At 44.4% G+C, this 140,318-nt stretch overlaps 8 protein-coding genes, 1 long non-coding RNA gene and 2 pseudogenes across 15 annotated transcripts; 3 read left to right on the forward strand and 8 right to left on the reverse strand.

The window, feature by feature from the left end:
* Nucleotides 1–33,721: 33,721 nt before the first annotated feature.
* On the forward strand, nucleotides 33,722–34,847 carry LOC136472620 (uncharacterized). The gene is made up of 3 exons (XR_010762394.1): nucleotides 33,722–34,031; nucleotides 34,270–34,364; nucleotides 34,504–34,847. It is a non-coding gene; the product is annotated as an uncharacterized lncRNA (long non-coding RNA).
* A 16,215-nt stretch (nucleotides 34,848–51,062) lies between these two features.
* LOC136476705 (probable E3 ubiquitin ligase SUD1) lies at nucleotides 51,063–56,069 on the reverse strand. Its single transcript, XM_066474638.1, has 9 exons — nucleotides 55,525–56,069; nucleotides 54,833–55,333; nucleotides 54,102–54,689; nucleotides 53,810–54,000; nucleotides 53,414–53,704; nucleotides 52,435–52,592; nucleotides 52,176–52,339; nucleotides 51,948–52,094; nucleotides 51,063–51,749 (listed from the first exon to the last, which is right to left on the reverse strand). Exons 1-9 carry the CDS (start codon nucleotides 55,741–55,743, stop codon nucleotides 51,363–51,365), a joined length of 2,646 nt encoding a protein of 881 aa, XP_066330735.1. The 5' UTR covers nucleotides 55,744–56,069; the 3' UTR covers nucleotides 51,063–51,362.
* A 396-nt stretch (nucleotides 56,070–56,465) lies between these two features.
* Nucleotides 56,466–60,745, reverse strand: LOC136476706 (uncharacterized). 3 transcript variants are annotated; one of them, XM_066474641.1, is made up of 8 exons: nucleotides 59,974–60,745; nucleotides 59,595–59,694; nucleotides 59,047–59,112; nucleotides 58,807–58,924; nucleotides 58,064–58,137; nucleotides 57,716–57,777; nucleotides 57,358–57,454; nucleotides 56,466–57,250 (listed from the first exon to the last, which is right to left on the reverse strand). In XM_066474641.1, exons 1-8 carry the CDS (start codon nucleotides 60,336–60,338, stop codon nucleotides 57,236–57,238), a joined length of 897 nt encoding a protein of 298 aa, XP_066330738.1. In that variant the 5' UTR covers nucleotides 60,339–60,745; the 3' UTR covers nucleotides 56,466–57,235. The 3 variants fall into 3 exon arrangements, with proteins under 3 accessions (XP_066330738.1, XP_066330737.1, XP_066330736.1); XM_066474640.1 differs by having other exon boundaries at nucleotides 56,478–57,250; nucleotides 58,064–58,149; nucleotides 59,974–60,742; XM_066474639.1 differs by lacking the exon at nucleotides 56,466–57,250 and having other exon boundaries at nucleotides 57,340–57,454; nucleotides 58,064–58,149; nucleotides 59,974–60,744.
* A 4,394-nt stretch (nucleotides 60,746–65,139) lies between these two features.
* Nucleotides 65,140–66,703, forward strand: LOC136469412 (BTB/POZ domain-containing protein At1g03010-like). The gene is made up of 2 exons (XM_066467615.1): nucleotides 65,140–65,304; nucleotides 65,396–66,703. The coding sequence occupies exons 1-2, from the start codon at nucleotides 65,140–65,142 to the stop codon at nucleotides 66,665–66,667; spliced, it is 1,437 nt and encodes a 478-aa protein (XP_066323712.1). The 3' UTR covers nucleotides 66,668–66,703.
* Nucleotides 66,704–67,800: 1,097 nt separating this feature from the next.
* Nucleotides 67,801–74,678, reverse strand: LOC136476709 (uncharacterized). Of its 3 annotated transcripts, none has more exons than XM_066474643.1 (8): nucleotides 74,261–74,654; nucleotides 72,983–73,111; nucleotides 72,843–72,886; nucleotides 70,969–72,563; nucleotides 70,132–70,834; nucleotides 69,315–69,419; nucleotides 69,021–69,195; nucleotides 67,801–68,734 (listed from the first exon to the last, which is right to left on the reverse strand). In XM_066474643.1, the coding sequence occupies exons 2-8, from the start codon at nucleotides 73,097–73,099 to the stop codon at nucleotides 68,522–68,524; spliced, it is 2,952 nt and encodes a 983-aa protein (XP_066330740.1). In that variant the 5' UTR covers nucleotides 73,100–73,111; nucleotides 74,261–74,654; the 3' UTR covers nucleotides 67,801–68,521. The 3 variants fall into 3 exon arrangements, with proteins under 3 accessions (XP_066330740.1, XP_066330739.1, XP_066330741.1); XM_066474642.1 differs by having other exon boundaries at nucleotides 74,028–74,653; XM_066474644.1 differs by having other exon boundaries at nucleotides 68,597–68,734; nucleotides 69,337–69,419; nucleotides 74,028–74,678.
* A 902-nt stretch (nucleotides 74,679–75,580) lies between these two features.
* Nucleotides 75,581–89,255, reverse strand: LOC136476708 (ENHANCER OF AG-4 protein 2-like; annotated as a pseudogene).
* An 8,706-nt stretch (nucleotides 89,256–97,961) lies between these two features.
* On the reverse strand, nucleotides 97,962–102,968 carry LOC136476710 (probable E3 ubiquitin ligase SUD1). The gene is made up of 9 exons (XM_066474645.1): nucleotides 102,424–102,968; nucleotides 101,732–102,232; nucleotides 101,001–101,588; nucleotides 100,709–100,899; nucleotides 100,313–100,603; nucleotides 99,334–99,491; nucleotides 99,075–99,238; nucleotides 98,847–98,993; nucleotides 97,962–98,648 (listed from the first exon to the last, which is right to left on the reverse strand). The coding sequence occupies exons 1-9, from the start codon at nucleotides 102,640–102,642 to the stop codon at nucleotides 98,262–98,264; spliced, it is 2,646 nt and encodes an 881-aa protein (XP_066330742.1). The 5' UTR covers nucleotides 102,643–102,968; the 3' UTR covers nucleotides 97,962–98,261.
* A 396-nt stretch (nucleotides 102,969–103,364) lies between these two features.
* On the reverse strand, nucleotides 103,365–107,644 carry LOC136476711 (uncharacterized). Of its 3 annotated transcripts, none has more exons than XM_066474648.1 (8): nucleotides 106,873–107,644; nucleotides 106,494–106,593; nucleotides 105,946–106,011; nucleotides 105,706–105,823; nucleotides 104,964–105,037; nucleotides 104,616–104,677; nucleotides 104,257–104,353; nucleotides 103,365–104,149 (listed from the first exon to the last, which is right to left on the reverse strand). In XM_066474648.1, exons 1-8 carry the CDS (start codon nucleotides 107,235–107,237, stop codon nucleotides 104,135–104,137), a joined length of 897 nt encoding a protein of 298 aa, XP_066330745.1. In that variant the 5' UTR covers nucleotides 107,238–107,644; the 3' UTR covers nucleotides 103,365–104,134. The 3 variants fall into 3 exon arrangements, with proteins under 3 accessions (XP_066330745.1, XP_066330744.1, XP_066330743.1); XM_066474647.1 differs by having other exon boundaries at nucleotides 103,377–104,149; nucleotides 104,964–105,049; nucleotides 106,873–107,641; XM_066474646.1 differs by lacking the exon at nucleotides 103,365–104,149 and having other exon boundaries at nucleotides 104,239–104,353; nucleotides 104,964–105,049; nucleotides 106,873–107,643.
* Nucleotides 107,645–112,038: 4,394 nt separating this feature from the next.
* On the forward strand, nucleotides 112,039–113,602 carry LOC136469413 (BTB/POZ domain-containing protein At1g03010-like). The gene is made up of 2 exons (XM_066467616.1): nucleotides 112,039–112,203; nucleotides 112,295–113,602. Exons 1-2 carry the CDS (start codon nucleotides 112,039–112,041, stop codon nucleotides 113,564–113,566), a joined length of 1,437 nt encoding a protein of 478 aa, XP_066323713.1. The 3' UTR covers nucleotides 113,567–113,602.
* A 1,206-nt stretch (nucleotides 113,603–114,808) lies between these two features.
* LOC136476713 (uncharacterized) lies at nucleotides 114,809–121,592 on the reverse strand (annotated as a pseudogene).
* A 3,707-nt stretch (nucleotides 121,593–125,299) lies between these two features.
* Nucleotides 125,300–136,189, reverse strand: LOC136476714 (ENHANCER OF AG-4 protein 2-like). The gene is given in 13 exon segments (XM_066474649.1): nucleotides 125,300–125,326; nucleotides 125,328–125,368; nucleotides 125,601–125,696; nucleotides 125,778–126,244; nucleotides 126,308–126,949; nucleotides 131,012–131,199; nucleotides 131,274–131,386; nucleotides 131,479–131,587; nucleotides 131,666–132,128; nucleotides 132,241–132,928; nucleotides 132,931–134,138; nucleotides 135,438–135,514; nucleotides 135,625–136,189. Coding segments are annotated over 13 exon segments (4,233 nt in total). The 5' UTR covers nucleotides 135,739–136,189.
* Between the last annotated feature and the right edge of the window lie 4,129 nt (nucleotides 136,190–140,318).

Below are 140,318 nucleotides of genomic sequence, written 5' to 3' on the forward strand. Positions count from 1 at the left end.
CTCCGCACGTCTTCTGGTTCCCTCCGAACGGGGAGCCCCCGGTCAGATGACTCCAGTCGGCTCTCAGTGCGTCGGTCGGAGAAGAGCGGTGAGTAGGCTTCCCACGAGCCCCGGTCGCGGGGTCAGAGTCACGGGGTCAGAGTAGGAAGCAGCGTTTTGGGCCAAGCCTTCTGATTGGAGAGACTGCTTGGAGACGGCTGGTGCCTGAAGCAAGTGCTCCGGTCGGAGAGGTGGGCTGAAGAAGTTGACGAGCGGGCGCCTGTTCTTAAGGGTAGTCCTTCCGGTCGATGACCGGACTTCCCTTCCGGCCCGCTGTGTTTTAGTTTTTTAGGCCGGCCCATGAAATATATGTTGTTTTCCTGGGCCGAGCCCGGGCGTGGAAGACGGTCCTCGAGGGACCCCGGGTTTATGAACCCGACACCGTGTGTCTATGTGATTTGAATACAAATTGTGGCATCCGGTGGCAGGCTGGCAGCGTCCATCCCATCTCTCGAGTTCTAGTGGTTGGCGGCGACTAGAGGTACGAAAATATGGCGTCCATCCCATCTGCCGGTAGGTGGCGGTTTTCCTTAGCATGCAGTTTTGATGCTATTGGTTAGTAAAATGGTGACACTATTCTTAGCTATTTTCAACTAAGTGTTGTTTGAATGGCTGCAGATTACTAGTATGAAAATGGGGAAGCATGGAACTTATAACTCACCAGCATCATCTCGTGTGGATTGTGGCGGGTTGTGGTGCTTTGGACTCCCTATGGCATAATGGTGCACCGGGACATGCAACAGATATTGAGTGTAAAACATATTGGTTTATTGATTGGATTTTTTTTAATCTGGCTATAAAATAATAAAGTATTTTTACTTCTTGTGGTTGCATAAATCAAATAATTATTGTATGCTGTGGTTGTAGAAATTAAATATTTGATACTGCCGACATTGGCTGAAACTAGCTGTCCTGTCCCATGCTTTGAATTTTGATTTATATACTTGCGGTCCCTGAATGGCCCGTGATTTTTAGTCAACGTAGTCGATATTAATTTCACCAATAAGTCTGTATGCTTGACAAGTTAGATTTATATGCTATGTTGTTGTGATTTTTGCATTAATGTAGCTGACATTAGTTTCATGAATAGATTTTTGCGCATGCTAAAATATGTTTATATGCCTTTCACACATATGAGCAGCGAGGCAGCCTGGTCCGGAGACGGCGACTGGCTCATGGAGTTGGATGCGCTCGGCTCGGCTCTGCTCCGGCGACATAGAGGCGCTCAGCATCCTCACCAATGCACTCGTCGTCAACCACACGGTGGTGGGATGCTTATGCATAGGGTGGTTTCTATGATTTTTTTTTGCACAGGCAACTTGGATCTGAATTTTGAATCATGTCTATTGTTCGAGGATGTATAGATACAGACTATATACTTAGGATTTTGAATCATGTCATCAACCACTATATGTGTTTTCTATTCTATACATTATTACAACAAACTTGTACACATTGTTGGAGCAGTTATATGTGCACTTCTACACATTTATATACATGGTTGGAGCACTCTTCTATGTATTGTTAGAACACTTCGACATATATTATTGGAACAATTATTTGTGGGCTTCTATACAATTCTATACATGGTTGGTACACAATTCCATACATTGTTGGTATACTAATTTCTATACAGTAAGAAAATTATTTTTTATTCATCTAACTACTAGTTTCTATGCAATCTTGGAGCCAAAAATGTTTCTGCGCATCTTGACAATTAATTCTATAAATCTGATCGTCCGTCACTTGCTATTTTTCAAATTTTAAATTTTGGAGAAAACGAGATCGTGTCCATATTTTACGTTTTTGGTTTTCATCTTCTATCTATTATTCTCATGTTAATTATACAACCCCGTAGTAGGAAGCATGATGTTGATGGGAGGCAATCACGGTTGTGTCAGGTGGAATGCCCATCTCGCGGAGAGGTTGTTATGCGGTAAAAAAATAATTTTTATTCATCCAACCACTAATTTCTATACAACGTCGGCGCCAAGAACTTTTCTGCACATCTTGACTATTAATTCTATGCATCCAATTGTCCATCATGTGGCATGATTCAAATTTCAAATTTTAGAGAAGACGAGATCGTCTCCATGTTTTACGCTTTGCGGTCTCCATATTCTATGTATTATTTCCGTGTTAATTATACATCCCTATAATGGAAAGCATTATGTTGGTGGAGACAATCATGGTTGTGTTAGGTGGAATGTCCATCTCGTGAAAAGGTTTTTATGCGGTAACAAAATTAACTTTTATTCATCCAACCACTAGTGGGAAGGGTTTCGTGGGTTTCTAAGCATGGTTCCTCTATTAAATAATCATCCTCTAGTGGAATGTCCATCTCGTGGAGAGATTTTTATGTGGTAACAAAATTAATTTTTATTCATCAAACTACTACTTTATATGCAATGTCGGCGCCAAAAATATTTCTGCGTATCTTGACCATTGATTCTATGAATCCGGTTGTCCATCACGTGCAATTTTTCAAATTTCAAATTTCAGAGAAGACGAGATCGTCTCCATGTTTTTACGCTTGTGGTCTCCATGTTCTATGCATTGTTCCCATGTTAATTACACACCCCCATATTGTAAAGCATGATGCTGGTGGAGGCAATCATGGTTATGTCAGGTGGAATGTCCATCTCGTGGAGAGGTTTTTACACAGTAACAAAATTAATTTTTATTCATTCGACCACTAATTTCTATGCAACGTCGGTGTCAAAAAATTTTCTGCGCGTCTTGACCGGTAATTCTATGCATCCAATCGGCCATCACAAGCCATGATTCAAATTTCATATCTTGGAAAAAGACGAGAATGTCTACATGTTTCTATGCTCTCACTCACAAGTTTCTATGCGTAGACGAAATCATGATGTTGGTGGAGGCCATCACGGTTGTGGCAGGTGGAATGTTCATATCGCAGAGAGGTTTTTATGCGGTAATGAAATTATTTTTTATTCATCAAACCACTAATTTCTATGCAACATCAGCGCCAAAAACTTTTCTACGCATCTTGACAATTGATTCTATGCATCCAATCGGCCATCACGTGACATGATTCAAATTTCAAATTTATGAATTTTATTTTTTTCAAAAAAATATTCACAATCGTGCACAAAAATGTCAGGAGTTCAATGATGAAACCGTTTTTGAATCGGATACTTCGTTGAGGAATTATAATGAAAAAACAAAAGAGATTATATTGGATGCGTGCATGCATGCATTCGCCAGCTTTGTCCGATTGTGTCAGGTGGAACGTCCAGCTCGCGAGGAGGTTTCTATGTGCTAACGAATTAATTTTTATTCATCCAACTACTAATTTCTATGCAACGTCACAAAAATGTTTCTGCGCAGTTTGAACTGAGCTTTTATGCATCCAATCTGCTAGGTCTGCAGTGGTCCCCTACAGCTCCACGGACCTGAATAGTTAGGCAAGCTAGGGGGCTGGCTGGGGCTCTCCATTAGCTATTTGGAGCCGCGGGCTCCCAATAGCGCGGCCCTATATATATAATTATTACTTTAACTTATCATTTTGGTTTTAGTTTTCTCTTTTCTTCTTCTTCTTTTTAGTTGCTGCATATTTGTTCTTGTCTTCAATATAGCAATCCCCTATCTCTATCTATATCTATATCTATATATCTCTTATAAAACTAATCACACACTACAAGTCTAAGCCATCTACATCATCTCCCACTAATAAGTGTCGACATCATCTCCACTAATAGCCATCATGTCATACCACTAGCTTTCAACATCTTAATGCAAGCTACCACATCATCTCTACTTAATATTATTTCAAATTCTTAGCAATCCCCGCAGCAACGTGCAGTGTATCATTATATAAATTTCTTAGCCCCCCTGAAATCTAAGCAAAATTCAGGCAGCTATCGCCCTGTTCGTTTAGGCTTGTTTCGCTGATAAGCCATGACTAAAAGTACTGTTGGCTGATTTGGTGTGAGAGAAAAATAATGTTCGTTGGCTGAAAAAGTACGGCTTATAAGCCAAACAAGCCCAAACGAACAGGGCGTTATGTAGGTTGTTGGGGGATGTGCGTGGGATGGCCAGGGCAGCATGTTGGGTACTTGATGTGGCTTAGGTGAAGGTCTAGGAGCAGTGGCAGAGCTTGACTCATAATGGGGAGGGGGCGGGGGCGGGGGGCATTCTCTATAGTATAGATAATAATATGATTAAATTAGCTCTGTTACCATATTAATTAATCACAGTTTTGTGTTTAGCTAGTATTACTTGCTGGAGACAGATTGGCCACGAGGCCATTATTACATGCACATAAAAGCAAGCTTAGAGTATCTAGCTCTTTAGATGGACTGTTTAGCTAGACTTGAAAATAATCAAATATATATAACCAGTGCCTATTAGGAGCGGCAAGCTAGTTTGGCGGTGGGGTAAAAATTTATGGAGTTAATTCAAACTGATTTCATAATGACATATGTGGTTAATTTATCAGAAAAATGAAAAGATTTAATAATTATTATTGTCATATAGTTCTATTTGTTTTTTAAGAAAAGAATTTTAGGATTATATTGCAATGTTAGATTGTGCATCTCTCAACTAATAAATTACTAAAAATAGGGTATGTTTCGTTGGATGTTCTAAAAATACTCTAGTAAGACGGTGCATCTCTCAACTAATAAATTACTAAAGAAACTTGTAAAAATAGGGTATGTTTGGATCCTTTAGTGCTAATAGTTAGCAACTAGTATTATACAGGTAATTATTAGTATGGTTTGCTTGAATTCACCTATTAATTGGTGATTGGATAGTTAGTTGGAGGTACATATGAACTATTAGTATACCTCCACCTACTAATAATAAATTAGTACAGTAATCATTAGCAACCCTGTAGCTTATTGCTGGCAGGTCTATTTGGTAGGCATGTTTTCAATCTTCATTGCTAATGTTAGATGTTACTAATTATTAGCAATAATGAATACAAACAACTAACCTCTTACGTATACTCCATCCTGTAATACAATGCAGTGTAGCATTCAAAATTTGTCCTCAAATATAATACATTCTAGAGGACAAAAACCAATTTTACATTAAATAATTTTTATTTATCAACCAATCAACATTAATCACGTTGATGATAGCGTCTGATTAGGAAATAAAATAAGGGTACATGCATATTTTATGTTCTCTCTTAATTTATCTTAAAATTCCTAGAATGCACTGTATTATAGGATAGAGGGCGTACATGTCAATCATGTCACAGCACAAAAAGGCTGATGAATTGACTAATCGTGTCTACGGTGAATGATCGCAAGGGTTGTGTAAAGTTTCTTTGGTTCCACAATTACTACCTCTGTCCCTAAAAGATGCAACTATGGGTTGCGTGCCAGTTAAAGTACTTCATGTTTGATCAAGTTTCTAGTAAATAATATTCATATTTATAGCTCCAAATTAATTTATTATAAAAATACATTTCATAACTAATCTAATGATATTTGTTTTATATTATAAATATTTATATTTTTTATATATAATTGGTCAAACTTGATATACTAAAACATGATACTGTTCTAGAATTGTATTCTTTTGGGGACCGAGGGAGTACATTTTACCTTTTCATGTAATACCTTTTCCTTCTTCAACAAAGGTGAGGAAGCGGAAGCTCCATAAGATGTCTTGTACGTGGTGGCAAGTGGGAATGGGATGAACTAAGAAAGTTAAGATGTGTTGGATAGAGAAAAGTGAGGAGAGTCCCAATGTTGAGGGGGGGGGGGGGGGGGGGGGCTTGTCCCCCGTTACACAAACACACTAGTTCAGGACTGAGCATCAGTCTCGGTTAGAAAACCCACTTTTGTCTTAGTTTTCCAACCGGGATTGCGAATCCGGGACTAAAGCCCCCTTAGTCCCGGTTCTGAGAACCGGGACCGAAAGTGAACCTTTAGGCCCGGTTGCGATTATCAACCGGGACTAAATGTGCTCCCAGACATTGCATCAAGGCTGGCACGTTTAGTCCCGGTTGGTTTTTCTAACGGGTACTAAAGGTTCTTTTTTCCCATTTCTTTTCTTTTCATTTTATGGTTTCTTTTCAATTCAATTCTTTTTTGTTTTGATTAGGTTTTCGTAAATGAATTCTACGCTGCTAATATACGTCCATATATATACGTACGTATAAGGTTTCATTCGAGCATTATACATAAATAACACACTAAAATGTATGAAACTATATATATACAAATATTTCAAGAGGTTGTACATGCATGGAATATGTACATAATAAAGTTACAAAAACCTTGTACTCATGTCCTTGGGATTTCTTGCAACCCTAATCTTCAATCGCTTGGCTACTAGGTATTAATTCTTTAGGGTCATAGTAGTACGCGCCCTTGGGATCTATGACTTGATCCATAAGAAATCCTGACAATGCCTCTTGAATTGCTTTGATCTGGTCACATCGCAGGACCTTTTGCTTCCTCAATTCAATCATCAATTCGAATGAAAGGAAAAGTATGAATATATATATATATATGATTATATATATCAACATAATGGTAATAAATAAATTGTGCATATTTTTACGTACTTTGAGGATCTCTTCACTTGTTCTCCTTGAGTACTCCATGTGAAACTCGCAGATGTAGTATCCACATAAGTTGTTCCTGATCCCTGCTGCAGACACCACTTTACGAGAAAAAGATTCATCATCAACCAATGAAGCATGGTAATAATGAATTGAACTAAATAAAGATGCGGTGACCTAGCTAGTACTTACTGAGTATTGGGCTATATGCATAGGCACTTCCCAATTACCATAATGGTGTTTCTTGGTGAACGTTTTTCAGGCACTGCTCAACAAAATAAATAAATGGAGTTATATCAATAAAATGGCATAAGAGAGTATACAGTGTGCGAGACCGAAATTACCACTAGAGTATATCGAGGATTTCTTGGTAATCTTGTCGGGGTTTTGTCGCTGAGTCAAAGATTTTTACACGACTCCTGGTCATATCGATGACCAGCAGTATCCAATGAAAGCTACATGTTTATACGTATGCATAACTCATTAACTAAAGTCAACATGGAGTAAGCAAAATAAAATGGGCCCAAGACATTCACACTCACTTGAAGTTGTATGGGAAGAGTATTAGTGTCTCCACTTGAGGTTGCCATCAATAATATAGAGTAACCCTATCCTTGAATATACGATTCGGATCAATGAAACCAACATCAGTCATCTATTTTTGCTTTAGTTTCAGCATCTCATATCTGCATATATATAGCACAAAATAATATATATAGTGTGAGGATAACTATATATGAACAATGAACTAACATGCAAGTTACTTCAATTGTAGAAAGAATCACTTATAGACACCAACAGCTAAGGAGAGATTTGTTGAGAGCTTCCTGGTTTAATAGTTGGTGTAATTCATTGAACTCAATATGTAGAATGTCATAGTCCAAGTAATTCTCTAGTCTAACTTTGGCAACAAGCCATGCTGCATCATCTTTGTCGGTCACTTTTAAGTACCACTTGTTTAACAAGAACATTTGCGTACCCAGTGATGACTAGTACTTAGGGTTGACAAGACTTTGGCTATACACATAGGTCTGATAAATATCAAAGTTGTCTGTTGGTATTGATGCTCTCCCCATGAGTTGTGCAGGTGTGAGACCTGTGTTGGCCATGAAGTCTTCCAGTGCCTCCTTATCTATTGGACCATCTTGTGCATTTGTGAAATCACCCTCAACAATTAGCAGGTCGATAGATTGCGTAGATTGTTGCCCGAGCTGTGCAACATATTTCCCTGCTCTCTTCGCATTCAGCGACTCCTTATATGACTTATCAAGAGAGCGTTCATAGTCCAATAATGGCAAGGGCCCTGCACGCTTCTTTTTCTCATGCTCATTGATTTTTTTCCTTAGTTCTTGTCGAGCTATGTACGGCGGCTTCAGCGGGTTTTTATGAAGTTCCAACCTCTTTGCTCTTGTTTCTACTAAACTTTGTTTCTAGTTATCCAAATCCCTTTGTGCCACCGCTTTTGATTCCTCTTTAGACTTCTCATAAGGCAGCTTCTCTGGAGGGGGTTTTCTTCTACCATGGCTGGCTTTCTTCTTCAATGGGGGCTTCTTCGGGGGCGGGGGCCGCCTCTTATGGCTCTGCAGGGTGGGAGGCGGAGGTGGGGGAGACCGCCTTGGAGGAGATGGAGATGGAGATGCAGCCATGCCATGGAACGCATCATCATCGTCCAGAGCATCATCATCATCCAGAGCACTTTGATGATCATCATGGGATGAAAGAACTTGACTCTGGTTGGGAGACTTGTAAGTACAAAAACAATTGGGAGTAAATGGTTATTATGCGAGAAGCCAATAATTGAGAATGATTATTGAAAAACTATTTCGTTCACTATCATCCGCACCTATCATGAGGTAGTTGAGGAGGAGGCGATGCGACCTTAGCCGCCGCACCGGGAATAATGATGTAGCGCTTGCACCATAAAATGAATGAATGCTCCGCTTGTCCTAGGGTCTTCTCCCCATCACCTCCAGGAAAGTCAAGAGCCACTTTCCTATAGTCTTTGATAACTCTATCCACCGAGACGCTATAATAGCCAGGTGGAATTGGATACCCATGGCTTCTTGGTGTCTTCCCAGGGACCACAGGAGAAACAATACTGTATGCCACCAAGACTATGGCACCACTATTCCCCATGGGAATGTGCAGCTCACATGTCGTCAAAGGCACAGTGATGTCATCCATGGGGAAGTGCCGCAATGCATCATCTTGATTTGGGAGCTCAGTGGAAGCGCAACTTCTTCTTAGCTAGGAGGGGCTAACGTTGACTCCATGCTCTGATGTTGATTGCCTTTGGCTACTCAACTGTAGTGCCACTTGCCATTTTGATTTCCTTTTGCATTCTCACGTCTATGTTTAGTACTCGCTCCCACGATTGAAGCACCGCCTCCTCTAACCTACGGATCTGCTCTACCTCCTCATCCTTACTTCACTGGTGGCTTCTATAGGTGTGGCGTCCTTAGGGAATCCATGCCGCCACAAAATCAACCCTTCACCTCATGTTCGCCTAGGGTGTTCAGGAGTCTAGAGGGCGTATGTCAGCTCATCCTTCTCTCGGTTGGGCACAAATGCACCACTGGCAGATGCATCAACAATATCGATAAGTCTTTGTGTTGCTGTTCTGATTTTGGCACCAACAACTGGCTCCCCGATCTCTAGGTGCAGTGATCCCCCATGAGCAAAAAACCAATTCCTAGAGCGTTCGGGCCAATCGATTGAAAATGGATAGATCCCTTTGGCAATCAGGTCTGCTTCCATTATTTGCCACTTTGGAAAGGCACTCCTATAGCCACCTTATCCCATTTTATGATGGTATACCTTCTGTCACGCATTCTGTTGGTTCCTTCACACCCGTTCCTCACCCTCTTCTGAGGTCTTGTACCTCACAAATTCAGGCCAGTCGTCCCTCAACTTTTTGTACGGGCTATTTTCATTGAAATCTGGAGTCAGATTCTTCTTGATAAATTCATTGTACAACTTCTTCTTCCAGGTCTGGAATTGTGTGGCCATCTTCTTGAGAGCCCAACTTTCTTAAATCTTCACCTGTTGGTAGATTGAAATGTGTAGTGATTGAAGCCCAAAGAAGGTCCTTGTCTCGGTGAGAGACAGAACTAATAAGAGGATCATCCTTCTTCTTTTTCTATTCATGGACACTGATCGGGACCCACAGTGGTTTACGAACTTCTTTGCATTGTTTTTTGGCAGGAGTGGTTCGCCGGTATTAGGATCAACTTCTGTGATTATGTAGTGGCCCTCCAACAGTTTTGTCAGGCCTCGTACACTTTTACTACTTTTCATCGACGTTGTCGATCCAGAGGGCTACGCACGTAGAAACACAAAGATTCAGTAATATATATATATATATATATATATATATATATATATATATATATATATATATATATATATATATGAATTAATGGAATTATGTTTAATTTCATATATATAAGAGATGCAAGATTATTAACAAATATACCTCTCCAGCATTTTCTTGCACAGGATTTTCTTGCACAAGAGGTTCTTGCTTATCTTCAAAATTCAGAAAGTATTGAGAGCCGTCATCGAACTCTGGGTTGACCTCATTCTGGTTGGAGCCATATTGAGTGTCGACATTGATAATGTTCATCACGGCCTCATTCTGGTTGTAGTCGTCTTGCGGTTCGGCCATCTTAATTACCACAACTATATATAAATGAAAACCATATAAGTCATGCATATGCAAAAGGAGCAAGTCAGTGGCTTAAACTTAAATAACTATATATAGACTTCAGGGGTTATTATTTAGGCCGAGCTCGATCTGGTTAGGGTTTGCACCTTGGTTAGGGTTTGGAGCAGATTCATGTCACACTAATTATGAATAATCAAATTTAAATATATATAACTATAGAATTTAGGGTTATTACTTACGCCTTCGTTAGGGTTTGGAGCGGAGCACGGCTGGGTTAGGGTTTGGAGCGGAGCTCAAGATATTATAGGATATATATCAACATTAGTGTATATCAATATATGAAAATTCATGTCACACTAATAATGTCAATATATCAAAGTTCGGATATATATACCAAAATATTCATAGCACTAATAAAAACAATCTTTTCAATTGTGACGAAGTTTCAAATATATTTCTACAACTATATATTGTAGTATACTACTACATTTTTTCTACAATTCATAGCACTCAACATTTTTTCTATATATATTAAAGTAAACTACTATATTTTTTTCTATTTTGTCTACAAATAAAATCTATCTATTTTATATTTTTTTTCTATGCCAAAAAAATAATATGCACACACACATATGCACACACTATTGTTCACATGTGCAAACAGAGCTCCTTCGGTGAGCACGGCGAGGTACGGAGACTTCAAGCATGAGCATGAGAGCATGGCAAGCACGACCACGGTGAGGACGAGCATGAGCACGGCAGGGCCAAGGCGCGCGTGACGCGTCGGCGATCGGCCGGAGACAAGGACGATGAGCGCGTGCACGTAGAGCTAGCCGGGGATGAAGTTCACGCGTGACGAGGCAGTGCTGGAGGTGATGACGAGGACGATGCACTCCGGCGGCGAGGACAAGCGAGGGCGCCGACGGGGTGATGAGGCGAGGGCGTCAATGGGGTGACGAGGCCAGTTCTAGATCAAAGATGATGCAGACGAGGACGACGCGTTCCAACAGCAATGACGAGCGAGGGACAAGCAAGGGCACTGACGGGGTGACGAGGATGACGCGTGCTCTGGCTATGGGGACAAAGCACGCGTGTGATGAGGTGGTGCTAGAGGTAGGCGCGTGGAGCCGACGATGACAACGACGATGACGATGTTGGCAGATCCAAATTAGATGTGGGCGATGGTAAGGGCGACGGTGGCAGATCTGGATCCGGGCGCCGTGCATGGATGGGAGAGGCGCGAGCCGGGACACCGGCAAAGACGGCGAGAAAGGTGCGTGCGCATGGAGGCGATGAGGAGCGGTGGTGGCGCGGTGGCTCTTGGGCGAAGAAGACGAGATGATGGAGGGGGGAAGAGAGGAGGCGATATATAGGGGGGACCTTTAGTCCTGGGTGAAGCCATGGCCCAGGACTAAAGGACGTTTAGTCCCGGGTGATGATTAGAACCGGGACTAAAGGTCTGACCTTTAGTCCCGGGTGCAGCCACGAACCAGGAGTAAAGGGGATTTTGGCCGGCCGTGAAAACGTAGCCCATATTTAGTCCCGAGTGGTTGATCCACCCGGGAGTAAAGGTGGGCTGCAGTTTGGCTTCCCGCCAGTTTCTAGATGTTTTTTCTTTTTTATATATTTATTTTATATAAATATCTAGAGAGTTGTTAATTGCCTAGTAAATAAAATATTAGTCAAAAATACAAAATAAATTCCTGGACTAGGTTTTGCGTTATTATACACAAGAAAAATCTATAACCTAAACTATTTTGTTTTATCGTATAAATATTTAACATAGTGTAAATAATAATCACAATTTCCACCATGCAAAAATGTACTTCTTAATTAAAATCATTAAAACTATTGCTTTTTGATGGGAAATTAGTTTTCATATCTTATTAACGTTGATCTTTTGGTTTTTCATCGCACATTCTCCACAGGAAATCCACCGTCAAGCAAAAAAATCATTTAAATCGTATAAAATGTGAAAACATGACAGAAAAATCTAAAGTCAAAATTATTACATAACAATCACCATATCAAGTGGGAACAACAACGAACTTCTTCTTGACGTATGTCCCTTGGTTATGATCGTGTCGTAACCATGTAGTGTCCTCATCATTTAGCAGGACGCTTGGATCGCTGTTCACTGTGAAGGGCGAAATTCCATCATTCTTTTCATAATCTTCTGACATGTTAGACATGTCCTCGATTCTCATGATGTTTTTTTCCCTGAAAGAACTATGTGGCGCTTTGGCTCATTGTCTAAGACGTTGTTTTTCCCTTTCTTCAGTTTGGTGGACATGTCCTTCATAGAGAATACCTGATTTACATCCTTGGCTAAGACGAATGGTTCGTCTCTGTACCCAAGATTGTTGTGGTCCACTGTTGTCATTCTGTACTGATGGTCAACTATTACCCCACCTCCGGTGACCCTCACCCATTGGCACCGAAACAAAGGGACCTCAAAATAGGGTCCATAGTCTAGTTCACATATCTCCTCTATACGGCCACAATAAGCTTCCTTATTCCCATTTGGGGTACATGGCATCTATGCGGACACCACTGTTTTGGTTGGTGCTCCTTTTATCTTGGGCTATCATGTAAAATATATTGCCATTTATCTCATACCCATTGAATGTCAGGATATGCCAAGATAGTTCCCTAGACAACAAGTATAGTTGCTCATCCAGACTCTTGTCACCTAACATTGTTTTCGCAAGCAACCACCAAAAGTTTCTATGTGCCGATGCGTAATCCAGGCTTCAGTCCTCCCTGGGAATTCAGACCGTACAATGTCCTTGTGTACCTCGATATATGGATCCACCAAGGAGGAGTTTTGTAGAACTCTGCAGTGTGCTTTATGGAAATAATCGTCCTCCTTGCCAATATATGCTTTCTTCCCTAGTGTTCCCTTTCCACTTAGTCTCCCCTCATGCCATGATTTAGGAACACCAATCGGGTCGAGGTCAGAAATAAAATCAACGCAGAACTCAATGACCTCCTTCGTGCCGTAGCCCTTGGCGATGCTTCCTTCTAGCCGAGCACAGTTGTGAACATATTTCTTCAGGACTCCCATGAACCTCTCAAAGGGGAACATGTTGTGTAGGAACACAGGACCAAGAATACTAATCTCTTTGATCAAATGAACTAGGAGGTGCGCCATTATATTAAAGAAGGATGGTGGGAACACCAACTCAAAGCTGACAAGACATTGGACCATGTCATTCTATAGCTTTGCTAGATGCACTGGATTCATTGCCTTCTGAGAAATTGTGTTGAGGAATGCACATAGTTTCACGATGGCTAATCGTACATTTGGAGGTAGAATCCCTCTCAATACAACTGGAAGCAATTGCGTCACAAGCACGTGGTAGTCATGAGACTTTAAGTTTAGGAATTTCTTCTCTGCCATATTTATTATCCCCTTTACATTCAACGAGAAGCCAGATGGGACCTTCATGTTGTTTAGGCATTCAAACATGTTTTCCTTCTCTTCTTTGCTAAGAGTGTCACCTAAGTACTGGCGTCCATCATCTACCTTCTCTAGATGTAGGTTCTCTCATTCTTTCATACACTGCAGGTCCTATCTTGCTTCTAGTGTGTCCTTAGACTTCCCATACACACCCATGAAGCCTAGCAGGTTCACATCATTTTTCAACGACGCTTATATTCGATGGTGACATAATTGTAAGCTAACTGGGCCTTAGTAGCTTACTGAACACACATCATACTTTTTACAATAATAATGGACGCTAACATGACAAAGTTCGTTAGCTGATGTTGCATAATAAGGGTATTGATCTCTACAATAATAATAGACACAATTACAATGTTGTACCATACGATGGTTTGTACATACAAAGCAACACCCCACCAACATCACAGTGAGGTAACATTGTTTAAAATCAACAAAAGACATTCTTTTTCGATTAACTCTGTTACACTTTCATTCACTAGGCATACAATAACAAGGATCTATCACCAATTATAGTTATGATGACAAAAACCTTGGCCCTGTTCTTCAGCAGTACTTTTCAACGAACGAACAGTGTTTTCTCACACAACAAATCAGCATAAGCATCAACATAAGCTAAAATTTAGCGATGAGCGTAGGTTTATCCCCGTACTCAGTGATGGATATCTCGTGAAGCGTAGAAGCTGGACGAAGGCATACCTAAACCTTGGAATGATGCCTAGATGAGGAGCCTTGCCCGCGTCGTCTTCTTCATCATCGGGGAGGAACACATGGCACGGCATCGAGAGATCCTAGGTCAAGATCTGTGGGCTCAAAAGGTTTCCCGGCAATAGCAAGGCACCCTCCACCCTTTAGGATTTCCCATAGATATTCTGACCTAGAAGTCTCCCGCATGATGACTATCAATGAGCCTAGTCGTCGTGTCACCGACGATCTGAGCCATCAAAGATGGTATTGTTCTTCCCCATCTCTTCGCGAAACTTCCTCTAACACACAAGACGAACGGCCACTAGCTAGCAGACCACCATAGAACCCGATCCTAAAAGCCTTCTCCCAGCAGCGGTGGAGGCGCTGAAGTACGCCATGAACCATGGTGGATGAAAGGAGTTGCCACTCTCTCACTTAGTCTAATGCTAAGGGATTTAGAGGGAGGGGAGGGTAGGGGCGAAAGACTCAGTGCACCCAGACCCGGCTTAAATAGGCCAACCTTGAAGATGCACCTAGACTCAATGCAGTTAAGATGCGTGATCTAGGGAGCACGCATTAGGGAAGATGAGGTATACGACGGTTCCCAGTGTATCAAGTGGTGGGGACGGTGTTGGAAGTTGAGAAATTGAACACTCACCTTGAAGATGCACCCAGACTCCGTGCAGTTAAGATGTATGATCTAGGGAGCACGACAAGGTATACGACGATTCCCAGCATAACAAGTGGTGGGGACGGTGTTGGAAGTTGGGACGACATTCAACACACGCACGCTTCCCTAAGTTTTGGGCTTCCTATGCATCTTAACAAATTTCGGTGTGAACACTGCCCCCCAATGTCACGCATAACTCGATGAACCCACTATAGTGGTCCCTTGGGGATATAAATTTAAATAAGATGAATAGTCAAACAAGAACCACTAAGGTAGAGAGAAGGAAGGAGATAGAGAGAGAGAGAGAGGAGAAGCGGGTTGTACGCTTATAGCCGGCTTAGGCACAAGAACAAAAAAACTCTGCGAGAGAGACAAGTGAGCCATATATTAACTATCAATGCAATTCTAGAATAGTATCATGTTTTAGTATACCAAGTTTGACAAAATAGAGATAAAAAGCATAAATAATATCAAATAAATACGATTTGATTAATTATAAAATGTATTTTCATAATAAATTGATTTGGAGCCATAAATGTGAATATTATTTACTAAAAACTTGGTTAAACGTGAAACGGTTAAACTGGCTTGTATACCATAGTTGCATTCTTTTAGAAATAGAGGTATATGGGTGGGCTAAGAGAAGGCTACAAGGAACTGCACAGCCAGCAAGCCGGCTGTATTATTAGTCTTGCTCTACGACGGTTCCCCGCGTAATAAGTGGTGGGGATGGTGTTGGAAGTTGGGACGACATTCAACACTCATGCACGCTTTCCTAAGTTTTGGGCTTCCTGTGCATCTTCCCAAATTTCGGTGCGAACACATGCTCCCAAATTTTAGAATAAAATACACTTTTGTTCCAAAATTTTCATTCCAAGCCATCTTTTCCTATCCTTTCATCGTGCTCTTGGCCGGTTGGCATTCCATATTGATTGCAATAATCTCACGTAACTCTATGAACCCACCATAGAGGTCCCCTGGGGCTATAAATTTGGAGGCAAGAGGCGGAGTAGAAGGAATACTGCTTGTGTTCATTTGTTGTGCTGTGACACATATCCTTTCTTCTTTGTTTTCTCCTTCCAGTCTTCTTCTGAACAATGGCTCACAACAAGTGTCTAAGGGAGGAAACATGACATACATAAAATGATCTGAAGGCCACTGCGTATTTCATTGCTACGATTCACTTTTCCGAGACACGTTTACACGGACGCCTAAAACTCGAGCGAGGCGCCGTTTGGTTCCTCAAGAAAGAACCATCGCATTGGACGATTCACTACCCCAAGACACATTTACATAGTATGTGATCCTTCAAGGATGCGGAGTCTCCGCCTACACAAACCACCAGCCCTATTTACCCAACGCTCTCTACCTCGTCATAGTCGTGCCTTCGTACTCTGCTTTGATGCCGCATCCGTCATCATTCATCGCGGGCGCGCTCTGACTCTGCTTCTTCCTTGGCTACGTCATAATGGATCGGCTCCCGATGGAGTTGCCCACAGACATCGCTAGCCGCGTCGCTGAATAGTCATATGCCCCCATGGATGACCTTGCCAGCCTACGAGCAACCTACTCAAACATGCGTAGGGTGTGTAGCACCGCCGAAGTCGGCCGGCGCATACCACTACTCTGAGTGCTGCAGTGTCAAGGTCTCTGGGAGCGCTACTACTATGACGACGACTATCGCAACCTGCTCACCACCAGGCTAGCCAGCGTGGGTAACCTGGAGGCCTACTTCCTCGCTGGCTTGCATCCCATCTTCGTGGAAGCCCATAGGTCGTTGACGCCACCGATTGAATGGCTTCAGCACTTTGCTAAGGCAGGCCATAAATTTGGTATGTACGTCTATGCCTTCATGCCTTATAGGTCCAATACTAGCATCGGCAATGATGAAATTGCCCGATGCCTATTGAGGAAGCTCGAAGGTGCTGACAAAGCGGCGACGGCTGCACTGTCGTGGAAGAACCAGACCTGTACGCGGTGCTGCCAAGACGTGCACTGGCTGTTGCAAGACATGGTGCCACAACATGTAGAGCCCATTCTTCGCCCCGTTCTTCCCTAGGACGGGCATTAGTGCACAAGCGTCGGCTGCGGCGTGCTCGTCGAATTTGAAGAATGGGACATGTGGGCTAGGTTCTGCAGCGAGGAGTGTAGGATCTCACGGGAGTGCTATAAGTTATTCACATCAATGTTGTAGATTAATTCTAAATTAGTACATGTTAAGTTGTGTTAAACATCTATGTATATATATCTGGTTGGTGACTTTATTTTAATTTGGCAACAACATCAACTATATATGTATCTCGTTGTTCAAAGTCTGCTGGTCCTGATCGTATTTTTTTCCATACGAGCATGCACCCCTGCTCCACTGGATTCTTGTTAGGGTGTGTCTATATATCTGTTGACAAATTTTTGCACCCAAATCTATCAATTTTTTGACAAAATAAGCAGCTAACACATCAGCCAAAAAAACTGACACATTTTAAGTTTGGGCCCTGTTTTTAAATCTAGGTCGGCGTGTAGGATTGTCCGACCGCTAAGAAACAACACGAGCTAAACTTTAGTGCACCATGCAACGTGACATACATCAAATGGTATGGACTAATAACACAACTAATTGGCTAATTATTAGAAACTATTGGAGATGCTCTAAGTACCCAATCTTAAAGAACAAGACCTCGCAAACTTGAAGCACCCCCAATCAAGTATGGAGCCCCTGAACAGGAGAGAACCAGATCATTACAGATCTTCTGTTAACAAGATTTGCAAGAAGATCGGCAATCATCAAGGTCAAGCTCCTATTCAATGGTAGCACCTCGCAAAGGATGCATAAGGAGCACCTCGCAAAACTTGCACCTGCATCTCAGTGAGGTTCTTTATATTACATAATCTTGCTACCTCTAAGGATTGAGGGATGCAGATCTGCATCTCGATTCTCAAGGACAACAAGATTATTGAATCTAAAGCACCCAATCTTGAAGGCCTTCTCCAAACACTAGCATCCCTGTGAGGTGCTTTATCTCCATCTTGCACCTCTCACGGCCAGGAGGCTGTGAGAGGTGCAAGGATGAAGACAAAGCACTTTTTGGCGATGAGGAAAGATGATTAGCTCACGAGTGTGTGGATTGAGCCCAAGAGGTGCATCCAGACCCTAGTTAAATAGGCTAACCTTGAAGATGGAGAAGTGCAAGTAATGGTGATGCAACTGTGTTGTGGGTAGTTGGGAAATAACTCATGTTGACTTCACCATTGATAGACCAAACGGTCGTGGAGGGCCGATGGCCATAACACGTATGCCAGTCGACTCGGCTTTTCATGCGACTGAGAAAATACCACTGCCGCATCTATTGTTAATCCATTGGTGGTAGAAGTTTCAACTACCAGTTTCCTTCCTTAGGAGGCCTCGCTATCAGTCCAACTGGCGGTGGAAGTATAACACCATCGCTTCTATCGCTACGGCAGTGAAAGTGGTGATAGTGATAAGTCAATCTATAGTAGTGTTTGGTGTTGACAATGCACTCATCAAGGGGGAGATTGTGAACACGTGGTTGATATCTGCCCATGGTGTTCAAGTGTGATGAGTGATTGTTAAGGAGATGGTCATCTTTGGTTGAGTTTGTGAACTAACTGAAAGGATCAAGATGCCCAAGAGGGGGGGTGAATTGGGCTAATTCTAAATTTCTTTACAATAATTAAGTCCTACGGTTAGCCCAATTAACCCCTTGTGCCTAGAAAGTGTTTTTATTGATCTACCACACAAAAGTTTAGCAACCTATGTTCCAATCCTACTCTAGCATGATAATTCTATGAAAGTAAATGACAAGAATTGAATTGCTCAAAGTAAATGCTCAAAGTAAAGAGAGAAGGAGGAACACGGCGATGTTTTGTCGAGGTATCGGAGAGTCACCACTCCCCACTAGTCCTCGTTGGAGCACCCACGCAAGGGTATAGCTCCCCCTTGATCCGCGCAAGGATCAAGCGCTCTCTACAGGTTGATTCTTTGACACTCCGACATGGTGAATCATCCACAACCGCTCACAACTTGAGTTGGGTCATCCACAAGCTCCGTCGGATGATCACCAAGCTCCCAATCACCACCAAGCCATCTAGGTGATGGCAATCACCAAGAGTAATAAGTACGAACTCTCACTTGACCACGACAAGCATAATGAGAAGGGTGGATGCACACTTTGCTGCTCTTGCTTTCACTAATGAGGGCTCTCTTTGGGGTTCTCAAATCTCGATCACCTCACTAGGACCTTGCTCTTCTTGGCACTCTCAAAGGTGTTTCTTAGCTATTGGAATGAGCAAAAGTACCCCCTCACACGAATGGAGGAAGTATTTATACCCTTGGTTGAAAAACAAACCGTTATGTGCCTCTACGGGGTGACCGAACGCTCCGGTCATGTTGACCGGACGCTCCGGTCAGTTCTCCCTGAACTCTAGTGTTTAAGTTGTGACTGGACGCTAGACAGCATCCGGTCAGCACTGACTGGACATGTTTGGTCATGATATTCCCTCTCTAGAACCTTACTGGAGTCGATCGGTCGCTGGCACCCAGCATCCGGTCACTCACCTCTCAGCGTCCGGTCGCATCTAGACGATTTTACCTTGATCAAATGAGCTGACCGGACTCTGCGCCAGCATCCGATCACTCCAGAATCAGCGTCCGGTCAGCATTTGACCCTCCATTCACTTCTAACTCTCGATCATACATGAATGAAGTTTGCTCCAATGAATCTAAGGGCTTTTTAGGAGCTACCTAGTGCTAGATTTAGCAAGTGTGCACTACACCTAACTCACTAGACTCACCTAGGTCAAGCTACCCGTCCATACCCCCCTTAATAGTATGGCCAAAGGAAAAACAAAGTCTTAAACTACTCTAAGTGTCTCCTCAACACCAAACGACACTTAGAACTAGTCCATCCTTAACCTTGTCATCCATCCTTTGAAAACCAAAATGATTTCCATCGTAGGGGCATGACCACCATGATAGCCCAATCGATCTCCATTGCCATGACCTAACTTAATTGTCTCTACAAAACACACGTTAGTTATAGTAATCATGTATTGTTATTAATCATCGAAACCCAACTAGGGGCCTAGATGCTTTCAATCTCCCCCTTTTTGGTGATTGATGACAATACCACCTCGAGTATGTGAAAGAGATGAGGTTTTTTAACATGTTTGGTTCATATAAGCTTTTGACAGCTACCTATGTCCCCTGAACCCCTCTGCAATAGTATCCTCCATCTCTGATAGAAGAAGATCCCAAATGTCAAACATAGTCTGCTGCATTAGAGAGTTCAGTAGCCATAGCTGTATGCGTGTCAAGCCCTCGTGATACCCCATCCTCAGAAGTAGGGTCCTCCTCATAATAGCATCAAGCACTCTAGCAGTAGGAGTGAGATCACTGGGTGTCCTGCTCAACCCCTCGCCAAAAGGCTCTGTGAAGCAATGGCGGACTAGATCTGTAGGGGGCACCATACTGCCATGAGGGTGTCTGGGAGGCATTGTCTGTCCATAGCAAACCTCATGAAGCTAGACTGGCTGCTCCTAAAGCCTAAGAATCTCTTTGACCCTTGAGCTCATCAGCCTGTAATCTCTGCCTCTAAAAGCAAAGTGAATGAATCTGTGTTGCGGGTCAATCTAGAGTGTAGCATAGAACTGATAGACCCAAGATGGAACATATAAGCCTGTTCGTCCAAGTAAATCTATCAGCCCTGGCAAGTAAGCTAGGTAAGGGCGAATATGCTCTCCAACTACTGCTACAATGGACTCAATGTTGCACACCCTCTGAGATCTGAATATTGCCCCACTATTAAGATATGCATTATAAAAATCTTCCTGCAATGGTGTGTAGAAGCCCTCTCAAGCTCGGTCATCCCTCCTCGGCGAGAACCATTGCTCAAAGTCCACAAATCTGAGCTGTTGCACCTGCTTGGCCATGGCGGCCCTCAAATCCAAGTGAGTCACTAGAGGCGGACCCTGTGGTCTAGGTGGTGGACGAGAACCCCTCCACTGTGTCTCTGACCTTAGTGTGACTAGAGCATAGGTACGACTAGAGCGGCAAAGCTGTGGCTGAGGTGCCTACTCTGTCTTCTCAGCCTGCTCTCCCTCCTAAGTCTGCTCTGCTGACTATGGCTGCAGTTGTGACTCCCCCTGAGGCTGACTCTCATCAATAGCCACATGCCGTCCTCCAACCATGATAGTCCCAGCTAGACCACCATGATGTAGATGGAGAAAGCTGATATGCAATAACAACACCACTCCGAGTACCTCCTCTCTCTACGCGCTCTGCGGCCTCTACAACTGTGGCTGCTCTCACTGTATCTGCATCAGGGTACTTGCGCTTCTTTGTCGCTAGCTTCTTCATCGCCTTGCCTTTTGCATCTGTAGGCTAGCGAGGCAGGGGCCTTAGATCCTCATCACCGGGACCTCCTCTGACATTCTTGACATGAGCCATCTGATGGATCTGAAAAGTATAACTGTCGCTGACAAAGATCAACTGTCAATTGTCACTTTTGAGGCTTGGCCTCAATCCGTACTCATGAGCTTGGCCCTAAGTTGACTGTCAACTACTACTGAGACCTAAGAAACACCGACTCGCTGCACGTTAGAATAGATCGGATATATGAATAATTATAATATATCTAGATATATGAAACCCTAAGAAGCAAGCAATAGGTACGAAATTGGAAATGAGGGCTTGCTACCTGATGAATCGGCGAATTGATGTGAAGAGGAATGAATCGGGGAACCACCAGATCGGCTAGGGTTGGGATTCCAGTGAGGCAGTGAGCACTGGATCGGCGAAGTAGGCACAAGAGAAGGCTCTGGTGGTGCTGTTGAGCTACGAGCGACTAGTGCTGAGGCACAGCTCTGGTGAAGACACGATGACGGCACTGAAGCAGAGCACAACGTTGGTATGGTGGTGCGACGGCACGGGAGGAGTGTGGGTGCGGTGGAGCAATGCGGCACGACAGCGCGGGAAGCAGTACGGTGGCGCACGGGCATAGAGAGATGCCATAGTGCTGCGGCGGCTAGGGCAGGGGCGTGGTGAAGTCGGCGTAGTGGATGAGGATTAGGTCATAGTGCAGCAGTTATGAGGGGTCCCTCGATGGAACAGATAAGGAAACAGAGAAGAATCCAGATTCCGCACGATTTCTACTAACCGAACGCTCCAGTGGCATCGACCGGACGCTGCCACCTAGAGTCTGGTCAATTCTAGAGAGGTCCAAAACCCCTAGAATCACGACCGGACGCGTTCAGTGAACCCCAACCGGACGTAGCCAGAGTCCGGTCCACACTGCCTCCATCGTCTTCGCTTGATCGGACGCTAAACCACCATTTGGCCGAACGCTGAATAGTAGAGTTCGATCACTCCACCGCAGCAGGTTCACCTCCTATGAACTGATCGGACGCTGGACTTCAGAGTCCGGTGCAGCATCCGGTCACTCTTTTTCTAGCAAATCTTCAAAGTTCTTCGTGTTGCCTGTTCCCAATCAAGTCCCAACTCCAACAAGATCCAAATAAACACCAATTGGGACTGATATGAGTGACATCTCTTAAACCCTCAAAATTTTTAAAATATTTTGCCTTAGGCTATTATTCTTTTTAAGAAAATAGGCAATAAGAGGGCAATTAAAGATAAACGACAAAGCAACATTCATGCATATGCAATGCAATACTTGAAAGTAAATCTAGTTGCTTGTCAAGTTTGATCCAAGGTTAAGCTTCTTCACTCATTTTTCGGCGGTTATCTTAACCATGTTAGACAAGCCCTAAGTGCATTACCATAAAGTAAACATGTTGTATATTACAATGCAATGCAAGGGACAACACAAGCTCATTTTTTAGTGAAGTTACTAAAATCAAGCACATTTAGCTCATTCCGCAATCGACAAAAAGTCACATCATCTAGCGGTTTAGTGAAGATATCCGTCAATTGATCCTCTGTCCTTACACCTTCTAATGATATATCATTCTTTGCAACATGATCTCTAAGAAAGTGATGGCGGATATCTATGTGCTTGGTGCGAGAGTGTTGAATCGGATTATTTGCAAGTTTTACCGCACTTTTATTGTCGCACAAAAGAGGTACTTTTTCTAGAACTACATCATAGTCTAGCAAAGTTTGTTTCATATAAAGAATTTGTGTACAACAAGCACCCGCGGCAATGTATTCCGCTTCGGCGGTGGACAAAGCCACACTATTTTGTTTCTTGGAGGACCAAGACATAAGTGATCTACCAAGCAAATGGCACTCTTTGGATGTGCTTTTTCTATCAACTTTGCAACTGACGTAATTCAAATCAGAATAGCTAACCAATTCAAATATAGCTCCTTTGGGATATCAAAGGCCAATGCTTGGTGTGTGCTTAAGATACCTAAGGATCCTTTTAACGACAATCAAATGAGTTTCCTTAGGATTAGCTTCAAATCTAGCACACATACACACACTAAACATGATGTCGGGCCTAGATGTGGTTAAATATAACAAGCTACCAATCATAGAGCGGTAAAGAGTTTGATCAACCGTGTTACCTCCCTCATCTAGGTCGAGATGTCCATTAGTTGGCATTGGTGTCTTGATTGGCTTACATTCATCCATCTTGAATCTCTTGAGAAGATCATTTATATATTTCTCTTGAGAGATGAAAATCCCTTCTCTCATTTGCTTGACTTGAAAACCAAAAAAAGAATGTAAGCTCTCCAATTATTGACATCTTGAACTCTTTCGACATCAATTCACCAAACTCTTTGCAAGATTCTTCATTTGATGATCCAAAGATGATATCATCAACATACACTTGACATATGAAGATATATCCATCAAGCTTCTTGGTGAATAGTGTGGTGTCGACCTTCCCAATGGTGAAGCCCTTCTCAATGAGGAAGTCCCAAAGATGCTCATACCAAGCTCTTAGGGCTTGCTTAAGCACATATAGTGCCTTGGACAACCTATAAACATGATTAGGATATCTAGGGTCTTCAAACCCGGGAGGTTGATCAACATAGACTAGTTCATTAATAAAACCATTTAAAAATGCATTTTTCACATCCATTTGATATAGTTTCATTTCATGATGTGATGCATATGCAAGGAGGATACAGATGGCTTCTAGTCTTGCAACCGGTGCAAAGGTCTCTCCAAAATCCAAACCTTCAACTTGAGAGAACCCCTTTGCAACTAGTCTTGCCTTGTTCCTCACAACAACGCCTTAATCATCTTGCTTGTTGTGGAACACCCACTTTGTTCCAATGACTTTTGCACCTTTTGGTCACTCTTCAAGAGTCCAAACTTCATTATGGGTGAAGTTATTTAACTCTTCATGCATGACATTTATCCAATCCGGATCTTGAAGAGCTTCTTCTACCTTAGTAGGCTCAAAGCAAGAGACAAAAGAGTGATGTTCAATAAATGAAGCAAGCTTTTGAGAACGAGTCATTACTCCCTTTGATGGACTCCCTATGATAAGATCTTGTGGATGAGCTTGTAGAAGAGGTGAGTTTCTTCTATCAACCACTTGAGGGGGGGGTTGTGGAGCATCAACATCTTGTTCTTGTACCACCATTTGCTCATGGGAGACATGAGTGCCTTCATTCTCTACTCTCCTATCTTTTTCACCATCTTATGGCACACTTGATGAAGAAGGTCGATTGATCACTTGTACATCAACTTCATCATCATTAGGCTTGATGTCTCCAATCAGAATATTCTTCATGGCCTCCCTCAATGGTTCATCACCTACGTCATGAAGATTCACATGTGCTCCTTGGGAGCCATTAGATTCATCAAATTCCACATCATATGTTTCTTCAACTAAGCTGGTGGCATGATTAAATACTCTATATGCTTTGGACTTTGATGAGTAACCAACAAGAAAACCAATATCACAATGTCTTTGAAACTTCCCTAGGTGTTGCCGCTTCTTGTAGATGTAGCATTTGCAACCAAACACCCTAAAGAAGGAGATGTCCGGCTTCTTCCCATTGAGCAACTCATAAGGTGTCTTGCCAAGAAACTTTTGAAGGAATAAGCGGTTGGATGCATACCATGCGGTTTGATAGCTTCTGCCCATAGAGCTTCAGGAGTGTTGTACTCATCAAGCATTGTTCTTGCAAGAGTGATCAATGTTCGGTTCTTCCTCTCAACTACACTATTTTGTTGAGGAGTATATGTTACGGAGACCTCATGCTTGATCCCAACTTCATCACAATAGGCTTCTATGTTTGTGTTGTCAAATTCTTTACCGTTGTCACTTTTAATCTTCTTGAGCTTCACTTCAAATTTTTTTTATGCTCTCTTGGCAAACTTCTTGAAACAAGATGCAACTTTGGATTTGTCATGAAGGAAGAATACACATGTGTATCTTGAATAGTCATCAACAATCACAAGACAATAAATATTTCCTCCCAAACTCTTTTATGTTGTTGGTCCAAATAAGTCCATGTGAAGGAGTTTTAGCACTCTTGTGGTTGACATGAAAGCTTTTGTTGGATGAGTATTTACAACTTGCTTGCCAGCTTGGCATGCACTACAAAGCTTGTCCTTCTCAAACTTCACATCCTTCAACCCTCTCACCAAATTATTCTTCATTAGCTTCTTGAGTGAGCTCATCCCAACATGAGCAAGTCTTTTATGCCATAGTCACCCAAGTGTTGTTTTGGTGAATAAGCAAGTCTTCAAATTAGCATCTTCAGAGGTGAAGTCCACTAGATATAGGTTGTTGTATCTAAATCCTTTGAATATCACTTGATCATCATCCTTCTTAGATACAACAACTTCCTTCTTGGTAAACAAGCATTGGAAGCCAAGATCACACAATTGTCCAACAGATAGCAAGTTGAAACTTAATGAAGCAACATATAGCACATTTGAGATAGAATGATCATTTGATATTGCCACTTTGCCCAATCCTTTAATCTTGCCCTTTGAATTATCTCCAAATGTAATTCTTTCTTGTCCATCTACTTCTTCATCTAGTGAGGTGAACATACGAGGATCACCGGTCATGTGTTGTGTGCAACCACTATCAATAACCCAATGACTTCCACCGGTCTTGTAGTTCACCTACACACAAGAGATCAAGCTTTAGGAACCCAAACTTGTTGAGGGCCCTTCACCTTCTCAACAAGTGACTTTGCAACCCAAATTTTCTTAGGCATATTTTTGTTTGGAGGTCCTAAGAACATGACTTTCATCTTTCCACTAGAATCATTTTTAAGCATGTAATGAGCATTGAAGGCAAAAGGTCTAGCATGCTTGGGCAAGGGTTGTGGCGGTGGAGTTTGGCTCTCATGGGCAAAGTGACCTTCTTGTCCACACTCAAAACATCTCTTTGGCTTTGGCTTTGACTTATGTTGTTGTTGAGCTTGAGCCTTCTTCTCTTGGTTTGCCAAGTACCCAATGCCACTTCTATCCATCTTCATGACGGTGTTCATTAGTAGCTCACTTTGAAGATGATTGCCTCTTGTGAACTTGCTCAATCCAATATTGAGATGCTCTTTCTTCAATTTAAGCTTCTTGTTCTCTTCCTTGAGTGCATCATTATTTTTCTCTTCCTTGAGCTTCTTGTTCTCTTCTTTCAACTTCTCATTCTCAAGAATTAAATCACCATCATGATCAAGAGTTTCTAGCACTATGATGTTGGTGGTTTTGAGCTCTTCAAGATCTTTCTTTAGCTTTTCATTGTCATTCTTGAGCTTGATATACTCATCATAACTATCGGTCTCAACCACTTGCTTTCCCTTGCTACTAGAACTTTGCTCAATGCTCTCAATGATCAAATCATCACATGATGTAGCTATATCAATCTTGACAACATTGTTAGTAGTATCATGTGGCTCATTGGATAAATATTCTTGAGCAATGACAAAATTATCATGATTAATCTTAAGAGTAGTATATTCTTCTTTTAGTATGTTGTGGCTAGTGATGAGCTCATTGTGTGTCCTCTCAAGTTTATCATGTTTATCTTTAAGCTCTTTCTTAGAAGATTTGAGCTCCTTGAGTTTGGATGATATAGCATCATTTGCTTCTCTAAGCTCAACACTAGTCTTTTCGGCTATATCACATTTAGCTAAAAGAGAATCATTCTTAGCTTCTAGTTTTTCATTCTTAGCTCTACTCTTTCTAATGATATTAGTGTATTGATTTAGCAATTTAATAAGATCATCGTAAGAAGGTGATTCATATTCATCATCATCACTATCGCTATCATCATTGCTAGCATGTTCATCACCACTACTATCATCATTTGATACCTTGCGATCACCCTTGGCCATAAGGCATAGGTGTGTAGAGGATGATGGCGGTGGTGGCGGTGAAGATGATGAAGAGTCAATAATAATGGCGGCCACCTTCTCATTGTCATTATCATCATCAGATGAGCCACTAGATGAATCAATGTCCGTGAGCCAATCACCGACGATGTATGCCTTCTCACTTTTCTTCTTCTTATGGAAGTCCTTATTCTTGCCATCTCTCTTCTTATATGGCTTGTTTTTCTTCTTCTCATCTTCTTCTTCATTGCTTGAGCCATCTTTCTTGCCCTTGTACTTGTTCTTGAACTTGTCTTTCTTGGGCTTGGTGCATTGGTGTGCTAGATGACCAAGTTCTCTACAATTGTAGCAATCCATCTCAGAGATTGGCTTCCTTCTAGAGCTAGTGAAGAACTTCTTATTGCCATCAAACTTGATGCCACTCTTGTTGAGCTTCTTTAGCATCTTGGCGGTTCTTCTCACCATGAGAGCAAGACTTGCATCATCAATTTCATCATCACTTGAGCTCTCATACTCAAGCCTTGCTTTGCCCTTCTCTTGGCTAGCTTTGAATGCTAAGTCTTTTTCTTTCTTCTTAGTAGAGGATGAACCATCTTGTGGTGTGATGTGCATGTACATCTCATGAGCATTGATCTTTCCTAAGATTTGTGTTGGTGTAGCGGTGGAAAGACCACCTTGATGAAGCACGGTCACAATATGCCCATATTTATCAATGGGGAGGACACTCAAGATTTTTCTTATAACATCGGATGGTTGCATTTGAGTGAGTCAAAGCCCATTGACTTCCTCTACAAGAACATTCAAACATGAGTACATCTCATTAGCACATTCTTTAGGAAGCATCTCAAAAGAATTAAGCTTTTTCATGACAAGATGATAGCGTTCCTCATACTCACTCTTTGTTCCCTCATGAAGTATACAAACATCCGACCATAGTGCATGGGTGTCCTTGTGGTTCCTCACCCGGTTAAACACATCTTTGCAAAGGCCTCTAAAGATGGTGTTTCGAGCCTTTGCATTCCATTTCTCAGAATTCACCTCATCGCCATGTAGGTGTGTAGCATCCCGAGGTTTTGGGAAGCCTTGTGAGGTAGCTCTAAGTATTCCAACATCTAGAGCTTCTAAATATGCCTCCATGCGGATTTTTCAATATGAAAAATCATCCCCCTCAAAGATAGGAGGAGGTCCATCCCCATGAGACATCTTTCTCTAGACGCTTAAGTCTAATTCGTGAGCACGAGGCTCCGATACCAATTGAAAGGATCAAGATGCCCAAGAGGGGGGTGAATTTGGCTAATTCTAAATTTCTTTGCAATAATTAAGTCCTACGGTTAGCCCAATTAACCCCTTATACCTAGAAAGTGTTTCTATTGATCTACCGCACAAAAGTTTAGCAACCTATGTTCCAATCCTACTCTAGCATGGCAATTCTATGAAAGTAAATGACAAGAATTGAATTGCTCAAAGTAAATTCTCAAAGTAAAGAGAGAAGGAGGAACGCGGCGATGTTTTGCCGAGGCATCGGAGAGTCACCACTCCCCACTAGTCCTTGTTGGAGCACTCGCGCAAGGGTATAGCTCCCCCTTAATCCGCGCAAGGATAAAGTGCTCTCTACGGGTTGATTCTTTGACACTCCGTCGCGGTGTATCACCCATAACCGCTCATAACTTGAGTTAGGTCATCCACAAGCACCGTCGGATGATCATCAAGCTCCCAATCACCACCAAGCCATCTAGGTGATGGTGATCACCAAGAGTAACAAGCACGAACTCTCACTTGACCACGACAAGCCTAATGAGAAGGGTGGATGCACACTTTGCTACTCTTGCTTTCACTAATGAGGGCTCTCTTTGGGATTCTCAAATCTCAATCACCTCACTAGGACCTTGCTCTTCTTGGTACTCTCAAAGGTATTTCTCAGCTATTGGAATGAGCAAAAGTACCCCCTCACACGAATGGAGGAAGTATTTATAACCTTGGTTGAAAAACGAACCGTTATGTGCCTCTGCGGGGTGACCGGACGCTCCGGTCAGTTCTCCCTGAACTCCAGTGTTTAAGTTGTGACCGGATGCATCCGGTCATGATTTTCTCTCTCTGGAACCTTACTAGAGTCGACCAGACACTGGCACCCAGCGTCCGGTCACTCATCTCTCAGCGTCCGGTCACGTCCAGATGATTTCACCTTGATTAAATGAACTGACCAGACTTTGCGCCAGCGTCCGGTCACTCCGGAACCAACGTCCAGTCAGCATTTGACCCTCCATTCACTTTCAACTCTCGATCATACGTGAATGAAGTTTGCTCCAATGGATCTAAGGGCTTTTTAGGAGCTACCTAGTGCTAGATTTAGCAAGTGTGCACCACACCTAACTCACTAGACTCACCTAGGTCAAGCTACCCGTCCATACCCCCCTTAATAGTATGGCCAAAGGAAAAATAAAGTCCTAAACTACTCTAAGTGTCTCCTCAACACCAAACGACACTTAGAACTAGTCCATCCTTAACCTTGTCGTCCATCCTTTGAAAACCGAAATAATTTCCATCGTAGGGGCATGACCACCATGATAGCCCAATCGATCTCCATTACCGTGACCTGACTTAATTGTCTCTATAAAACACATGTTAGTCACAGTAATCACGTATTATCATTAATCACCGAAACCCAACTAGGGGCCTAGATGCTTTCACTAACCATAGTGTGAGTGTGGTGTTGTGCAACATATCTCTTGACTTGTGGTGCGCAGGTGTGGAGCTCAGAGGCGGTGGTTGACGACGAAGGTGAAAGTCATGTGGGTTCATGCCGATGGATCGGGAGCGGCGAAGGACGGACGTTGGGCTGGGACCAAGGGACCAAAGAAGCCAGCACGGTGGCTGACATTTGGGGACATCAACAAGCGCAAGTGTACATGGTGGAGTTGACCATGTGGACCGGGTCAAGACGGCGGTCGAGCAAAGCAAGCAGAGGCGCTGGAGGACATGGTGATCGGGCGATCGAGGACTGGCGGTGACACATGTTGAGATCATGGGGGACACGTATGGAGTACGCTACTCGCGGGTGGTTTGGCGGTTTGGACCTCAAAACCACCGGTGGACGGTTTTTGGGTTTGGACCTCGATCAAAACCCAGGTGCGGTTCCAGCGAGAATCGGAGGCGGCACGTGGCATCATCACGAAGCTTGCATCGAGGCGAAACTAAGTCATGAAGGGCGTGTGGCCGTCGGATGCTTCTATCTCAAGTTGGACCATTACGCCCATGAGGTTAAGTGGTTCAACAAAATATCTAGGGGTATGTTGGGAAGTGTAATATATAGCCTCTATAAATAAGAGGTGGGCTGCCCCCAACCAGCAATCTCTTCCGCACCTTTCACTTTGTACTCCTCTATTTAGGTTCCTCTCTCTCTAGACTGCTACTGGTATCCAGAGTCTTTTTTTATAACTTATGTATCTACATTAAACACTCCTAGCTCTCATATCGCAGCTCTGGTAAAGCTAGCTGCTCTGTTTTGATGTTTTGTTATTTTAGTGTATTTAATTTTAATCTTTGGTAGAAAAATGAAAGTGATAATTATATTTGTATCCATAAGTTGGAATGATTAGATAGTTCAAAATTCTTTTGGCGAAGAGTTGTAATACCCTCCTTTGTGCAAACCTGTCAGCAACCACTTGTATATGTCCGGTTAGATGTTATTATAAACAACAATCCTGACAAATTTATTTAGAACTTCAGATCCCTCAGGTCATGGTAGATCCAAATTGCCCACAGGGTGGTCTTGCAACTTTCTTGAGTGAGCTGCCTCAATTTGTGATTCATCAATTGCTTCTGCTTGTATGTCGGGAGAGACACTTTCAAGGTCACTATCATTATGGACATTTTGATTTGTCCAGAGTCTTGGTGTCTTCCTATGGACACGTGAGGTTCAGTTCTGATGTCCAGAAAGAACTTTATACACGAGAGGGCAGTGAAGTTGACTACCAACGGCTCTTTTTTATAGTATTGGCGTTCGTGGACTTCACAATAAGAAGGTAGCCAACTCATGCCGCGGCCCTGCTTTAGGTGTTCTATGGTGTTCCGTAATGCACATGAGTCTCTAAGACAAAAGGAGGAGTTCATTGTGTTCCTGATTAACCGCCCATCATTGCCGATGTTCGCTGAGAAGCAAATGCTATACAGTTTGTTAGATTCTTTTCTTTTCACGCTGTTGCATACCAAATTTGTTGATCCCGATATATAAGCTGAAGTCGATGAACTAAAAAAATTGTTACAAACTACAGTATGTCTGGGATGGGAGCAAAGGTTGTAGAATGTTCCAGATTTCTGGCGGACATACATGCATGGTGCCCAATGCCCCAAGGGTGCCCCAGGACCAGTCCCAAAGTGTCGGTCTACCAAAAAGGGCCTCACCAATGTTTCTGTCTGAGTAGAAACTACCTTCCACATACTTATGTTAGGGTTAATATATCTGAAACTCCTCTTTTAACTCAAATTGCTTTCTAGGGCGACCCAACTGTCGTCCAGCGGATAGTCGGCCTGTTCGCTAGTTGGTTTCTAGGCTGGTTTGGGCTGGCTGGTGCTGGTTTATTGTGAGAGGAAAACACTGTTGGCTGGCTGGTTTGGGCTGGCTGAAACCAACAAGCGAACAGGCTGAGTAGCCGAAAACGGGGAAAAAACGTGTGCAATAGCCCACGAAAAATGGACGAAATTAGAAAACCAGCAGAGATGTGATATATGCACCAGTACCCACTAGAAAAGGACCACAGTTATCGTCGGAGGGTGTGCACGCGGCCTTCGGGTGGCCCGACTGGTGGTCGACCGATAGTAGCCAAAAATGAAAAAAAAAAAAGACGTGCGCCATAGCTTATGAAACGTGAACGAAAATAGAAAACTAGCAGAGGGTTGTGACCAGGACCCACCCGAAAAAGGACCGCAAGTGTCATCGGACATTTGCGTTGCATGCACGCAGCCTCTGAGTGGCTCGACCGTCGGCCGATGGATAGTAGCAGAAAATGGGGAAAAAAAGACAGCTATGGCCCAAGAAACATGGACGAAATCAGAAAACCAACAGGGAGCCGTGATATGTGGACTAGGACCCACCGGAAAAGGACCGCGGGGTTTGTCAGACATCAGCAGTGAGTGCAAGCGGCCTCCGAGCGGGCCGACTACCGATCCGTGGATAGAAGCCAAGAATGGGGAAAAAGACATGCCTTATAGCCGACCAATCATGGACAAAACAGGAAAACTAGCAGAGCCATGATTCGTGTACCAGGACCCAGCAGAAATGCAGCCTATTTACTTGGTTATATTTAGCTTATAAGTCATAGCTTATCACCTAATAAACAATATTTTTTCTTTCGCACCAAATCAGTTAATAGTACTTTTAGTCATAACTTGTAAGCCAAATAAGCCCAAACAAATAGTGTGATGGGCCGTGGGAGTCGTGGGACATCACAGGTGCATGCACGCGGCCTCCTGGGTGGCAAACTGTCATCCGGTGGATAGTAGCCAAAAAATGGAGAGAAAAAGATGCCAGCGAAACATAGATGAAACTGAAAACCAGTAGAGAGCCGTCATCTGTGGACTAGGACCCACCCGAAAGGACCGCGGAAGTCGTCGGACATCAGCGGTGCGAGCACGCGACCTCCTGGCGACCCGACTACTGGCCTGCAAATAGTAGCCGAACATAAAAAAAAAATAAGCGCTATAGCCTATGAAATCAGAAAACTAGCAGAGAGTTGTGATCTGTGGACCAGGACCCAGCGAAAAAAGACCGCAGGGTCGTCAGATATCGGGGGGTGCACGCAGCCTAAGGGCGGGCCGATTGTCGAGCGGTAGATTCGAAAATGGAAAAAGACGTGCACTATAACCCATGAAACATGAATGAAACAGGAAAACAAGCATAAAGTCGTGATATGTGGGCTGGAACCCACCTGAAAAGGGCCGCCGTAGTCGTTAGACATCGGGGGTGCATGCACATGGCCTCCGGATGGCCCTGACGGTTGGCCGGCGAATAGTAACCAAAAATCTCTATCTCTACAATCTCTACAACTAAAAAGCAGCGATAGTTTTCGTCCACCCGACTAATCACCGCGTGCCGTGCGATCCCTGACCATCCGGCTTTCACCTCGCCTCCCTCGTGAAAGTCCACCCGGCTTTCGCCCCACCGCCCCGCGCGATAGCTTGGCCCGGCGATACACGCTCGCCGCCAACCACGTGATCGCGTCGTCCCTTCACCACGCGCCACCAGTCTAGGTGCCCTGACACACACGACGCGCTCACCCTGCGCCGCCAATCACGTAACCGCGATCGCGTCGTCCCCCGGCACAAATCGCCTCCCTCCCGCGGGGTGCCCCCGGTCTCACTCCATCGGCGCTCGCTTGCACGTGGGGTCGCGGACGTCGACGTCCACCACTAGGCCTACCCTACAACCATCCACCGCCGCCCGCTTGTCCCCCAACATCCACACCGCCCCACCCCTCGCCGGAGCGCTTCAGGAACACCCTGTCGTCGGCGGCCGTGGACGGTTGACCTCCACCACCAGACACCGCCGCCCGCTTCTCATCCAGGAGTCTTGAGCAGTTCCGGGCATCGCTGCTCAGATCCAAATGTTTGGTGGAGGTGGGGTCAGGTGGAGCTGCGGTTGGTGGCAAGGCCCCCGCCAAATCTGGCAAACAAGGTTATCATTTTCGAAAATTAAAATTTATCGAGGGTCACAAATAAAGAGGATAAACAGGATATATCAGAAATATCGGACCAAATTCAAATAAAATTTAATTTGAATTTAAGTAAATTTAAATAAATTTAAACAAAATTTGTATGAAAAAGATAGATATTTCTTTATTGGCACCTACGGATAAAAAGGATATATCAGAAATATCGGGAGATTTCGGCCGATATTAAACCATGTCTGGCAGGACCCGAATCCAATGGGGGCTAGGCCATCTCGTGCACGTCGTTCGTCCGTCCGTCAGTTATTCGTGTGCAACTCTCCATGATATCTTCTCTGAAGGTAACGTCACCCCCCCCCCCCCCCCCCCCCCCCCCCCCGAGTTTTTCCTTTTCGTTTTTTTTTTTTTTTGGTGTCTAATAAAATTTGATTTAGAGCCTCATGTTTCCTGTGCACTGAACTCGATTTCCTATGAATGCAGCATCTCCCCGTCTAGGAGCATGCTGCTGGGATCATGAGCATCATTCTGTTCAGCACCTGTAAGTTTCGTTTGTAGAACTCATATTCCAAATCCTGCACATTTATATGGATGGGTTGCAGATGCATGCTAAACAGAGATTCATGTGTGCGACGTGCTTTGGAATTAAGATGGTATTATCCCGTGTGCTTTGGATTCAACTAGGACTAACACATTCATAGCAGCAGGGTTTGGTTCAGTAAACAAATGATGTAGATACAAGAGATATAAAAGAAGAAACACTTTTACCTGATTCTATACTTGAAGTCCACGCGCCGAGACGATTGAAGTAATCTTTTTTTATACAATTCAAATTACAAATTGATGATTTTTGTGAAGATGAATACTTGCTCAGACCTGCAACTTGCTTTTCTTTGGAGATGAAAATGTTTTCGTGTGCATCATTTTTTCCATTTTCACAATAGAGGATTTAGTGGAACAATTTGGGTTCACCTACTATTCAAAAAGAGCTTTTGTCCTCTATCTGATACATAAATTCCATTCGCTCATCACAAATTCATAAATCGACACTGCAGGCTAATAATTCTCCTGCGTGTGAGGATAGATGATTTACTAAATTTTCAGTTACTAAGAATTCAGAAAGTAAGATATTGCAGTATTTTTTTAATAAATAAATCATATATATTGAATCATTTGAAAAACAGTCTGAATACTCAGGATGTCACTGAAGTAAATTAAGAAAGCAATTGAACTATCCTTATGATTAGGTACTAAGCACGTTGATCGCATATGTACTCTGTGCTTTCTCTAATAGGGAGATGCAGAGGGACACTCCTTTAATTTTGTCATTCTTGTATTTTTGCTAGAGCAGAGCAGCACAGGGCTTCAAGTTTTTTATACCAGTTTTAAAGACCGACACCATTCTTCACTTCCCAGATTGTCCAAGTTCTAGAGTTCATTGGGAAGAAAGAAAACCTGCATCTTCCAGCTAGATTTGCTGCTCGTGTCGCAGCACAATCAAACCGTAATTTTTGACGAGCAATACTCTTTTTTGATACTTGCGAAGTGCAACAGTAAGATTTTGTGCTTATTTGTAATCCAGCGTTTTGCTAATTTGCCACACCTCCACTTTTACAGTTATGTTGATCATTTACCTCCTGCCAACACTGACTACTGTCATATTCTTTTTTCGCCCGTGTTTAGTTCCAAAAAAACTTTCCAAAAAGTGCTACAGTAGCCATCACATCGAATCTTACGATACGTGCATAGAGCATTAAATGTAGACGAAAAAAAACTAATTGCACAGTTTTGTTGGAAATCGTGAGACGAACGTTTTGAGCCTAATTAGTCTATGATTGAACACTAATTGCCAAATAAAAACGAAAGTGCTACAGTAGCCAAATTCCAACTTTCCCCCCAACTAAACACGCACTTCTTTGGCTTTCAGAGTACCCATTTACATCAAATCAAGTGCTCGTTCCTCTTGATTGGGCGCAATATTATTTATGTGTCTGAAATAGCTACTGGTATACTCAAAAAACAAAGCTCTAAAAGGTTTGAACTCTCATGGATGAAGTACTTCACTTATCTGTTGGCATATTTCAGAAAAACTTTTAATTTATCAAGTATTCAATCTCTCTGTATCATGCATCCTCTGCTAAATCAATCAAGATCTGCATGCTGTTAGCCAAATGGCATGCTGAAGCTTATCTGCAATTATTGGTTGTGATATAATCCAATAGCCTCTGGTTCACGTGAAACCTGAGAATACTTTAGTACATGGTTGGCCTTGTTAATAGCAACCGTACTCTGTACATGCATGTGTAAAAAAAACTGGGCGATACTGACGCTCGCAAGCCTATCATTAAGTTTGTGCTGAAACTCACCCATACCTTTCAATGCTCTGCCTGCGTTGAGGTTGGTGGTCTCTTCGTGTGTGGCATGGTTGTTAGGCTATCTTCAATAACAACACCTAAAATATAAGATACATTTATTTTTTGGGTAGTGCTACAGGTAAAAAATTCAATACATATTTGACATCTTCTTCAACAACGTGACCCAAAAGACAATCCTTTCTGCAAATGGGTTTTTAGGAGAGTGGATATTTATATTTGGGTTGTGTCTCTCAGACAACCCAAAATAGATCTCCCGTATAGGTAGTCTGTTGGAGTCTATTTTTTTTTTTTTTTTGTCTCTCGCTACCGATTTTAGGTCTGGGCCTCCTTATTGGAGATAGTCTTAGACCTGCAAGATAGCCTGGCAGCAAGAGTGAAATGACCGTCTCACCATGTTCAAAGAATTGTTTTTTGGTAACAGTACAACACATGTTCAAATTAAAATTGTCATAGTATTATTTTGTTCCCGTTGCAATGCACGGGCATTTATCTATCAACCATATATCCCTATACCTATCCAACCCATCCAAACACCGCCTAACTGTAATTTGGCCATTTCATGTGAATTGGATTTTGTTTTTTATTTTTTCATCATTTTATAAGCTTCACACCTGATTCATCTTTTTATGTTTTATTAGTCATTCTTAGGTACATGGAACCCGTTGAAAATCAGAGTTGTTGCACACCATTTAAAGACTTGACAAACCAGATCAACGAAAGTAACTACTGGTCCTTATATATATATCAATGCTTTGTAATGTAAGTAAATGCTATTAATTACTATGCCTTTTTTACTTTTCTTATTACACACGTTAGATGGTCAAAGTGAATCCAATTCGCTTACACAAGTCATTGATCCAAAAAAACGTAAAAGGCAAAGAGAAAGAGCATGGCGTGCAGCCATGACCGAAGAGCAACGTAATGAAATAAATAGCAAAAAGCGATGTTGCAATGACTGAAGAACAACTGAGTGAAATTAATAGGAAGCGACGCGAAACATATCATCGTAAAAAAGCCGAATCTATGCTCTCTAAAGTATCTAAAGGTAACTGCATACACTATGAAATTGTTCAAATACAATTCCCTTTCTTTGTACAACCCAAATGTATAATATGTTGTGCTTTTTTTTTGCAGATGACGAGATTGCATCCAACACTGAAACCACAAGTGACGTCGAAAATGATGATTGGTTACACAGGAATGATTCATACCAGCCTCTGCAAATTGACAAAGAGAATATAGGTACTATACTATTTATGTGTAGTTATGAGGTTTCACTAGGAGTACAGCCCCACTTCAAAATTAAGAGCAATATTTTATGTAGGTGTTTTCACAGTGATAAGTGCATACAATGGTATCATGATTGACAAGTACACAAAACTACTAATCTCGATACATGTATATATTTTTTAAGGCACGTTGAATATATTCTAATTTTGTTCTTAGGTTTTGTTCCATGTAACATATAAAGATGGTGATTTTATAATGAGTATTGTTTTAAAATAATATTTTGTGTAGACTCCACATTCTCTTAATAATGCGTGCAATGTATTAGGACGGTTGCAACATACAAGTGACGTGGACACCCAGCACAACTTTGATTGTGCTACCCCTACAATTACACTTGATAAACCCCATCAACGAAAATGAGACAAGAAGCTAATACTTTAGGGAGCGATATATAAATATGGCACCAAAAGAGAGGGAAGCTAGACGTGAACAACAACGGTTGAGTTATAGGGCCACAGGGCGAAAGGAGGCTATCATAGCAGGGGTGAAAAGACGAAGGGACTTACAGAAGCACACTTTGCATAATGAGTCCATCGCCATGGAGAACCCGTTATTTATTCCTGAGCTTGTGTGGCCCACTGCAGGCGCATCTGGACCTCATGGAACTATGACAAAATTCAGTGATTAGATTATCCCAAAGTCCAGTAGTGCAACACCTCTTTATATTCCTCCACCTCGTGAGGAGGTCAATGATGAAGGATGCGATGAGTTACTACCTAGCCATATGACACATAGATCACATATTACATGTGGACAAAGACATGCATTGTTGACCCGACGTAACACGATGTTTGAGCGTCGCATTAGTTCAAACACAAGGACATCTCATAAAGATGGTGACTGCATGGCTAACAACCGCGTGGATGTTAACACGCTCTTGCCTCGATCCTTGGTCATTCCATGATTAACAAAAAATGCAGGACCCAACATTCAGGCTACATCAGCCACACTGACGACACCATTGTTTGATGATTGTGAATGCATGGCTAAAGACCGAGTGGATTTTAACACGCCCTTGCCTCAATAAGCCATGACCAACAACGATAAGTATTGATGCCTCATTATCCCATTTAGGTGACCTAATTATATATCATATTATACATAACTCAACCATGGTCATTACATGATTATCAGAAAGGACAGGACCTAGCCTTCAACAGAGGTCAGACGCACTAGCAACGCCACTATTTGATGATAGAGGTAATTTACACTATTTTCTAACATTCTATAAAACTATTTGAACTCATTTGTATATTTTTATCTGTAGTTCTACTAACTCATGTATCTTTGGCAGTGATAGATGATGATGAGGGAGATATATTTGAAGAGGATGAGGGATACATGTTTGCTAGGCAGGGTATTTGAGCAAAATACCGAATATAAATCAAATCTTCCACTGCTTTATGTAAACTACTATCGTGTCTTAAATGTCATTTTAGAAGAGGAAGATGATGACTATGTCCAAGACAATGACCTTGACGAAGACACGGCTTCTATCCCTGAAGTACCTGACCAATATGAAAAGGTCTATAGTAACCTACCTACAGATACATATATGTTAAAACCTGTTGCAAATTATGAGCACTGCGATGCGAAAAGGTTTGAGCATGAACCATGTGGGTTTTGTTGTCACGACAAAAAGGTCGAGCTCAATGAATTGAACGTACCTAATGAGCTTATGAGGCTTTGGTCAAGTAATGACGCAGATGCTAGGCACTTTCGTAACAACATTAGGTTTTTTAATGGCCATTTCTCTTTCACTTCTCTATATTGTCGCCTCGATAGCGCTACTGCAAGCTAGAAGAACAGTGGCATATACACCTTTCATGCACATGGCCAAATCTATCACAACATAAGGTCATTTGGCAGAGAAGAGGGTAAGGATCTAAGACATCTTGAGCTTTACTTCTACAACGATGATCCAAGCCTTGAGCACCGCTATCGACGATGTCATGAAGAGAAGTGCCAAAAAGACAAAGAAGTCATTAAGAGGCTTGTGGCCATCCTTCGTGACAACCCATACTCACAACATCTTAGGAGTGTGGGCCAAGTTGACCACCTCGAGGACTATCATGTCACACTAAACCTTGACCAGAGGCTGGACTAGAGAACATACAATGTTGTACTGTCAACTTTAGAGGTGGCTGTTGTTTGGATCGAGGGAAGCAAACTCCTTGGTCAGTTCTAGAATAGTGTTGTCCTGCATGGGAAAGATAGAAGCAGACACGGCATCCGCTCATATCATGGATGTTACGATGCCCTTTCATACCCTCTATTCTTCCCTAAGGGTGAGCTTGGGTGGCACATGGATATTCCAAAGAAAGGAGTTAGTATGGAAGAAGTCATCGAGTATCGTGCCCTACAGAAGGCTCATAGTGGGTTAGAAGAAGAAATAGGTTTGTTATTCTTCTTATTTAAATACTTTGCATCCATGTACCTCAGTGGTTATTCTACAAATAACTCTAATTCATGGTTATTTTTTGTAGACTCCCCTGGTAGACTATGTGTGTCTGTGCGTGACTACTACTGCTACAAGTTTCAGATGCATCCAGGAATATTTAACCCCATACTATACGGCAAGCGTCTATTCCAGCAGTTTACAGTCGACACGTACATCAAGATTGAGAGTTCTCGAATAGATTATATACGCAACCATCAAGATGATATTAGGGGCAACCTCTACCAAGGGTTGGTTGATAGCCTACATGTCGGTGAAGGTAGAGCAGAAGCTGTTAGAAAACGGACAGTGATGCCTTCATCATTTATTGGAGGCCCACGTGACATGAGGCATCGGTACATGGACGCCATGGCTCTGGTATGGAGGTTTGGTAAACCGGACATCTTTCTGACTATGACATGTAACCCAAACTGGGATGAGATCAAGCGTGAACTCTACCATGGCCAGACACCACAAGATCGTCCAGATCTCATTGTTCAGGTCTTTAGAGCAAAACTACAAGAGCTAAAGGATAGACTACTAAAAAGGATATCCTTGGAAAGGTGCGGGCACATGTTTATGTTGTGGAGTTCCAGAAGAGGGGTCTACCGCATGCACATTTTTTGCTAATCATGGATAGGAAGTACAAGATCATGTGCCCAGAGTAGTATGATCGCCTCATCTCAGCTGAGCTCCCGAACTTTAAGAAGTACCCAGTCTTGTACAAGATGATTACCAAACATATGATGCGTGGCCTTTGCGGAGTGCTTAATCGTGATTGTCCATGCACAAAGGGTTGTGATTCCTACAAGAACTGTTACCCTAGACCTTTCTGCATGTCACAGTACAAGGCAAGGATTCATATCTAGTTTACAGACGGCGTGAAGATGGCCAAAAAGAAAAAGTTCATGAACATGAGCTTGACAACAGATGGGTCGTGCCTTACAACCCATATCTCCTCCATCTATTCAACTACCACATCAATGTTGAGGCATGTGGGAGCATCAAGGCAGTCAAGTATCTGTTTAAGTACATTTACAAGGGTCATGACCGAGCATCTGTGGCTATGAGAGAGGCTGACAAGGAGGATAGTGAAGGGAACATTGAAGAGATCAAGCAGTACAAAGATGCTAGATGGATAACCCCCCAAAACCCTTGTGGAGGATATATGGGTTTGATTTGAGTGATAGGTACCCTTCTGTTTTTTCCTTACAGCTACATCTTCCAGACATGCACATGGTGTCATTTCATCGGTGCCAGGGGATTCGACGAGTGCTTGATCGTCCAGGTGCTGACAAGTCAATGCTTACAGCATACTTCGAGAAGAATAGGACAGATGAAATAGCTTGAGGTATATTGTATTGGGACTTTCTCGAGTTCTATACGTGGCAAGCATAGGGCAAAGTTTGGCAAAATAGGGTACGTTGTGATACATTATGACAGATTGGAAGAATCGTGTCTGCCAATCCAGCCGAGGGAAGCGTTACTATCTTAGGGTTCTCCTGAACCATGTGGCAGGTGCAACCTCCTTTGAGTGTCTAAGGACCGTGGATGGCAAAATCCTATCGACCTTCCTTGAAGCTGTAGAAAGAAGGGGCTTAATCGAAGAGGACAACACGCTGAACAAGAGTCTCGCTGAGGCAACTAGGTGGATGATGCCATATGCGCTGCGAAGGCTTTTTGCAACAATATTAGTATTTTGTGAGCCCAGTGATGTGTTTGGACTATGGGGGAAACACAAGGAGGCCATGTCAAAGGACTGTAGGCGCAATAATCAATCCACCTTCATGGTGGAGCAGATGGTCCTCATGGATATTCGAAAATTGCTATAATCAATGCAGAAGGATATAAAGATGTACCCACTTCCTGATATCGATGACACATATGATGCCTCTCTTGATATTCCTAGAGAGATTTTTGAGGAGGCTAGTATTGAGGCTAACGAGGATGATGTGGCTCTGTCAGACACCCTTAACAAGGAGCAACGGGCTGCATAAGATGAGATCATGTCCTCGGTTGATACCAAGGATGGGGGTCTCCTCTTTGTGGATGGTCCTGGCTGGACCGGAAAGACTTATCTATACAGAGCACTTCTCGCTACTATACGTAGTCAGAAAAAGATTGTTGTGGTAACATCTACATCTGGTGTCGTAGCCTCAATAATGCCTACTGGTAGAACCACCCACTCACGCTTCAAGATTCCCCTCACTATTGATAATGGGCCCTTTTGCACCTTCATGAAACAGAGTGGTACTGCCAAGCTGCTTTGAGCATCATCTCTCATTATTTGGGACGAGGCTAGCATGACAAAGAGGTAGTCTATTGAGGCGTTGGACAACAGTCTCCGTGATATAATGGACCGACCAGAGCTGTCATTCGGTGGGAAGACCGTGGTGTTCGGTGGAGATTTCAGACTGGTTCTTCCCGTTGTTCGGAGAGGGTCGAGGGCTTAGGTGGTCGGTGCCTCACTGCTTATGTCGTACCTTTGGGATTCCATGCAACACCTAAAACTGGTGCGCAAATGAGGGCAAAGAGCGACCCGTTGTAACACCCTAGGTGTTTGGCTTCCACTAATTGCATTTCATTTCATAAACATGTGCATCATCTATCTCAGCGTGTCATTATTACTGAAACATGCATATGCAACATTTTCAATTGTGTGTGTTTCATGCTTGATTGCTTAGAATGGTAGTAGTGCAACATGTGAATGTAACATGAAATTCTCATACTTTGAAACATGGCAACATGGTAGTAATGTGACAAGTACAAAATGACAACAAGGTCATGAAACATGTGAAACATTGCATTGCAACATTTGGTGAATTGCTTGTTTTGTTGTTTCATCACATGTGATCATTTGGATTGGTATAACAATGGTGTAAAGTGGTTGGTCATGGTCTAATATATCTTAACTACACTTAGGGTAATTGTTTGAACATTGTTCATGTAGATCAAAATGACAAAATTGCCCTTTAGGAAAGGTTTGACTTGAATTGACCCCTAGAGTGGCACTGTTTGATTGATTCAAAAGACCAACTTAGAGACCTTGCATGGCTATGCACTCTTTACCAAAGTTGTAGCCAATTTATCAAGGAACAAAAGTTGTTTTATGACCAACTCATGAAAATGTGTGGAACATGCTCAAACATGGCCCACAAGTCAGAATTTCATGCTGATTTCAACAATGAAAAATATTCTAAGTCATGACTGTAATTTCAGTGTGATTGAGAAATCTTTGGCTTGATTTTACTCTGTATCTGTTGTGAATTAGTCCTTGGTTTTTAAATAGAAATTGAAGATGGAAGTACGGGCTATAACTTTCATGTTCATTTCTTTCACTAATACGTCACGGTTTAGGAGATAATCCCTGTCAAACATCGCCTGTCAGTCGGTTCAATTGGTTACTGAAACGAAAAATTCAGACTCTATAGTGCTCTACCGATTCAGAATTCGACGGCCGCGTGGTGCCGCGTGTCGATGGCCGACTGACCGCCCAGGCCACGCGTCGTGGCTGGCCTGAACCCGCTGTCGGTGTTCTCCACTTGAAGCCGCATCCTCTTGCCTCTCCATTCACTCTTACTCCCTCCTCCTTCGCCTACTCCACTCAGTCGAAGCGCAGAAGCAGTGGAGCCACCGCTCCACCATTGCTCCGCCGTCGCCTTGCTTGCTCACCGCCGCAAAAACGCGCGCGACGTCTTCACCGTAGCTCCGCCGTGTTCGCCTCTACGTCCTCCACCTCTTCTCCGAGCCGTTTGAGTCGTGGTAAGGGCGCTTTGGCCACTTCCGCCATCACCGCCATGGGCGTGACCTCGCCGGAGCTGAGACCACCATGGCCGAGGTAGCTAGGAACCTTCCTGTCCCATTTTCTTGGCTTGTGTAGCACGGTAGGGTCCTTCTGAAGCTCGTACCGAGCTCGGTGGGGCCAGCCGTGGCTCAACGTCGCCGACAGCTCGTGCCGGAGCTTTGTCGTGCCACCATCACCGACGATAAGCTCCCTCCGCTAGGTCGTAGCTCTAGCTGGTAGCACCAATCGAACCCCCTCATCACGGTGATCACGTAGGTGTCCTCGGTATCACCGGAGTCCTCGCCGTCGGCGAGCAAGACCACCGCCGCGCCATCAAACGCCGCCTCCCCTGTTTCTCTCTCTGTCGCGCGGGTCCCCTCGGTTAGTCTCCGATGCGGAGGCGGGAGCCGGCGTGGGCCGCGTCATGTTTGGGCCGCGCCAGCGTGAGTTGTGGGCCGCCGTGACCTTCGGGCTGGCCCAGCAGTAGAGTTAGGTTTTCCTTTTTTGTTTTGTTTAATTGTTTTTCACAAGATTTATGTATAGATTCAAAAATGTGTAACTCAAGTTTGGTAGATCCAAATGTTATGGTTCAAATTTTGTTGAGTTCCTAGTAAGGTCTAGTATTTAATAAAAATATTATATGAGCACATGTTTTAGAAATTTTGGATGAATAAAATAGGACTTTGAAATGTGTTTTTAGATGCATGCAATCTTGTTTGAATTTTATCTTGAGTTTTTGTGGTCCAAAAATTATGAACTTTTGTGGGTAATCTATTACTGCTTAGTAGAAGCTCTGGTTAAAATTTTAGAGCTAGTGCATGTATAGTTTTTGAGTTATAGAATTTCTTTTTATCAATGGATGGATCTTGTGTGAATTTTCATAATTTTTCTATAGATCTAGTATAGGTAAAATTTGGTGAGTAAGGTTCTTATGCTATAATGATGCTAGGAAAAATGTGAAATCTATTGCTTGACACTTTTCATTAGGGTTTCCTAATTATGCTAAAAATAGGCTTGCCACCTGTTATTTTGGGTACAGCAAGTTCTGCTTGCCCAATGGCTTTGAAATTTTTATGGTAGTCTATGTGAAGCATGAGATAGCTACTATAATTTTTGTAGATTTTTATGAACAGTTTTACTATATATTGCTTTAATCACCTAATTAACTAAATAAATGTGAAAAGGATATTAAATAATTTATTTAGAAGTTGGCACTATACTTTCTAGTGTTTCTCTGGTATGTGCAACAAGTTGGTTAACTTGGCTTGGTCCAATTATGCTTTTGCATCATCATTAAATAATTAATTTAGTAACCCTATCATTTCTGGACAGATTCTAGGTTTACTGGAATTCGATTTGATTAATGTAAGAATCATGCTTTGATGTTTACAAATAATTTGTAGAGAATTTCATAAGCTTTCCAGAATGTCCTCATGCAAGTCATTTGGATTTGTATAACTCTTGTTGTGATTGAATTAAGGGACTACTTGTGTGCATATGAAACTTTAAATGTTGATTTATGTATGCCTTTACTATTTCTAAGTTTGTGGTAATGTTCCTAGGTGTTAGGCCTTTAACTGAAGATGAGCATCTTTATCTTAGGTTATGCAAGTTAGGTAAGTTGATCTTGTTCCTTAAGTTAAGTTAGATACATGCTTAAAGTGATTTGAATAGAGCTATTTTACTCGGTAAACGAGTGTCCAGTGATGCTTTCGTAAACACTTACTGTGATTCATTCATCATGAGCATCATGTCATTCCTTATGCATCCATGATATTTATCTCGTGCATCGGCATGCAATAGGTATACCGGAGGGAGTAACACTGCTGGAATTCGAGGAACCGAACGAACAGCAGCAGCCGACACCGGAGGTTCAGGAGGTGCAGCCTTCAGGAGAAGTGCCAGACGAGGTCGCCGTTGAGTGCCCGGATCACCGTCCTTGCAACTTTGTGAAAGGCAAGCCCCGGAGCATATTAAGCCTCCTAATTTCCGAAATGCAGTTACAGTATTATTGTTACATATATATATTGTTGCATTAAGTTTAGGTGTTGGATGCAAACACTTGCTGCATTGGTTACCCAATCCTTGTCCAGATATTGTCACCCTAAATCCTATGTAGCTCAGGCTCGTGTAGTGCTTAGCCCTGCTTAAACACGGTAGAAGTCGGGTGATTTCCTGTCACCTGCGAGATATAGGAAGATACATATGGCACGGTTGGTTATATTTGCTATCGTGGAAAAGAACCAGTCTTAATTTGAAATGAAGACCGGGCGGAGGCTTGCCGATTTGTAGTGACTCCGTCTGTGTTGCTTAAGGACTGATTCTTGGAGCCTTTCCTGTTCATGTTGAACGCATGCCTCTCTCTTAGTTGGCCGTGTCCGAAGACCGACCACGAAGCTGAGTAGCTCACCTCAAGCCGGGAGTCGATAAGTATAAAGTGCGCCTCGGAAGGGAGTCGTAGGCGTGAGTCCAAGGGCAGGTGATTTAAAAGTCCTGATCGTCCTGGCAGAAGGGTAATCCCTGAGAGTGCTGGCGTTGATCGAACCCACGAATTTGGTTCCTGAGATGTCCCAAAGGTAACCCACGGCTACCCTTGCTAAGTATGCCAGGGTGAGAGTTAGGAATACCCCCTCAGCTGAGTTATAATTCGATTCGAGTCGCCGTCTCTCCCGGTTAGTGAGAACTTGATGGGCTTATCTCCAATGTAGATACACTAAATAACATAATGGTTCAGAATTGATGATATGATGATGACAGCCTTATTATACCTGCTATGGTTAATATTGTTTGCTCCTAATAAGTGAGTGCTCTAGTATAGGTGCTAATCTAGTGGACAGGTAAATGATGATAAGCTTGATGCTAAGTTTAAATTGGTTACTATAATCATAAGCTCTTTTCTGCAACTGTGTCAAGCTAGCCCACCTGAAAAGCCTTGCATGATCCTTGGTGTCTTTTATTTCTGGTTTTTGATGGGTAAGTCTAGCTGAGTACCTTCTCGTACTCAGTGTTTATCTCCCACCTGTTGCAGATGACCAGTTCTACTTTGATTGCTGCAAGTACTGCCTTCTCCCAGCTGGGGATGAAGACTAGACCGTTGGGCGCGGTCTCTACTAGTTCTCGTACCTGATAATGCTTTTGTGGGACATGACTCAGACTTGGCAATGTATTTGAAAACCATGATGTTTTGTACTAAACTATGTTGCTTCCGCACACTTAAACTTGGTTTGTAATATGTTATTTGAACTCTGATGGATGCAATCCGAATGCTTATTATGAAATGTTGTAACGGATGATGTGTTGTGTTGAATCACTACGATCTTGGTTTGTATGTCGAGAGTTGGTTGAAATCCTTCGTGATTTTCGGACTACCGGGATTATGGGAGCTTAAGTACAGGAATTTGATCGCTTCGGTGATTGTTTTTTGTACTTATGTTCTTATGATTTGGTCGGTTCTGTTACACCCGTGGTTTGCAGAATACTTGTTGCGCGTCGGTGGAGGATCTGAGGAGGCGACTGTTGATGATGAAATCCGTCTTCCTCATGATATATGTGTACCACACACCGGGGAAGATAGTGACCTTGATACTCTAATTGACTGCATATTCCCTAACCTCAATGCGAATATGTCAAGCAAAGATTATATCACCTCTCGAGCGATCTTATCTACGCAGAACGACTGGGTTGATATGATTAATATGAAGATAATAGGTCGTTTCCATGGGAAAGAGATGGTGTATCATAGTTTTGACTGTGCGGTGGATGATCCGCACAACTACTACCCTAAGGAATTCCTTAACACTTTAACACCCAATGGTCTACCTCCACATGTGTTGAAGCTGAAGATTGGTTGTCTGGTAATATTGCTTAGGAGCATTGACCCTACGAACGGACTTTATAATGGTACCAGGCTTATCATACAGGGGTTTTAAAAGAATACCATAGACGTGGAAATTGTATTGGGACAGCACGCTGGAAAGCTGATTTTTCTACCTCGTATACCCTTATGTCCGTCGGACGATGATATGTTCCCTTTTCAATTTAAGCAAAAGCAGTTCCCTAAACGGCTCAGCTTCGCGATGACCGTTAACAAGTCGCAGGCGCAGACTATCCCTAACATCGGGGTATACTTGCCAGAACCAGTGTTCTCGCACGGCCAATTGTATGTGGTGCTATCAAGAGCTACGGCAAGATCGAACATTAGGATCCTAGCCGTGCCGGCTGCTGAGAAGGACGTGAACAAGGGGAAAGGGAAAGTGAATAGAAAGAAGAAAGCGACAAATGATATATTCACAAAGAATATCGTATATAAAGAGGTTCTAACTCCATAAAAGAGGTAATGCATCACGCATCGATACATATTTTTTAGGATATCAATGGTACTTTAACTTTAAAAATTAACAAACAACTTATATACAGGATACTTCTAACTATAGCTTCAGCCATCTGCATGTTTCAGCTGCAAGAAGTCAGACGCCGCATCTTGGACTAGAAAATCTTCTGGATCATCATTGATTGGTGACCAACTGCAGCTTGGTATTTGTGCAAAGCACGTTCTCTTAGTCGAACTATTGAGAGATTAGATTTTTAATTGTAGAATATATTGTAAAACATATATTGTGAAACACAAACTTGTTATGATTATCTTTCCGTAGCACTTGATTCCTAAAGAAGTGCAAGCTTATCTTTCGCGTATCGTAGGCATGAAGTAATGCGACAATTGATGTTGATGTTTCAATTTTGCATTCAAATTTAGAGTTATATTTTAACTATCTATCTTTCGTGAAGACTTATTTAAAATTGATTGGAACATTATGATTGTGGTATCTATTTTAGATAGCAGTATAACACACCCATACATATGTTATCATGGTATTATGTGTTCCCGTTGCAACGCACGGGCATTTACCTAGTAGAAAAAAGAACGTGCGATATAGACCATGAAGCATGAACGGAACCGGAAAACAAGCAGAGAGCAGTGATCTATGGACCAGGACCCCTTAGAAAAGGGTCGCGGGAGTCTTCGAACATCTGAGGCATAGTTATTAAGACCGGACTGGACCAGCGGTCGAACTGCTAAAATACCGAACCAGTGTCTAAACTGGTCTGATTCACTTAAAGACTATGTGCAATCGAAACGCTAACCGGCCGTTTATGTAAGAGTGAGTAACAACGAAATCGGATCCAGCCCTTGCAGTGGCAAATAAAGAACCCAAAAAACTACTTTGCAATGGAGGTGAACCAAGGGCAAAATCGTTGTTTTACCCTCTATACTTGACGGACGTTATATGAATGAACTTTGGACAGCAGTGGTACCGAGAGAGAAAAAAAGAACTAATGCGATGGTATAAATGTCATAGGAACTTTTTCAGTGGTCTATCGAGAATTTTGGCAACATTCAAAAGCACACAGAATTGACGATCCAAGTATAGCGGACGAGTTATTAGCTCGGTTGGCAGCTAACGTAGCGGGAAGCTCCAGGCTGGGAGTCGACTCCCCACCTTGCATGTGCAGGTTTGCGCGTTGTAAAAAAAAAATCTTCTTGTCTATCTCACGTTAAAGCACAGGTCTAATGTCCAGCTCTTGTTCAGTTTCACGGGTGCCGCTGTGTATGGATGAGGTAGGGGATTCGGGGGTTTTCAGGTCTAATGTCTGGCTCAGTTTCACATGGGATATGGTGCCGATGTGTATAGATGAGGCAGGGATTAAAGGTTTTTTCTATATGTGTGAGAAAGTCTTCTTGAGGAAAAAAAAATCTCGGTGGCCTTCTTTTAATCCAAGTATAAGAAATTCATATCTATTATCTATTACACCTAAAAAAATAACTAATGTCATCGTTGGAGGCCCCGCTCAGCGACGAAGCCAGCGGGGGGCTACCCGTGCTCCAGCCCTCCTACGGCCATGATTTACATGGAGCCCGGGCTTAGCCCGGGCTACCGCCATGAGGAGGAAGAAGAAGGCAAGGAGGGGCTGGAGGAAGAAGAAGAGGAAGCCAGCCCTGGCTTCGTCGATTCCTGGCTTCGTCGCTGGCCCCGCTAATCACTCCGTCACCCGTCGCTCCTGCGTACAAACCCGTCTCCAATGAAAAAAAGGAAATCAAATCGAAAAGAAAAAGGAAAGCAAATAAAAAAAAAGGAAAATAGCCAGGGGTAGACCCACGGTAAAAAAAAAAGGAAACTACCATGCCTAGAGTCCAAAAAAAAAAAGAAACTACCGTGCCTCCCATGGGTCGCACCGGGCCGCATGCAAAACCATGCATAACAGACCGGGCGGGGTGGGTATGCTCTTGTTCACTAATTAATTATTAATTCTAGTCTGTATGTGATAATTTTAGAGGTCAAAGTGGTGTCAAAAATTTTCCACTCCTCTGACTCTGAATTTTGTAGATATCGAGAACACTTTTAATATATATACGGATACGAATAATCTGAATCCAATAGTGTGCGGATACGGGATAAGATATAGAACTAGCAAAATTAAGTAGATATAGATTCTCCGAAGTTTAGAATAGGATATCCGAAAATTTCTCTTCCTAAACTAAAGCCTAGAGGAATTCAGGATTTAAAAAAACTTGTTTGACTCCATCACCCCATTAGCGATTTTTGAACAAAAACCCTATCAAGTGTTAATGGTGTCGTTGGTCGTAGGCTTGACAAAAATTTGAGGCTCCTGTGCAACGCAAGAGCATATATCTCTACAACTAAAAAAATACATAGCGTGATCGCCATTGTCGCCCCGCCCCGCTTGACCCACTCGTGCAGATGCCATCACCCCACTCACTCCGGATCGTCCACACGCAGAATCAAGACTCCCGCTCGATCACGTCCTTCATCAATTCTTGTACAAAGCGTGCTATCATGCCACCGACAATTTGTGGTCGCCATCGTCTGCAAATCCAACTAAACCCTAGCCAAGAAGACCAAGCAGGATCGGCACTGCCACAGCTTAGCATCCCCAATTCTGTGGACCTCCCTCATGTGACAGAGTAGGATCCCGTCTTTATTTGAAAATAGTTTAGGGTTCCGAATGCAAAATCACTTATTAACTTTTAATATTTTTTTTTAAAATGATCAACTCCGTCTCTATAAGCGTGGGCAAAAATTTGTGCTGCCGTGCAATGCATGAGCATGATTCTAGTACACAATAAAATTCAGGGCTCTTTCAAGGTGATGTAACTTCTATTCCATCGGTCACGGTTTGATGCAGCCTTTTCTTGGAAAACTATTTACAATGCAAGTTTCGAGGTGTGTCCTCCCGGAGGCAGGGAGTACAACCACCTGTACAGGCTCTCTCTCTCGCTCACGCGCGCGCGCACACACACTCTCTCTCTCTCCAGTTTGTGCACTAATCGCTGCTAATAGCCTAATACCAGTATATCACCCACTCTGCAGAATATCTATTACACTACATGTATATAATATCTGACCCTAACCCCTGTTTGACACTAAAGAAACTTGAGCTACATATTGTCCACGTAGTTCTGCAACCTCTGCCCGATGAGATAGCGCTCATCCCTGATAGAATCATGGAGTCTGACAACAAACCTGGAGAGTACCTTAGCTAGATAACAGAGCGCACACATGGCAAGGCTGCCCAGCCATGCAAAACGAAGCACTACAGAGTTCACGTCAGCGGAGTAGCCGAATCTTGGTGCCACGCCTTTTGCAAGCACGTAAGGAACACAGAGAGCAGACAGTAGCTTGACAGTGATTGGCATCAAAACATCTCGCAAGACCCACAATGCCCTGAGCCCTGAAAACCCATCCTCCCTTGCCTGAGTTAGCTTCCGATCCCACCTTTCGTCGATGAAACAGGCCAGGAAAGGTGCGACCCTTGTCCAACCAACCTTCAGATCAGAAACAATAAAACCAAAGTAGTTGCATCGCTCATTAGTGAACCTGGCTATAACCCAACCAAATAATGGTAATAATAGTATGTAAATTAGCTACAAGCTACCGTAAAGGTGGTCAGGAACCAGTTTTGCTGATCCAACTGTTTCAAACTAACAAGGTCAGGAAAGCAACAAAGAAAAGTTGCAGCTCACCAACTTAGTCCAGAATTTCAGCAATTGCGACCCCAAGAACCAAGTGCAGAAGAAATCGAAAACTGGAACTTCATCAGTGGGCACCACGAAGGGTAATATCAGTAGACAATCAACCAACAATCCGATTAGAAAGGGAATGACGACAACCTGACAACATATAGAAAGTCACTGAGCTGAATCAACCAGAAAGCAGAAAAACTAATAATGAAACCACCTCAGATAACTCACCCATAGGAACAAAAGCGGAGCACTCTTCAAAGCAGTTATAACCCGACTGCAGATTATAGACGACAGAAGGCGTGTTCTCCCAGAGGTCACATAAGCAAAGACATCTCTAGAGGCAGCAATAATAGTCGACAAGACGCAGAATCCGACAGCAAAAGCAAAAATATCTGAAGGAAAAAATGCACAAGTAAAGCCCAAACAATCTAACATATGAACTTAATCCACAATGTAGATCTACTGAGCTTTGGTGAACAATCATTACCATTGGACTTCAAAGCACCTGCTACTGGCAACTGAGGGATGGCAAACAACAATGCACGTCCAGCTGAGACTGGAGCAACAAGTAGAGCAGCAATGAACATGACAACAGTAAGCCACGCTGGCACCATGAGTAGTGCCAATCGAACAGCAAGAGATCTCCTGGTACATTGTGCCAAAAAAAGGGGATAAATGTCCAGAACAAACTCTGTGCCCGACTCCTCTTGATATGTAACATTTGTTGATTAAATAAAGCGAATGAGGAGAACAAATAAACAGGAGATTAAGAGAAAATTGCAGATCAACTGACTAACAAACTAAGACAGAGCATGACTACGAGCCAAACTGATGGCCTTCTCTGTGCACCTGTGCGCTGTGTGCCTTTGTAAATACAACAACAACAAAGCCTTTAAGTCCCAAACAAGTTGGGGTAGGCTAACTGTGTGCCTTTGTAAATCTTGTGTAAAAAATGTGGGCCGTTTTGGGCCATTAATAAGAATCAGGTGGGGAACTTCTCCCCCCACCCCTCCCCCGGTTGCCCCTCAAAAAAAAATGATGACCTTGTGCAACTCTATCTGACATGTCTAAGACTGACAAACAAAGGCTGACACAACACTATGTCAAAGACCCACATAGGATTAACTAACACTTTAAACGGGAATTTTCTAATCTCCAGATCTAAAGAGGCCTTCAGGGCATTGAATGACTATCAAAGAGCAAATATATTCAAGATGATGTGGTGCTCTGCTCACTTGTGTTTCCTTGTACACTAGGTTTAGCATGGTAAGATTGAGATTGCCAAATGAAATCCAAATAAAATTATGACACGACTATTTGCAACATGGGAATGGAAAGTTCTTTTCATAAAAATGTTGCAAATTACCTTCCTTTCAACCGAATAGGCACCTTTATTGTTCAAAATCACACATATGACTAATCCAGCTCTAACATGAATACTAATTCAATTCAAACAGATGGGGTACCTTTTATCCTTAGCCTCAGCAGGCCTACCATACTGATCTTTTGGTGTGACACTATTCCCAGCTTCAGATTCACCAGCACCATCAGGTTGGGCAGTCAATAAATCAGACAAACCAAGAGCCTGTCCGGTACTGGCAAACCAATACCGCAGTACCTTCTTCACAAGCAGAATAGGCTCAAGGTATTCGAGTGCATTGCAGATTAGAAGCTTCAGAAGAAGAAAACCAGATAGTAACTCTGCATAGTTTCGTGTTGGTTGCCAAAGTACTGTGCCCGTTGGAGGATCAAAGTAGCTGCAAGTTGCAAACATGAATTAAGATAAATAAGCAAATGACATGAGATGACAAAGGCTGGCAAATACCTCTTGCCACGATGAAAAATTAGCATAAAGAACTTACGTGATGTCTAGCGGGAACATGGTAGGTACCAAACGGAAAGCAATTTCAACAGGGACAAGAATGACCATCGCAACATAGATAAGGCTGAGAAAAAGACCGGGAACAATCTTGAAAAAGAACTTGCAGAATGGTTCCCCAATCTTGATTTTGCCTCCAGTAGTGTGGACAAAAGGGGTACCTAGCCTCAATGCCTAGTGACACGCATAACACACACATAGTGCTGGTCAGTTTCTGAGACAAGAAAACAACACACATACTCAAATGCTGAACGAAGAGCTATAGTACGACATACCGGGCGAAGAAGACTGGGAAGTAATGAGTGCAGCAGCAAACAGATACATCCAATAAGCCAGTGAAGAGCAGTAGAAGCAAATGATGAAGCAAATAGAAGTTGGAGCTTCTGGGGTATTTCCACACCAAACAATTTTGAAGTGTAGATATCAAGCGACCAGCCAAAGAGCAAAGGCCATATTACAAGAATCACTGTGAGATTAAGAGAAATATTTGCTAAACTTATGATCCCCCTGAAGAAGTGCTGCAAGAAAGTGCCTGTCCTACCGAGCATTACATGTATGCTAGGCAGCATCTTAAGAGGGCTAAATAGCCAGCACACCAAGTCGGTTAAGGCATCGAAATAAACTGTGATGGTAAGTTGCTCGCCCCTAGAGTATTGCTGGAAAGTATGCAAGGCAGTAGAGAGCAGAGCCGCCACAAGGATAAGCCCATATCCAACTAAAAGCACTGATGTTGTTGAAGTGGAGGAGTGTGTTATATCCAGAGTGCCAGAGGTGAAACACGACATGCAGCATAATAGTATCCTTCCCAGTGAGAAGGGGAGAAACCCAAGCAGAAAAGCAAATGCCACATCACCTATTACCACCTGATAATGAGTTAGCAGACAGAGACATTATTGTCAGAAGAGAGATTAATTAAATTAAATTAAATTAAATTGCATTTTCTGGAAGGAAAACAAGTAGGAGTAATAGTAGTGAATACTAGGTGACAAATAGATCCAAACCATACCATCAGGGCTGCTTCGACGGTGTGTAGCGCAAGGACCTGCAAAGTATCCAAGCCTCCAAAGCGGTGCTGCAGGTGAGCTTCGAGGCGCGCCACCCAGAGCGCAAGGGGAGCAAGGGCATCAGCAGCGACTCTGGCAGGGGCGTTGAGCTGCCTAAGGTTGGGGAGCTCTCTGAGGAAGGCTCTTCTGATGGAGACGCAGGCAAGGACAGTGTCCGTCGAGGGCATGAACCTCATGGCGTAGGGCCTGAATAAGGCGGAGGTGCGGAGGGAGAGGAGGCGGCGCACTTGTGCGGAGGTCCTGGAGAGGGCGAGGCGCCAGACCCAGAGGGTGGTGAGCGGCATGATGAACTCCCAGACGCAGATGGCGAAGAGGAGGGAGAGGAGCAGGAGCAGCCAGGACATGAGCTTGTTGGCGAGGCCAAGCATGAACTCGGGGAGGGGCAGCCTGATGGGAGCGTTTGCGGCGTAGATGGGGGCGATGGAGATGGGGCGCTTGCACACCTGAAAGACATTGGATTGGATTGGTTCATCGATCGATTCATTCAACCCCATCACAAGCAATATCGAAGTGAACCGAAGCAGAAGCAGAAGCAGCAGCAGCATCAGGCGCCTAAAACCCCCACAATCGAGGCGGCGATTCGAAGGGTGATGTAACTAATTGCTCGCGCCGACGATGAGCAACACAACCTCACCTCGCATCTGGGTGATGACGATGCCGAGCTGAAGCCACGTCGCGAGGACAGCCATCGGAGCAGGCAGTCGTCGTGGACGAACCTGATGCTTCCGCGGCAGGCGCAGGGGTGGCGCAGGGGCCGGCCCGCCTCTGCCGGGAGGTGGCAGATGCGGCACGCGTCCTCGTCGTCGCCTTCCGCTTCGCCGGGCAGGAAAGGGGCGATCGCCGCGTCGGCCATGGTGAGTCAGCCGTACCGTTCCCCACTCCCCGGGTATCGGCCTCGGGAGAGGAAGCACCTACCTCTGCCGCCTTGCCTCTCTGCCTCTGCCTCGTGGACAGGACAGGGAGGGAGCGGGCCGTGGGCCGTGGGCCGTGGGCCTGCTAGCCTGCCCCTCTCGGTCATTCCTTTTTTTTTTCTGGTTTCTTGTTTTCCAAGAAAGAAAGAAAACTGACTGATTTTCTTTTTCCCAGGGAAAAAAAATTGAACGTCAACAGTGAATCAATTTTCAAGTTGATGCACTTTGAGATACTTCATTCGCTGTGGATTTTTCACTGCACCAGCACTGAATCATGGGTTACCAATTATTTAGAGGACCCGATCTCATCTGATTGATGATGATACCAAAATTCAAACACCCACATTCCATATTTTCTAAAATATAAACACAGTACACACAACACAAACAGTTTCCCTAAATCACATTCAAATTGTTTAGCGCCCAATGGACACTCGATTTTTTTATACCAATCAATCAGCTCATTGTGGACAGATATTTTCTAATATATCTGTCGGTTCCCAGAAGAGGGTTAAAATCCTGCTTGGATAATCCGTACGTGAATCCAAACATTTAATATCCCGTACTATATCCATATCAAATACTTAAAGTTGGATTTCTTATACATCTATCCGTATCATATCCATATCCAAATACTTAAAGTTGGATTCTTTCTTATACATATATGACAGATATCAATATCCGTGTTCGACTCTAAATCCTATAAAAAAAAATGGCTACCCGTACCTCAATATCCATTCATGTCTGATCCGGTTTCAGCCAAGTGCGGGCACTAGAAGGGAGGAGATGAGATAGATAGCGATTTAATCTAAGCCCTCAGTTTTAGATCTAAGGCCAAAAAAAAAGTGTCAATAGACTTTGAAATACCCGATTGTTCACTGGACAGCTTCCAACACAAAGCCAGGGAGTGTCGGAAGATAATATTATACGAATATATATATTAGAAAAAGAACTTCCTACTAGTATTATCGTCATCACCATCCATCCATTGTGGTGTCTCCTATACTGTATTTACATGAGGGAGACTCAATCAGGCCTAGCCTAAGCCTACTCTAATCTCATACTAGTACTAGTACTACTATTTTCTCGGTGGTTGGGCCTACCTCTATCTTCTTCCAGCCCCCCAGTGAAGGATGAGCATGTTCCACACAAAATCATAAATGCACCGCAATCATTATACTTGAGTTCCCCTTCCCCTTCCCCTTCCCAGCAATTAAACTTTCGAATCAAAAGATCACCCCAACAGAATCAAGCCTGCCATTACTTGTTCTGCTTCACCTTGCTCAGCGTAACACATATGACATATTATCACCTTATCCTGCAATGCAAGCCCAAGATGTGGTGTTCTTCATGCCATTTATAGAGCAAATCAACCAATGCATCTTTGCTTCCCATCAGCTCCCATCCCTTCCAACGTATCTTGCTACATCAGGTTTATGTCAGCCTTGCCTATTGTACACACACCAAGAGAAGCAACCATCAGGGAAGAATACATACAGCCTTCATTGCTAGAATGTGCTTCTGTCGCAACATAATCACTAAGGCTGTGGTCTTACCCCTCTGTACAAATGAACAAGTGAACTTAGGTGCTCTTCATTTACATGTACGGGCAAGGAAGGCATCTGATCCATGATACCTAGTGTCTCCCTCATTCTGTAACGAAAAGATTTACAGAAGTTACCTCACTTGGAGAAACGAAAAAAAAAATGCTTTCACTTTGACAAGGACCAAAGAGGCATCATGGCAGCGTTCATGTTCATATTAATTACACAGAGACATGACTAGAACAAACTTGAATATTAGTCGATGATGTTCGAGAGAAAAAAATTAGTCGATGATCACTTCAGAACTCAACCATATATGAAGCCTGTGCTTAGTCTATGTGTGAAGCTGAACGAACAAGTAATATCGTACCTTTCTGAAATTGCTCTTATATTGTTATTTGTGCGCAGGAATAGGTCCACGTTCTCCTCCGTCTGCAAGAAATTTGGAATTTCAAAACAAGGTTAAAACAAAATAAGCTTCTTTTCTTTTAGAAGTGCTGCTACAACTCAAGCTTTCATGCGTAGCTTTCAAGTTCAAACTACTATGTCTGTGTTTCGCAACCATTTTTTATTTCCATGTTTCATCTATTGACCAACAGATGGTGGGTGTACCCCTAGCAGCAGTGCCTAGCGTGCTCCTCTTGCAGTAAGTATGATGCACTAACATATTTAGGATCATAAATAATAGACATTAGATAAAGTATATCAGTATTCCAACCTTAAGGGTCCTGATATTTGCAGCAATCTGGCTGAGTAGCTGATTATTTTCCTCCAGAAGCTGAGTTGCACTATCTAAAACAGGGACTGTCTCAGAACGGGGAAAGAGGAGCATCGTCAGGACCAAAAAAAAAAAAAATCAGCACAAAATAGTTCCATGAAAACACATCAACAAGACAGAATTTTTTCAGTTATTTGTCTAACATGTATGTTACTATATTGAATTACAGTTAGTGCAACATAAGTACTAGTACATAGCAACATGCAACAGCACTGTTCAAAGGAACTGTTACAACCTCATGCATTGTTCGTATGAGACGCATTGGAACAAGCTAGTTGAAAGTTTGAGAGAATATCAGTAGTCTTGTTGTGAGTAGGAGTTATTTCATGTATTTCAGTATTTTAGATAAGTTTCATCTGTTACAGATAAATGAATTGTGTCTTCTAGAATTAAAAGGAATGTCTTATAAAAACAGAATGCATCCGTTGCTTCTCTCCCAAAGACTATTTCCTCAATTCACTACCTTTCTTTGATTCGTAACAGCAATTAAGGACAATATGTGGAGAGAATTATTAACCAGCCCTAACTGAGGCTAGATGTGGTCATGTGGATGCTATAGCTATACTAACCCTACAGTTAAAAACTGCTTAGAAGTTGAACTATACAATTGAATTTGAAACATGTCACACGGAGCAAATGGTTTAGCACATTCAAAGGAACAAATCCTCTATTGATGGACCAACCTTCCATGGGGACCAAGCTATTTTGACTTGGATGATGCAGTGATATTGAAAATGGGAACACATTGTTTGGAGGCAGCATCGGAATATTAGTTACCGAGGTAGATGCAGCCATTTTATTCTGCACCGATGCAGCAGGAATGTAATCATCAGAAAATGAGTAGAGGAGCTGCTGTATAAGCTCTAAAGCTACTGGAGTATGTATCCGAATGAATCATTCGATGACACTTAAGACAAGAATACCTTCGAGTATGTCATGTTTGTCCCTGCAGGATATCCATCAGGTTTCCTCCTACTACTTTCTTTGCCCTGAAATGGCAATAGTGCACCGAAAGAAACAGGCAAGCTATGAGTAATATAAGAAGTAATGACAAACTAGAGCTGGGTCCAGAGCTACTAGTGAAGATGAAAACCTAGAGACAAGAGGACTGTTTGTTCCAGCTAGTAAACCACAATAAGAAGCAAGCTTTCCACAAATTAGCAGAGACTTGAAGTCTTGAGTGTAAGACCGCTAGTAGGGCTATTCATTTGTAATTGAAGACCATAAAGCCCAAGTCCCTTGCACACAAGGAAAAGGAGCAAAAACAAATGATGGGTTCAGAAAGGTATGGTGCTGTAATTGAAGCAAGAGACCACCCTCATTCAGTTGGGGGTAAGAAAAATAGGATGTAAGCCTACAAGGTGTCAGGGTGTGTGAAGAGATGAGGACTAAGCCCCATGGCTATCCATGAGATGGTGGTATGGCGGCTGGTGGATGCATGACAGAAAAGTGTGAAAAAAGAGAAACTTACAGGAGTCCAGACGCATCTTAGTGCAACATCCCTAATGGTTTTAGTGGGCAGCATAGCAGCAATCTTAATGTACTTCATAATACTAGGTTCATGGGCGTACCTGGCAAGGAGTATAGTATGTTTAGGGTGAGATGCGGCTAATATTATCCTATCGAACAGGAGACAAACATGATGATAAAACTGAAAAACAAGAGAACCCAGCAGGCCAGCTTAATCTGACTAAAACAAAGGTGCAATGGATATGCTAGATTCCATTGAGGCCTAGTACCATTTGATTTGATTTGATTGAAGGGGCGCAATTTGATTCATTATGGAGGCCGCAAGCGAATGGCAAGAGAATGCAATAATAAGTAAGCGCAGACAGGGTGTTTAAGTTGACCTGATGAGGCCCTGATTCAACGTTGCGATCTCATCGGCGGACCAATCGGCAGGCGAACCAGTGACGAACTTGTACTTTGGAGGGGATGGAAGTGAGGAAGGGTTGGGGACAGGGGGAGGGGGCAAGAGGGTGGCAGTGCTGGTGCTCGCAGGCGCAGGAGGAGGTGGTGGTGGTCTAGGCATGAAGGTGGGATTGGGATCAGGACCGGAGGAGTGAGAGTTGGAGCTCCCCATGAAGCAGAGCATGTGGTGGTGGGGATCGGTGATGGTGGTGGTGGTGGTGGTGAGCCCTCCCCCTTGGTCCTGAAGCGGGTAGAAGGGCATGGCCATGCCGGAGTCAGCGGCGGCGGCCATGTCCCAAAACATTTATCTCCCTCCCTCAACAACCGAGACAAGGGGGTGAGGAAGGAGAATTGGGAGGGAGGAAGGAATCCCTGTCAGGCAACCCCCATTTCCAAGCACCCGACCCTGAAATCTGCTCTTGCTAGGGATGGTAGGGTTTGAGGCTACGGAGGCGACGAAAGAAACGGGCAAGCGGCGGCCGCTGCGGCGGCGACCCGTGACCCGTCCTTGCGGGCTCCGGCTCCGGCTCCGGGGTTGTGGGCGTGAGTAGATCGAGCGAGGATGGATTGGATTGGATGGACCTGACTCGTGAAGTCGTGAGTGAAGGAGGGGAGGGCGGGCAAGCACAGGCAGCGAGAGGGAGAGAGGGAGAGCCGTAGAGGATCCAATCGACGACGACAACGAGACGAATCTCAGGCGGTCGTCCAACTCTCAAAAGTGAGCTTTGCCTTTGCCAGAATACCATCAGAGAGGATTTCGCTTTGCTGTTATGAAACTAAGAGCCTCTTTGACAGGGCTCGGCTCTTGTAGGGGCTTCAGTTTCGGTTTCTGTAGGAGCTGTGCCAAACGTCTGTTTTGAAAAGGGTTTCGTATGGGGAGCCGGTCAAGAGCCGGAGCTATTTTTTGCCTGTGCAAGAGAAGCCTCAAAAACGAGCTCGCGCGGCTCCTTGCTGTGGATTCACGTCGTCTAGTGCGAAGGAGCCGTTTTGCCAAACGTTTTCCTTCAGATGAGTCAGAGCCGGAGCCATTTTCAGAGAAGCCAGAGCTCTGCCAAACAGACCCTAAATTAACATATTTTAGAAGTTTAATATTTTGATTGTCACCTTTCCTCCCTCTCGGTCGCCTAAACTTTTAGACTATCCATCTCAATGTTCAGATAACCTGCTAGTAGCGGTCACTATGTTTATCACACGAGAGAATACTACTAATAGTTATCATTATTGACTGAAAAACTATTATATTTCAAACATATGAATATAGCAAATCCCTTTGATTGGTGATTGATTGATGAATATTTGTGAACGAGTGATTTCGTCATTTTACTCCTAGCACTTGACTTACCCATTTGGACCTAGGAACATATGCCTTTGTTTCTTCCATTTTCTTCTCTTCTTCTCCTTGCGTGACTTACTGCGAACTGGCGCCATCCCATATCAGGCCCTCTATCCTCACTGATCCTTCACCACCCCCGTTGTCACCTCCCTTGAACCCACCGTGTCACTGTGAGTTGGTGTCGCCCGCTTAAGTGGTCCGCCACTTTGTTGTGTACATGACAAATGTTGAATAATTAGGCAATTTTTAGATTAATACCAGAATATGAATCATGAAAATCTCATAAATTAGCATGTAGAGCCATAACATACTAGTTAGATTGGACATTGTTAACAACGACATAACGAAAGCTCATCGTGATCAACATAGCAGGCAAACGACAACAATAGATTGGATCACTTGGTGTGCACCTTTCGTTTGCAAGATGGATTTCTTATGTGGAATACTAATGGATAGGGCCTCTTTGCTAAGTGCTACAAGATCTAGTGCACTAGAACTCGTGGTTATGGACCCGAATCCTTTAGTATGGAACATTGTCTTTTCCAAGTAAAAACCCTAGTATATGAAAGAATGAAAATGTGCTTTCGTTCTCGTGGAATAAGAAGCCCTCGTACCTTAACGAAAGGAAAATAGGAACTTTTCGTTAGGTATTTGACCAAATAGGATCATCCAGTTCATATACAAACTATCACTAAAATACCCGATAGGGCTAAGTGGAACGAAAAGGGTTTTCCATGAGATGGTAAATGCTTAAACGCGTTATGTCGCTGTGAGTTGGTGTCGCCCGCTTAAGTGGTCCGCCACTTTGTTGTGGCCACGACAAATGTTGAATAATTAGGTAATTTTTAGATTAATATCATAATATCAATCATAAAAATCGCATAAATTAGCATGTAGAGCCCCAACATACTAGTTAGATTGGATAGCATTAACAACAACATAACGAAGATCATCGCGATTAACACAGCAGGCAAACGACAACAATAGATTGGATCACTTGGTGTGTACCTTTCGTTTACAAGGGAAGACGGTGTTGCTAGTGGTGGAGATGTAGAGGGAGACGCTGGTGATGGTGCAAAGTCATCGATGAGCGATGGAGAAAGAGCTCATAGCAGCTGACGACGAATACATCGGGACGTAGCGTCGCCTGTCTTGAATGGAAGGGAGCAGTCGCGCGAAGAGCGCTTCCCAAAAAGCTTATTCGCCCTTCGGTGACCTACTCTCCCGATCACCATTGCACACCTGCATGGCGAGGAGCCGGATTTCGGCGAAACATTCATGTAGGTGCACCACACCCGCGTCCTTCACACGGTCCGGCCCAGGCCAACGAGTGAGTGCGTGCATAAAAGCTCTAGTTTAGTTTTGGTGAATTGATGAAACCCTAAGTGATAACCTAATTCATCTAAGTGATCATGAGATATGTAGCATTATTCCAAGTGGTGAAGCAACGGTGAAGATCATGATGATAGTGATGCCATGGTGATGATCAACTGCTTGGACAAAGAAAAGAAGAAAGAGAAAAACAAAAAGCTCAAGGCAAAGGTGAAATTGATAGGAGCTTTTCGGTTTAGTGATCGAGACACTTAGCGAGTGTGATCACATTTAGGATCGATAGTCGTACTATTAAGAGGGGTGAAACTCGTATCGAAATGTGGTTATCAAAGTGCCACTGGATGCTCTAACTCATTGCATATGTATTTAGGATCTAGTGGAGTGCTAACACCCTTTAAAATATTTGTGAAAATATGCTAACACATGTGTACAAGGTGATACACTTGGTGGTTGGCACATTTGAGCAAGGGTGGAGAAGTTGATGAAGTGAAGGAGATGATAGTCACTGAAAAACCGTGACCGGACACCGGTCACGTGATGACCGGACTTGGGGGAGCAGCGTCCGGTCATTTATAAAATCAGTGGTGTGCTCGGGCTACTCTCGGCCTGAGACCGAACGTAGGTGATCGGACTCTGGCTGAACACTATTCAGCGTCTGGTCCTGCTAATGTGGCAACACGCAGAGAAGAGGAGGAGAAGTAGACGCACCAGCGCGTTCGGTCATGGTGGACCGACCGTGTCCGGTCAAAAAAACTCGGCTCTAGTGCCTTACTGGAAATGATCGGACTCCAGTGATGGAGCGTCCGGTCACTTTGAGCAGTGCGTCCGGACACAACTTAACACGTGGCACGAAGCAGACTAGCCGTTAAGATCGAGCGCTCAACATTTGAGGCTGATGACACGTGGCGAGCATCGGACGACCGGACGCTGGAGTCCTGCGTCCGGTCAACCTGACCGGTGTGTCCGGTCAGCCTGTGTTTCACTAGACAGAGGAGCCAACAGTTCTATGCGTGGGGCTCTCTATTTAAGCCCTATGGTCGACTCAAGCTCACTCTCTTGGTCATTTGCATTGACATAGTAACCTTGTGAGCTTAGCCAAAGCCCTCCCACTCATCTCCATCATTAATTCATCATTTTTGTGAGATTGGGAGTGAATCCAAGTGCATTGCTTAAGTGTTTGCATCTAGAGGCACTTGGTGTTCATGTTTTGCTGTGGGATTCGCTTGTTACTCTTGGTGGTTGCCACCACCTAGACGGCTTGGAGCAGCAAAGATCGTCGAGCGGAGGTTGGTGATTGTCTCCGGCTACGATCGTGGTGATTGTGAAGGGTTCTTGACCTTTCTCCGGCGAAGAGCCAAAAGATACTCTAGTAGATTACTCGTGGCTTGTGTGATCCTCATCTTGTGTTGGTTGTGCGGCACCCTATTGAGGGTTTGGCGTGTGATGCCAATTAGCGTGTGAACCTCCAAGTGAGTGAATCGCCACAACGAGGACTAACTTGCCGGCAAGCAAGTGAACCTTGATAAAAAATCATTGTGTCATCATTTGATTTCGAAGTGATTGGTCTTCATTGGTATTCATTCTTGTGATTGATTGGTTTATTCCTCGACTCGACGGTATAACTATCTTGCTTTCTCTCTCTACATTACCACAAACTAGTTGTTAAGATCTTTAGCGTAGCTATTCGTGAGAGCTTGTTTGTTTGGTTAGTGTGGCTCTTTAGTTAGTCTTTGAGAGCATACTAACTTAATGTAGTGACATAGCCATTGTGTGGATAGAGATTATAGAAACTAGAATTATGGTAGGTGGCTTATATTTTTAATAGGCTACCGCAACACTCGCTTCGCCTCATATTTGTCTAACCGGTTTGCTAAGTATTGTTGTAGAAATTTTTAATAGGCTATTCACCCCCTCTAGTCATTAGGACCTTTCAGAGCATGTGGGCTTCCTTTGTCCTCACACTAGACTTGAGAAAAGTAGAGAAGACTTTCAGATTTAAACATGACTAGCTCCATTTCCCCAAGTAAGGTGGGACTAAAGATTTCCACTTCCCTCTCTTGCTTACATGAATGGGCCTTTAAGATTTTCTTAGAAATTTTAGGAATTCTATTGGGCCAAGCCCATTTATTCCAACAACAAATACCTAGGCAAGAGGTACCGTCGTCCTTTGGGTATTCGTGCTTGCGCCCCATCAAAGAGCACACTCAACCAAATTCTGATGCAGTCGAGCTCCCCATAGAGCTCGGCAAGGAAAGAGCTCAGCACCGATAGGGCCCACTCTCAAAGTCCACACACGGAGGGAGAACGCTCGCGTGAAAACATACACTCCTCATCTTAATAGAAAAATGGGAAAATTGGTCTGGTAGCATTGAAAGATCGCCGTATCCGGAAAATACCATCGAAATTTTGCCGCTCCGTAAAATACCATCGAAAGAATGCAATGTCACCTGGATATAGCATTCCGTCATGTTTGGAGCAAACGCCGTCGCCTCCGTCAAGCTCGTCCCCTTCTCCTTCCTGTGCTCCGATCCTGTCGCGAACTCAGCTGAACCCTCTCAGCGACCTCACCGTCGAGGTCGGCACCTCCAGCTTCGCGCTCCACAAGGTGAGAGACTGAGAGCTCCTTGGCCTTGCACAAGAACGCGGCAGAAAACCAAAACGATGTGCTAACGCCGACGGCATAGCTGTTCGCGCAGTTCCCGCTGGTGTCCCGGAGCGGCAAGATCCGGCGGCTCGTCGCGGAGGCCAAGGACGCCAAGCTGGCGCGGCTCAACCTGCACAGCACCCCGGGGGGCGCGCCGGCGTTCGAGCTCGCCGCCAAGTTCTGCTACGGCGTCCACGTGGACGTCACGGTCGCCAACGTCGCCATGCTGCGCTGCGCCACGCACTACCTGCAGATCACCGACGACTTCTCCGATAAGAGCCTGGAGCTCCGCGCCGAGGCGTTCCTCCACGACGCGGTGCTCCCCAGCATCGCCAGCTCCGTTGCCGTGCTCCACAGCTGCGAGGCGCTACTCCCGGCCGCCGAGGACGTCGGCCTCGTGCCCTGCCTCATCGCCGCCATCGCTAGCAACGTGTGCAAGGAGCAGATCACGTCGGGGCTGTCCAAGCTGGACCAGTGCGCGGCGCAGCTGAAGCCCGCCGCGGCGTTCGCCGACCTCGACTCGCAGGGCGACTGGTGGGGCAAGTCGGTGGCCGCGCTCAGCCTCGACTTCTTCCAGCGCCTGCTGTCCGCGGTCAAGGCCAAGGGGCTCAAGCAGGAGACGGTGACCCGGATCCTCATCAACTACGCGCAGAACTCGTTGCACGGGCTCATGGCCAGGGACGTGCACAGATGCGGTGGCAGCGCCGCGAACACTGACGCCGTCAAGAAGCAGTGCGCCGTCGTGGAGGCCATCGTGGGCCTGCTCCCGGCGCAGTCCAAGAAGAGCCCCATGCCGATGGCCTTCCTCTCGGGGCTCCTCAAGACGGCGATGTCGGTGTCCATGTCCAGCATCTGCAGGGCTGACCTGGAGAAGCGGATCGGCATGCAGCTGGACCAGGCCATCCTGGAGGACATACTCATCGCCGCCGGCGCGTGCGCGGGCGCGGCCACGCCGGGCGGGCACGGGCAGCAGCACGCGCTGTACGACACGGACGTGGTGGCGCGCATCTTCTCGGTGTTCCTCAACCTCGACGATGACCACAACGAGGAGGACGCTGGGTTCGACTACGACAGCCCGCGGTCGCCCAAGCAGAGCCTCCTGGTGAAGGCCGCCAAGCTGCTGGACAGCTACCTCGCGGAGGTGGCGCTCGACTCCAACATCCTCCCGTCCAAGTTCATCTCCCTCGTCGAGCTGCTCCCGGACCACGCTCGCGTCGTCACCGACGGCCTCTACCGCGCCGTCGACATCTTCCTCAAGGCACGCACCGATGCAGCCTGCTTTAATTTCCTTCGCCTAGCCAGAACCAGAAGGCAGCTAGCTTAACGTGCTTGTGCACCAGCCCGCGATTCCGCCTGCAGCAGCCAGACGCCGGAGCTCACTGCCATGGCCCCCGCCTAGAGCGGAGGCAGCGGCCGCGCTCACCTCAGGAAGGAGAAGGGGGCGAGCTTGATGGAGGCGACGGCGTTTGCTCCAAACGTGACGGAATGCTATATCCAGGTGACCTTGCATTCTTTCGATGGTATTTTACGGAGCGGCAAAATTTCGATGGTATTTTCCGGATACGGCGATCTTTCAATGCTACCAGACCAATTTTCCCTAGAAAAATAGGCTTTCAGTTCTAACTACTCCGTCTGTCTTATTCAAAGTGTCGTTTTTTATTTTTAGATTTCTTGTTTGACCGTTCATCTTATTCAAATTTTTTTGTATAAATATTATTTATTTTGTTATGACTTATTTTATCATCAGTGATACTGTAATAATGATTTATTTATTTTATTATTTACATAAAAATTGGAATAAGATAAACGATCAAACAAGAAGTTTAAAAGTAAAAAACGACACTTTACGGAGGGAGTAAGTTCTACCATAAAGTTTTAACACCCCTAAATTTTCGGGCCATTACAAATCCAGTAGACCTTTTTTTCTGAAAGAAATGGTACTTCTAAACTATCTCGGAGTCCCTCTATATTATACTTCATCCGTTTTAAATTATAAGACATTTTAGTTTTTCTAGATATATTGTTTTTACTATGTATCTAGATATAATGTATATCTAAGTATATAACAAAATTTATATAGGTAGAAAAGCCAAAATGTCTCATAATTTAGAATGGAAGAGCACTAAATTGCGAAAGGGAGTTAATGGACAATTATCAAAAGAGTGGTAGGTTTGAGGGGATTGACTCTTATACAGTCTCGCTTGGCTAGTATCCAATTTAACCTAACGTTAGTTATTTAAAGTTTCCTAAATGTATTGTCAAGGAAATTAATTTCCTAATGGCTCACTTTTTGATTTAGATAATAATCATAAATACCATCTTGCCAACTGGAAAGCAATGAGATTGCAAGCCTCTAATTACTTTGCTTGTTCTGGTAATTTTAAAACACACACATTTTCACTTGCGTTTGCTAGCAGCACAGCACTAGACCTTAACACATTCATATACAGTGAGGCATCAAACAGAAGAAGCGGGGTATTATGATTAACAGAAGCAGCATAGTATCATGATTCACGCACTGTAAAGCAATCAAGCCACAAGAAAACCAACCAGGCAAATGTAAACAGGAGTTAACAAAGGCGCCAATTGTGGTAGCAAATTTCTTGCTGCTCCTCTGGTGTTGTGTCTCTGTACAAAAATGAACACTACACCTGCAGAGTCGTCGAACACTGCATCATCATCTGTAGTATCTTCTCATCTTTGCCTCCAGCCCCAAAAAAGAACCCTTCCCGCGTGGAGGGTACTGCCATACTGGTACAGCTCAACAACTTGGTTTGCATTGGTAATCTGGTATCAGGTTAGAGTATCTAATCTATGAATCTATCTCCTATACAGCCAGTGATATGTATCACCCCAGACTCTCTTCCCTCTTGGATCAACTATATTATAGCCGGCCTCTGGTTAGTCACTACTCTGTTTTTTTTCTTTTTCATTGTCACTACAGTGAAGGGCGGGCCTGGTGCAAGCGGTAGAGTCTTACCGCCTGTGACCGGAAGGTCCCGGGTTCGAGTCGCGGTCTCCTCGCATTGCACAGGCAAGGGTAAGGCTTGCCACTAACAGCCTTCCCCAGACCCCGCACACAGCGGGAGCTCTCTGCACTGGGTACGCCCTTTTCATTGTCACTACAGTCAGGAGGGAAGCAGAACAGCCCCTGTTCTTCATATCACAACCGCCTAGCCTAGGTGCACCGAGACAGGAAGAACTCATAATCTGGATGGTGGTTCACAGACTCCCCACTTCCCTTTGGGACAACAGCTCTTGCCATGGCCAACGCACCCATCTTCAGCGTCCTCAGCCTCTCTTTATGAACTTCAGCAGGATCGGTTTTCGAAGAATCTTCTCTTGGCAGTTGCTTCAAATCTGGGCATCTCAGCTGAAACCACTGTTCTCCCTATATATAAACAAGAGAATGCAAATCAATCAGGTTATGCATAAAATCATCCCCTTAATATGACCTCATCATCGAAAGCACAAAAAAAACATTGCCCGCATATATATAACTGGAACACGTAGACCAAGCAATCACTAGAAATAAACTTCTACGAAGTGACTATTAATTTGGTTCCATCATTATCTCCTGGATTTTTCAGTTGAATTTAACAGCTATATGGACGATATGCTTTGGGAAGCAAACATTTCCTCCTGTCATCAAGGAAAACATCGAGTCCAAATGGTACCTTGTCGTTGTAACTCTGGAGACCAACAACTGGTGAAACTACACGTGTATGCTCGTCATTCGTATCCAGAGAGCATTTTTGATGAACCAACTTTCCCAGCGAATGGTAAGTAAGAAATGCCGCACGGAAATTACCACGAGGCACACGATAAACAGGATACCAGGCCACACAGAACCTACAAATGAAATATATTGAACATCACAAGAGACAAATAACCAAAAAAAACTTTAATATTGATATCAGTACAAACTGAGGAAACGCTAGTGAATAAAGCATCCAGGCTCAGGAACAAACCAGGAAGCTGGATGAAGCTCACATAATTTCGCATTTTGCAGTTTTTCAGGGTCCCCAAAAATCCGGTGGTCAGAAACGTTTGCACCACTAACAAGCTCCTTGATCCTACAGATTGCAGCCAGATATTAACACAGGAAAAGGATATACACAGCCAGGACAATAAATAGTAGCTACAATTTAATTAAGTAAAAGTCTTTCTTATTGTGGCACAAAGGGCATAATGAAAGACCACCAAAATGGAAACAGTACATCTCATGCCACATACTCCCTCCGTTCCAAATTATAAGACAGTTTTGGCTTTTCTAGATATATAGCTTTTGCTATGTACTTAGATATACACTATGTCTGGATCATAGTAAAGGCAATGTATCTAGAAAAGCCAAAACGTCTTATAATTTAAAAGAGGGAGTATTATGAGAGATTCATTAGCAGCTTATAAATCCCCAGTTCTAAGCTACTCACATGGGCACAAAGTTCTCTTGCTTTAGGCCATAATTCATAAACATCCTGATCAGCTGAACCAATACGATACCAGAAAAAGAAAGCCCTCATGGTCACTTCGTCGTGAAAAGTTCTATTGCTCACAAACTCACTGACAGTTTCTAGAATACGGTTCGTAACAGCATTGTTAAATTAATTGCCCTTTTCTAACAAAGAAAAAGATCGCGATCCTTTTGATTTGTGAACCCAGAAGCATTTTGAGAAAGAAATGAAATGACACCAGAAATATTTCACAAGAAACTGTCGGTGTCAGGAACTTAAAAAAGAAGTGGAACCAGTGGTCAAAACTCATAATGGAGGCCTGTGGACAACTTACTTTTCAAATAATGGAGGCCGAAAAGAAGGTTGCTCTGTTTCAAAGTACTCAAACATAAGTTCGCCATGATCTTCTACATCCAAAGATGACTCTGGCAAGCATGCATTACTTTCCTCAAACAGTGTATGCACCTCATTCACAGGATGAGAGCTCATAGAGCTTGAAGTATTTGATGCTTTCAGTAATTCCCTCCCTTGTACACCAAAACTGTGATTCATGTTATTCATAGACCACCCAAACAATTGAATAGCAGACAGATAAGGCACAAAGTATGCAAAGAACTCTGAATTGCTGTTGCGGGATGTTTTAGAGCTGAGATTGCTAAGAGCTTTTACTTCCAATCCATAGCACCCTGGCTCTTCATACCACTCCCATATTCTCTTTAAGGAAACATTAGAGATGTCATGCTGACAAACTGAGTTGCTAACTACTTGGTCCCATGAACAAGTGCTGCTTATCATGCAAGGTGCACAACCAATAACGGGAGTTGCGGAGTATATAAATGTCTCAAGATCAGAAATTGGATAACCAGCAGCAAGGAGAACATCTGCAGCAACCTGAACTTTATAGGCATCGTTTACAACCCTGAGCGTCTGGGCTAGATGCGTTCTAGAGTTACAGAGCCCTTGACAGCCATGGTTCCCTTCAATAGATGAAACTGTACTACGTCCAACCATTAATTCAGTTGTCGATGACTCAGACCCTGCAATATTTTGAGTACAACATCATGTTAGATGCTACTGCGCTTGCTGCAAGCAGTGTTACTTTCTTATCACAAGGTTTCATTATTAAGGAAAAAAAAGGAAGTGATGCAGGATCTAAAGATGGGAGTCATACTAGGTGATGATCGCCCAGAAATAGTTTCGCTGGCATCATCGGTTCGAACTGAATCCTGCAGTCTTCTTTTCTGCATGGGAAGAGCCCCTATTGTAATATCTGTTGATTCACCAGACTCTGAAGTACAATTTCCCTTTAAAGACTCCGGAGTTGTCGGTTCAGAAGAGGAAATTGATCTCGTCTCACAACGTACTGATTCTCTGCTGTTAAGAGCATTGGATAGTTCTCTGTTCAAATAAAGCTGCTGTGCTGCCTTCTCAAAACCGGTAGTTGATTTTCCACAAGTTTTTTCTCTTGGACCTGTAAAATGATTGAGACTTGTTCCTAACTTGGAATCTTTAGCTGGAATTCCATATTGGGTCTCCCTACAAACATTGCTTGGCCCCTGCATGAAATTCTTGGTAGAGTTTTTCAGTGCAATTCCATGCTGAGGGTGTATCCTGCTAACATGATTTTGTCTATGGGACCAGTCGTTACTGTTGACTTCCTTGGTCATCTGCGTTGAAGAACGGCCGACATATTTTTTATTTCGATCAAGTGTAAATGTGGATGCATGCTCTCCATAACTCTTCCACAATGACATTTTCTTCTCCTTTCTGGCTCTCTTTCTAGATATTACAAGACAGAAATCATTGTCACTGCGTGTGTCGCTGCACAAGTGGGCTGCCTGGACTCCACCACATGTACCAACGCTCTTTGGGGAACAAATGCCACTATCGTAATCAGACTTCTCTAGCCAATTCTCATCAAATCCACTGTTAGAGCTGCAAAACTCTGTCGCTTCACATGGATCAGGTCCACGTTCATTTCTGAATATAAACAGAGCCTTGGTATCATGGTTACAGTTTGCACTACTGCCAGCACAGCAAGTTTCTTGAGATAAACCTGTAGATACAGAATTTTGAGTATTGTCCAAATGCCTGAAGCTACTGCTATCACATTGTCCACACAATGCAGGGCACAGAGTTGCTGATCTAGACAGTTCCATCTCATCACAGTAGGACGCACTCGAAACTGAACCACCTGAGCAGCAACGGTACTCATTATCATTATCACTCTCAGGAGCCTCTTCAGAACCTTCCTTGACAGAAGAACTGGGAGAAGTTTCCTCAAAGCGTATATCACCAACATGCTTAGGTGAAAGTGTCGAATCTTCACAATCACCAACATCGACCGCAGGGGCAGCGCCATTGCTCTCTCTGAATTTAGCTTCAGATCCATCAGTCGGCTTCCTACAGTGTTGCCTGTGCTTCTTGCTTTTCTTTTTGCTCTTCCTTCTTGATGAATGTCTTGCATTATCACTTGGCTTGGTAAAGCTGTTGACTAAGAAATCTGAATCAGACATGCTATTGGATGTTGTAGGCTTATCTTCCAGTAGCCTTGATGAATTATCCAGCCATCTTCTGCGAGATCCATCTTGAGCATTAAGGTGCAGGAACAAAATCGATGGGGAGGATGGTGACAAGGATGATGTCTCAGGGCTCTCTTCTGGAGATGTAGGTTGAGATGAAGGATCATCACTTGCACTCTCGGTGAGTGATGGTGATTTGAAGTCATAACAGAAATTGAAGGGAATAACTGTCACGATAATACACCTGGCAAGTAAGCGAATACCAAGTTATTAATTAGCAAAGGACAACAAGCCGAGGAATTGGCAGAGGCAAAACATTTAAAGGACATTTTGCTAAGGGCAGCATGACATATATACAGCAGGTGCAGGGTAAAATTCTTTGTTGCAAATATTTTTTTTCTGCAATCAGGCATAAATTAAGGGAGGAAGAAAGACAGAAACATGAGGTAAATTCAGAAAGGAGAAAAATCATGCATAAGCTGGTATATTCAACAGGTGGAATTAGAATAGAACATCTGTGTACCTCTGCTGCTGCTGCCTTGCCTCGAGGCGAGCTACTTGACGCTCCTGGAAAAAAAAACGTAGCAAGCAAAGCATTAGACAGAGTAGAGTTTGCGCACACTGTCTCGGGGAACTAGGAAAGCGCAAAGAAAAAGGGCATACAAACTGAAGGTTGAGTGGGTTCTTCCTCTCTGATGATCTCCCAAACAGGCGACGAGGCCTCCTATTTACAACAGCATCAGCAGCAGTTCTAGTAGGCATTCCATGTTCTGGTGGCATTTTGCATGAATCCTGCAAGTAGGACAAAAGAAAAAATGCACATGAGCAAGCACATGCTGAAGCATGGTAGCTTTTGGGCACTCCAGTGAGCATCTATCCAGACACGGAAATTTTAAGAGCCGTGTATCTAGGAAATTATGCCTCACACAGTCACGCACAGACTAGTAAATAGTAAGGAGGTTGAGGGAGGAGTTGACCAAATAGCAGCAGGTGACTACATCCCCATTTCCACTCCCACTCCCTAGAAACGTTTGACTGGAAAGTGCAAGTTGCAGCACAAGAATGGTACTAGACTGGTAACTTTGATTTTGAAGTAGGTAGAGTTGAACGTGAACCTAGGGAGTAGTGGGGGAACAGTATTTTTTCCATCATAAGATAGAATTTAGAACGAGGAAAGCAAAGGAAGGGAGGCTGAAGCGGAGTTGACGAAACAGAGAAGACCCTGAGCAGAAGTCGAAGCGGAATTGGTGGCTGCAAGTGGACTAGGAAGCCAGCATTGGAAGTAGGAGATGGCATCGCAAATTCGCAAACGTAGTGCGGGAGGAAGGGATCGCCGCGGATGGATTCGGGCGGCGGCTCGGCTCAGGTGGGCGTGGCTTGGGGGTTCTGCTGGATGAGATGAAATCGATATCCACAAACAAATGGATGGAGTATGGACGCGAGGATCACAGAAATCAGAAGCCCAATAAATCCAATCTAGGGATTTTTTTGTGGGAGCACTGGTTCGCTCCTCTTCCTACCCTAATAATTAATTGAAAAAATGAGCAGCAACGATCAATCTCCACCACCACCTAGACGACGAGACGAGACGATTAGGTTTGGGAAGCGGAATCAGAGCGAGGGCGGCGGCGGCGGCAAATTCGGAGAGTGGAAAGCAAAATCGCATGCTACGAGCAACAAGCGAAGGCGTCAGGGCATACGCACGCACCCTGAAGGCGAGGCGAAGGATCTGCAAGTGAGCGCTCCTCCGGTGCGAGATGGATCTCGATCTCAGCGTCTCGAGGTAGGAGGAGATGATGAGATGATCGCTCTCGTCACACTCGTGTTGCCTCTCCCTCTCGCCTTTCTGTGTCTAGTAGATCGATCGATTCCAATCAAAAGAAAAGCAAAAGGAGGAAGAAGACGAAGGGGGGAGAGAGAGGGGCAGGTAAGGTGCCTCGCCTCGTGGGGAGTGTTGTGCCGGCCTCCTCCCTCTCGTGGGCTGTGCCTGTGGTAGCTAGCACGACTAGTACTGGAGAGAGAAGAAAAGAGAAAAACGAATTGTCTTTTGAATTAACTCTTTTTTTTAAAAAAAACAAATCATTTACAAGTGGTATTCCATATCAGGAAGAGAGATCGTCCGTATCAGGGATAGAGATAGTGTTGCTGCCGTTGATTTGATTATACCCGATTGATTTGCTTCATTTGTTTTTTAACTATAAATCTCATAAAACAGATCTCTTTTACTACCTTTATTTATTTATATATATACAGTGGCTGCCCGGCCCGGCCCGGCCCGGCCAACGGTGAGGAGGATCAGAGAAGAGAATATACCGCACGGGCGCACCTCCCCAACCCCAAGAGTGAAGACATAGAAGAAGACCAGACTGAGATTGAGACCCCGACCCCACCAGGCCAAGTTGACTTGTTCGCTGGTTGGTTTCTGAGCTGGTTTAGGCTGGCTGGTGCTGGTTTGTTGTGAGAGTAAAATATTATTGGCTGACTGATTTGGGCTGGCTGAAACCAACAAGCGAACAGCCTAACTGCAACTGCATGTCCCTTGCCTTGGTTGGATGGCAGAGGATGAAGGGGGTATTTGTTGCGTGCTTCAAGCGGATGGGGCCAATAGAACCCTCGTATTACGATTTTTGAACCAAAAAAAAAGAAAGGTCTTTAGAGGCCCCTCACTCATTCCTCTTGGATTGTTATAGAGTCCAAATCATATTGAAAGATATTTGAAATACGAGTCTATTCATATAACGTTTATATAAAATACGTTTTCAAATCTTTTCAAATCATAATAATACGCCCAACCATCAGCTAACGAGTTGTTCGACTGATGGTTTCTACGACTGATAAGCGGCTGAAACTGATTTGTTGTAAGAAAAAAACACTGTTCTAAAAGCTATCAATCTGCAAGTCCAGCTCGCAACCCAGATTCAAATCATGCATCACACATACATCCTACCAACCACACAAGCTCCAACAAAAATGCATGTTTGGTAGAGATTTACCAACGCAAGGAAAATAAGTGCCTCGTGGTCGTGGATGGATAACTGAAGCATGCACTCGGCGGAAGAATAGATAGTAGACTTCTATTATTACCCAAGCAAGCCCACACCAACAACTAACAATACATCCAATGGTCCAAATCCAACGGACGAAGACAAACCGTACAGCAGCAACGCGGCATGAAACACGCACCCGCCTCGGCGTCACATGATACAACAAACCATGCGAGCAAGATTCAGGGCAACACCTCAATATCCATCTATCCAGATCAAGCCACGCACAGCACACGGCAAGTGCTAATCTCTCATGCATACCAACAAGGAATCGACAAATGAATTCTGCCCGGGCCTGGGAATATGCAAGTATGCAATGTACATTCAAACGATATGCAGTCCTCTAACAACTAACAGCAAATCTGCCTATCACATACGAACCATCATTCAACACCAAACCAGCAGCACCAGCATCAGTTGTCCCGCCGAAACAAACAACAAAGCAGTATAATGCCCGCCAGGCTGCAACCTAGGCTGTGCACCAAATGACCACACACCGCACATACACAGACATAAGGGTAACATCACCACTCAGCTGCTCGTCACATTGATTTCTCTTCCAAAAGAATGGCTCGGGTGAACCAAAACGAGTAATTGTATCACACTACATGCCTGACTAACCCATCTGTAAGCCTTCCTTGAAATTGCCCAAAATGGTTCCAGAAGCCCCATTAGTCCTCCCCAGCTTGCGCCAAGGGACTACAGTACATTGTGTTAGCAACTGTACATTTTTTCTCTACATACAATTCTACATTTTACCTCTTCCAACCAAGGCTTTAGCTGCTCCAGAAGCTCTCCTCAACTCCACCCAAATCACCAATATTCACATCAACAAATCAAAACCCGGCATCATTTGACTATTGTTCTTCAGACCTGTCACAATGACAAAGATTAGTCAAACAAGATAGCTTCAGACAACATAAGATCATACCTCAAAACTCACAGCTCAACGGAAGTAAAACATCTAATGGCAGCCACAAGGCAAAAAAGAAATGAGGCACTAGCCAAAAGCAAACAAGAAAAATGTGCCTGTAAAAAAAAGGAGGGTGCAATTAAAGCAATATTGATATAAAAATGGAATTATTTATTCCTCAATAGCTGTAACCTTGGAACCAGTGGCAAGAGCAACCAATAAAGCCAAGAGAAATAAATGATCTTGGTCAATGCAGTAAACATGAATAATGATAGCTGAATATTTTGACATCCAACATTCTCTTGAACAGATAATATATCGATTTCAATAATACACAGCAAAAATGCTCCTAGAGATTGACAAATATTCCAATTGCTGAAATGTTCAGTTTGGAGAGAGAAAAGCGCAGTTTTTATTCTTCAGAACTGAAATGAGCAATGCAATACAACATTATAGCGATACTACTGAACATTCAGAATTTCAGATAGTACGATGGATTACCCAGTGAGCGGGAAATGCAAGTACTCTAGTATCAACGGGAGAAATGAACCACAAAACTCAAATAACAGTTATCTAATTCAAGAGAAAATTGGCATAGATCAAAAGTCCCAGGAGTAGGAATGTCACACAATATATATAGTTTCTAAATAGCCTCTTTAAAAAAGGGCGTACCTAGTGCAGAGAGCTCCCGCTCTGTGCGGGTCTGGGGAAGGGTGTTAGTGGCAAGCCTTATCCTCGCCTGTGCAATGCGAGGAGACTGCGACTCGAACCCGGGGCCTTCCGGTCACAGGCGGTAAGACTCTACCGCTTGCACCAGGCCCGCCCTTCCTAAATAGCCTCTTTGTTTCTTTTTTTTTGTGGTTATTGTCGTTGTTTTGATGTCAATGGCTCACAGTTATGACTTACTTAGAAAACCAAAGCACAGATGTTGAACTTTCCATCCTCATGTTCATGAGCTAAAACTAAAACCTACTTTTCAGGCCTATAAGTTAGCACAACCTGTTTTATTTTCAACGGTACAAAAAAACCGTCATATGGACAAATGAGATAGGCATTTCCTTGTGATATTTATCATTTGACTGCAAAAGAAAAGAATATTTCTACATTTACATCTAAGCAAATTTCATGCCACCTCACCCCCATGCAAATATATTATTCTAATTTACTTTATGGAATCGAGTTAGACAGGAAACTTAATTTAGGGGAAAAATAACTGAAAATCGTGTTCCTACATGTACCACTGTGTGAATCAGCACACAACTCTATCAACAGTTTTAGGAAACACAAATAAACTAGAGCTCTTAAATATTATCACATATTTCGCTGTCCAAAAAGAATCAAAACTAATTTTCTCTCTTACTACTCAGTGTACCTAGTGGCCCTGATGTACCTGCTACCTTATAACTGGCTAAGCACAATTCTAGTCTAAACAGCAAACATACAGCACTTAACAAAAAAAAACATTAGTTGAGGCTTTCATTATAGTTAGATAGATGTGTTTAGCTAATTGAAATTTGGAGAGTGTGTTGCAAATTGAGCACAGCAGTTAAGAGAAATGAACCATAGAAAAATAACACAGGCACCACAACAAAATGCTTTAATGTGATATCAGTCCCGGTATTTACTACCAGACCCTGTGTCTATAACCAACGCACGTCTGAGCAAGATACAATAAGAACAGTTTGCAGTCTTGATCCATACTGGAAGCAACATCTAAGAAACTGAGAACATTTGTGTCATGTGAAACATGAGCTTACACTAAGAGAGATTAGTCTGCTGGATGCTGTTGTCAAGACTAGTTACATTGTAAAATGTCCATTCCATATACTATGGCAGATCTCATCATTACACCCAGGCAATTGCATCTCCATCACAGACTAACAAAGCCACCAACTGTTGCACTCAATTCAAATTGCCTCCAATGCCCTGAGCTTTCCCCGTCAAAACCTGCAAAAGAGCAACAGTTTGAGAAAAGTTCAGTTGAGTGAATATAAATGAGAGAATCTAAAGACAAATATCTAAAAGAAAGATGACTCAGAGAAAAACAGAAAAGCACGCAAAGAGGAAAAGAGAGAGTACCACAAACAAGAAGTTCAGTTTACAACTCTATCAAGAAGGCCTCCAGCAATTAAGAGTGTGGATATCAGACCTGGCCGGTAGCATCTGAGGAACATGGCCTGTCAAAAGAAAAATTAAAAAGGCTTGAGAAAACCATAAGGAAATATATAGATCACCCAACACATCTGTTTTTTTCCTACAAGTCCACAAGAATAATGACAAGATCCCATTGCAGCACACTGGAATTGAAGGGGGCTGATTGCCAGTGTATCTTTAAAAAATCATTAAGAAAATTCATATGAAAGCACAGCCCCCAAGAACACAACCATAAACTTTTAAGAAACCATAGACCTGGTAGTGGTGCTCCAGACGGCAAATGATTCAGAACAGTATGTTGATGATTCATAGGATTCATTGAAGATCTGTCAATGTTCGATCTTGAATATCCTACATGAGAATTTTACTATTAGTGTCGGTCCAAAAGTTGATGCAAAACAACTCTTTTAGACAGCTTATGGGAGAACATACCATCCTGCATGAATGGCCCTTCTGAGCAAGATAATGCTCTGCCACCTGGACTGAAGTTACCAGATGCCATCCGCCAGTGTTCTTCAGGTGGATAATGGCTCTGACTGTTTGGAAAGGACTGAACAGCATAAGGATTGCGCGGAGGTGGTACAGCTTGTTGGCCCATGGGATTCATGTGTGCCATGCGAGAGTGGGGATGAACTGGAGGTGTTTGTGCAGATGGAAAGGCACTGAAATTCCCTTGCTGAAAAGGTACACCAGTGGGCCGAAACTGATAATTACCATTAGAAGTTTGTGGTGCCATAAATACGTTATTGTTTCCATACTCTGCCGGCATTGAAGTAACAAAATTAACCGCAGCTTGTCCATTAACTGGTCCACCAGGAATGAAGGTTGTTGTATTTCCAATAGCTTGAATTGATGTATTTCCTGTCATCTGGGTCAATTGTTTACCCTGCAGCACAAGTCTTTTTTATAATCTAAACAAGAACACATCATGATATGTAAGTAAGTTCGGAAAATTATTACACTGGGCGTCATGAAGTACTCTGGAGCTGGAGGCTGATAACCCAATGATGACGGAGATGAAGGAACAGGCGGCGGAATAGAAGGAAGAGGTGGGGCCTGGGTTGGCAGAGGTGGTGGAGCAGGCTGAGGAGGTGGTGGAGCAGGCCGAGGAGGTGGTCCAGATGGCAGTGGGGGAGGTGGTGGCGGAGGTGGTGAAGCTGGAGAAAGTGGAGGTGGTGGTGGCGGCGGTGTAGCAGGTGGTGGCGAAGGAGGCAAAGGAGGTGGAGGAGGTGGTGAATCTGATGGAAGCGGTGGAGGGCCATCAGGTAGAGGGGGAAGCTCATCCTGGTCAATCAATGCCTGCTCTGAACCTGGATCTTGACTAGAGTCATGTTCAATAAGGACAGCTACATCAGTCTGTTGGTTGTTGCCTAGTATCTCTAAAGCATCTTCCATAGCAGCATCAGTAGTTACATTCTCTACTCTAATAATGTGTTCCTCAACAGATGCTGGAGCAATAGTCTCTTCAGTTTCTCGTATGACATCGCTTTCAACAGGCCGTGAAACAAATGGTGATGAGCCATTATTTCGGGGGAAGTCTTCATCATCTTCAAACACTTTTGATGATAAAATTCCAGAAAGTTCAAAAGTTGCATTGCTGAGAACAGAAAAAACCACAAAGCATACGTCAATAATGCCTGGTAAGTTGGATAAAGATAATACAACACATAGACACACTAAAGTACTGGGAACTCTGCTTTATAACAACAACAATAACATAGCCTTTCAGTCCCAAGCAAGTTGGGGTAGGCTAGAGTTGAAACCCACCGAGAGCCCCAAGTCACGGTTCAGGCACTTCAATAGCTGTTTTTCAAGTACTCATATTCAAACATAGATCTCTAGGTATATCCTAAACTTTCAAATCTCTTTTTATTGCCTCCCCCCATGTCAATTTCGATCTTCCTCTACCTCTCCTCATATTATTAGCTTAGCTTAGGACTCCACAATGCACTGCTGAAGGTCTCCTTTGGACATGGCCAAACCACCTCAACCGATGTCGGACAAGATTTTCTTCAATTGGTGCTACATCTAGGTGATCACGTATATCATCGTTCCGAACTCGGTCCATTCTTGTGTGACCGTAAATCCATCGCAACATACGCATTTCTGCAACACTCAGTTGTTGAACATGTCGAATCTTTGTAGGCCAACATTCTGCTCCATACAACATAGCCGGTCTAATCGCCGTTCTATAGAACTTGCCTTTTAGCTTTTGTGGTACCCTCTTGTCACAGAGAATGCCAGAAGCTTGTCGCCACTTGATCCACCCTGCTTTGATTCTATGGCTAACGTCCGCATCAATATCTCCATCCCTCTGTAGCATCGATCCCAGATACCGAAAGGTATCCTTCTTAGGCACTACTTGACCTTCCAAACTCACATCTCCCTCCTCCTGTACAACTCCACCAAAGTCGCATCTCATGTATTCGGTTTTAGTTCTGCTCAATCTAAAACCTTTAGACTCAAGGGTCTACCGCCATAACTCTAGTTTCCTATTTACTCCCGCCTGGCTTTCGTCCACTAACACTACATCATCAGCGAACAACATACACCAAGGGATATCCCCTTGTATGTTCCTGGTAACCTCATCCATTACCAAGGCAAAGAGATACGGGCTTAAGGCTGACCCTTGATGAAGTCCAATTTTAATCGGGAAGTAATCTGTGTTACCATCGTTTGTTCGAACACTAGTCACAACATTGTTGTACATGTCCTTGATGAGGGTCACGTACTTTGATGGGACTTTATGTTTGTCCAAAGACCACCACATAACATTTCTTGGTATCTTGTCATAAGCCTTCTCCAAGTCAATGAAAACCAAGTGGAGGTCCTTCTTCTGCTCTCTAAACCGCTCCATAACCTGTCTTATTAAGAAGATTGCTTCTGTGGTTGACCTTCCGGGCATGAAACCAAATTGGTTTGTTGATATCTACGTCGTTCCTCGCAGGCGCTGCTCGATGACTCTCTCCCATAACTTCATAGTGTGGCTCATCAACTTAATTCCCCGATAATTAGTACAACTTTGGATATCTCCCTTGTTCTTGTAGATTGGTACCAATATGCTTCTTCTCCACTCCTCAGGCATCTTGTTCGATCGAAAGATATTGTTGAACATCTTGGTTAGCCATACTATAGCTATATCCCCGAGACATCTCCACACCTTGATTGGGATACCATCAGGGCCCATCGCTTTGCCCCCTTTCATCCTTTTCAAGGCTTCTCTGACCTCTGATTCTTGAATCCTCCGCACAAAGCGCCTGTTAGTGTCATCAAACGAGTCGTCCAGCTGAACGGTGGTGTTCTCGTTCTCACCATTGAACAATTTATCAAAATACTCTTGCCATCTATGTCTGATCTCATCCTCCTTCACCAAGAGTTGCTCCCTCTCATCCTTTATGCACTTGACTTGGTTGAAGTCCCTTGTCTTCCTATCGCGAGCCCTAGCCATCCTATAAATGTCCTTCTCTCCTTCCTTCGTACTCAAACGTCGGTAAAGGTCCTCATAGGCCCGCCCCTTTGCCTCACTCACCGCTCGTTTTGCAGTCTTCTTTGCCACCTTGTACTTCTCTATGTTGTTTGCACACCTGTCATGATACAAGCGCTTATAGCACTACTTCTTTTCCTTAATAGCCTTTTGCACATCTTCATTCCACCACCAAGTGTCTTTCGAGTCGCATCCGCTCCCTTTGGTCACTCCAAGCACCTCTGAAGCAACCTTCCGAACGCATGTTGCCATCTTCTCCCACATGCTGTTTGCATCGCCTTCATCATTCCAAGGGCCCTCTTCAATGACCTTTTCCTTAAAGACCTTTGATGCCTCCCCTTCTAATTTCCACCACTTCGTTCTAGCAACCCTAGCTTGTTTGTTCCCACGAGCTTGCACCAGAAAGCGGAAGTCAGCCACCACCAGCTTGTGTTGAGCGACCACACATTCTCCAGGTATCACCTTACAGTCCACGCATGTTCGTTTATCCCTCCTTGTAAGGACAAAGTCGATTTGACTAGAGTACTGGCCGCTACTAAAGGTCACTAAATGGGACTGTCTCTTACGGAAGAAAGTGTTAGCTATCATCAGATCAAAAGCTATGGCGAAGTCTAAGACTTCCTCTCCCTCCTGGTTCCTACTACCATATCCGAAACCCCCATGAACTCGCCTCGAAACCTGCACTTGATGTACCTACATGGCCATTAAGATCACCTCCTATAAAGAGCTTCTCGCTACTAGGGACAGCTCTAACCAAGCGATCTAAGTCTTCCCAGAAAAGCCGCTTAGCACTCTCATCATGGCCTACTTGGAGGGCATACGCACTAATTACGTTTAAGATCATATCACTAATGACAAGTTTAACTAAGATGATCCTATCCCCTTGCCTTCTCACCTCCACCACACCATCCTTGAGGCTCTTATCAATCAAAACTCCTACTCCATTTTTATTTGAAGTTGTCCCTGTGTACCAGAGCTTGAAGCCGGTATTGTCCACCTCCTTCGCCTTCTGCCCCTTCCATTTAGTCTCTTGGACGCATAAGATATTTACACGCCTCCTAACCGCTGTGTCCACTAACTCTCTTAACTTACCTGTAAGGGACCCTACATTCCAGCTACCTAAACGGATCCTAGTTGGCTCGACTAGCTTCCTTACCCTTCGCACCCGCCGAGGTAGGTGTGAAGACCCTTGCTCATTTTGCACCACACCCGGGCGCCGATGTGGCGCGCCACTAAGGATGCGACGACCCGATCCTTGCTCACTTGACACCGTGTCCAGATCGCGACACAGCATGTCACGGGGGTAACGACCCGGCCCTTGCTCATTTAACACCATACCAACATGGCGCGTCACTAAGAGAGTTACGCCCCAACGGGATTCTTTTGGGTTTCATCTCCATTAAAGTGGCTAAGTTTTTACATTGGCTCGCCGCGCCTAACACAACCCTCCTCCTTTACCAGGGCTTGGGACCTGCTATGCGGGGACACCAAAGGCGCCACCATAAGCAAAACAAAAATGCAAAAGATGATCAGGAAAGCAGAAAACATCCAATGTGGGAGTTACTTCATTAGTTTGAAGCATGTCCTTACTTCCTAATAGCAAGTTCACTGAGCTTCATACTAAAGTCCACAAACTTTGCAACATAAGCACCCTGGTCAAGTAAGACTAAGACTCTCTTAGCATAAATCGTATTTTGAAGATCTTAATAGCAGGGATTCAGGTAGTCAAAGCATTTGACATTACCATAGCCTATTTTAGGTTCCATAATACCACAACATAACAATTGTATTCTAAGATATTGATACAAACAAAGCCATGCATATTTGGGGTAGATACTGGCACTGCTGTGTTTCTTGACTTCTAAACTAATGATAGAGAACATCAACTTAGTGTCATGTGAAGCTGCATCATATGTGGCAATTCCAATACGGGACTGGCATAGTGGCATGATTATTACTACCCAGTATATACTAACCAAGGGAACCTGAAATGCAATTTTAAGCTGTTTATCTGGTCATGATATACTAATCTTATAAACAAACTTGTTAAAAGTTTAAAATATTGAGCAGATGGTCACCAGAACTTACATCTCAAGCTAGAAAAATAAAAACAGTAAAATGATTTACTGAACTAGTAAATGGTATATCAAGTGCCACAATACCTTCCATACTCATCAACAAGCATGTCATCCATCTCCCTAATAGGATCGTCTACAGAACGTTCAGCACGGGATGGTCGCTTCAACATTAAAGTAGTGCTAGTACCATCATTTGGCACTTCAATGTCGCCCATGTACTTTCGGAGTATGTCTTCTGGCATAATCTTTCTCTCAAGCCACAATCTTAAAACCTACAAAGCCAGGCAGCCAAGTGACCCACTGTTTAGGAAAAAGAAAGGTCAGAATCAATAATAGTGTCCAATACTTTAAGGCACTGGCGCCGGTTTTCACGAGCACCAGCTCCAGGTGGAGCAGCAGCACCCAAAAGACGGGGCAATGCCGCTTGAACAGTGGGAACATATGAAGCCCCGGCAACTCCTGAACATTTCAGAATTCAAAGAATAACTTTTTGGGCAAAAGATAGCTCTAAGAGCAGGATTAATATAATATACATTTAAAAAATAAATTTACCTCTCTGAGAATGAGAACACTGTGTTATGGAATCCACAAGAAAAAGGAGGTCAATTCTGCGATGCAAATTAGGCTCGCTCTCCAATTTCTGTATGAGAAGCTCGACAATCTGGAAGAGAAATAATAAGGATAGTGAAATAACAATGAAACAGTGATGCAGATGGCATATGAGAGAGAGAGAAGAGGACCTCTCCAGCAATGCCATATTTAGAGCACTCAATTGCATGGCGTGTTGCACGTCCTATACTATCCTTTGTCCTCGATAAAGTCTCTATCATTCCCTCCAAAGCATCACGAGCAATTGCTGCATCAGTACCACCACTAGGTGAACCGCTGACCTGCCTAGATTTGGGACTCTTTCCATGACCATTGTCAAGCTCCATTGGGCTTTTCAGAATACGTTGGCCAGGACTCTCGGGAAAAGCAATTCTGGGTGGGGATGGAATGCGGAAAACAGGACTAGGGCTTAGTCCTGGCAAACCATATGGTGTGGAGGTAATAGCAGCATTATCAGTTGAAGACCCATCAAATTTTGCATGAGCAGAAGCCATAAGGTTCCTCCTTGCTTGGGCAGCTGCAATAAGATGTTTTATTGACTTGGCCGAGTCAGGGTTAGGTTCAGAAGAAGCTGCTTTATCAACAGAACTGGATCTGCATAAAAAACCACAAACTATAAACAAAGCGTGCAGCTAAAACTGTTTGAACACAAAAAGACAAGTATCAGAAAGAAACTTGGGCAGTTCAAAACTCAAAGCAGTATACCTTTCCTCTTTCAAGTGATCCTGCTTCCCAGTCCGTTCAGTTGACAAATTGGTGCCCACCTTATGCTCAACAGACGTAGCTGGCTTAGATTTAGCCTTTGTTTCTTCTGATTTGGGCAGCAAGGCGATCTTTTCTGAGGCAGGATAGTTTCGGGAATGGGAGTTCCCAGATGTTAGGTGCAATGGTTTAGAAGAACTACTATGAAGTTTCTTCACCTCAAAGGATGCCGGCATTTTTACTTGAGCAGAGGATTTGCAATCAACCAGGTTCATTTTGTTACCAATGACAGCAGGAGTCTCAACCGACCCTGCGATTAGTCTTCTCCCCGTTACCTGGTGTCTAGCATGCACTTTATCCTGACTCGGTGAAGAAAAAACTGGCTCATGCTTCACAGGTGACATCCTAACACTCCTTGATTTCTCTTCTCTCGCAGGGCCTGATTTTTTTCCAGAAGCATTGCCAACATGCGAAAAAAAATTCCCCGAGTACCTGCTTTCTCACTTGGGACATGCTCGATAGATTTGGCAGAAGTTCTATGAATTTCCCCGATAGATTTGTCTGAAGTTCTATGAAGTGGTGTCCGCTGTCCTTCATCCTCCTCATCATCAAAACGACATGCTCTTCTCTTAGGTTTCACCAATTGCCTATCGACACGTGAGATATCCTCCTTCATGCTGGAACCTTTTTTAACAGAATCAGCAACACCTGACTGAGTTACAGAACCAGATGATGGTTCCATGACCTCAGAATGAAGCCTTGATATGGGTGATACAACACCACCTGATCTCCGTGCCCTATCATCACCAGTACCAGTCTTAAGAATTGTGTTTTTACCTGTTTCCATAGAGGTAGATCGCTCATGTTTCATAGCATTATGCTTTTCATAATTCATGTTACTTCGTCTCACTCTTGGCAACTGTCTTATCTGTTTCACCAGCCCTGTCCATAAGTCTTGGCTTCTTTGCCGGACGTGTATCAGCACTACTGTCCGTCTTGTGCTGCCCGCTACCTGGCAGAGATTTCTTATTGGAAGAAAACCCTGCAGATGATTTTCCAGTCAACTGCTTGTCAGGCTTGCCATGCACAGTTTTATTATAATCCCTTTTCTCTGAATCAGTTGTCAGTGATTGTTTTGTCATGATTTTTGACTTCTTAAATTCTCTGCTCTCTTTGCCAGTACTCATGTTTAATACAACATCAGATGCAGACTCAGCAGCAATCCTTCCAGTAGGACTACCAATACCACCACGCTTGTTTTCCTTCCTTTCATCATCCCTCAACAGCTTGTTAGATTTAGATTTCTTTGGCACTTCAAGGGCGCAAACCACCTCCAAGTTAGGTTCCAAAACAAAACCTTCTAGGGAACGGCTCTCTTTTTCAATTTTTACCTCTTCAGTCTCCCTTTCTGTGTGCACAGATGTTGGTGAATGCTCCTGTTCTGTGTACATGTCAAGAACAGACTTGGATGCAGCAGACTTCTTTGTCTTGGGATGCTTAGGATCCTGTAGTAAAGATGTTTTCTTTTGAGAAACTGCTAAAGAATGATCCCTTACTTCATGACCACCATCTTTGACATCCTCCTCGGTCCCTGACCCTTGCCCTGAAGTATTCGAGTAATCAGTAGGGCTATCACCTTCCATTTGTCCCAATCCTGGAGTCTCACCAACATCAGGTGACCTCACAAGGTGCTCTGTAGTCTTTTCACTCCGATCAGGCAATGCTCCATTTGCAGCTTCAGATGTTTTTGGCAGCTCATCATGGGCCTTGCAGATCTGCTCGACAGCATCATTAAATACTTGAACATATTTTCTTTGAACTTTAATATTTGGAGCTCGATCTAAGAGATCATTCTTTGTCTTCTCAGTAAATTCCTCAAGATCTGCCAGGGGAACAAAAGCACTGCAGGATGATATTCATTCATTAGCAACCAAGTGATCATGACAAGGAAAAGATAGATATGTAAGACAGCAGAGGCAACAACATCAAAACAAGTGCTTATCAAAGCAAGGAAAAGGCAGTAAAAAAGGAATTATTAGGCGATCATTTTACAAATTAATGCAACCCAATGCATTATGAAGTAATTAATAACTCCTATAACAGTAGTTCACTATCAACATTATTCAACATTCTATGCATATGCATAAAGGGTAACGTGGAAAACAGCTAAAGAACACCAAGTTAAAAAAAATAAGTGAGCTCTGTCAAGCTTTAAAAGAAATGAAAACCATTCTTGGTCTGTTACTTTAGAAAAATATAGGCCTTAGGAATGGTCCAGAGCATTTTATGGACTGGGTAACCAAAATGAGAGGCTTAAAGCGACAAAGCGAGGATGTTTTAAGAAGCAATTTCTAGTAATAAATGCTTTTGTCTCTCGTTGTTATAAAAAAAAAAGTCATGCCTCAGGATTGTCCAAGCAGACAGCAGCAAGCAACATTACATCCACAGTGAAGTTGCACGTGTTTTTAGAATTTAAAATAATGGGTTGATTTGGTACATACACAGAAATTAATTATCTAACCATATAAGCGAAAACTAGTCAGATAAAGTAGATGTACAACCAATTACATCTGAAATCCAATCCACCTATGGGAAAATGAGAATAGTCAGGACTGAGAACCATAAACTCAAAACTCTGCTTCTCTAAATTTGCATTCTTTCTTTAATAAATTCATGTATAAAAGCCATTTTGCCAAAGAAAAAGAAGATAGAAAATAAAGGATTATATTCTCCCAAGAACTGCAGAATACATTGTTTCCTGTCAAACCCACACGTGGCTCAGCTAGAGAATAGTTGGGAGGTCAGAGGAGTGCAAAAACTGTAAATTTGACAGTTGGGACAATAAATTGCAGGCATTGACCTCCCCTTGTCGTGACCTGAACCGTCTAGTTATCTGAGCAAAACAACACTACTGGGGAACCGCATGCCCATGGTGACGTATTGCATGACAAAAGAAAGACCTAATCCCGATCCGTAGCGAAGAGCAAATCCCGAATCCAGGCTTGCAACGTGTTAAACATGGAGTGCTAAACAGAGTAGAAAAGCAAGAGGCTGGCCCTGCTATTCATACATGTTGACTGACCAGATTTTGTTATTAAACATGTAATAAGTAATCTAGGGTGACAGTTTTAGGCAATTCGTATATATAGCGGGAAATAACGGTAGCGTAGGACGTAGCAGTTGCGGGGCAAAGAGCTTACATCTCTTCGGTGCCGTAGAAGTAGACGAAGAACTTTTTTGGCGTTGGCTTATGCTGCCAGTCCTCGGGCCTGCTGATCTGCGGAGACAGGGAATGTAGGGATGAGGTGGGAAGGGAGTGAAACCCTAGTGTGGCAGTATGAGCAGCAGTAACGATTGAGAGAAGAGGGGAGGAAGATGGAACCTTACCTTAGCTGGCCAGGGCGGGTACCCCTTGATCTTGGCGAGGACGAGGTCACCTAGCTGGGGTTCCCTGGTCCACTTGGGGCGCTGCTTGGCGCCGCGCCTACCGCCGGGAGGCATTGGCGGCGGCGGCGGCGAGGGAGAAGGATGCCCCTCCCCCCAGCGTCGAACCCTAACCTAACCCTAGCAGCAGAGAAGAGAGCAGCGGGGGGCGGGGCGAGGAGGAGGCCCGACCCTGGACCTGCCAGTAGGGTGGGAAGCACAGGCACCCACAAGACAACCCTAGAGGAGGAAGGGGCGGCGGTTGGCGATGGAATCGGCGGGCGGGGGGCGAATTGCGTGTGCTGCGGTCACCTCCTCCGCTTCTCGGTAGCTAATACCTGAAATCGCTTGGATGGAGGGGGCAGCCGGGGATGGGACGGGGCTTCTGCTGCTGTTCTTCTGCTTCTTCTTCTTCTTCCTCGCGTCTCCTCCTTCCTCCCCCTCTTCTCCCTCTCCACAACGGCGCGGTGCGGATGCGGGCGGCTCTCTTCTCCCTGGCCTTTCTGCTGCTGTGCGACTGCGGTCTGGGTCCCCCTCCCCCGTGCGCTGCTGTGCCGTGCTCAGGTCACTTCATCAAGATACCATACCAGCCGTCCGATCTTCGCCCCCGTGCCAGTTCAGACATGCCATGCCCCTTTTTTTTCCTTCTTCCTTGTTTCTATTTAAAACATATTTCTAAATGTCCTACATGTGGAGAAGCATTCTAAAAGCGGTTGATCTAGCTAAGGGGAGATATAGATTTGTTGAATTATAGTAATTACTTGTGAACACCTAGCCAAAGGCATGTTTTTCAAATAGTGAAAAGAGAAATTAATAAACAATGACCAAAAAAAAAGAATGAAGAGCTTCGTGCGTTGTTGCAGAATTTCATGATAGACCTATCAAGGCATAATAGAAAAATGAAACAAGACATCTCCATGTAATGGAACAAATAAAAAAGCAAGGTGCAATCTACAGTTTAGTTGCATGATATTTACGGGACAACAAAAAAAAATAACTCATAATGAATATGGCATCTTTGTCACTGTAAGTGATAGGAGAGGATGCCTACACGTTATGGAGTATGCTTGTTGGCACGCGCTCTAAAAGCCAATTAAGGCCATGTTTAGATCTAATAATCTAAAGTAGTTAATAATTTTTAGTCCTTGAGGCTCTAGACAGATAGTCTAAAGTTTAACCAATCCTAAAATATCATTAGTTCATTAGACCATACAAGCATACTTAAAAGTGGTTTAAAGTTGAGCTCTCTTGCCACCTACGACTACCATCACAGTTTCGTCCGGCTATCACTTGTGCGTCCTCGTCCAACCACCTTCCCCCACTACCTAGCTAACAGCGCCACCACTGTGCCCCACGCCTCCCCATGTCTGCCACCACCACCGGGCCAGTGACCTCTCTAAAGATCCCTTTAAGCCCAACAAACTCAAGTAAGGGGGTGTTTGGTTTCTCCTCCTAAACTTTAGTCGCTGTCCTATCGGATGTTTGGACACATGCATAGAGTATTAAATATAGAATAATTATGAAACTAATTGCACAACTTACGACTAATTTGCGAGGCGAATCTTTTAAGCCTAATTAGTCCATTATTTGACAATGTATTGCTACAGTAACATGTGCTAATGACGGGTTGATTAGGCTTAATAAATTCGTCTCGTGGAGTACTGACATATTTTGTAATTTGTTTTTTTATTAGTATCCAAACACCTCATGCGATATCCTCATGTGACACCTTCTAAATTTTAGTCACCGGATCCAAACACCCCCTAAGTCCTTGAACCCTAATCTTGCTGGCATCGGGAAAGAAGGCCACCATGGCATCTTTGGATTAGGCAAAAAAAATCGAATGGGGAACCTTTGAATCGTTCGAATAAAGTTTTGCTTTACTCAAATAAAACAAAATGACTTAGACCATGCATATCCATTGTTACATCCATGCGAGGGAGAAATGAGGCTAAAATGACACAGAGCATGCATATCCATTGCCACATCCATGTGAGGGAGAAATGAGTTAGTGGTGCTTGTGAGAGATGTAAGCATGGCCATCGAGGTTAACACTTCACATGCATGGCATCAATGCTAAAATTTGCTATCTGCGCTAAGACTACCTCTATTAATAAGCATAAATGCTTTAAATTGTCTTAGGTGGTTCCGTGGGGAACTCATCCTGGCTCGTATGTGCCAGCCAGTCTCCCCTCCATCTTGCTGAAACCATACAAGAGGCCGTCGTTCGGTTGGTCACATGCTCGAGCCAACATACACTGAGCTACCAGTCTCCCGTCCATTTGGCTCAGACCATGCAAACAGGTCATCAATCCGGCTGAGACCATGTAAAGAGGCCGTCGTTTGGTTGGTCACATGTACCGAGCCAGCATACACTAAGCTGAGAGCACGCCACGGCCTGCGCGAGCCAAGTTTCAGAAAAATGGATTGTCAGAGCACCCGCAGTGTTGGGTTTTTGGTCGGTTCGATACATTTATTGTAAGCATAGCACCGGGTACCATACACTGCAGGCTGGGTTTGATGGAGGAGCGGCTCCCATACATAGAACCCACCTCTTTCCCAATAAAAAAATATATCACTGACACACGTAGTACACTTTCCAACGGCTCCAACTGCCATGAGGTAGATTAAAAAAAATACTGCAACATTCAGATTTCAACGGACGAGTGAAAACCAGAATCACTTGACCGTTGCCCTTAAAAAAAACAATGTTTCTGGTTGCTTGCTACAGTACATCTCGCTTCTACAAAAGGAGTCCCACCAGCATGCTTCCTTCCTCCCAACAAGCCTCCTCTGCCTTCTTGTTCTTTCCAACAGCCTACACAAAAAAGAGAAGAAAAATCAAAACAACTCAATATGGAGCCCTCAGAGGGTAGTTTTAGTAGGTCGTTCGCCACTAATCCTAGAAATTAAAGAGCAGATAACACAAGTTTGCAGCACATGCCAAATTTCGCGCCCAACACTTTCAACCAAAATCAGTTCTCTACCCCACCAGCACCATTCAACAATTCCCATTATCCCCAGCATAGTCAATCTACTTGTCGGGTACCATAAAACGGGGTGCCCCGAGCGTACACCAAAAGAGGCACTAAAATCCCATCAACGACAAAGTTAGAGGGAAAGCCATGGGCTCATAACCAGCCCCGTCCGAGCCCACCCGGCTCTCTGCATCGCCTCAGGCCTCTCACGGGAGGTCTCGGCAAGGAGACGCAATCTCCACCTCGCGCGAGACCTCTTGCGGAAGGTCTCGGCAAGGAGACCAATCTCCGCCTCGCGCGAGACCTCTTGCGGAAGGCCTCGGCAAGGAGACCAATCTCCGCCTCGCGCGAGGCCTTATCCTCCGTCTCGCGCGAGGCCGGCTTGTCCATAGCCCGTCGCCCCCGCCTCGACCGATCTTCCCGACAGCACGTCATGTCCCATTAATACATCAACCACTCCCGCAATCTCAGCCGGACGACGGCTCGACACCGCGGAATGGCCGACGAGACGTGAGGTCGCATCAGCGCCATACCAGCTGAGACAGGGTACGGTGGGGATTACCGGTCACTGTACTTTGACGCTGTGCCCACGGTCAGCGCCCACACTACACTGTACCCCGTGATCCCCGCCTCGAAAACAACACGACGTGGGCAGCCTGGCCCGGGTCATCACCGCCTCCGAACCAGCACACTAGATCAACCGCTCTCTCCGGGCCTCGGCGCTCTGCACCAAGGTCTCGGCTATCTCGGGATTCGTGTCTACCGAGACCCCCCACTGCGGTGCGGCCTCGGCACCGACCGAGCCTCGGCCTCGCGCACAGTCAGTCCACAGCGACTCGCACGCTGACCGCCGCACTCGCTCCAAGGCAGCCCTGGAGCTCCCATGACGCCAGGATCGGATGTGACCTGCACGCCGCCCCAGTATTCCAAGAACGGACCACTCCGACGACCTCGCCGCCACAGGAACAGGCTACAGGGCTCGAACACGCCACCTCTGTTCGCACGACGCCGTATAGTTAGCACATGTACTGTCCTTGTCCTCCCTTCAACTATAAAAGGAAAGGACCTGGGCCATTTAGGAGAGAGGCACACACGAAGAACAACGCCCGGTAACACATACATTTCCCTGCCGCCTGAGAGCAACGTCTCAAGCAGCCCATATCACACCTCGCCGAGACCTGGGACTGGCTCCCTCTCTCACCTAGCTTGTAACCCCCTACTACAAGCATTTCGGTGCAAGGAATACAAGATCGATCTTCCAGACTAGACGTAGGGCTCGAATTGCCCGAACCAGTATAATCCTTGTGTCTCTTTGCATCACCATCTGGAGTCGGGAACACGCAGGATAAATTCACTAGTGGGTTGAGGACCTCTCGGTCCGAAACACCGACACTACTCATGCCATGCACAGCTTGAATCCCTTTGGTGGTGTAGGCAACCTCCAACAGTATGCCCAGTTTTCACCAAGTTATCAAGGTTTTCAGCCACTACCCAACTTTGGCTTCCCAGGTGGAATGTTTGTAGGTTCTGCTGGTGGTGCATCTTCACATGGCTCAGATTCAGCAACCCCGCTGTAACAGAACCGACCAATTATACGAAATTAAGTAAGAAAATCATCCGCCAGAGCAGACGATCTAGCAAACTTAAGCCCGTATAACCCGGTAGTCCGTGAAATCACGAAGGATTTCAAACCAACTTCCATTCCAGCCAAGATCGTAATAAGTTTAGCGGTCACCATCACATATTACATAAAAGTTTGCATCACGGATACATCAGAGTTTCAACATAGTTATTACAAAACCAGTTCGAATAAAAGTAGCGGAAGTCATTTGTTCAAACCACACACACTCACGCGGAGTTCAAATATAGTGCCAGCGGATGATCATTTCCAACAAAAGCATCAGACGAGACGTAAGGAATGACCATGCCCATGGTCCTAAGCATCACCCATCGCAGGATACAGGCAGTTGATACAGTAGCCGTAATACATCTGCCCATCTGCAACAAGTGGGAATAAAACCCTAAGTACGAGAAGGTACTCAGCCAGACTTACCCGATATAACCGAAAATAAATGACACCAAGGAATTATGAAGGGCTTTATAGTAGGGTAGCTGACTCATTTGCAAAAGAAGCATTTTTAGCATTTCAAGAACCTTTCTAAAAGCATTATTGTCAAGTTAATTGTTATTGACCCGTCGACTAGATTTGCACCTATACTAGAGCAAACACATGATTAAGCAGATAATGATAACCAATGATCATTAAACAACTTCCAAACTGTCATATTCATTATAACTATCCAAGTGTTCCATAAACATTTACTATGATGAAGTAACTCAAGTCAAGTGCTCACTATCCAGGAGCGATGGCGATTCGAATCGATTCCTAACCAGCTGGTGATTTATTCCTTACACAAACCTCACTCACCCGCTAAAGTGAGATATTGATCACCGAGTCAACTTTCCAGGTATCTCGAGTTTGCCAGGAACCACATGTACCTGGGGGCCGACCGACTGCACTTTGGTCTTATCATCCCGCCCCCGTGTCCTACCACACCTGCTCCGGCACAGTGCGTTGCGGGCAATCTACTCGGCCCGAAAAATCTCCCAGCTTCGCGGTCGGAAGGTACTTTATCCGGCCAGCTAAATGTAAGGCATGCGTTCAACATGACTCGAGGCCCAACAACGGTCGGTCCTTAATCGACACAGACGGAAAGCACTACAGTCCAAAACTCTGTAAGTCTCCGTCCGGTCTCAACTTCATTTAACACTTAGTTATACCATGACTTCATAGTCATCCAAGCAGATCCAGGTAACCACCTATAGCTCGCAGGTGACAGGAAATCACCCGACTTCTACCGGTCTAAGCCAGCTAAGCATTGACTCGACTGCGGATACCAGGGTAACAAGGATATAGTATAACAAAGGTAAACAAGGTATAATGCAGCAACGGTTGCAAACAACTCCTGAACGTAATGCATCAATTAAAGTAAAGCATTGAATTAATAATTGCAAACCGGGAGAAAATGCTCCGGGGCTTGCCTCTCTCGAAGGAGCTCGGACGGTGATCTAGGCACTCCGGAAGTTCCTCAACGTCCTCCTCGTCGGCTTCGGGCACTTCCTGCGGCTGCACCTCGAACTACTCCTCGGGCTCCTCGGGTATGACGACTGGGTTCTCGGTTTGCGATCCTGTATGATACAATGTGCGTAAGTGCTTATGCAATCGGTGCATCGGATGAGATGAATACAATGGATCTGTTTGAATGCAAGGTAGTCAACATCATCCAAGAAAATATACTACAAACACATGTCATCTACTGCATTCTCTTCTACTACTAATATGTTAATTCAACACATTTTATTAAATGCTTCAAAGATACACCAAAGCTTTACTAATTTCTTAAATCCCACAAAAAGCAACACTTAATAAAAACCTAATTAATAATAGGTTTGAATAGCAACCTCTATTTTTCTTGCTTAGAAAAATCTTAGAAAATTACTACAGCATAGTACTACCCTAAGTAGTTTCCTAACAGATTTTCATGATATTTGAATGAGTGGATTAGCCTACATAAAAATAACAAGCTATGGCAGGATTATGATCATAAAAATACTTTGAACTGTGAAAAGTGTCAAACAACAGAGTTAGTATTTTTCCTATGTTCTTCATAGCATACAATGACTGTACAAAATTTATCACATGCATGTTTTATACAAAGTTTGCTCTCTAGCTAAATTAACAAAAATTCAGCCATTAAAGGTACTTGAACTACACCTCAAAATTTTCCCACAACACATGCATGAAACATATTTTTCCTAGGAAATACATTACATAAGAAGATTAACAAACTTGGAATCATATTTTTCTGAAGCCTATAGATTTTTTACACATTTTTCAAGTTATCAGCAATATACATGATTAAATAAAGTTCTACAGAAAAGTATCTCAAAAATGACATGCAATAATTTTCCTAAGTAGATCTAGTGATAAGGAACCTAGTAAAATTTATTTCAACAAATTTGGAGCCAAAATGAGTACACAAACATTTTCCAAAGTTTTTAACAAAAATCTGAAAAAACATCTTTTAAATCCTTTTAAAAGTCAGCTGACAAAAATACTGGGTGCACCCGGTGCTGTGCACCCAGATCCGATCCAGGGCGCTGACGAGCGGGCCCCCACGGTCAACGGCCCCCACCTGTCGGTCAGACCGAGACAGGGGCGGCGCTGACCGGCCAGCTCTCGCCGACGGCGAGCTAGCCGGCGGTGTGGTCACCACCAGTAGCTCACCCGCGACGAGGCAAACACGGTGCACCAAGAGAAGGCATAGGAGGAGCTCGGGATAGGGCTCGACGGCGCGCATGGCGGAGCGGCGGCGCTGCTCCCGACGGCCGGCCATCTCCGGCCGGGAAGGGGCGCGAAAGGTGGTGCGGGAGCTTCACCGAGCTCGTGCGGTGGTCGTGCGCGCGAAAAGGTAGCTAGAAGAAGGACGGAGGGCGAGGTCCATGGAGCGGAGCGCTCCGGTGAGCTCGGCCACAACTCCGGCGAGAGATTCCCAAGGAGAGGGAGCTTCTCACGGCTTACCGAGGCGAGCACGAGGTGCGCGATGAGGAGTCAGGGATACGGGCGAGATGGAGGGTTCAATGGCGAGCTAGGACGGCCGGGCGAGCGAGCTCCGGCGAGGCGCGGCGCGCGGTGGCTATGGCGGGCGCGCGGTGAGAGGCAGAGAGGCAGCGCGGGAGAGGAGAAGTGAGGAGCGCTGGAATGCGGTGGGCACGTGGGGATACAAGTCATGGCCAGTAGTGCCAGAGCTGCCGCGGCGCGTGGACGCGGTGTCAGGCCGCCGTCGACGGGTGGCGCCACGCGGCGGGCAAGCCCTGACGCGGTCGGGGGCGTGGCGCGGCGACGGGCGCGGCGCGCAGGAGAAGGAGCCAGCGCGCTAGGCTGGGCCGAGGCGAGGTGGGCTGGAGCGGCGCGGTGGCTTCGCTGGGCCGGCTTCGGCCGTGGGCCAGAAGCGAGGCGACGGCCCGTGAAGGAGGGAAAAGCCTTTTTCATTTGTATTTTCAAGGAATTTTTAAATGCCATCTTTCAAATATTATTTTGAGCAAGAAAATGACATCTTTTGAAAGGCCCCGCTAATCACTCCGTCACCCGTCGCTCCTGCGTACAAACCCGTCTCCAATGAAAAAAAGGAAATCAAATCGAAAAGAAAAAGGAAAGCAAATAAAAAAAAAGGAAAATAGCCAGGGGTAGACCCACGGTAAAAAAAAAAGGAAACTACCATGCCTAGAGTCCAAAAAAAAAAAGAAACTACCGTGCCTCCCATGGGTCGCACCGGGCCGCATGCAAAACCATGCATAACAGACCGGGCGGGGTGGGTATGCTCTTGTTCACTAATTAATTATTAATTCTAGTCTGTATGTGATAATTTTAGAGGTCAAAGTGGTGTCAAAAATTTTCCACTCCTCTGACTCTGAATTTTGTAGATATCGAGAACACTTTTAATATATATACGGATACGAATAATCTGAATCCAATAGTGTGCGGATACGGGATAAGATATAGAACTAGCAAAATTAAGTAGATATAGATTCTCCGAAGTTTAGAATAGGATATCCGAAAATTTCTCTTCCTAAACTAAAGCCTAGAGGAATTCAGGATTTAAAAAAACTTGTTTGACTCCATCACCCCATTAGCGATTTTTGAACAAAAACCCTATCAAGTGTTAATGGTGTCGTTGGTCGTAGGCTTGACAAAAATTTGAGGCTCCTGTGCAACGCAAGAGCATATATCTCTACAACTAAAAAAATACATAGCGTGATCGCCATTGTCGCCCCGCCCCGCTTGACCCACTCGTGCAGATGCCATCACCCCACTCACTCCGGATCGTCCACACGCAGAATCAAGACTCCCGCTCGATCACGTCCTTCATCAATTCTTGTACAAAGCGTGCTATCATGCCACCGACAATTTGTGGTCGCCATCGTCTGCAAATCCAACTAAACCCTAGCCAAGAAGACCAAGCAGGATCGGCACTGCCACAGCTTAGCATCCCCAATTCTGTGGACCTCCCTCATGTGACAGAGTAGGATCCCGTCTTTATTTGAAAATAGTTTAGGGTTCCGAATGCAAAATCACTTATTAACTTTTAATATTTTTTTTTAAAATGATCAACTCCGTCTCTATAAGCGTGGGCAAAAATTTGTGCTGCCGTGCAATGCATGAGCATGATTCTAGTACACAATAAAATTCAGGGCTCTTTCAAGGTGATGTAACTTCTATTCCATCGGTCACGGTTTGATGCAGCCTTTTCTTGGAAAACTATTTACAATGCAAGTTTCGAGGTGTGTCCTCCCGGAGGCAGGGAGTACAACCACCTGTACAGGCTCTCTCTCTCGCTCACGCGCGCGCGCACACACACTCTCTCTCTCTCCAGTTTGTGCACTAATCGCTGCTAATAGCCTAATACCAGTATATCACCCACTCTGCAGAATATCTATTACACTACATGTATATAATATCTGACCCTAACCCCTGTTTGACACTAAAGAAACTTGAGCTACATATTGTCCACGTAGTTCTGCAACCTCTGCCCGATGAGATAGCGCTCATCCCTGATAGAATCATGGAGTCTGACAACAAACCTGGAGAGTACCTTAGCTAGATAACAGAGCGCACACATGGCAAGGCTGCCCAGCCATGCAAAACGAAGCACTACAGAGTTCACGTCAGCGGAGTAGCCGAATCTTGGTGCCACGCCTTTTGCAAGCACGTAAGGAACACAGAGAGCAGACAGTAGCTTGACAGTGATTGGCATCAAAACATCTCGCAAGACCCACAATGCCCTGAGCCCTGAAAACCCATCCTCCCTTGCCTGAGTTAGCTTCCGATCCCACCTTTCGTCGATGAAACAGGCCAGGAAAGGTGCGACCCTTGTCCAACCAACCTTCAGATCAGAAACAATAAAACCAAAGTAGTTGCATCGCTCATTAGTGAACCTGGCTATAACCCAACCAAATAATGGTAATAATAGTATGTAAATTAGCTACAAGCTACCGTAAAGGTGGTCAGGAACCAGTTTTGCTGATCCAACTGTTTCAAACTAACAAGGTCAGGAAAGCAACAAAGAAAAGTTGCAGCTCACCAACTTAGTCCAGAATTTCAGCAATTGCGACCCCAAGAACCAAGTGCAGAAGAAATCGAAAACTGGAACTTCATCAGTGGGCACCACGAAGGGTAATATCAGTAGACAATCAACCAACAATCCGATTAGAAAGGGAATGACGACAACCTGACAACATATAGAAAGTCACTGAGCTGAATCAACCAGAAAGCAGAAAAACTAATAATGAAACCACCTCAGATAACTCACCCATAGGAACAAAAGCGGAGCACTCTTCAAAGCAGTTATAACCCGACTGCAGATTATAGACGACAGAAGGCGTGTTCTCCCAGAGGTCACATAAGCAAAGACATCTCTAGAGGCAGCAATAATAGTCGACAAGACGCAGAATCCGACAGCAAAAGCAAAAATATCTGAAGGAAAAAATGCACAAGTAAAGCCCAAACAATCTAACATATGAACTTAATCCACAATGTAGATCTACTGAGCTTTGGTGAACAATCATTACCATTGGACTTCAAAGCACCTGCTACTGGCAACTGAGGGATGGCAAACAACAATGCACGTCCAGCTGAGACTGGAGCAACAAGTAGAGCAGCAATGAACATGACAACAGTAAGCCACGCTGGCACCATGAGTAGTGCCAATCGAACAGCAAGAGATCTCCTGGTACATTGTGCCAAAAAAAGGGGATAAATGTCCAGAACAAACTCTGTGCCCGACTCCTCTTGATATGTAACATTTGTTGATTAAATAAAGCGAATGAGGAGAACAAATAAACAGGAGATTAAGAGAAAATTGCAGATCAACTGACTAACAAACTAAGACAGAGCATGACTACGAGCCAAACTGATGGCCTTCTCTGTGCACCTGTGCGCTGTGTGCCTTTGTAAATACAACAACAACAAAGCCTTTAAGTCCCAAACAAGTTGGGGTAGGCTAACTGTGTGCCTTTGTAAATCTTGTGTAAAAAATGTGGGCCGTTTTGGGCCATTAATAAGAATCAGGTGGGGAACTTCTCCCCCCACCCCTCCCCCGGTTGCCCCTCAAAAAAAAATGATGACCTTGTGCAACTCTATCTGACATGTCTAAGACTGACAAACAAAGGCTGACACAACACTATGTCAAAGACCCACATAGGATTAACTAACACTTTAAACGGGAATTTTCTAATCTCCAGATCTAAAGAGGCCTTCAGGGCATTGAATGACTATCAAAGAGCAAATATATTCAAGATGATGTGGTGCTCTGCTCACTTGTGTTTCCTTGTACACTAGGTTTAGCATGGTAAGATTGAGATTGCCAAATGAAATCCAAATAAAATTATGACACGACTATTTGCAACATGGGAATGGAAAGTTCTTTTCATAAAAATGTTGCAAATTACCTTCCTTTCAACCGAATAGGCACCTTTATTGTTCAAAATCACACATATGACTAATCCAGCTCTAACATGAATACTAATTCAATTCAAACAGATGGGGTACCTTTTATCCTTAGCCTCAGCAGGCCTACCATACTGATCTTTTGGTGTGACACTATTCCCAGCTTCAGATTCACCAGCACCATCAGGTTGGGCAGTCAATAAATCAGACAAACCAAGAGCCTGTCCGGTACTGGCAAACCAATACCGCAGTACCTTCTTCACAAGCAGAATAGGCTCAAGGTATTCGAGTGCATTGCAGATTAGAAGCTTCAGAAGAAGAAAACCAGATAGTAACTCTGCATAGTTTCGTGTTGGTTGCCAAAGTACTGTGCCCGTTGGAGGATCAAAGTAGCTGCAAGTTGCAAACATGAATTAAGATAAATAAGCAAATGACATGAGATGACAAAGGCTGGCAAATACCTCTTGCCACGATGAAAAATTAGCATAAAGAACTTACGTGATGTCTAGCGGGAACATGGTAGGTACCAAACGGAAAGCAATTTCAACAGGGACAAGAATGACCATCGCAACATAGATAAGGCTGAGAAAAAGACCGGGAACAATCTTGAAAAAGAACTTGCAGAATGGTTCCCCAATCTTGATTTTGCCTCCAGTAGTGTGGACAAAAGGGGTACCTAGCCTCAATGCCTAGTGACACGCATAACACACACATAGTGCTGGTCAGTTTCTGAGACAAGAAAACAACACACATACTCAAATGCTGAACGAAGAGCTATAGTACGACATACCGGGCGAAGAAGACTGGGAAGTAATGAGTGCAGCAGCAAACAGATACATCCAATAAGCCAGTGAAGAGCAGTAGAAGCAAATGATGAAGCAAATAGAAGTTGGAGCTTCTGGGGTATTTCCACACCAAACAATTTTGAAGTGTAGATATCAAGCGACCAGCCAAAGAGCAAAGGCCATATTACAAGAATCACTGTGAGATTAAGAGAAATATTTGCTAAACTTATGATCCCCCTGAAGAAGTGCTGCAAGAAAGTGCCTGTCCTACCGAGCATTACATGTATGCTAGGCAGCATCTTAAGAGGGCTAAATAGCCAGCACACCAAGTCGGTTAAGGCATCGAAATAAACTGTGATGGTAAGTTGCTCGCCCCTAGAGTATTGCTGGAAAGTATGCAAGGCAGTAGAGAGCAGAGCCGCCACAAGGATAAGCCCATATCCAACTAAAAGCACTGATGTTGTTGAAGTGGAGGAGTGTGTTATATCCAGAGTGCCAGAGGTGAAACACGACATGCAGCATAATAGTATCCTTCCCAGTGAGAAGGGGAGAAACCCAAGCAGAAAAGCAAATGCCACATCACCTATTACCACCTGATAATGAGTTAGCAGACAGAGACATTATTGTCAGAAGAGAGATTAATTAAATTAAATTAAATTAAATTGCATTTTCTGGAAGGAAAACAAGTAGGAGTAATAGTAGTGAATACTAGGTGACAAATAGATCCAAACCATACCATCAGGGCTGCTTCGACGGTGTGTAGCGCAAGGACCTGCAAAGTATCCAAGCCTCCAAAGCGGTGCTGCAGGTGAGCTTCGAGGCGCGCCACCCAGAGCGCAAGGGGAGCAAGGGCATCAGCAGCGACTCTGGCAGGGGCGTTGAGCTGCCTAAGGTTGGGGAGCTCTCTGAGGAAGGCTCTTCTGATGGAGACGCAGGCAAGGACAGTGTCCGTCGAGGGCATGAACCTCATGGCGTAGGGCCTGAATAAGGCGGAGGTGCGGAGGGAGAGGAGGCGGCGCACTTGTGCGGAGGTCCTGGAGAGGGCGAGGCGCCAGACCCAGAGGGTGGTGAGCGGCATGATGAACTCCCAGACGCAGATGGCGAAGAGGAGGGAGAGGAGCAGGAGCAGCCAGGACATGAGCTTGTTGGCGAGGCCAAGCATGAACTCGGGGAGGGGCAGCCTGATGGGAGCGTTTGCGGCGTAGATGGGGGCGATGGAGATGGGGCGCTTGCACACCTGAAAGACATTGGATTGGATTGGTTCATCGATCGATTCATTCAACCCCATCACAAGCAATATCGAAGTGAACCGAAGCAGAAGCAGAAGCAGCAGCAGCATCAGGCGCCTAAAACCCCCACAATCGAGGCGGCGATTCGAAGGGTGATGTAACTAATTGCTCGCGCCGACGATGAGCAACACAACCTCACCTCGCATCTGGGTGATGACGATGCCGAGCTGAAGCCACGTCGCGAGGACAGCCATCGGAGCAGGCAGTCGTCGTGGACGAACCTGATGCTTCCGCGGCAGGCGCAGGGGTGGCGCAGGGGCCGGCCCGCCTCTGCCGGGAGGTGGCAGATGCGGCACGCGTCCTCGTCGTCGCCTTCCGCTTCGCCGGGCAGGAAAGGGGCGATCGCCGCGTCGGCCATGGTGAGTCAGCCGTACCGTTCCCCACTCCCCGGGTATCGGCCTCGGGAGAGGAAGCACCTACCTCTGCCGCCTTGCCTCTCTGCCTCTGCCTCGTGGACAGGACAGGGAGGGAGCGGGCCGTGGGCCGTGGGCCGTGGGCCTGCTAGCCTGCCCCTCTCGGTCATTCCTTTTTTTTTTCTGGTTTCTTGTTTTCCAAGAAAGAAAGAAAACTGACTGATTTTCTTTTTCCCAGGGAAAAAAAATTGAACGTCAACAGTGAATCAATTTTCAAGTTGATGCACTTTGAGATACTTCATTCGCTGTGGATTTTTCACTGCACCAGCACTGAATCATGGGTTACCAATTATTTAGAGGACCCGATCTCATCTGATTGATGATGATACCAAAATTCAAACACCCACATTCCATATTTTCTAAAATATAAACACAGTACACACAACACAAACAGTTTCCCTAAATCACATTCAAATTGTTTAGCGCCCAATGGACACTCGATTTTTTTATACCAATCAATCAGCTCATTGTGGACAGATATTTTCTAATATATCTGTCGGTTCCCAGAAGAGGGTTAAAATCCTGCTTGGATAATCCGTACGTGAATCCAAACATTTAATATCCCGTACTATATCCATATCAAATACTTAAAGTTGGATTTCTTATACATCTATCCGTATCATATCCATATCCAAATACTTAAAGTTGGATTCTTTCTTATACATATATGACAGATATCAATATCCGTGTTCGACTCTAAATCCTATAAAAAAAAATGGCTACCCGTACCTCAATATCCATTCATGTCTGATCCGGTTTCAGCCAAGTGCGGGCACTAGAAGGGAGGAGATGAGATAGATAGCGATTTAATCTAAGCCCTCAGTTTTAGATCTAAGGCCAAAAAAAAAGTGTCAATAGACTTTGAAATACCCGATTGTTCACTGGACAGCTTCCAACACAAAGCCAGGGAGTGTCGGAAGATAATATTATACGAATATATATATTAGAAAAAGAACTTCCTACTAGTATTATCGTCATCACCATCCATCCATTGTGGTGTCTCCTATACTGTATTTACATGAGGGAGACTCAATCAGGCCTAGCCTAAGCCTACTCTAATCTCATACTAGTACTAGTACTACTATTTTCTCGGTGGTTGGGCCTACCTCTATCTTCTTCCAGCCCCCCAGTGAAGGATGAGCATGTTCCACACAAAATCATAAATGCACCGCAATCATTATACTTGAGTTCCCCTTCCCCTTCCCCTTCCCAGCAATTAAACTTTCGAATCAAAAGATCACCCCAACAGAATCAAGCCTGCCATTACTTGTTCTGCTTCACCTTGCTCAGCGTAACACATATGACATATTATCACCTTATCCTGCAATGCAAGCCCAAGATGTGGTGTTCTTCATGCCATTTATAGAGCAAATCAACCAATGCATCTTTGCTTCCCATCAGCTCCCATCCCTTCCAACGTATCTTGCTACATCAGGTTTATGTCAGCCTTGCCTATTGTACACACACCAAGAGAAGCAACCATCAGGGAAGAATACATACAGCCTTCATTGCTAGAATGTGCTTCTGTCGCAACATAATCACTAAGGCTGTGGTCTTACCCCTCTGTACAAATGAACAAGTGAACTTAGGTGCTCTTCATTTACATGTACGGGCAAGGAAGGCATCTGATCCATGATACCTAGTGTCTCCCTCATTCTGTAACGAAAAGATTTACAGAAGTTACCTCACTTGGAGAAACGAAAAAAAAAAATGCTTTCACTTTGACAAGGACCAAAGAGGCATCATGGCAGCGTTCATGTTCATATTAATTACACAGAGACATGACTAGAACAAACTTGAATATTAGTCGATGATGTTCGAGAGAAAAAAATTAGTCGATGATCACTTCAGAACTCAACCATATATGAAGCCTGTGCTTAGTCTATGTGTGAAGCTGAACGAACAAGTAATATCGTACCTTTCTGAAATTGCTCTTATATTGTTATTTGTGCGCAGGAATAGGTCCACGTTCTCCTCCGTCTGCAAGAAATTTGGAATTTCAAAACAAGGTTAAAACAAAATAAGCTTCTTTTCTTTTAGAAGTGCTGCTACAACTCAAGCTTTCATGCGTAGCTTTCAAGTTCAAACTACTATGTCTGTGTTTCGCAACCATTTTTTATTTCCATGTTTCATCTATTGACCAACAGATGGTGGGTGTACCCCTAGCAGCAGTGCCTAGCGTGCTCCTCTTGCAGTAAGTATGATGCACTAACATATTTAGGATCATAAATAATAGACATTAGATAAAGTATATCAGTATTCCAACCTTAAGGGTCCTGATATTTGCAGCAATCTGGCTGAGTAGCTGATTATTTTCCTCCAGAAGCTGAGTTGCACTATCTAAAACAGGGACTGTCTCAGAACGGGGAAAGAGGAGCATCGTCAGGACCAAAAAAAAAAAAATCAGCACAAAATAGTTCCATGAAAACACATCAACAAGACAGAATTTTTTCAGTTATTTGTCTAACATGTATGTTACTATATTGAATTACAGTTAGTGCAACATAAGTACTAGTACATAGCAACATGCAACAGCACTGTTCAAAGGAACTGTTACAACCTCATGCATTGTTCGTATGAGACGCATTGGAACAAGCTAGTTGAAAGTTTGAGAGAATATCAGTAGTCTTGTTGTGAGTAGGAGTTATTTCATGTATTTCAGTATTTTAGATAAGTTTCATCTGTTACAGATAAATGAATTGTGTCTTCTAGAATTAAAAGGAATGTCTTATAAAAACAGAATGCATCCGTTGCTTCTCTCCCAAAGACTATTTCCTCAATTCACTACCTTTCTTTGATTCGTAACAGCAATTAAGGACAATATGTGGAGAGAATTATTAACCAGCCCTAACTGAGGCTAGATGTGGTCATGTGGATGCTATAGCTATACTAACCCTACAGTTAAAAACTGCTTAGAAGTTGAACTATACAATTGAATTTGAAACATGTCACACGGAGCAAATGGTTTAGCACATTCAAAGGAACAAATCCTCTATTGATGGACCAACCTTCCATGGGGACCAAGCTATTTTGACTTGGATGATGCAGTGATATTGAAAATGGGAACACATTGTTTGGAGGCAGCATCGGAATATTAGTTACCGAGGTAGATGCAGCCATTTTATTCTGCACCGATGCAGCAGGAATGTAATCATCAGAAAATGAGTAGAGGAGCTGCTGTATAAGCTCTAAAGCTACTGGAGTATGTATCCGAATGAATCATTCGATGACACTTAAGACAAGAATACCTTCGAGTATGTCATGTTTGTCCCTGCAGGATATCCATCAGGTTTCCTCCTACTACTTTCTTTGCCCTGAAATGGCAATAGTGCACCGAAAGAAACAGGCAAGCTATGAGTAATATAAGAAGTAATGACAAACTAGAGCTGGGTCCAGAGCTACTAGTGAAGATGAAAACCTAGAGACAAGAGGACTGTTTGTTCCAGCTAGTAAACCACAATAAGAAGCAAGCTTTCCACAAATTAGCAGAGACTTGAAGTCTTGAGTGTAAGACCGCTAGTAGGGCTATTCATTTGTAATTGAAGACCATAAAGCCCAAGTCCCTTGCACACAAGGAAAAGGAGCAAAAACAAATGATGGGTTCAGAAAGGTATGGTGCTGTAATTGAAGCAAGAGACCACCCTCATTCAGTTGGGGGTAAGAAAAATAGGATGTAAGCCTACAAGGTGTCAGGGTGTGTGAAGAGATGAGGACTAAGCCCCATGGCTATCCATGAGATGGTGGTATGGCGGCTGGTGGATGCATGACAGAAAAGTGTGAAAAAAGAGAAACTTACAGGAGTCCAGACGCATCTTAGTGCAACATCCCTAATGGTTTTAGTGGGCAGCATAGCAGCAATCTTAATGTACTTCATAATACTAGGTTCATGGGCGTACCTGGCAAGGAGTATAGTATGTTTAGGGTGAGATGCGGCTAATATTATCCTATCGAACAGGAGACAAACATGATGATAAAACTGAAAAACAAGAGAACCCAGCAGGCCAGCTTAATCTGACTAAAACAAAGGTGCAATGGATATGCTAGATTCCATTGAGGCCTAGTACCATTTGATTTGATTTGATTGAAGGGGCGCAATTTGATTCATTATGGAGGCCGCAAGCGAATGGCAAGAGAATGCAATAATAAGTAAGCGCAGACAGGGTGTTTAAGTTGACCTGATGAGGCCCTGATTCAACGTTGCGATCTCATCGGCGGACCAATCGGCAGGCGAACCAGTGACGAACTTGTACTTTGGAGGGGATGGAAGTGAGGAAGGGTTGGGGACAGGGGGAGGGGGCAAGAGGGTGGCAGTGCTGGTGCTCGCAGGCGCAGGAGGAGGTGGTGGTGGTCTAGGCATGAAGGTGGGATTGGGATCAGGACCGGAGGAGTGAGAGTTGGAGCTCCCCATGAAGCAGAGCATGTGGTGGTGGGGATCGGTGATGGTGGTGGTGGTGGTGGTGAGCCCTCCCCCTTGGTCCTGAAGCGGGTAGAAGGGCATGGCCATGCCGGAGTCAGCGGCGGCGGCCATGTCCCAAAACATTTATCTCCCTCCCTCAACAACCGAGACAAGGGGGTGAGGAAGGAGAATTGGGAGGGAGGAAGGAATCCCTGTCAGGCAACCCCCATTTCCAAGCACCCGACCCTGAAATCTGCTCTTGCTAGGGATGGTAGGGTTTGAGGCTACGGAGGCGACGAAAGAAACGGGCAAGCGGCGGCCGCTGCGGCGGCGACCCGTGACCCGTCCTTGCGGGCTCCGGCTCCGGCTCCGGGGTTGTGGGCGTGAGTAGATCGAGCGAGGATGGATTGGATTGGATGGACCTGACTCGTGAAGTCGTGAGTGAAGGAGGGGAGGGCGGGCAAGCACAGGCAGCGAGAGGGAGAGAGGGAGAGCCGTAGAGGATCCAATCGACGACGACAACGAGACGAATCTCAGGCGGTCGTCCAACTCTCAAAAGTGAGCTTTGCCTTTGCCAGAATACCATCAGAGAGGATTTCGCTTTGCTGTTATGAAACTAAGAGCCTCTTTGACAGGGCTCGGCTCTTGTAGGGGCTTCAGTTTCGGTTTCTGTAGGAGCTGTGCCAAACGTCTGTTTTGAAAAGGGTTTCGTATGGGGAGCCGGTCAAGAGCCGGAGCTATTTTTTGCCTGTGCAAGAGAAGCCTCAAAAACGAGCTCGCGCGGCTCCTTGCTGTGGATTCACGTCGTCTAGTGCGAAGGAGCCGTTTTGCCAAACGTTTTCCTTCAGATGAGTCAGAGCCGGAGCCATTTTCAGAGAAGCCAGAGCTCTGCCAAACAGACCCTAAATTAACATATTTTAGAAGTTTAATATTTTGATTGTCACCTTTCCTCCCTCTCGGTCGCCTAAACTTTTAGACTATCCATCTCAATGTTCAGATAACCTGCTAGTAGCGGTCACTATGTTTATCACACGAGAGAATACTACTAATAGTTATCATTATTGACTGAAAAACTATTATATTTCAAACATATGAATATAGCAAATCCCTTTGATTGGTGATTGATTGATGAATATTTGTGAACGAGTGATTTCGTCATTTTACTCCTAGCACTTGACTTACCCATTTGGACCTAGGAACATATGCCTTTGTTTCTTCCATTTTCTTCTCTTCTTCTCCTTGCGTGACTTACTGCGAACTGGCGCCATCCCATATCAGGCCCTCTATCCTCACTGATCCTTCACCACCCCCGTTGTCACCTCCCTTGAACCCACCGTGTCACTGTGAGTTGGTGTCGCCCGCTTAAGTGGTCCGCCACTTTGTTGTGTACATGACAAATGTTGAATAATTAGGCAATTTTTAGATTAATACCAGAATATGAATCATGAAAATCTCATAAATTAGCATGTAGAGCCATAACATACTAGTTAGATTGGACATTGTTAACAACGACATAACGAAAGCTCATCGTGATCAACATAGCAGGCAAACGACAACAATAGATTGGATCACTTGGTGTGCACCTTTCGTTTGCAAGATGGATTTCTTATGTGGAATACTAATGGATAGGGCCTCTTTGCTAAGTGCTACAAGATCTAGTGCACTAGAACTCGTGGTTATGGACCCGAATCCTTTAGTATGGAACATTGTCTTTTCCAAGTAAAAACCCTAGTATATGAAAGAATGAAAATGTGCTTTCGTTCTCGTGGAATAAGAAGCCCTCGTACCTTAACGAAAGGAAAATAGGAACTTTTCGTTAGGTATTTGACCAAATAGGATCATCCAGTTCATATACAAACTATCACTAAAATACCCGATAGGGCTAAGTGGAACGAAAAGGGTTTTCCATGAGATGGTAAATGCTTAAACGCGTTATGTCGCTGTGAGTTGGTGTCGCCCGCTTAAGTGGTCCGCCACTTTGTTGTGGCCACGACAAATGTTGAATAATTAGGTAATTTTTAGATTAATATCATAATATCAATCATAAAAATCGCATAAATTAGCATGTAGAGCCCCAACATACTAGTTAGATTGGATAGCATTAACAACAACATAACGAAGATCATCGCGATTAACACAGCAGGCAAACGACAACAATAGATTGGATCACTTGGTGTGTACCTTTCGTTTACAAGGGAAGACGGTGTTGCTAGTGGTGGAGATGTAGAGGGAGACGCTGGTGATGGTGCAAAGTCATCGATGAGCGATGGAGAAAGAGCTCATAGCAGCTGACGACGAATACATCGGGACGTAGCGTCGCCTGTCTTGAATGGAAGGGAGCAGTCGCGCGAAGAGCGCTTCCCAAAAAGCTTATTCGCCCTTCGGTGACCTACTCTCCCGATCACCATTGCACACCTGCATGGCGAGGAGCCGGATTTCGGCGAAACATTCATGTAGGTGCACCACACCCGCGTCCTTCACACGGTCCGGCCCAGGCCAACGAGTGAGTGCGTGCATAAAAGCTCTAGTTTAGTTTTGGTGAATTGATGAAACCCTAAGTGATAACCTAATTCATCTAAGTGATCATGAGATATGTAGCATTATTCCAAGTGGTGAAGCAACGGTGAAGATCATGATGATAGTGATGCCATGGTGATGATCAACTGCTTGGACAAAGAAAAGAAGAAAGAGAAAAACAAAAAGCTCAAGGCAAAGGTGAAATTGATAGGAGCTTTTCGGTTTAGTGATCGAGACACTTAGCGAGTGTGATCACATTTAGGATCGATAGTCGTACTATTAAGAGGGGTGAAACTCGTATCGAAATGTGGTTATCAAAGTGCCACTGGATGCTCTAACTCATTGCATATGTATTTAGGATCTAGTGGAGTGCTAACACCCTTTAAAATATTTGTGAAAATATGCTAACACATGTGTACAAGGTGATACACTTGGTGGTTGGCACATTTGAGCAAGGGTGGAGAAGTTGATGAAGTGAAGGAGATGATAGTCACTGAAAAACCGTGACCGGACACCGGTCACGTGATGACCGGACTTGGGGGAGCAGCGTCCGGTCATTTATAAAATCAGTGGTGTGCTCGGGCTACTCTCGGCCTGAGACCGAACGTAGGTGATCGGACTCTGGCTGAACACTATTCAGCGTCTGGTCCTGCTAATGTGGCAACACGCAGAGAAGAGGAGGAGAAGTAGACGCACCAGCGCGTTCGGTCATGGTGGACCGACCGTGTCCGGTCAAAAAAACTCGGCTCTAGTGCCTTACTGGAAATGATCGGACTCCAGTGATGGAGCGTCCGGTCACTTTGAGCAGTGCGTCCGGACACAACTTAACACGTGGCACGAAGCAGACTAGCCGTTAAGATCGAGCGCTCAACATTTGAGGCTGATGACACGTGGCGAGCATCGGACGACCGGACGCTGGAGTCCTGCGTCCGGTCAACCTGACCGGTGTGTCCGGTCAGCCTGTGTTTCACTAGACAGAGGAGCCAACAGTTCTATGCGTGGGGCTCTCTATTTAAGCCCTATGGTCGACTCAAGCTCACTCTCTTGGTCATTTGCATTGACATAGTAACCTTGTGAGCTTAGCCAAAGCCCTCCCACTCATCTCCATCATTAATTCATCATTTTTGTGAGATTGGGAGTGAATCCAAGTGCATTGCTTAAGTGTTTGCATCTAGAGGCACTTGGTGTTCATGTTTTGCTGTGGGATTCGCTTGTTACTCTTGGTGGTTGCCACCACCTAGACGGCTTGGAGCAGCAAAGATCGTCGAGCGGAGGTTGGTGATTGTCTCCGGCTACGATCGTGGTGATTGTGAAGGGTTCTTGACCTTTCTCCGGCGAAGAGCCAAAAGATACTCTAGTAGATTACTCGTGGCTTGTGTGATCCTCATCTTGTGTTGGTTGTGCGGCACCCTATTGAGGGTTTGGCGTGTGATGCCAATTAGCGTGTGAACCTCCAAGTGAGTGAATCGCCACAACGAGGACTAACTTGCCGGCAAGCAAGTGAACCTTGATAAAAAATCATTGTGTCATCATTTGATTTCGAAGTGATTGGTCTTCATTGGTATTCATTCTTGTGATTGATTGGTTTATTCCTCGACTCGACGGTATAACTATCTTGCTTTCTCTCTCTACATTACCACAAACTAGTTGTTAAGATCTTTAGCGTAGCTATTCGTGAGAGCTTGTTTGTTTGGTTAGTGTGGCTCTTTAGTTAGTCTTTGAGAGCATACTAACTTAATGTAGTGACATAGCCATTGTGTGGATAGAGATTATAGAAACTAGAATTATGGTAGGTGGCTTATATTTTTAATAGGCTACCGCAACACTCGCTTCGCCTCATATTTGTCTAACCGGTTTGCTAAGTATTGTTGTAGAAATTTTTAATAGGCTATTCACCCCCTCTAGTCATTAGGACCTTTCAGAGCATGTGGGCTTCCTTTGTCCTCACACTAGACTTGAGAAAAGTAGAGAAGACTTTCAGATTTAAACATGACTAGCTCCATTTCCCCAAGTAAGGTGGGACTAAAGATTTCCACTTCCCTCTCTTGCTTACATGAATGGGCCTTTAAGATTTTCTTAGAAATTTTAGGAATTCTATTGGGCCAAGCCCATTTATTCCAACAACAAATACCTAGGCAAGAGGTACCGTCGTCCTTTGGGTATTCGTGCTTGCGCCCCATCAAAGAGCACACTCAACCAAATTCTGATGCAGTCGAGCTCCCCATAGAGCTCGGCAAGGAAAGAGCTCAGCACCGATAGGGCCCACTCTCAAAGTCCACACACGGAGGGAGAACGCTCGCGTGAAAACATACACTCCTCATCTTAATAGAAAAATGGGAAAATTGGTCTGGTAGCATTGAAAGATCGCCGTATCCGGAAAATACCATCGAAATTTTGCCGCTCCGTAAAATACCATCGAAAGAATGCAATGTCACCTGGATATAGCATTCCGTCATGTTTGGAGCAAACGCCGTCGCCTCCGTCAAGCTCGTCCCCTTCTCCTTCCTGTGCTCCGATCCTGTCGCGAACTCAGCTGAACCCTCTCAGCGACCTCACCGTCGAGGTCGGCACCTCCAGCTTCGCGCTCCACAAGGTGAGAGACTGAGAGCTCCTTGGCCTTGCACAAGAACGCGGCAGAAAACCAAAACGATGTGCTAACGCCGACGGCATAGCTGTTCGCGCAGTTCCCGCTGGTGTCCCGGAGCGGCAAGATCCGGCGGCTCGTCGCGGAGGCCAAGGACGCCAAGCTGGCGCGGCTCAACCTGCACAGCACCCCGGGGGGCGCGCCGGCGTTCGAGCTCGCCGCCAAGTTCTGCTACGGCGTCCACGTGGACGTCACGGTCGCCAACGTCGCCATGCTGCGCTGCGCCACGCACTACCTGCAGATCACCGACGACTTCTCCGATAAGAGCCTGGAGCTCCGCGCCGAGGCGTTCCTCCACGACGCGGTGCTCCCCAGCATCGCCAGCTCCGTTGCCGTGCTCCACAGCTGCGAGGCGCTACTCCCGGCCGCCGAGGACGTCGGCCTCGTGCCCTGCCTCATCGCCGCCATCGCTAGCAACGTGTGCAAGGAGCAGATCACGTCGGGGCTGTCCAAGCTGGACCAGTGCGCGGCGCAGCTGAAGCCCGCCGCGGCGTTCGCCGACCTCGACTCGCAGGGCGACTGGTGGGGCAAGTCGGTGGCCGCGCTCAGCCTCGACTTCTTCCAGCGCCTGCTGTCCGCGGTCAAGGCCAAGGGGCTCAAGCAGGAGACGGTGACCCGGATCCTCATCAACTACGCGCAGAACTCGTTGCACGGGCTCATGGCCAGGGACGTGCACAGATGCGGTGGCAGCGCCGCGAACACTGACGCCGTCAAGAAGCAGTGCGCCGTCGTGGAGGCCATCGTGGGCCTGCTCCCGGCGCAGTCCAAGAAGAGCCCCATGCCGATGGCCTTCCTCTCGGGGCTCCTCAAGACGGCGATGTCGGTGTCCATGTCCAGCATCTGCAGGGCTGACCTGGAGAAGCGGATCGGCATGCAGCTGGACCAGGCCATCCTGGAGGACATACTCATCGCCGCCGGCGCGTGCGCGGGCGCGGCCACGCCGGGCGGGCACGGGCAGCAGCACGCGCTGTACGACACGGACGTGGTGGCGCGCATCTTCTCGGTGTTCCTCAACCTCGACGATGACCACAACGAGGAGGACGCTGGGTTCGACTACGACAGCCCGCGGTCGCCCAAGCAGAGCCTCCTGGTGAAGGCCGCCAAGCTGCTGGACAGCTACCTCGCGGAGGTGGCGCTCGACTCCAACATCCTCCCGTCCAAGTTCATCTCCCTCGTCGAGCTGCTCCCGGACCACGCTCGCGTCGTCACCGACGGCCTCTACCGCGCCGTCGACATCTTCCTCAAGGCACGCACCGATGCAGCCTGCTTTAATTTCCTTCGCCTAGCCAGAACCAGAAGGCAGCTAGCTTAACGTGCTTGTGCACCAGCCCGCGATTCCGCCTGCAGCAGCCAGACGCCGGAGCTCACTGCCATGGCCCCCGCCTAGAGCGGAGGCAGCGGCCGCGCTCACCTCAGGAAGGAGAAGGGGGCGAGCTTGATGGAGGCGACGGCGTTTGCTCCAAACGTGACGGAATGCTATATCCAGGTGACCTTGCATTCTTTCGATGGTATTTTACGGAGCGGCAAAATTTCGATGGTATTTTCCGGATACGGCGATCTTTCAATGCTACCAGACCAATTTTCCCTAGAAAAATAGGCTTTCAGTTCTAACTACTCCGTCTGTCTTATTCAAAGTGTCGTTTTTTATTTTTAGATTTCTTGTTTGACCGTTCATCTTATTCAAATTTTTTTGTATAAATATTATTTATTTTGTTATGACTTATTTTATCATCAGTGATACTGTAATAATGATTTATTTATTTTATTATTTACATAAAAATTGGAATAAGATAAACGATCAAACAAGAAGTTTAAAAGTAAAAAACGACACTTTACGGAGGGAGTAAGTTCTACCATAAAGTTTTAACACCCCTAAATTTTCGGGCCATTACAAATCCAGTAGACCTTTTTTTCTGAAAGAAATGGTACTTCTAAACTATCTCGGAGTCCCTCTATATTATACTTCATCCGTTTTAAATTATAAGACATTTTAGTTTTTCTAGATATATTGTTTTTACTATGTATCTAGATATAATGTATATCTAAGTATATAACAAAATTTATATAGGTAGAAAAGCCAAAATGTCTCATAATTTAGAATGGAAGAGCACTAAATTGCGAAAGGGAGTTAATGGACAATTATCAAAAGAGTGGTAGGTTTGAGGGGATTGACTCTTATACAGTCTCGCTTGGCTAGTATCCAATTTAACCTAACGTTAGTTATTTAAAGTTTCCTAAATGTATTGTCAAGGAAATTAATTTCCTAATGGCTCACTTTTTGATTTAGATAATAATCATAAATACCATCTTGCCAACTGGAAAGCAATGAGATTGCAAGCCTCTAATTACTTTGCTTGTTCTGGTAATTTTAAAACACACACATTTTCACTTGCGTTTGCTAGCAGCACAGCACTAGACCTTAACACATTCATATACAGTGAGGCATCAAACAGAAGAAGCGGGGTATTATGATTAACAGAAGCAGCATAGTATCATGATTCACGCACTGTAAAGCAATCAAGCCACAAGAAAACCAACCAGGCAAATGTAAACAGGAGTTAACAAAGGCGCCAATTGTGGTAGCAAATTTCTTGCTGCTCCTCTGGTGTTGTGTCTCTGTACAAAAATGAACACTACACCTGCAGAGTCGTCGAACACTGCATCATCATCTGTAGTATCTTCTCATCTTTGCCTCCAGCCCCAAAAAAGAACCCTTCCCGCGTGGAGGGTACTGCCATACTGGTACAGCTCAACAACTTGGTTTGCATTGGTAATCTGGTATCAGGTTAGAGTATCTAATCTATGAATCTATCTCCTATACAGCCAGTGATATGTATCACCCCAGACTCTCTTCCCTCTTGGATCAACTATATTATAGCCGGCCTCTGGTTAGTCACTACTCTGTTTTTTTTTTCTTTTTCATTGTCACTACAGTGAAGGGCGGGCCTGGTGCAAGCGGTAGAGTCTTACCGCCTGTGACCGGAAGGTCCCGGGTTCGAGTCGCGGTCTCCTCGCATTGCACAGGCAAGGGTAAGGCTTGCCACTAACAGCCTTCCCCAGACCCCGCACACAGCGGGAGCTCTCTGCACTGGGTACGCCCTTTTCATTGTCACTACAGTCAGGAGGGAAGCAGAACAGCCCCTGTTCTTCATATCACAACCGCCTAGCCTAGGTGCACCGAGACAGGAAGAACTCATAATCTGGATGGTGGTTCACAGACTCCCCACTTCCCTTTGGGACAACAGCTCTTGCCATGGCCAACGCACCCATCTTCAGCGTCCTCAGCCTCTCTTTATGAACTTCAGCAGGATCGGTTTTCGAAGAATCTTCTCTTGGCAGTTGCTTCAAATCTGGGCATCTCAGCTGAAACCACTGTTCTCCCTATATATAAACAAGAGAATGCAAATCAATCAGGTTATGCATAAAATCATCCCCTTAATATGACCTCATCATCGAAAGCACAAAAAAAACATTGCCCGCATATATATAACTGGAACACGTAGACCAAGCAATCACTAGAAATAAACTTCTACGAAGTGACTATTAATTTGGTTCCATCATTATCTCCTGGATTTTTCAGTTGAATTTAACAGCTATATGGACGATATGCTTTGGGAAGCAAACATTTCCTCCTGTCATCAAGGAAAACATCGAGTCCAAATGGTACCTTGTCGTTGTAACTCTGGAGACCAACAACTGGTGAAACTACACGTGTATGCTCGTCATTCGTATCCAGAGAGCATTTTTGATGAACCAACTTTCCCAGCGAATGGTAAGTAAGAAATGCCGCACGGAAATTACCACGAGGCACACGATAAACAGGATACCAGGCCACACAGAACCTACAAATGAAATATATTGAACATCACAAGAGACAAATAACCAAAAAAAACTTTAATATTGATATCAGTACAAACTGAGGAAACGCTAGTGAATAAAGCATCCAGGCTCAGGAACAAACCAGGAAGCTGGATGAAGCTCACATAATTTCGCATTTTGCAGTTTTTCAGGGTCCCCAAAAATCCGGTGGTCAGAAACGTTTGCACCACTAACAAGCTCCTTGATCCTACAGATTGCAGCCAGATATTAACACAGGAAAAGGATATACACAGCCAGGACAATAAATAGTAGCTACAATTTAATTAAGTAAAAGTCTTTCTTATTGTGGCACAAAGGGCATAATGAAAGACCACCAAAATGGAAACAGTACATCTCATGCCACATACTCCCTCCGTTCCAAATTATAAGACAGTTTTGGCTTTTCTAGATATATAGCTTTTGCTATGTACTTAGATATACACTATGTCTGGATCATAGTAAAGGCAATGTATCTAGAAAAGCCAAAACGTCTTATAATTTAAAAGAGGGAGTATTATGAGAGATTCATTAGCAGCTTATAAATCCCCAGTTCTAAGCTACTCACATGGGCACAAAGTTCTCTTGCTTTAGGCCATAATTCATAAACATCCTGATCAGCTGAACCAATACGATACCAGAAAAAGAAAGCCCTCATGGTCACTTCGTCGTGAAAAGTTCTATTGCTCACAAACTCACTGACAGTTTCTAGAATACGGTTCGTAACAGCATTGTTAAATTAATTGCCCTTTTCTAACAAAGAAAAAGATCGCGATCCTTTTGATTTGTGAACCCAGAAGCATTTTGAGAAAGAAATGAAATGACACCAGAAATATTTCACAAGAAACTGTCGGTGTCAGGAACTTAAAAAAGAAGTGGAACCAGTGGTCAAAACTCATAATGGAGGCCTGTGGACAACTTACTTTTCAAATAATGGAGGCCGAAAAGAAGGTTGCTCTGTTTCAAAGTACTCAAACATAAGTTCGCCATGATCTTCTACATCCAAAGATGACTCTGGCAAGCATGCATTACTTTCCTCAAACAGTGTATGCACCTCATTCACAGGATGAGAGCTCATAGAGCTTGAAGTATTTGATGCTTTCAGTAATTCCCTCCCTTGTACACCAAAACTGTGATTCATGTTATTCATAGACCACCCAAACAATTGAATAGCAGACAGATAAGGCACAAAGTATGCAAAGAACTCTGAATTGCTGTTGCGGGATGTTTTAGAGCTGAGATTGCTAAGAGCTTTTACTTCCAATCCATAGCACCCTGGCTCTTCATACCACTCCCATATTCTCTTTAAGGAAACATTAGAGATGTCATGCTGACAAACTGAGTTGCTAACTACTTGGTCCCATGAACAAGTGCTGCTTATCATGCAAGGTGCACAACCAATAACGGGAGTTGCGGAGTATATAAATGTCTCAAGATCAGAAATTGGATAACCAGCAGCAAGGAGAACATCTGCAGCAACCTGAACTTTATAGGCATCGTTTACAACCCTGAGCGTCTGGGCTAGATGCGTTCTAGAGTTACAGAGCCCTTGACAGCCATGGTTCCCTTCAATAGATGAAACTGTACTACGTCCAACCATTAATTCAGTTGTCGATGACTCAGACCCTGCAATATTTTGAGTACAACATCATGTTAGATGCTACTGCGCTTGCTGCAAGCAGTGTTACTTTCTTATCACAAGGTTTCATTATTAAGGAAAAAAAAGGAAGTGATGCAGGATCTAAAGATGGGAGTCATACTAGGTGATGATCGCCCAGAAATAGTTTCGCTGGCATCATCGGATTCGAACTGAATCCTGCAGTCTTCTTTTCTGCATGGGAAGAGCCCCTATTGTAATATCTGTTGATTCACCAGACTCTGAAGTACAATTTCCCTTTAAAGACTCCGGAGTTGTCGGTTCAGAAGAGGAAATTGATCTCGTCTCACAACGTACTGATTCTCTGCTGTTAAGAGCATTGGATAGTTCTCTGTTCAAATAAAGCTGCTGTGCTGCCTTCTCAAAACCGGTAGTTGATTTTCCACAAGTTTTTTCTCTTGGACCTGTAAAATGATTGAGACTTGTTCCTAACTTGGAATCTTTAGCTGGAATTCCATATTGGGTCTCCCTACAAACATTGCTTGGCCCCTGCATGAAATTCTTGGTAGAGTTTTTCAGTGCAATTCCATGCTGAGGGTGTATCCTGCTAACATGATTTTGTCTATGGGACCAGTCGTTACTGTTGACTTCCTTGGTCATCTGCGTTGAAGAACGGCCGACATATTTTTTATTTCGATCAAGTGTAAATGTGGATGCATGCTCTCCATAACTCTTCCACAATGACATTTTCTTCTCCTTTCTGGCTCTCTTTCTAGATATTACAAGACAGAAATCATTGTCACTGCTTGTGTCGCTGCACAAGTGGGCTGCCTGGACTCCACCACATGTACCAACGCTCTTTGGGGAACAAATGCCACTATCGTAATCAGACTTCTCTAGCCAATTCTCATCAAATCCACTGTTAGAGCTGCAAAACTCTGTCGCTTCACATGGATCAGGTCCACGTTCATTTCTGAATATAAACAGAGCCTTGGTATCATGGTTACAGTTTCGCACTACTGCCAGCACTAGCAAGTTTCTTGAGATAAACCTGTAGATACAGAATTTTGAGTATTGTCCAAATGCCTGAAGCTACTGCTATCACATTGTCCACACAATGCAGGGCACAGAGTTGCTGATCTAGACAGTTCCATCTCATCACAGTAGGACGCACTCGAAACTGAACCACCTGAGCAGCAACGGTACTCATTATCATTATCACTCTCAGGAGCCTCTTCAGAACCTTCCTTGACAGAAGAACTGGGAGAAGTTTCCTCAAAGCGTATATCACCAACATGCTTAGGTGAAAGTGTCGAATCTTCACAATCACCAACATCGACCGCAGGGGCAGCGCCATTGCTCTCTCTGAATTTAGCTTCAGATCCATCAGTCGGCTTCCTACAGTGTTGCCTGTGCTTCTTGCTTTTCTTTTTGCTCTTCCTTCTTGATGAATGTCTTGCATTATCACTTGGCTTGGTAAAGCTGTTGACTAAGAAATCTGAATCAGACATGCTATTGGATGTTGTAGGCTTATCTTCCAGTAGCCTTGATGAATTATCCAGCCATCTTCTGCGAGATCCATCTTGAGCATTAAGGTGCAGGAACAAAATCGATGGGGAGGATGGTGACAAGGATGATGTCTCAGGGCTCTCTTCTGGAGATGTAGGTTGAGATGAAGGATCATCACTTGCACTCTCGGTGAGTGATGGTGATTTGAAGTCATAACAGAAATTGAAGGGAATAACTGTCACGATAATACACCTGGCAAGTAAGCGAATACCAAGTTATTAATTAGCAAAGGACAACAAGCCGAGGAATTGGCAGAGGCAAAACATTTAAAGGACATTTTGCTAAGGGCAGCATGACATATATACAGCAGGTGCAGGGTAAAATTCTTTGTTGCAATATTTTTTTTCTGCAATCAGGCATAAATTAAGGGAGGAAGAAAGACAGAAACATGAGGTAAATTCAGAAAGGAGAAAAATCATGCATAAGCTGGTATATTCAACAGGTGGAATTAGAATAGAACATCTGTGTACCTCTGCTGCTGCTGCCTTGCCTCGAGGCGAGCTACTTGACGCTCCTGGAAAAAAAAACGTAGCAAGCAAAGCATTAGACAGAGTAGAGTTTGCGCACACTGTCTCGGGGAACTAGGAAAGCGCTAAGAAAAAGGGCATACAAACTGAAGGTTGAGTGGGTTCTTCCTCTCTGATGATCTCCCAAACAGGCGACGAGGCCTCCTATTTACAACAGCATCAGCAGCAGTTCTAGTAGGCATTCCATGTTCTGGTGGCATTTCGCATGAATCCTGCAAGTAGGACAAAAGAAAAAATGCACATGAGCAAGCACATGCTGAAGCATGGTAGCTTTTGGGCACTCCAGTGAGCATCTATCCAGACACGGAAATTTTAAGAGCCGTGTATCTAGGAAATTATGCCTCACACAGTCACGCACAGACTAGTAAATAGTAAGGAGGATGAGGGAGGAGTTGACCAAATAGCAGCAGGTGACTACATCCCCAGTTTCCACTCCCACTCCCTAGAAACGTTTGACTGGAAAGTGCAAGTTGCAGCACAAGAATGGTACTAGACTGGTAACTTTGATTTTGAAGTAGGTAGAGTTGAACGTGAACCTAGGGAGTAGTTGGGGAACAGTAATTTTTTCCATCATAAGATAGAACTTAGAACGAGGAAAGCAAAGGAAGGGAGGCTGAAGCGGAGTTGACGAAACAGAGAAGACCCTGAGCAGAAGTCGAAGCGGAATTGGTGGCTGCAAGTGGACTAGGAAGCCAGCATTGGAAGTAGGAGATGGCATCGCAAATTCGCAAACGTAGTGCGGGAGGAAGGGATCGCCGCGGATGGATTCGGGCGGCGGCTCGGCTCAGGTGGGCGTGGCTTGGGGGTTCTGCTGGATGAGATGAAATCGATATCCACAAACAAATGGATGGAGTATGGACTGCGAGGATCACAGAAATCAGAAGCCCAATAAATCCAATCTAGGGATTTTTTGTGGGAGCACTGGTTCGCTCCTCTTCCTACCCTAATAATTAATTGAAAAAATGAGCAGCAACGATCAATCTCCACCACCACCTAGACGACGAGACGAGACGATTAGGTTTGGGAAGCGGAATCAGAGCGAGGGCGGCGGCGGCGGCAAATTCGGAGAGTGGAAAGCAAAATCGCATGCTACGAGCAACAAGCGAAGGCGTCAGGGCATACGCACGCACCCTGAAGGCGAGGCGAAGGATCTGCAAGTGAGCGCTCCTCCGGTGCGAGATGGATCTCGATCTCAGCGTCTCGAGGTAGGAGGAGATGATGAGATGATCGCTCTCGTCACACTCGTGTTGCCTCTCCCTCTCGCCTTTCCTGTGTCTAGTAGATCGATCGATTCGAATCAAAAGAAAAGCAAAAGGAGGAAGAAGACGAAGGGGGGAGAGAGAGGGGCAGGTAAGGTGCCTCGCCTCGTGGGGAGTGTTGTGCCGGCCTCCTCCCTCTCGTGGGCTGTGCCTGTGGTAGCTAGCACGACTAGTACTGGAGAGAGAAGAAAAGAGAAAAACGAATTGTCTTTTGAATTAACTCTTTTTTTTAAAAAAAACAAATCATTTACAAGTGGTATTCCATATCAGGAAGAGAGATCGTCCGTATCAGGGATAGAGATAGTGTTGCTGCCGTTGATTTGATTATACCCGATTGATTTGCTTCATTTGTTTTTTAACTATAAATCTCATAAAACAGATCTCTTTTACTACCTTTATTTATTTATATATATACAGTGGCTGCCCGGCCCGGCCCGGCCCGGCCAACGGTGAGGAGGATCAGAGAAGAGAATATACCGCACGGGCGCACCTCCCCAACCCCAAGAGTGAAGACATAGAAGAAGACCAGACTGAGATTGAGACCCCGACCCCACCAGGCCAAGTTGACTTGTTCGCTGGTTGGTTTCTGAGCTGGTTTAGGCTGGCTGGTGCTGGTTTGTTGTGAGAGTAAAATATTATTGGCTGACTGATTTGGGCTGGCTGAAACCAACAAGCGAACAGCCTAACTGCAACTGCATGTCCCTTGCCTTGGTTGGATGGCAGAGGATGAAGGGGGTATTTGTTGCGTGCTTCAAGCGGATGGGGCCAATAGAACCCTCGTATTACGATTTTTGAACCAAAAAAAAAGAAAGGTCTTTAGAGGCCCCTCACTCATTCCTCTTGGATTGTTATAGAGTCCAAATCATATTGAAAGATATTTGAAATACGAGTCTATTCATATAACGTTTATATAAAATACGTTTTCAAATCTTTTCAAATCATAATAATACGCCCAACCATCAGCTAACGAGTTGTTCGACTGATGGTTTCTACGACTGATAAGCGGCTGAAACTGATTTGTTGTAAGAAAAAAACACTGTTCTAAAAGCTATCAATCTGCAAGTCCAGCTCGCAACCCAGATTCAAATCATGCATCACACATACATCCTACCAACCACACAAGCTCCAACAAAAATGCATGTTTGGTAGAGATTTACCAACGCAAGGAAAATAAGTGCCTCGTGGTCGTGGATGGATAACTGAAGCATGCACTCGGCGGAAGAATAGATAGTAGACTTCTATTATTACCCAAGCAAGCCCACACCAACAACTAACAATACATCCAATGGTCCAAATCCAACGGACGAAGACAAACCGTACAGCAGCAACGCGGCATGAAACACGCACCCGCCTCGGCGTCACATGATACAACCAAACCATGCGAGCAAGATTCAGGGCAACACCTCAATATCCATCTATCCAGATCAAGCCACGCACAGCACACGGCAAGTGCTAATCTCTCATGCATACCAACAAGGAATCGACAAATGAATTCTGCCCGGGCCTGGGAATATGCAAGTATGCAATGTACATTCAAACGATATGCAGTCCTCTAACAACTAACAGCAAATCTGCCTATCACATACGAACCATCATTCAACACCAAACCAGCAGCACCAGCATCAGTTGTCCCGCCGAAACAAACAACAAAGCAGTATAATGCCCGCCAGGCTGCAACCTAGGCTGTGCACCAAATGACCACACACCGCACATACACAGACAGTAAGGGTAACATCACCACTCAGCTGCTCGTCACATTGATTTCTCTTCCAAAAGAATGGCTCGGGTGAACCAAAACGAGTAATTGTATCACACTACATGCCTGACTAACCCATCTGTAAGCCTTCCTTGAAATTGCCCAAAATGGTTCCAGAAGCCCCATTAGTCCTCCCCAGCTTGCGCCAAGGGACTACAGTACATTGTGTTAGCAACTGTACATTTTTTCTCTACATACAATTCTACATTTTACCTCTTCAAACCAAGGCTTTAGCTGCTCCAGAAGCTCTCCTCAACTCCACCCAAATCACCAATATTCACATCAACAAATCAAAACCCGGCATCATTTGACTATTGTTCTTCAGACCTGTCACAATGACAAAGATTAGTCAAACAAGATAGCTTCAGACAACATAAGATCATACCTCAAAACTCACAGCTCAACGGAAGTAAAACATCTAATGGCAGCCACAAGGCAAAAAAGAAATGAGGCACTAGCCAAAAGCAAACAAGAAAAATGTGCCTGTAAAAAAAAGGAGGGTGCAATTAAAGCAATATTGATATAAAAATGGAATTATTTATTCCTCAATAGCTGTAACCTTGGAACCAGTGGCAAGAGCAACCAATAAAGCCAAGAGAAATAAATGATCTTGGTCAATGCAGTAAACATGAATAATGATAGCTGAATATTTTGACATCCAACATTCTCTTGAACAGATAATATATCGATTTCAATAATACACAGCAAAAATGCTCCTAGAGATTGACAAATATTCCAATTGCTGAAATGTTCAGTTTGGAGAGAGAAAAAGCGCAGTTTTTATTCTTCAGAACTGAAGTGAGCAATGCAATACAACATTATAGCGATACTACTGAACATTCAGAATTTCAGATAGTACGATGGATTACCCAGTGAGCGGGAAATGCAAGTACTCTAGTATCAACGGGAGAAATGAACCACAAAACTCAAATAACAGTCATCTAATTCAAGAGAAAATTGGCATAGATCAAAAGTCCCAGGAGTAGGAATGTCACACAATATATATAGTTTCTAAATAGCCCCTTTAAAAAAGGGCGTACCTAGTGCAGAGAGCTCCCAGCTCTGTGCGGGTCTGGGGAAGGGTGTTAGTGGCAAGCCTTATCCTCGCCTGTGCAATGCGAGGAGACCTGCGACTCGAACCCGGGGCCTTTCCGGTCACAGGCGGTAAGACTCTACCGCTTGCACCAGGCCCGCCCTTCCTAAATAGCCTCTTTGTTTCTTGTTTTTTTGTGGTTATTGTCGTTGTTTTGATGTCAATGGCTCACAGTTATGACTTACTTAGAAAACCAAAGCACAGATGTTGAACTTTCCATCCTCATGTTCATGAGCTAAAACTAAAACCTACTTTGCAGGCCTATAAGTTAGCACAACCTGTTTTATTTTCAACGGTACAAAAAAACCGTCATATGGACAAATGAGATAGGCATTTCCTTGTGATATTTATCATTTGACTGCAAAAGAAAAGAATATTTCTACATTTACATCTAAGCAAATTTCATGCCACCTCACCCCCATGCAAATATATTATTCTAATCTACTTTATGGAATCGAGTTAGACAGGAAACTTAATTTAGGGGAAAAATAACTGAAAATCAGTGTTCCTACATGTACCACTGTGTGAATCAGCACACAACTCTATCAACAGTTTTAGGAAACACAAATAAACTAGAGCTCTTAAATATTATCACATATTTCGCTGTCCAAAAAGAATCAAAACTAATTTTCTCTCTTACTACTCAGTGTACCTAGTGGCCCTGATGTACCTGCTACCTTATAACTGGCTAAGCACAATTCTAGTCTAAACAGCAAACATACAGCACTTAACAAAAAAAAACATTAGTTGAGGCTTTCATTATAGTTAGATATATGTGTTTAGCTAATTGAAATTTGGAGAGTGTGTTGCAAATTGAGCACAGCAGTTAAGAGAAATGAACCATAGAAAAATAACACAGGCACCACAACAAAATGCTTTAATGTGATATCAGTCCAGGTATTTACTACCAGACCCTGTGTCTATAACCAACGCACGTCTGAGCAAGATACAATAAGAACAGTTTGCAGTCTTGATCCATACTGGAAGCAACATCTAAGAAACTGAGAACATTTGTGTCATGTGAAACATGAGCTTACACTAAGAGAGATTAGTCTGCTGGATGCTGTTGTCAAGACTAGTTACATTGTAAAATGTCCATTCCATATACTATGGCAGATCTCATCATTACACCCAGGCAATTGCATCTCCATCACAGACTAACAAAGCCACCAACTGTTGCACTCAATTCAAATTGCCTCCAATGCCCTGAGCTTTCCCCGTCAAAACCTGCAAAAGAGCAACAGTTTGAGAAAAGTTCAGTTGAGTGAATATAAATGAGAGAATCTAAAGACAAATATCTAAAAGAAAGATGACTCAGAGAAAAACAGAAAAGCACGCAAAGAGCAAAAGAGAGAGTACCACAAACAAGAAGTTCAGTTTACAACTCTATCAAGAAGGCCTCCAGCAATTAAGAGTAGTGGATATCAGACCTGGCCGGTAGCATCTGAGGAACATGGCCTGTCAAAAGAAAAATTAAAAAGGCTTGAGAAAACCATAAGGAAATATATAGATCACCCAACACATCTGTTTTTTTCCTACAAGTCCACAAGAATAATGACAAGATCCCATTGCAGCACACTGGAATTGAAGGGGGCTGATTGCCAGTGTATCTTCAAAAAATCATTAAGAAAATTCATATGAAAGCACAGCCCCCAAGAACACAACCATAAACTTTTAAGAAACCATAGACCTGGTAGTGGTGCTCCAGATGGCAAATGATTCAGAACAGTATGTTGATGATTCATAGGATTCATTGAAGATCTGTCAATGTTCGATCTTGAATATCCTACATGAGAATTTTACTATTAGTGTCAGTCCAAAAGTTGATGCAAAACAACTCTTTTAGACAGCTTATGGGAGAACATACCATCCTGCATGAATGGCCCTTCTGAGCAAGATAATGCTCTGCCACCTGGACTGAAGTTACCAGATGCCATCCGCCAGTGTTCTTCAGGTGGATAATGGCTCTGACTGTTTGGAAAGGACTGCACAGCATAAGGATTGCGCGGAGGTGGTACAGCTTGTTGGCCCATGGGATTCATGTGTGCCATGCGAGAGTGGGGATGAACTGGAGGTGTTTGTGCAGATGGAAAGGCACTGAAATTCCCTTGCTGAAAAGGTACACCAGTGGGCCGAAACTGATAATTACCATTAGAAGTTTGTGGTGCCATAAATACGTTATTGTTTCCATACTCTGCCGGCATTGAAGTAACAAAATTAACCACAGCTTGTCCATTAACTGGTCCACCAGGAATGAAGGTTGTTGTATTTCCAATAGCTTGAATTGATGTATTTCCTGTCATCTGGGTCAATTGTTTACCCTGCAGCACAAGTCTTTTTTATAATCTAAACAAGAACACATCATGATATGTAAGTAAGTTCGGAAAATTATTACACTTGGGCGTCATGAAGTACTCTGGAGCTGGAGGCTGATAACCCAATGACGACGGAGATGAAGGAACAGGCGGCGGAATAGAAGGAAGAGGTGGGGCCTGGGTTGGCAGAGGTGGTGGAGCAGGCTGAGGAGGTGGTGGAGCAGGCCGAGGAGGTGGTCCAGATGGCAGTGGGGGAGGTGGTGGCGGAGGTGGTGAAGCTGGAGAAAGTGGAGGTGGAGGTGGTGGTGGCGGCGGTGTAGCAGGTGGTGGCGAAGGAGGCAAAGGAGGTGGAGGAGGTGGTGAATCTGATGGAAGCGGTGGAGGGCCATCAGGTAGAGGGGGAAGCTCATCCTGGTCAATCAATGCCTGCTCTGAACCTGGATCTTGACTAGAGTCATGTTCAATAAGGACAGCTACATCAGTCTGTTGGTTGTTGCCTAGTATCTCTAAAGCATCTTCCATAGCAGCATCAGTAGTTACATTCTCTACTCTAATAATGTGTTCCTCAACAGATGCTGGAGCAATAGTCTCTTCAGTTTCTCGTATGACATCGCTTTCAACAGGCCGTGAAACAAATGGTGATGAGCCATTATTTCGGGGGAAGTCTTCATCATCTTCAAACACTTTTGATGATAAAATTCCAGAAAGTTCAAAAGTTGCATTGCTGAGAACAGAAAAAACCACAAAGCATACGTCAATAATGCCTGGTAAGTTGGATAAAGATAATACAACACATAGACACACTAAAGTACTGGGAACTCTGCTTTATAACAACAACAATAACATAGCCTTTCAGTCCCAAGCAAGTTGGGGTAGGCTAGAGTTGAAACCCACCGAGAGCCCCAAGTCACGGTTCAGGCACTTCAATAGCTGTTTTTCAAGTACTCATATTCAAACATAGATCTCTAGGTATATCCTAAACTTTCAAATCTCTTTTTATTGCCTCCCCCCATGTCAATTTCGATCTTCCTCTACCTCTCCTCATATTATTAGCTTAGCTTAGGACTCCACAATGCACTGCTAAGGTCTCCTTTGGACATGGCCAAACCACCTCAACCGATGTCGGACAAGATTTTCTTCAATTGGTGCTACATCTAGGTGATCACGTATATCATCGTTCCGAACTCGGTCCATTCTTGTGTGACCGTAAATCCATCGCAACATACGCATTTCTGCAACACTCAGTTGTTGAACATGTCGAATCTTTGTAGGCCAACATTCTGCTCCATACAACATAGCCGGTCTAATCGCCGTTCTATAGAACTTGCCTTTTAGCTTTTGTGGTACCCTCTTGTCACAGAGAATGCTAGAAGCTTGTCAGCCACTTGATCCACCCTGCTTTGATTCTATGGCTAACGTCCGCATCAATATCTCCATCCCTCTGTAGCATCGATCCCAGATACCGAAAGATATCCTTCTTAGGCACTACTTGACCTTCCAAACTCACATCTCCCTCCTCCTGTACAACTCCACCAAAGTCGCATCTCATGTATTCGGTTTTAGTTCTGCTCAATCTAAAACATTTAGACTCAAGGGTCTACCGCCATAACTCTAGTTTCCTATTTACTCCCGCTTGACTTTCGTCCACTAACACTACATCATCAGCGAACAACATACACCAAGGGATATCCCCTTGTATGTTCCTGGTAGCCTCATCCATTACCAAGGGCAAAGAGATACGGGCTTAAGGCTGGACCCTTGATGAAGTCCAATTTTAATCGGGAAGTAATCTGTGTTACCATCGTTTGTTCGAACACTAGTCACAACATTGATGTACATGTCCTTGATGAGGGTCACGTACTTTGATGGGACTTTATGTTTGTCCAAAGACCACCATATAACATTTCTTAGGTATCTTGTCATAAGCCTTCTCCAAGTCGATGAAAACCAAGTGGAGGTCCTTCTTCTGCTCTCTAAACCGCTCCATAACCTGTCTTATTAAGAAGATTGCTTCTGTGATTGACCTTCTGGGCATGAAACCAAATTGGTTTGTTGATATCTACGTAGTTCCTCGCAGGACGCCTGCTCGATGACTCTCTCCCTATAACTTCATAGTGTGGCTCATCAACTTAATTCCCCGATAATTAGTACAACTTTGGATATCTCCCTTGTTCTTGTAGATTGGTACCAATATGCTTCTTCTCCACTCCTCAGGCATCTTGTTCGATCGAAAGATATTGTTGAACATCATGGTTAGCCATACTATAGCTATATCCCCGAGACATCCCCACACCTTGATTGGGATACCATCAGGGCCCGTCGCTTTGCCCCCTTTCATCCTTTTCAAGGCTTCTCTGACCTCTGATTCTTGAATCCTCCGCACAAAGCGCATGTTAGTGTCATCAAACGAGTCGTCCAGCTGAACGGTGGTGTTCTCGTTCTCAACATTGAACAATTTATCAAAATACTCTTGCCATCTATGTCTGATCTCATCCTCCTTCACCAAGAGTTGCTCCCTCTCATCCTTTATGCACTTGACTTGGTTGAAGTCCCTTGTCTTCATATCGCGAGCCCTAGCCATCCTATAAATGTCCTTCTCTCCTTCCTTCGTACTCAAACGTCGGTAAAGGTCCTCATAGGCCCGCCCCTTTGCCTCACTCACCGCTCGTTTTGCAGTCTTCTTTGCCACCTTATACTTCTCTATGTTGTTTGCACACCTGTCATGATACAAGCGCTTATAGAACTACTTCTTTTCCTTAATAGCCTTTTGCACATCTTCATTCCACCACCAAGTGTCTTTCGACTCGCATCCGCTCCCTTTGGTCACTCCAAGCACCTCTGAAGCAACCTTCCAAACGCATATTGCCATCTTCTCCCTAGATATTTGCATCGCCTTCATCATTCCAAGGGCCCTCTTAAATGACCTTTTCCTTATAAGACCTTTGATGCCTCCCTTTCTAATTTCCACCACTTCGTTCTAGCAACCCCAGCTTGTTTGTTCCCACAAGCTTGCACCAGAAAGCGGAAGTCAGCCACCACCAGCTTGTGTTGAGCAACCACACATTCTCCAGGTATCACCTTACAGTCCACGCATATTCGTTTATCCCTCCTTGTAAGGACAAAGTCGATTTGACTAGAGTATTGACCGCTACTAAAGGTCACTAAAGGTCACTAAATGGGACTCTCTTACGGAAGAAAGTGTTAGCTATCATCAGATCAAAAGCTATGGCGAAGTCTAAGACTTCCTCTCCCTCCTGGTTCCTACTACCATATCCGAAACCCCCATGAACCGCCTCGAAACCTGCACTTGATGTACCTACATGGCCATTAAGATCACCTCCTATAAAGAGCTTCTCGCTACTAGGGATAGCTCTAACCAAGCGATCTAAGTCTTCCCAGAAAAGCCGCTTAGCACTCTCATCATGGCCTACTTGGAGGGCATACGCACTAATTACGTTTAAGATCATATCACTAATGACAAGTTTAACTAAGATGATCCTATCCCCTTGCCTTCTCACCTCCACCACACCATCCTTGAGGCTCTTATCAATCAAAACTCCTACTCCATTTTTATTTGAAGTTGTCCCTGTGTACCAGAGCTTGAAGCCGGTATTGTCCACCTCCTTCGCCTTCTGCCCCTTCCATTTAGTCTCTTGGACATATAAGATATTTACACGCCTCCTAACCGCTGTGTCCACTAACTCTCTTAACTTACCCGTAAGGGACCCTACATTCCAGCTACCTAAACAGATCCTAGTTGGCTCAACTAACTTCCTTACCCTTCGCACCCGCCGAGGTAGGTGTGAAGACCCTTGCTCATTTTGCACCACACCCGGGCGCCGATGTGGCACGCCACTAAGGATACGACGACCCGATCCTTGCTCACTTGACACCGTGTCCAGATCGCGACACAGCGCGTCATGGGGGTAACGACCCGGCCCTTGCTCATTTAACACCATACCGACATGGCGCGTCGCTAAGAGAGTTACGCCCCAACGGGATTCTTTTGGGTTTCATCTCCATTAAAGTGGCTAAGTTTTTACATTGGCTCGCCGCGCCTAACACAACCCTCCTCCTTTACCAGGGCTTGGGACCTGCTATGCTGGGACACCAAAGGCGCCACCATAAGCAAAACAAAAATGCAAAAGATGATCAGGAAAGCAGAAAACATCCAATGTGGGAGTTACTTCATTAGTTTGAAGCATGTCCTTACTTCCTAATAGCAAGTTCACTGAGCTTCATACTAAAGTCCACAAACTTTGCAACATAAGCACCCTGGTCAAGTAAGACTAAGACTCTCTTAGCATAAATCGTATTTTGAAGATCTTAATAGCAGGGATTCAGGTAGTCAAAGCATTTGACATTACCATAGCCTATTTTAGGTTCCATAATACCACAACATAACAACTTGTATTCTAAGATATTGATACAAACAAAGCCATGCATATTTGGGGTAGATACTGGCACTGCTGTGTTTCTTGACTTCTAAACTAATGATAGAGAACATCAACTTAGTGTCATGTGAAGCTGCATCATATGTGGCAATTCCAATACGGGACTGGCATAGTGGCATGATTATTACTACCCAGTATATACTAACCAAGGGAACCTGAAATGCAATTTTAAGCTGTTTATCTGGTCATGATATACTAATCTTATAAACAAACTTGTTAAAAGTTTAAAATATTGAGCAGATGGTCACCAGAACTTACATCTCAAGCTAGAAAAATAAAAACAGTAAAATGATTTACTGAACTAGTAAATGGTATATCAAGTGCCACAATACCTTCCATACTCATCAACAAGCATGTCATCCATCTCCCTAATAGGATCGTCTACAGAACGTTCAGCACGGGATGGTCGCTTCAACATTAAAGTAGTGCTAGTACCATCATTTGGCACTTCAATGTCGCCCATGTACTTTCGGAGTATGTCTTCTGGCATAATCTTTCTCTCAAGCCACAATCTTAAAACCTACAAAGCCAGGCAGCCAAGTGACCCACTGTTTAGGAAAAAGAAAGGTCAGAATCAATAATAGTGTCCAATACTTTAAGGCACTGGCGCCGGTTTTCACGAGCACCAGCTCCAGGTGGAGCAGCAGCACCCAAAAGACGGGGCAATGCTGCTTGAACAGTGGGAACATATGAAGCCCCGGCAACTCCTGAACATTTCAGAATTCAAAGAATAACTTTTTGGGCAAAAGATAGCTCTAAGAGCAGGATTAATATAATATACTTTAAAAAATAAATTTACCTCTCTGAGAATGAGAACACTGTGTTATGGAATCCACAAGAAAAAGGAGGTCAATTCTGCGATGCAAATTAGGCTCGCTCTCCAATTTCTGTATGAGAAGCTCGACAATCTGGAAGAGAAATAATAAGGATAGTGAAATAACAATGAAACAGTGATGCAGATGGCATATGAGAGAGAGAAAGAGGACCTCTCCAGCAATGCCATATTTAGAGCACTCAATTGCATGGCGTGTTGCACGTCCTATACTATCCTTTGTCCTCGATAAAGTCTCTATCATTCCCTCCAAAGCATCACGAGCAATTGCTGCATCAGTACCACCACTAGGTGAACCGCTGACCTGCCTAGATTTGGGACTCTTTCCATGACCATTGTCAAGCTCCATTGGGCTTTTCAGAATACGTTGGCCAGGACTCTCGGGAAAAGCAATTCTGGGTGGGGATGGAATGCGGAAAACAGGACTAGGGCTTAGTCCTGGCAAACCATATGGTGTGGAGGTAATAGCAGCATTATCAGTTGAAGACCCATCAAATTTTGCATGAGCAGAAGCCATAAGGTTCCTCCTTGCTTGGGCAGCTGCAATAAGATGTTTTATTGACTTGGCCGAGTCAGGGTTAGGTTCAGAAGAAGCTGCTTTATCAACAGAACTGGATCTGCATAAGAAAACCACAAACTATAAACAAAGCGTGCAGCTAAAACTGTTTGAACACAAAAAGACAAGTATCAGAAAGAAACTTGGGCAGTTCAAAACTCAAAGCAGTATACCTTTCCTCTTTCAAGTGATCCTGCTTCCCAGTCCGTTCAGTTGACAAATTGGTGCCCACCTTATGCTCAACAGACGTAGCTGGCTTAGATTTAGCCTTTGTTTCTTCTGATTTGGGCAGCAAGGCGATCTTTTCTGAGGCAGGATAGTTTCGGGAATGGGAGTTCCCAGATGTTAGGTGCAATGGTTTAGAAGAACTACTATGAAGTTTCTTCACCTCAAAGGATGCCGGCATTTTTACTTGAGCAGAGGATTTGCAATCAACCAGGTTCATTTTGTTACCAATGACAGCAGGAGTCTCAACCGACCCTGCGATTAGTCTTCTCCCCGTTACCTGGTGTCTAGCATGCACTTTATCCTGACTCGGTGAAGAAAAAACTGGCTCATGCTTCACAGGTGACATCCTAACACTCCTTGATTTCTCTTCTCTCGCAGGGCCTGATTTTTTTCCAGAAGCATTGCCAACATGCGAAAAAAAAATTCCCCGAGTACCTGCTTTCTCACTTGGGACATGCTCGATAGATTTGGCAGAAGTTCTATGAATTTCCCCGATAGATTTGTCTGAAGTTCTATGAAGTGGTGTCCGCTGTCCTTCATCCTCCTCATCATCAAAACGACATGCTCTTCTCTTAGGTTTCACCAATTGCCTATCGACACGTGAGATATCCTCCTTCATGCTGGAACCTTTTTAACAGAATCAGCAACACCTGACTGAGTTACAGAACCAGATGATGGTTCCATGACCTCAGAATGAAGCCTTGATATGGGTGATACAACACCACCTGATCTCCGTGCCCTATCATCACCAGTACCAGTCTTAAGAATTGTGTTTTTACCTGTTTCCATAGAGGTAGATCGCTCATGTTTCATAGCATTATGCTTTTCATAATTCATGTTCTTCGTCTCACTCTTGGCAACTGTCTTATCTGTTTCACCAGCCCTGTCCATAAGTCTTGGCTTCTTTGCCGGACGTGTATCAGCACTACTGTCCGTCTTGTGCTGCCCGCTACCTGGCAGAGATTTCTTATTGGAAGAAAACCCTGCAGATGATTTTCCAGTCAACTGCTTGTCAGGCTTGCCATGCACAGTTTTATTATAATCCCTTTTCTCTGAATCAGTTGTCAGTGATTGTTTTGTCATGATTTTTGACTTCTTAAATTCTCTGCTCTCTTTGCCAGTACTCATGTTTAATACAACATCAGATGCAGACTCAGCAGCAATCCTTCCAGTAGGACTACCAATACCACCACGCTTGTTTTCCTTCCTTTCATCATCCCTCAACAGCTTGTTAGATTTAGATTTCTTTGGCACTTCAAGGGCGCAAACCACCTCCAAGTTAGGTTCCAAAACAAAACCTTCTAGGGAACGGCTCTCTTTTTCAATTTTTACCTCTTCAGTCTCCCTTTCTGTGTGCACAGATGTTGGTGAATGCTCCTGTTCTGTGTACATGTCAAGAACAGACTTGGATGCAGCAGACTTCTTTGTCTTGGGATGCTTAGGATCCTGTAGTAAAGATGTTTTCTTTTGAGAAACTGCTAAAGAATGATCCCTTACTTCATGACCACCATCTTTGACATCCTCCTCGGTCCCTGACCCTTGCCCTGAAGTATTCGAGTAATCAGTAGGGCTATCACCTTCCATTTGTCCCAATCCTGGAGTCTCACCAACATCAGGTGACCTCACAAGGTGCTCTGTAGTCTTTTCACTCCGATCAGGCAATGCTCCATTTGCAGCTTCAGATGTTTTTGGCAGCTCATCATGGGCCTTGCAGATCTGCTCGACAGCATCATTAAATACTTGAACATATTTTCTTTGAACTTTAATATTTGGAGCTCGATCTAAGAGATCATTCTTTGTCTTCTCAGTAAATTCCTCAAGATCTGCCAGGGGAACAAAAGCACTGCAGGATGATATTCATTCATTAGCAACCAAGTGATCATGACAAGGAAAAGATAGATATGTAAGACAGCAGAGGCAACAACATCAAAACAAGTGCTTATCAAAGCAAGGAAAAGGCAGTAAAAAAGGAATTATTAGGCGATCATTTTACGAATTAATGCAACCCAATGCATTATGAAGTAATTAATAACTCCTATAACAGTAGTTCACTATCAACATTATTCAACATTCTATGCATATGCATAAAGGGATAACGTGGAAAACAGCTAAAGAACACCAAGTTAAAAAAATAAGTGAGCTCTGTCAAGCTTTAAAAGAAATGAAAACCATTCTTGGTCTGTTACTTTAGAAAAATATAGGCCTTAGGAATGGTCCAGAGCATTTTATGGACTGGGTAACCAAAATGAGAGGCTTAAAGCGACAAAGCGAGGATGTTTTAAGAAGCAATTTCTAGTAATAAATGCTTTTGTCTCTCGTTGTTATAAAAAAAAAGTCATGCCTCAGGATTGTCCAAGCAGACAGCAGCAAGCAACATTACATCCACAGTGAAGTTGCACGTGTTTTTAGAATTTAAAATAATGGGTTGATTTGGTACATACACAGAAATTAATTATCTAACCATATAAGCGAAACTAGTCAGATAAAGTAGATGTACAACCAATTACATCTGAAATCCAATCCACCTATGGGAAAATGAGAATAGTCAGGACTGAGAACCATAAACTCAAAACTCTGCTTCTCTAAATTTGCATTCTTTCTTTAATAAATTCATGTATAAAAGCCATTTTGCCAAAGAAAAAGAAGATAGAAAAGATAAAAGGATTATATTCTCCCAAGAACTGCAGAATACATTGTTTCCTGTCAAACCCACACGTGGCTCAGCTAGAGAATAGTTGGGAGGTCAGAGGAGTGCAAAAACTGTAAATTTGACAGTTGGGACAATAAATTGCAGGCATTGACCTCCCCTTGTCGTGACCTGAACCGTCTAGTTATCTGAGCAAAACAACACTACTGGGGAACCGCATGCCCATGGTGACGTATTGCATGACAAAAGAAAGACCTAATCCCGATCCGTAGCGAAGAGCAAATCCCGAATCCAGGCTTGCAACGTGTTAAACATGGAGTGCTAAACAGAGTAGAAAAGCAAGAGGCTGGCCCTGCTATTCATACATGTTGACTGACCAGATTTTGTTATTAAACATGTAATAAGTAATCTAGGGTGACAGTTTTAGGCAATTCGTATATATAGCGGGAAATAACGGTAGCGTAGGACGTAGCAGTTGCGGGGCAAAGAGCTTACATCTCTTCGGTGCCGTAGAAGTAGACGAAGAACTTTTTTGGCGTTGGCTTATGCTGCCAGTCCTCGGGCCTGCTGATCTGCGGAGACAGGGAATGTAGGGATGAGGTGGGAAGGGAGTGAAACCCTAGTGTGGCAGTATGAGCAGCAGTAACGATTGAGAGAAGAGGGGAGGAAGATGGAACCTTACCTTAGCTGGCCAGGGCGGGTACCCCTTGATCTTGGCGAGGACGAGGTCACCTAGCTGGGGTTCCCTGGTCCACTTGGGGCGCTGCTTGGCGCCGCGCCTACCGCCGGGAGGCATTGGCGGCGGCGGCGGCGAGGGAGAAGGATGCCCCTCCCCCCAGCGTCGAACCCTAACCTAACCCTAGCAGCAGAGAAGAGAGCAGCGGGGGGCGGGGCGAGGAGGAGGCCCGACCCTGGACCTGCCAGTAGGGTGGGAAGCACAGGCACCCACAAGACAACCCTAGAGGAGGAAGGGGCGGCGGTTGGCGATGGAATCGGCGGGCGGGGGGCGAATTGCGTGTGCTGCGGTCACCTCCTCCGCTTCTCGGTAGCTAATACCTGAAATCGCTTGGATGGAGGGGGCAGCCGGGGATGGGACGGGGCTTCTGCTGCTGTTCTTCTGCTTCTTCTTCTTCTTCCTCGCGTCTCCTCCTTCCTCCCCCTCTTCTCCCTCTCCACAACGGCGCGGTGCGGATGCGGGCGGCTCTCTTCTCCCTGGCCTTTCTGCTGCTGTGCGACTGCGGTCTGGGTCCCCCTCCCCCGTGCGCTGCTGTGCCGTGCTCAGGTCACTTCATCAAGATACCATACCAGCCGTCCGATCTTCGCCCCCGTGCCAGTTCAGACATGCCATGCCCCTTTTTTTTCCTTCTTCCTTGTTTCTATTTAAAACATATTTCTAAATGTCCTACATGTGGAGAAGCATTCTAAAAGCGGTTGATCTAGCTAAGGGGAGATATAGATTTGTTGAATTATAGTAATTACTTGTGAACACCTAGCCAAAGGCATGTTTTTCAAATAGTGAAAAGAGAAATTAATAAACAATGACCAAAAAAAAAGAATGAAGAGCTTCGTGCGTTGTTGCAGAATTTCATGATAGACCTATCAAGGCATAATAGAAAAATGAAACAAGACATCTCCATGTAATGGAACAAATAAAAAAGCAAGGTGCAATCTACAGTTTAGTTGCATGATATTTACGGGACAACAAAAAAAAATAACTCATAATGAATATGGCATCTTTGTCACTGTAAGTGATAGGAGAGGATGCCTACACGTTATGGAGTATGCTTGTTGGCACGCGCTCTAAAAGCCAATTAAGGCCATGTTTAGATCTAATAATCTAAAGTAGTTAATAATTTTTAGTCCTTGAGGCTCTAGACAGATAGTCTAAAGTTTAACCAATCCTAAAATATCATTAGTTCATTAGACCATACAAGCATACTTAAAAGTGGTTTAAAGTTGAGCTCTCTTGCCACCTACGACTACCATCACAGTTTCGTCCGGCTATCACTTGTGCGTCCTCGTCCAACCACCTTCCCCCACTACCTAGCTAACAGCGCCACCACTGTGCCCCACGCCTCCCCATGTCTGCCACCACCACCGGGCCAGTGACCTCTCTAAAGATCCCTTTAAGCCCAACAAACTCAAGTAAGGGGGTGTTTGGTTTCTCCTCCTAAACTTTAGTCGCTGTCCTATCGGATGTTTGGACACATGCATAGAGTATTAAATATAGAATAATTATGAAACTAATTGCACAACTTACGACTAATTTGCGAGGCGAATCTTTTAAGCCTAATTAGTCCATTATTTGACAATGTATTGCTACAGTAACATGTGCTAATGACGGGTTGATTAGGCTTAATAAATTCGTCTCGTGGAGTACTGACATATTTTGTAATTTGTTTTTTTATTAGTATCCAAACACCTCATGCGATATCCTCATGTGACACCTTCTAAATTTTAGTCACCGGATCCAAACACCCCCTAAGTCCTTGAACCCTAATCTTGCTGGCATCGGGAAAGAAGGCCACCATGGCATCTTTGGATTAGGCAAAAAAAATCGAATGGGGAACCTTTGAATCGTTCGAATAAAGTTTTGCTTTACTCAAATAAAACAAAATGACTTAGACCATGCATATCCATTGTTACATCCATGCGACGGAGAAATGAGGCTAAAATGACACAGAGCATGCATATCCATTGTCGCATCCATGTGAGGGAGAAATGAGTTAGTGGTGCTTGTGAGAGATGTAAGCATGGCCATCGAGGTTAACACTTCACATGCATGGCATCAATGCTAAAATTTGCTATCTGCGCTAAGACTACCTCTATTAATAAGCATAAATGCTTTAAATTGTCTTAGGTGGTTCCGTGGGGAACTCATCCTGGCTCGTATGTGCCAGCCAGTCTCCCCTCCATCTTGCTGAAACCATACAAGAGGCCGTCGTTCGGTTGGTCACATGCTCGAGCCAACATACACTGAGCTACCAGTCTCCCGTCCATTTGGCTGAGACCATGCAAAGAGGTCATCAATCCGGCTGAGACCATGTAAAGAGGCCGTCGTTTGGTTGGTCACATGTACCGAGCCAGCATACACTAAGCTGAGAGCACGCCACGGCCTGCGCGAGCCAAGTTTCAGAAAAATGGATTGTCAGAGCACCCGCAGTGTTGGGTTTTTGGTCGGTTCGATACATTTATTGTAAGCATAGCACCGGGTACCATACACTGCAGGCTGGGTTTGATGGAGGAGCGGCTCCCATACATAGAACCCACCTCTTTCCCAATAAAAAAATATATCACTGACACACGTAGTACACTTTCCAACGGCTCCAACTGCCATGAGGTAGATTAAAAAAAATACTGCAACATTCAGATTTCAACGGACGAGTGAAAACCAGAATCACTTGACCGTTGCCCTTAAAAAAAACAATGTTTCTGGTTGCTTGCTACAGTACATCTCGCTTCTACAAAAGGAGTCCCACCAGCATGCTTCCTTCCTCCCAACAAGCCTCCTCTGCCTTCTTGTTCTTTCCAACAGCCTACACAAAAAAGAGAAGAAAAATCAAAACAACTCAATATGGAGCCCTCAGAGGGTAGTTTTAGTAGGTCGTTCGCCACTAATCCTAGAAATTAAAGAGCAGATAACACAAGTTTGCAGCACATGCCAAATTTCGCGCCCAACACTTTCAACCAAAATCAGTTCTCTACCCCACCAGCACCATTCAACAATTCCCATTATCCCCAGCATAGTCAATCTACTTGTCGGGTACCATAAAACGGGGTGCCCCGAGCGTACACCAAAAGAGGCACTAAAATCCCATCAACGACAAAGTTAGAGGGAAAGCCATGGGCTCATAACCAGCCCCGTCCGAGCCCACCCGGCTCTCTGCATCGCCTCAGGCCTCTCACGGGAGGTCTCGGCAAGGAGACGCAATCTCCACCTCGCGCGAGACCTCTTGCGGAAGGTCTCGGCAAGGAGACCAATCTCCGCCTCGCGCGAGACCTCTTGCGGAAGGCCTCGGCAAGGAGACCAATCTCCGCCTCGCGCGAGGCCTTATCCTCCGTCTCGCGCGAGGCCGGCTTGTCCATAGCCCGTCGCCCCCGCCTCGACCGATCTTCCCGACAGCACGTCATGTCCCATTAATACATCAACCACTCCCGCAATCTCAGCCGGACGACGGCTCGACACCGCGGAATGGCCGACGAGACGTGAGGTCGCATCAGCGCCATACCAGCTGAGACAGGGTACGGTGGGGATTACCGGTCACTGTACTTTGACGCTGTGCCCACGGTCAGCGCCCACACTACACTGTACCCCGTGATCCCCGCCTCGAAAACAACACGACGTGGGCAGCCTGGCCCGGGTCATCACCGCCTCCGAACCAGCACACTAGATCAACCGCTCTCTCCGGGCCTCGGCGCTCTGCACCAAGGTCTCGGCTATCTCGGGATTCGTGTCTACCGAGACCCCCCACTGCGGTGCGGCCTCGGCACCGACCGAGCCTCGGCCTCGCGCACAGTCAGTCCACAGCGACTCGCACGCTGACCGCCGCACTCGCTCCAAGGCAGCCCTGGAGCTCCCATGACGCCAGGATCGGATGTGACCTGCACGCCGCCCCAGTATTCCAAGAACGGACCACTCCGACGACCTCGCCGCCACAGGAACAGGCTACAGGGCTCGAACACGCCACCTCTGTTCGCACGACGCCGTATAGTTAGCACATGTACTGTCCTTGTCCTCCCTTCAACTATAAAAGGAAAGGACCTGGGCCATTTAGGAGAGAGGCACACACGAAGAACAACGCCCGGTAACACATACATTTCCCTGCCGCCTGAGAGCAACGTCTCAAGCAGCCCATATCACACCTCGCCGAGACCTGGGACTGGCTCCCTCTCTCACCTAGCTTGTAACCCCCTACTACAAGCATTTCGGTGCAAGGAATACAAGATCGATCTTCCAGACTAGACGTAGGGCTCGAATTGCCCGAACCAGTATAATCCTTGTGTCTCTTTGCATCACCATCTGGAGTCGGGAACACGCAGGATAAATTCACTAGTGGGTTGAGGACCTCTCGGTCCGAAACACCGACACTACTCATGCCATGCACAGCTTGAATCCCTTTGGTGGTGTAGGCAACCTCCAACAGTATGCCCAGTTTTCACCAAGTTATCAAGGTTTTCAGCCACTACCCAACTTTGGCTTCCCAGGTGGAATGTTTGTAGGTTCTGCTGGTGGTGCATCTTCACATGGCTCAGATTCAGCAACCCCGCTGTAACAGAACCGACCAATTATACGAAATTAAGTAAGAAAATCATCCGCCAGAGCAGACGATCTAGCAAACTTAAGCCCGTATAACCCGGTAGTCCGTGAAATCACGA

Source organism: Miscanthus floridulus, chromosome 8 (assembly GCF_019320115.1).
Source record: "Miscanthus floridulus cultivar M001 chromosome 8, ASM1932011v1, whole genome shotgun sequence".
NCBI lineage: Eukaryota > Viridiplantae > Streptophyta > Magnoliopsida > Poales > Poaceae > Miscanthus > Miscanthus floridulus.

Coding starts and splice junctions, on each gene's coding strand:
- LOC136476705 (XM_066474638.1), bottom strand. CDS start 55,743: ATGGCCGACGCGGCGATCGCCCCTTTCCTGCCCGGCGAAGCGGAAGGC. Junction 54,690..54,832: donor CCGTCGAAGCAGCCCTGATG/GTATGGTTTGGA, acceptor ACTCATTATCAG/GTGGTAATAGGTGATGTGGC. Junction 52,593..53,413: donor GCTGAGGCTAAGGATAAAAG/GTACCCCATCTG, acceptor ACAATGTACCAG/GAGATCTCTTGCTGTTCGAT.
- LOC136476706 (XM_066474639.1), bottom strand. CDS start 60,338: ATGTTTTGGGACATGGCCGCCGCCGCTGACTCCGGCATGGCCATGCCC. Junction 58,925..59,046: donor CAAACATGACATACTCGAAG/GTATTCTTGTCT, acceptor GCATCGGTGCAG/AATAAAATGGCTGCATCTAC. Junction 57,778..58,063: donor CAAATATCAGGACCCTTAAG/GTTGGAATACTG, acceptor AATTTCTTGCAG/ACGGAGGAGAACGTGGACCT.
- LOC136469412 (XM_066467615.1), top strand. CDS start 65,140: ATGTCACCTGGATATAGCATTCCGTCATGTTTGGAGCAAACGCCGTCG. Junction 65,305..65,395: donor CCAGCTTCGCGCTCCACAAG/GTGAGAGACTGA, acceptor CTGTTCGCGCAG/TTCCCGCTGGTGTCCCGGAG.
- LOC136476709 (XM_066474643.1), bottom strand. CDS start 73,099: ATGCCACCAGAACATGGAATGCCTACTAGAACTGCTGCTGATGCTGTT. Junction 70,835..70,968: donor TTCTGGGCGATCATCACCTA/GTATGACTCCCA, acceptor AAAATATTGCAG/GGTCTGAGTCATCGACAACT. Junction 68,735..69,020: donor TCCAGAGTTACAACGACAAG/GTACCATTTGGA, acceptor GTTTATATATAG/GGAGAACAGTGGTTTCAGCT.
- LOC136476710 (XM_066474645.1), bottom strand. CDS start 102,642: ATGGCCGACGCGGCGATCGCCCCTTTCCTGCCCGGCGAAGCGGAAGGC. Junction 102,233..102,423: donor CGTCATCACCCAGATGCGAG/GTGAGGTTGTGT, acceptor AATGTCTTTCAG/GTGTGCAAGCGCCCCATCTC. Junction 98,649..98,846: donor TGAAATTCTGGACTAAGTTG/GTGAGCTGCAAC, acceptor TCTGATCTGAAG/GTTGGTTGGACAAGGGTCGC.
- LOC136476711 (XM_066474646.1), bottom strand. CDS start 107,237: ATGTTTTGGGACATGGCCGCCGCCGCTGACTCCGGCATGGCCATGCCC. Junction 105,824..105,945: donor CAAACATGACATACTCGAAG/GTATTCTTGTCT, acceptor GCATCGGTGCAG/AATAAAATGGCTGCATCTAC. Junction 105,050..105,705: donor TAGCTTGGTCCCCATGGAAG/GTTGGTCCATCA, acceptor GTTCTGAGACAG/TCCCTGTTTTAGATAGTGCA.
- LOC136469413 (XM_066467616.1), top strand. CDS start 112,039: ATGTCACCTGGATATAGCATTCCGTCATGTTTGGAGCAAACGCCGTCG. Junction 112,204..112,294: donor CCAGCTTCGCGCTCCACAAG/GTGAGAGACTGA, acceptor CTGTTCGCGCAG/TTCCCGCTGGTGTCCCGGAG.